The following is a 117,340-nucleotide window of genomic DNA, read 5'->3' as shown; positions in this document are numbered from 1 at the left end:
CCAGAGGATGAAAAGACAGTTGGTACAGAGTGTGTTGATCTCAGTAGCTTGTGATAGCACATTCTGCTCTCTAGTCAAAATGTTAGGGAACTTTTCCCTCGGTCTTCCTCCTCCTCCTCTTCCATCTGAAGAAGGTGGCTTCCTGCTGAGCACTGCCACCTCACCAGCACTGCCCCCTTTCCTGACACTTGTTAATATACCCTTTTCCTGGGGGCTGGTAGCTTACCCAGTGTTAATCATCTATTCAAACCCTTCTGATCAATGGATACAGGATGGGTACCCAAAATGTCAGGGTGATTACCTCCTGCCCTGTTTCTCACCCTGCTTGAGGTCAGCTTTTTAGTTTACAAAATGCTGACGATCATATCCTGGCCCTTCCTAAACACTTGCATAGATAAGGGATGTGTAGACAAGACGCCATCCTACCTATTTAGGTATGTCAACATGGCAACTTGAACCCCATTAGAAGTTGAAGTGCTTAGAAATTGCCTTTGAGAGAGAGAAACTGCAGGTGCAGTTCCTGTTCAGTGTGCAGGAATTACAATGTTATTGTATAACCAAAAATTCCATTTAACATTTATTGCATCTTACCCTTGGACTTTACATATTTGAACAACATAAAATATTAAACCCAATGGTGAAGCAAATGGGAAACTGTAAAACATCTGTCAGGTTCTACTCCTCAGATATGCTTCACCTGGTACAGTTTAATGATTTAATACATTCTGGAAGGCTAATTTTTGTTAAAGAGTTAAATTTTCATATTTGTTTATTCTACATTTACTGAATTAGCTAATAAAGCTTTCCATATTCAGCAATTTTGTAAAGTTCAGCAAAACTACATGCACCCGCTAGAATTACAATGTATAACAAATGAAATGATATGTATGCCGGTAGCCATAGCAATGTATTAGTAATGAAAAGATACAGCACCAGTAACTATGTGTGGAATTTTCCGAGCCCACTGGCAGCAGGCATGATAGGTGGCGTGCACAGAAAATATGGCGTGACCTGCTTCACAACAGCACGAAGGCAGGTCGCAATTGTCTGCTCAGCCTGCCGATGGTGGGCCACGTTATACATCAGCTTATAATTAAAAGGTCATCTCACCAGGCTTTTGGAACCCTGCCATATCGTCCGTCCACTGTTTCACAACAGCACGCGGGTGACGTGCACTTGGCGGCCTTCACTTTGGGGGAACTGAGGTGAGTGAGCAGCAGCGTTCTCCACAGCTCGCCCGTTGTTTACAGGCCTTGGGGCGCTGGGGCAACTGATGCCTGGCCCTGGAGGCGACTGCTGAGGGGGGCTGGGGATTGGTGGTGTCTGGGGGCAAGTGCTGGCTAGCCTCAGGGGTGAATGTTGTCAGTGTGGGGGGGCAAAAAGAGGTCAAATGCAGCCCTGGCACTGTATCCCACGTACAGGCAATCGAGGTTGGGGGGCAGAGTAAGCAAGGGAAGTGGCCAAGTGGAGGACCTTGGCCAGCTTTTGGGGTCCTGCTATGTGGCAGTGGCACCCTCCTCAGCCTGTGAAGCTTGATTCAGATGGGTCGGTCACTCCCGAGTCACCTGGGTGGATGGCCCCGGAGTGTGCACCTGCTGATCCTCCTCCCTATGGGTGCCCGAGGGCCCCTGGCTGACTCCGTGAGCGGAAGGGGTAGCTGGAGTGAGATTGCACCCCTCTCGTGTACACACTGTTCAAGGCCAACCATGGCATCAGCGATGGAGTTAAGCTCGCGCAGCAGTGACGTCCTGGACCACGGTCTCCATGGCGGCAGCCGCCCTGCCAGTGTTGACCTGCCAGGCGTTGCAATGCCGGCGCTATCACCTCAACCTGAAGATGGACGGACTCCTCCATTGTACCTTGCAATCTGAGGAGTGCAGCGAACACCCCTTCCTGATGTTCGCTAGCTTGCCTTTGCAGCTCCAGCAACTGTGACATGACTTGAGTCCAGAGGCTCATCATCTGACTTGGACTCAGCAATGTTCTGGCTTCCAGCAGTCATCCGAGTGCCGGAGACCTGGTAAGTCCCTGTTTCTACCTGCTGTGGATTAGAAGGTGCGATGTGCTCACCAGATTGCGATCCTGAGGCTACTCTAAAGCTAGGTCCCACCAAGGTGTGTGTCTCTGCACTGGCGGAGGGTGTGGGTGAGCGCTGTGACGGGACTTCAGGGAGGGTGCCTTTAGATTCCTCTTAAGAGGTTTCTTCGGAGCTTGGTTGGAGGCCCTGGGTCATGGGCTCTGTCGGCTGTTTGGTAGATATGCCTGCGAAAGCAAGGGGAGATAATTAGTGCATGGCAGAGGCCTGAGAAGGAGGATACATCATTCACAGCATGGTTGTCTGATGGATGTTGCACTGCTGGATCCTCACTTGCTAGAGCAATGCCGACCTCACCGTCAGCACAGGACCAGTCCTAGTCATCGCTGGCCAGCTGGATGGCTCTGTTTTCGAATTCTGTCAGAACCTTGATCCTCAGCAGCCCTCCACCTGTCTGCGACCTTTCCCTCCTGTTGTGTGCCAGTGTATCCTGCATGGATAGAGATGGGGAGAGTGTATCAGGACACCTGCCAGGCCAGATGATAAGTATGCCTGGCCTGTGTGGGTGGTGAGTGATCCCATGGAAGGGATGAGGACAATGACGGTGTGTGTGAAAGAGTGAATGGTAATGTCCCTTGCACTGGCAGTGAGTGAGGGCCCTGTGGATGTGTGATGGGTTTGTGAGAGTGGGAGTTGGGAGTGATGAAAAGAGGAACGGAGATCATTCATCCTTTTGCGGCACTGAGTGGCTGTCCTCCTCTGCGGGGTGTTTGCGCTGACCACCGCTGCCACTGCCTCCCAAGCCAGGTTGGTGACTTTGCTGCCCATCCTGCAGCCAGGGCAGGAGTAGAGCACATCCCGGCAAGCCTCCACGACATCCAGCAATTGCACGAGGGACCCGTTGTTGAAGCAGGGGGGCTGTAGTCTTTTTTCCTTTGCTGGTCATATCTCTTGGGCAGCGGTGGTGAGTTGGTGGTGATGAGTGCTTTGCTGGCGGCTGCTTTTTAAAGATGGCAGCCGGCGTGATGCAACAGTGGGGTGATTTTTTTGGGGGGCAGGCAAATGAGAACCCACTCACCATGGAAACAGCATGTTTTGCAGGGGCGAATAAATAATGAGGTGGGCTCGGGACGATACGGCGTGAAAACCCACCATTTTCGTCGGCGGGTGCTACCGCACTTAGTGCAATTCTGGGAAAATTCCGCCCTATACCAATGTTTTTGGATGATAGCCGAGAAACAAATGATTAAGTAAGTGAAAGCCTCAGTTATATACATACACAACCAAAGAATTGATAATTGATCAATTGTTTTATCAAAGGACTGGCTTTAAATTTACATAAGGTGGAATTTTCCCAAATTTGCACTAAGTGTAGTAGCGGGCGGGTAAAATGATGTTTTATCTGCTGGCTGCAATGGCAGGTTTTCACGTTGTACTGTCCTGAACCCACCTCATTATTTGTGCACTCCTGGGAAATATGCTGTTCCCATGGCGGGTGGGCTTTCATTTGCCCGCCTGCCATCACCCTGCCGCTGCATCACCCGGGGTGCCATGTTTAAGGTCCAGCCGCAAGCACACATCTCATTGCTTCCAGCTCACCACTGCTGCATGGAAGACATGGCCCTGAGACTGAAGAAGACTGCAACCCCTAGGTTCAGCGACGCATCTCATGAGCGACTTCTGGATGCAGTGGAGGCCTGTCAGGAAATTCTCTACCCCCACTTTGGCCACAGAATGGGCAGCAACAGCACTAACCCAGGTTGGGGGGCGGTGACAGCAATGGTCAGTGCCAACACCCTGCAAAAGAGGACAGGCACCCAGTGCCGCAAGAGGATGAATGATCTCCTCCATTCCGCAAGGGTAAGTCACTAATCTCATCAATCAGCTCTCACACTCACAAACCCATCACATATCCACAGGGCCCACACTCACTGCTGGTTCAAGGGACATCATAATTCACTCTCTCACACTCACCATCATTGTCTTCATCCCGTCCATGGGACCACTCAACATCCACAAAGGCCAGGCATGCTTGTCATCTGGCCTGGCAGGCATCCTGCTTACACTTTCTCCATCTCTATCCACGCAGGACAAGCTGGCACACAACAAGAGAAAGACGTCTCAGGCCGTGGCAGAATGTCCGAAATCACAGACTTTGAAAACAGCTGTCCAGATGGCCGGCAATGACCGGTACTGGTCCTGTGCTGACGGTGAGGTCGGTGCTGCTCGACCAAGTGAGGATCCAGCAGAGCAAATCCATTAGACAACCATGCCATGAGTGGTGTGTCCTCTTTCTCAGGCCACTGCCATACACTAATAATTTCTCTTTGCTTTCGCAGACACATCTGCCAAATAGCCGAAGGGATCCATGATCCAGGGCCTCCAATCAAGCCCTGAAGTAACCTCTGAAGAGGAATCTGGAGGCACCCTTCCTGAAGTCCCATCACAAAGCTCACCCACACCCTCCATCAGCGCAGAGACACATGCCTTGGTGGGACATAGCTTTAGAGCAGCCTTGGGATCACGATCTGATGAGCACATCGCACTGTTTGATCCACTGCAGGCAGCGGCAGGGAATTCCCAGGTCCCCGGCACTTGGAGGGCTGCTGGAGGCCAGACCATTGCTAAGTCTGAGTCAGATGTCGAGCCTCTGGACTCGGTCATGTCACAGTTCCTGAGCTGCAATGGCAGGCTCAGGAGCATCAGGAGGGGATGCCCGCTGCACTCCTCAGATTGCAAGGTATGATGGAGGAGTCACCTCAGCCTTCAATCACTGAGGTGATTGCGCCGGCATGCCAACGCACCAAGGTCAAAACTGGTAGGATGTTGGCCGCCATGGAGACCTTGGTCAAGCCCCTCCCTCCTGCACGAGCTCAACTCCATTGCTGATGCCATAGTTGGCCTCTAGTGTGTACGCGAGAGGGATGCTGGGCAGCTTGATCTCACTCACGCTACAAAAACAGCAAATGCTGGAAAAACTCAGCAGGACTAGCAGCAACTGTGGAGAGAGAAACAGAGTTAACATTTCGACTCCGAATGACCCTTCAGACTCGAAACGTTAACTCTGTTTCTCTCTCCACAGATGCTGCTGGACCTGCTGAGTATTTTTACATCATTTTCTGTTTTTGTTCCAGGTTTCCAGCATCCGCAGTATTTTGCTTTTATCTCACTCCAGCTACCCCTGCTCCTCAAGGGTTCAGCCTGGGGCCCCCAAGGCACCCATATGGGGGAGGATCCACAGGTGCACACTCTGAGCCCATCCATCCAGATGACTTGGAGAGTGTCCGGCCCATCCGACTCCCATCTTCCTGCGACCTCAGCAGCTCTAGCTCCACAGGATGGGGACGGTGCCACTGCCACACAACAGGACCTTGAAAGCAAGCCAGGGCCCTCCAAGTCTTGGCCCTCCAGAGGACACTTGCCAAAGTCATCACAGACAGCAGGCTGCCGCCACCTCCGCTATGGTTGTCCGGGGAGCACCAAGACATAGCGACAGGGTTAGGACAGTTGAGAATTAGTTGCACAGCCTGGGCACGGGTGTTGATTACTTGTACATACTGTTCACTATTGTCAATAAACTCCCAAGGATGTCTCCCTGCCTATGGCTCCTTGTTCTGATGAGCAGTGTTCTTGTTACTCAGATGTGAAACCTTTCTGCACAAGATAAAGGCAGGTGTCTCAGTCCAGGGTCTCTTCCCTGTGCTCTGTGCAGCCTTCAGACCAAAGTGATGGTCCAGCCTCACGCTCCCTGGAAACATTACTGATGTCTGCACCTCAGCGGTGCTTGTCATTATAGTGGTCAGGCGCCACAGAGGTCTCTCATTCTCTCGATGTGCTCTCAGCACCTTAATGGAGGGGCTGGCCCCCATTTCTTCAGCATCTGTGAACACAGATGCTATGCTCCAGCTCCTGAAGGGCTCAGGTGCTGAATGCGGACAAAGCATCAAATGCTTCTAAAGTTTCATGGCTCCATCTCTATGATCTGACCCTGATCACAGAGAGCAAGTGAGCTGCCCTCAGTCAGACATTCTCAGAGGCGATGTGAAGATTTATGGAGTGTCCTCAATGCATGTTGTCATCATCCTCATGCAATCAAGCCACTATTTGGGCCTCCACCACGTCTCCACGACAGGAGCATTCTCACTGAGGGTATTCGTGCTGCCATAAGCCAGTCTGGAGTCAAACATTCACAAATGCGATTTGAGATCTTATGGGGTCACCTCATTGCATGTCATCATCATCCTCTACAAATTTAGCAGCTATGAGGGCCTCCTGAGCGTGCCTGCCTCATCTAGCCAGTGCAAGGGCCTCGTCCCCACCACCAGTTGCCTCAGAGGCAGGGCTGCCCTTAACCACATCCCCCCACACCCCACCAGTTGCCTCAATGGCAAGGCTGCACTTGCCCCCAATCACGAGTCGCCACAATGCAAAGGCTGCAGTTGCCCCCGCTCCCCCTCAAAAGGCCCCTCAGAGACAGAGCTGCACTTGGCCCCTGATGCCCCCCTCCCTGCCACCAGTCAGGCAGGGCAGCACTGAACTCCGACCCCCCCTGAAGCCTGTAAAGCAACAGGTGACCCTGGCGAGCTCTGCAGAACATTGCTGTGCACTCACCTCCAGTTCACCCAAAGTGCAGGCTGCCAAGTGCACATTGCCTGTGCTGTAGTGAAACGTCAGCGTGCTTTCTTGCCGACGTGGATGGACGATCCAGCGGGGGTGCAAGATCTTGGCGGGATCGCCTGATAATGATATGCTGATGTATTACAATGAGGTTCCTGACGACCGATGGCAGGAAACATGGCCCACCGTTGGCGGACTGAGCAGACAATCACGACCTGTTTTCCCGCCATTGTGAAACCGATCGCACCATATTGTCTGCTCACACCACCTATCACGCCCACCACCAGCGGGCACAGAAAATTCACCCCATCATTTCAGATATGCCTTCAAAAAGGTGTCTTATACTAAAGATAGCTTAAGTATATAGGAAGGCTTTTAAGACTAAGATAGACTTCAAGACTGTAAAACAAAATGGCAGCAGGGAATCTGACACTAAGATATTTATGATCAGATAAACAGATGGTGACCGACCTTCACAGATGCAATTAGAACAAGCTTGGAACTAAAGTTCATATAAAATATAAAAGTCGTGTGTCCAAATCAGATTAAGGGATAGACAATGAACAGGCTATTCTATTTTCAGAACCATTTACGCAAATATCTGGAGATTCAATCAATAATTTCTGAGAAGTAATTTGGCCAATCACTGAATTACAGTAGGCCTAGTCCACGTGGGTGAGAGAGATAAATACCCTTGATTGAGGAAGGCTCGTCACGAGCTGTTTACTGGAGGACCCCAAAACAAGATTTTTGTCAGAATTTTGAGGAGGTTACATTTTCTTCAGCTTGATCAACTGTCAAAAATTGTAAGTCTGTTCTTTACTTGTTTTCTTTTATTTTCTATTGTTAGGAACTTTTTAAATAAATCACTTCCTTGACTTTATTATTCAAAGAGTTATTGTCTCACCTTGTAGGTTAATAGTCTTAAGAGGAATCAAGATTATATTTAATTGGGTTATTTACAGACATTTAAGTAATTTTATAATTGAAAAGCCCAAACTGAATATACCTAAACTCTATAAGTGCATGGCATGGATTCTTTGTGATCTCATCAGTAAACTTAGTAAACTGTCCTCAGAGCACTTGTAAAAAAATATTTATTTATACAATATAAGTACAAAATTTCAGTTCGGGGTATTGGAAAGCAATAAAAGGCAGTTTTTCTTTGGCTATTAATATTGTCATACTGCAATCTGGAATATAAATGATCACAATATTAAATAACTTGAATAACAGTTTGTTAACAAACCAGCTTATGTAATCGTTACCTTTTATTTTTACAATTATTCTAGTATTAAAATCAATTATTTTGCAGCAAACAACATGGTAAAACACCATCCAACACAACTTGGCCAACTTATATATTAGAAACAAAATACACAATGAATTAAAGAAAACAAATTGATATCATGTAGAGATATTCTACAGGATTTCAGTTACATCCTTACAGAAAGGGAAAGAAAAATATGAGGAAGCATCCCAACCACTCCATTTATACACTTTCTCAACATTGGTTACAGAAAAAGCTTACCCCAGGTCACATGCTATTATTCTTTCCAATTTTCTCTTTTTCATTTCTTTTTTAATTAAGCATAGGAACTCATGTTCAGCTACAATTTTGCAGATACCAACAGTCTTCTGCTACATCATTCAAATATTCTGAATGTGTGACTTCATATGATCATATTAAGGGCATAAAAGAATTTAAGCCTGTATTCAACCATTGTCCACATATGTGTTTGAAACAATGGACAGAGAACAGGAGCGTGAATCTGACTGGATATCACCTTTCCCTAGTCTGAGAATCTGTAAGGTCAACTACAATACCTATTTAAATCACTTAATGCAACATAGATGTGAAATTAAACCTAGCATTTTCCTAATCTACAGCTCAATATGGAATTAGGTGATGCATTTACTCATTGAGCCATCCATTCATCTAAGACAACTTCAACACTTGACTTGGGAGTATTGTCTATTTTCTTTATTTGGGAATGGCCTTAAAAAAACTGAAAAAAGGCCTGCAGAATGTCAAGTTATGTTGCTTTAAAACTAAACTGACATATCTTTCCTTCTGGTCCACATAAGAAATTATTTTTTAAAATATGAGAAGACTGCCCTTGTAATATTCTTTTCACATGGAGGTTTGATGCACCAAAGCTGCATGCACTACATGGTCATTGGGATCCTGGATCACCAGTTTTCTGTTCATCTAGAATAATCTTCACATTAGAGGTAGATGGACAAATAGGGATATACACAAGCACTAAGGAGCCAGGTAGCTCTGAAAAGACAGGTGGTTAGACATGAAATTTCAAGCGCAGTATTCAAGCGGTGTTTATTGACATTTGAAATTCAGTGGTCAGAAACACTTCTGATAAAAATAAAGCTCATATATTAATTGTGACCTTAGGAAGTGGAAAGATAGACTATGAAAGGTGGTAGTGGAACATTAACAATCTATGTGTTAATTAAATACAGTAGTTTTACTTAATTGCTTGATGTTGAAACCAGTATTAGGTAGGTTTTTAAGTGGGCATGAGAAATATGCATTCAAATTTCCCCCACCTACCTCTGGTTCCTCCTTGGACTTGAATGGGAAAGTCTGGGAAGCTCAAGAAAGAACTGGGAAAGCTTTCCCATTGACAGCAAAATGGGTGAATCTCAATGAGATTAGGATCAGGTCTTTCAAATTGAGGTTCAATGGTCTACCTCCATATAAAGTTGCCATAAAATACATCTAACGGGGGAACAAAAAAACCCACAGAAGATTGTTATTACAATCTGTAAAATCTCAAGAAGATCATTCGTGAAAAACACTTCTTTCTAAAGTAAACCCTTATATTCCATACTGATTTATAGCTGTTGTAAAATATCAACCATTCCCTTGTGCTGTTTCAACATGTGTCTACAAAAATGGGATTTCAAATCTAAAAATAGAATCAAGTTTTACAGAATCTCTAATAATCTATAACAGAATTTAAACTTATCAAAGTATTGTGCCTAATGTACGTCTTTACATGTCATCACCTTCACAGTTCAGGCTCCTGCCAATGTACTCTACAAGTACAATTTTCCAACTTCTGATAAACAGCTGTAGAGTTTGGAAAATAATACATAAAAATGGAAATGAAAAAAAGCAAGAAAACTGAGATGCTTCCTTCATGTTCCCAGTGAAGTCCACCAAATATTTATAGCTGTAAGTGCGGTAGTTGAATAGTGACATCACGGAAAAATCGATGACTTATAGCAACTTTTGCAGAAATCCGCTTGTTGGGATCATACTGGAGCATTTGCTATAAATAAAAAGGAAATGTTTTAAACTTTTTATTTTCTAAATTGATCACTAAAGGTGACAAGAACACTTCTGGTGCTTGAATAATAATACCGCTTGTAATAATTAAGAAATTAATAACCAGTGTATAATACATCTCCATAGAGTTGGCTGATAACCAAGAATATTATATGCAACTTAAATCTATGATAAGCAAGTGACAAAAAAGAATCACTATATCAGAAATCTTATTCCATGTAGAACTCCAGAGCAAAGACAACCCGTTGCTCAATACATCTGAACTCATTAATGAGTTAACTGAAAAACATAGTGGAAAGCTGCAAGAAGAACTGCTGGTAAACAACTTGACAACAGAAAATGAAAGTTTGGGAAAAGTAACAAAATATTTTTCAACTGAATCTAACCAGGTTAACATTCAGATTATGATTCTAACAAACAAGAAAGGACTCTTCTCAGGCAAAGTGTAATTTGCATTCAGATTGTCAAAATATGCACTCTTTTTTATCTAGTTATACGGCCAGAATAAACTGGACACTGGAAATTTCTCACTCCACAGTTTATTTGCATCCAAAACCAATTTAAGAGTTACACTATGCTTGAAGCAGTGTAAAAACACAAAGAAATTACAGCCATCTCTAAGAGGCATTTTGTCTCTCTCAGGTATAGAAGATCCTTATTATTTGGTTTCCAGATTGAGTAATATATTAGATTGTAGTTCTTTCCAATAACCAGTGGAGAGAGTCGCTAATATATAAATATATTATACATATTACACATTTTGTACGTACAGACCTTGGACCAAATTTTCATAGAACGGTGGAGTGGGAATGGAGACTGGAAGGTCCAAGAAATCGCACCGCCTGAAAGCCTCTTTGATTCCTGGTGTGGTTCTGACATGCTGCAATTTTGAAATCAGGGAGTGGTAAGCAGCAAGTTATCTGAAAGTGGTGGGTTTGTAATTTGACAAACCCATTAATTGTCAGCTTGTTGAGGGGCAGTTTGCAATTTTTGAGCAGAGTAAGGGTCACTAGCCCATCCATGAGGAGGAGGCAGCTTCATAATGGGAAGCCAGTTGTGGACGTGGGTATTAGTCAGAACAGTGCGGAAGGGGAAGTCTCAGGGATCAGCTCATTCAATGCCACAAAGTGGCTATCACATAATCAGTACTCTCTGAGAATTTGATTAGTAATGTTGGGGGAGGGGGTGATGGGAGGTGAAATGAGACTGCAGGGATCACAAGGGTACAGCAGGGACTCCAGGAGATGGTGGATCTCTAAATCAGAGATGTGCAACAATAAGGAGCAGCCTCAGCTGCAGATGCAAACCCCTAGCCATGAGAGTTGAAGAGGGAAGGAACAGCAGGCTGGGAGACAGTGAAGGCAAAATCCTCATAACAGTGTGTACCAAAAAAGAATAAGTTTTATAGAGATATTAGAGCATTAGTGCTGCAGGAGGCTGTGCCCATCCAGTCAATTGGTCTCAGACCTGTACCCTCATTGAGGATCACCCCAGGCCTAGAAGGTCTTGTGTGCAGCCCCTGCCTGTAGCCATAAAAGTCATAGTGATTCTGAACTTCTTCATATCTGGGTCATTCTGAGGATCGGTTATTGACCTGGCTTTTCTCAAGTGGCAGCCCATTATTACATAAGGCAAGTTGTGATGCCCTGTTTGAGGGGGCCACATCTTACAGAGTTCCAAACAGATAGTGCAATGTAGGTACAGAGGGCACTGGGATTCACTTCCATGAGAACAGTTATTTGTTATTTTAAGGCATTTTCCAGTACTACCAAATCATGAACATTAGAATTTTTCTGTACAAAAGGACACAATTTTACCAATCAAGCCTGTGCCAACTGTCTGAAAAAACTATCTACTTAGTCCAACCCCCCTACACTTTCTCCTTACCTTTTCAAAGTTTTATTTTTCAAATATTAGGCCATTTCCCTTTACAAAATTATTATGGGTTCTGCTTTACCATTGTTTATTTTAGGGCATTGCATTCCTTATAAACCGTCTACATAAAAAAATTCTTCTAACCTCTCCTTTTATTATTTAACTGACTCTAAGCTCATAGTTACTGATTCACCTACAAGCAGATAGTTTTTCTTTATGCATTGTGTAAGGAGCATATCTTTTTACTTCTGTTGGACTGTTGTAAAGAACATATATTTTTATTTTCCGTTGGACTGTGAATTAAAATTACAATGGCTGCAGAGTGAAAGACATGTCCACTGGAACAGGATCAGAGATATATACAATGTTGAAGTCCTGGAACAGAATGTGCCACGAAAGACAGGATGGTGCCAGAAAGGAGTCCTAGACCAGCAGAGCTGCCTGACAACAGTGTTTTGATTGGCTCCTGACCAGGTGTTGTGTGGGAGCAGTGCAGAATAGCTCCTATCCTGAAAGGAACAAGACCTAAAACCTCTTTCTCTTGTGTGTGGAAGATTCCAGTAATTGCATAATAGCTAGCTGGTTTTTCTCCTCATATCTCTATAGCCTGCTTTTTCTCTGAAAACCCCAGTCAAGAGGCAAAAAGGGAAAATCACTAAGAGACATTGAAAGGCAAGTGCTCAACTACTGAACTAAATACTGAAAGTGCTGGAAGACCACCTTGTGTCATCAACAAGAACTGAAAAGAATTTAGAAGACATCGATCAAAATCAACCCATCCAATCCTGTACTCTGGAATTGGTGTTATTGAACTGTTTTATCCCACCCTTAAAATCCATGTTTATGTGTCTTGTATGTATGTGTATAGGGATTTAAAAAGGGGGTAGAGTTTAAGTTATAGTGTTAGAAATAAGCAGTTCATATTTCTTTCTTTTGCCACTGGTTAATGACAGTTTGTTCAATAAACAGTTATTTACTTATTAAGTTTACAAACCAAGTGCTCGTATTCTGTTAACCTAAATTAAACAATTAGGTAGAATTGGGGCAATCTGGTGATTTGCTCAAACTTTTCACATTTGTCGCGGCTTGGGGAGCAGTGGGACTTGATATTACAGCGCACTATCCCCAGTGAGTCGTGACAATTGGTCAAAACTCTTCTAGATTATCTTATCTTCAATATCTCTCAGATCTACTCTTAACTTTCCAAAGTTTCTTATTCTTAGTATCATCTTAGTTCATCTCTTCTCTACCCTTTTCGCGCTCTGGATGTTTAATGGGTACCCATCAATAGACATAATTCCAACCACAACCTAACCAATGTTTTGTATAAGTTCAAGGTCATCTCTTTTGTAGGCTATGGGGCAGATTTTGACTATGGAAGTAAAACTTGGGAGATGTAAAATGGGCAGCAAATTTGCTATCACCCATTTTTGCTATCACACAAAGTCAAAATCTGCCCCTATATATAAAACCTAGGATCTCATCTGCCTTTTTATATATCTTATAAACTTGACCTTCCACTTTTAAAGGCTTGTATATCTGAATCCCTGAGTGCCACTGCTCTTTTCCTCTGCTCTTAAAAGTGAACATTTCTGTAATTTACAGCACTGAATGACATGAAGTAACAGTGGTACAATTCAATCCCCTGGCCCTGGTGACCAGAGCCTTAATTCATTACCTGAGACCATTGGTTCAAACTAGTACAAAAAATTACTGTATTTGGGGTGTATAATCTGACCTAGCATACAGGATGACCCAATTTTTCTGGTTCCAAAATCATGTTTTTGCATATACTTGGCGTATAAGTCAACCCCCCTTTCAGCCATGACATGCTTTACTCATGTTAGTAGCTAGCCTCGATTTTTCACCTCACAAATGGATATTTTATTTCACAGCGTCTTATAACTGGGTCCAAGGTATTAAGCAGGCAACAAGGGCTGTGTTGCAAAGATGCGGTAGAGTTTAAGGTACACTCACACAGAGCAGACTCCACGTGGTGAATGACAAAGGTGACGACCACCCACACCCACAGTCTACTGTTATACTCGGTGTAAAAGTCAACCCATTTTTGGAGAGATTTTGAGGCTTCAAAGATCAACTTATTTGCTGACATCTACGCTATGTTTGCAGCATTGTAACAGGATACTGATACAAACACATCCCTTAAATTTTGGCACAGTGTCTACTCTACTTTTACATATATATATCTACAGCTGTTACAATTTACTCCATAATACAGGATTCTGTGCTCTGTGGGATGTTCCCGGGATGCACATCGAGACAAACATCAACTGCTGCTGGAGGAGCATCCACTAAGTGAAAGACACAGTTTGGTCTGCCCAAAACTTGCTGATCTCCACTGTGAGAAGCTGTCCACTTCAGAGTGTTGCAGGCTGGCACATTCCAACGTCCAGGGCTACATGTTGAGGGACACACTAAAGCTTGAGGCAGCCACCACAAAGGCTCAATGGGGAAAGGCCACAGTCCAAGGCCCTCCTGCCAAAGTACACCCAGAGACTAGAACTTGTGTAAAACACCTTGGGCTGTATGATTGACATAGAACGTATATTGTAAATGTAACCTGTAATTGTAAGGCTAGTGAGGCACCTCAGAGGGCCAGACACTGCACTAAAAGTAATTGTACCGTCTTGCACTTTATGTAATGCTCAATTTAAATTGTTATGTATTCTACTTTTATAAATTTTATGAATAAAGTATATTTTTTGAAAAAAAAATTAAATTAAAATTGTAATTTATTGGGGTGTACTACCAACCATCAGTAGGTCTTTGCCATCCATGTCCAGATTGGGTAGTATCTTATTGAAATCTTGTCTGAGCCACCGAGGGAAGTTTGCTTTGAAGTCAGGTAGCTGTGTAACTCCAGGCCACACAGACTCATTTGGTGTACCAAGCGTGCGGAAAATCCTGAAAAGCTGATCAATCTCAGAGTCTCCAGGAAACAGAGGTTTTCTTGTGACCTTTAATTGAAAAAAGAATTCACATAAATTATATAGCTGTTATTGGGCATACATTTAGAACCATAGAAAAGTTACAGCACAGGAGGCCATTTGGCTCATCTTGTCCATGCCAGCCCGAGGACACCCAGGTGCCCTTTCTAATCCCACCTTCCTGCACCCGGCCCATAGCCCTGCAGCTCACAGCACTTTAGGTGCAGATCCAGGTACTTTTTAAAAGAGTTTAAAGTTTCTGCCTCTACCACCAACTTGGGCAGTGAATTCCAGTCACCCACTACCCTCTGCATAAAGAAGTTCTTCCTCATGTCCCCCCTACACCTTCTGCCACTAATCTTGAATCTATGTCCCCTGGTTCTAGAATTCTCCATCAAGGGAAACAATTTTGTCCTGTCCACTCTATCTATTCCCCTCATAATTTTGTACACCTCAATCAAGTCACCTCTCAGCCTTCTTTGTTCTAAGGAAAATAACCCCAACCTATCCAATCTCTCCTCTTAGCTATACTTTTCTAACCCTGCCAACATTCTTGTAAACCTCCTCTGCACTCTCTCCAGAGCTATTACGTCCTTCCTGTAATGTGACCACCAGAACTGCACACAATGCTCCAGTTGTGTCCTCACCAGTGTTTTATACAATTCCAACATTATATCCTTACTTTTATATTCTATACCTCTGCCAGTGAAGGACAGCATTCCATATGCCTTCTTTACAACCTTGTCTACTTGAACTGCTGCCTTCAGGGCCCTGTGTACTTGTATGCCAAGATCTCTCACTTCATCTACCCCTCTTAGTATATTCCCATTTACTTTGTAATCCCTGTAACTGTTTGACCTCCCTAAATGTATGACTTCACACTTCTCTATATTAAAATCCATCTGCCACCTTACCGCCCACTCCAACAACCCATCTATATCATTTTGGAGATTATGGCTATACTCTACGCTATCCACTACTCGGCCAATCTTTGTGTCATCTGCAAATACCCAATTGTGCCCCCCACATTCACATCCAAATCGTTAATATATAACACAAACAGCAAGGGTCCCAACACCGAGCCCTGTGGAACACCACTTGAGACAACTTTCCATTCGCAAGGGCATCTATCGACCATTACCCTTTATTTCCTGTTACAAAGCCAACCTTTTATCCAGTTTGCCACATTACCCTGAATCCCATGGGCTTTTACATTCCTGACCAATTTGCCATGAGACCTTGTCAAATGCCTTGCTAAAATCCATGTGCACAACATCCACTGCACTACCTTCATCAGCCCTTCTTGTCACTTCCTCAAAGAATTCAATCAAATTTGTGAGGCAAGACCTTCCTTTGACAAATCCATGCTGACCATCCCTGACTAATCCATGCCTTTCCACATGACAGTTAATCCAGTTATTTCAACAACCTGAGTCCTCCAGTCCTGAACAGTTTCTTTGGAGATAAGTTGACTCATTAAAATATGGCCAAAAACGAAATTTCCATGCACAAGGATTGTGTGAGCAAGTCTTTTGCATGTTGGCTAAACAGAATCTCTACCTGTGCATATGAGCATACGAGTTAGGAGCAGGAATTAGGAGCAGACCCCTCTTTTCCCCTCTCTTTACTCTTTTTGTTGAAAATGATAACTGACATTGGTATGCAGTTCCAAGTGTTCCAACAGCAACCCAGTGCTTCACCCAACTGATTCACAAATAAGATTGCATAGGTGTCAACAGGTTATTTGACCACAAAAGACACTATTATCCAAGTCCAAGCTGTCCTTACTTAATATGCATATGAGCATTTTTGAGTAGCTGTCACCATATTGTGATCAAGTAGAGGAACCCTTGATTTTTCCACCCCACCCTAGCTCCCTAACCTCCATCCTTTGTGATTCTGAGGTAAACTGTAATGCACCTATTGACGTTACAGTTCAAACCAGCCAATGCAGAAAGGACCAGGAATCAAACCTGGGTCTTTTCTCATTTGTACAAATCAGTACCACACAAAGTAGTGCAACTAGGCATTGAGCCATCAGTATACGCTGAAATAATACTCTTTAACATTAAAGATAATTAAGGGTTATATGAAAACTTAAAAACTAAAATACTGTGAATTACATAATGCAATAATGATTTAATATAATCAGATAATTTACAGTGAAGATGTAATCTGGGAATGTAATACATATACTGTTACCTATATTTATCATGTTTCAGCTACAGTAAACATTTTACATATAGGTGGTTCTTCCAGTAAGCTTCACACTTAGTTTCCATCACTTTTTAGCAAACAAAGCCATTAACATTTGCTAGTTACCATTAAAACATTCTAGTACTGCAGAACTAGTCACAGTTGTATACCTTCTAATCCAACATGACTTTTAGTGATATAGCTCAATCATTTAGAGCATTTGTGAATCGCTCCCCACAGGTGAAAAAGTGTGCAATAGACAAAATAATCAGCCAGTGTAAGAAAACAATCATACAAACGTTATATACCTAAAGTTTTTATATATCAGCAGATTTCCTGTGCTATTTCTCAGTGTCAGTCCAAAGTTCTGTAAGAACAGGATGTTATGCCGTGCATTATTACCAAGGACACTGACATTAGCATTTGGGTGGCCGTTGCATCTTAGAACAGGAGGAAGGGGATCCTGGGTCCTGCAGTATTTTGAGGTGAATTCCAGAGACTTGAAGCATCTAGAAGAACACTGCAGAGGGAAGGTGTGGGAGCACTGGGGTAGATCTTGGGATTTGGGAACACTGGGGGTGGTTCTAGAAGCATGGCGCACCTGGAATGTGGTCTAGGGGTTTCTAAGCAGTGAGAAGGGGTCCTGGGATCAGAAATGGTGGGAGTGGGGAGTTTGAAAAAGAGGTTTTGGTATGTAGCAACATGGAAAGGTGGAAGAATCACAGAAATGTTACAGTGTAGTAGGAGGCCATTTGGCTCATCATGTCTGTAAAGGTTCGCTGAATGAGGAATTCACTTAGTGCCACACTCCCACCTTCTCCCCATAACCCAGTTCATTCTTCTTTTTCAAATAACAGTCAAATTCTCTTTTGAATGCTTCGATTGAAGGATTTAATAGGCTTGTAGGGCAGAGGTGTCTGGTATTAGTAAATTTAAAATACAGTACACTAATAGTCAGTCAATTTATACAATTTGTAATGAATTCAAATTTCCATAAAAAATAAATTGCCTCAAAATATTCAAACGTTTGTCATCAGTATTCCAAGTTTTTAAAAAAAATCTCAAGTCTCACACTTAGCCACATCTGTTCTAATCACAGAAGTTGTGAGCACTGCATAATTAAAAGTTTGTTAATCATGTCAAAGTTGCCCAAGTGAATAAATCCCCAGTTCCTTTAAAGAATTTTCAAAAATAATTACTCTCATATTTTTATGAAAGGAAAGGTAACTCTTACTTTAAATTGATGTTGATGCTCAAATTGCATGCTATGATATTTTGCAAATTACACATACTCATAATGCCTAGTTTGCACACAGGGAGATTTTATAATTGGCATACTCTCAGGGGTGGTGAAAGCTGTTTTCAACTGCAGAAGTATCCTGTCAGACATTAGACATTTCAGTTCCTCCTCCTTCATGTACCATGACCTAAAAGGGCAACCATGGACTTCCATCGGATTGATCCATGATTATGCTTGGCAAATTACTGCAGTGGTTTGCCGGTGCTTTCTGCAGTATGGCTGACCAGGAAACTCTTCTGCTCTTTACCACCTGATCCAGCAACAAAATGAAAGTGAATAGTTAACATGCTGATGTAGGAATTTTCCATCATAAATGTTTATATGGAGTTTATCATTTTGACATGCTGATATATGCAGGCTGGATTTCCAAATGTGCATGGAGGTGTGACCAGAGGTGGCCCGGGGCAGAAAAATCTCTGTGAGAGGGCAGAATGTCAATTTGCCGGCATCTTCCCACCTCCAGACCGTTTTTAAGAAGGCTGGGTTGGAGATGTAATGCCGGTTGGGTAGCTAAATTAAGCCATTAAGGGCATAGTAAGGCTCGCCTGTGCCGACAGGCATTTTCCAATGATCAGGTGGGCCTCCCATGTGGCTGAAGCCCACACAATGAAAAGAGGTGGCCTCCCACCAACAGACGAAGGGACCAGTGTTCCATAATAATTTAATTCACCTCCCCACTGCTGCTGGTGCAGAAAATGGCCACAGCAGTGGTTGCAGCCCCCTCCACAATGGTGGTCTGGTGACTGTGGGCATTTTTATGTTCAAAACTTTTAGAAGTGCCGAGAGGATGTTTCCATTTTGAGGTGCTCTCTCTCCCTTACCTGCATCGACAGGCCTCCGCTCTCTGTGCTGGAGGGCCTCTTATTGGCCCTCCAGCTTCAGGAGTTTGCCCAGTGACTTTAATTGGGCAGCAAGCGTTCCCTCTGGCTATTAACTGGCCATTCCTTTGAAAATGATGTCGGGTGACCATTTCTGACATGGTCCAGAATTGGGGCCCTCGTTTGACCCCAGTGTCAGATTCCCGACCCCAAGACAAAAATTCTGCCCATGATCTTTCCATTACCAAATCAAAACACAGAAAGTAAGTTTAATGTGTACATAAAGTGCAAAATGTATTCAAGACCTTTAATAGACACATAGATGACATTTCAGTAGTGAGATACTTTGCCTTTATTTTGTACAAGTTTTCATCTTCCCTCAAACTTTAAAAGAAAAAAAACAATATTCTGAACATGCTAGGAAGGCATAAATTTACAAAATACATTTTAATAAATTAATTGTTTTTCTGAGATAAATACCATTTCTGCAAAGATGCATCCTATGCTCCAAACATCCACTGCTGTTGAGTAAAATTTACATCCCATTAAAATTTCTGGTGCTCTGTACCACAAGGTTACAACCTAAAAATAAAGTAAATACAAATATAAAATCAAAGAATAACAAACATTTAGAAAGTCAATTCCCCAAAATCATTTCAGCCAAACATGTTAAGAGTATACTTAACTGATCAGTGTTTACTATAAAAGTGTTCAAGAGCTATAATCAGATTTCAGTAATTAATTATAACTGTCAATATTTATCACTACTGTGGTCTGAATGAAGCTCAATAGTTGTTTATAAAAATAGAGTAATGCAGTCTATGTTTGCACTACCTTGCAGTTTTCCCTAGGGCAGGGAGTCAAGAATACAACAGAACTGGCATTATCTACCTTAATTTATGATAAATTAGTGCTGATTAACTGAGGCCTCCGTGGTTCAAAGCCTTTTGGTAATGGAGAGGTGGAGCCTGCTTTTATTTTGAATTAAGTAGCTTTTTTATCTCTTTTCCTGAAGTTTCGGCTGAATTTTGTTGCCAGGGCCGAAAGCAGGATGCAACCCACACCAACCCTCCTCCACTTAGGCAGGCAGTGTGACCCGGGCGACATATTACTGCGGTGGCCAATTAAGAAGCCATTGCCAGGGCTGCTGTCCAGTTAAGGTTCCCAATTCAAGGGCTGATACTTTTGCAACCTCAGAAGCGCCACTACTCGCAGTGGCCACTGCTGAGACTGCAGATCCAGGGAGGGGGTGCCTCAAAGAGAGGTCAGGTAGGTTGGGGAAAGCCAGAATCTGGCAGCCAGGCCCTGGCATTCACATGGGGATGAGCATTGCTGTCACATGATTGGCCACTGCCACTGAGTGGGGGGGCCCTTTGTGGGCTATGGGAGTGCTCATCAAGGAGTGGCCCCCTCTCCCACAGTGAGTCCACCAGAATTTACCTAGCAGTCTTCCCACAAAGCAGCGAGCCCAACATGGTCAAAATACTCCTTAGTGGCCATTTAAGAGGCTCAACTGACTGTAGGGTGGGCAACTGGGCTAATATGTTTCCTATCACTGACTATATAGCAGGATGGCAGACAGCCCTCTCGATGACTCCCCCTGCCATCCTGCCAGCCCTCTTGCCTCCCCCACCCATTCCCAATGGGCCATGAAAACTCAGTCCTTTATTTAATAATTGTAATGCAAACAAAGGCACTTTCCATTCTAATAAACAAATCACCACGCATCTGGTACACCATTATTATTTGAAGGGATTTGTGAACTTCTGGTGAGGGCAGGATAATGTTTAATTTTCCCAGTTTTCTACTCCTTTCTTTCCTTTTAACAGTGTTGACTCATACAGAGAATTATTCCACTGACAGTGTTTCAGAGAGCATTACAGCTGAGGCTGATCCATCAATAATTACCACAAGTTGCAATTTCTTTAAAATATCACTGACAAGTATTTAGCAGTGGAAATTGTCACTTTTCTCCTCCCTAAGTCCAGATGCTAAAACCAATTGTACGACTTTTCTCTTCCTAGGTTTGTGTCAATGAATTCAATTGTGATTATATCACTGCTATGCTGGTTGAGATCAGTTGATTTGATCAAATCCAGGACTTTTCTTGTCTGTTGGACTCAATAACTCACCAAGCATTGGACTCAATAACTCACCAAGCATTGGGTTATCTACTGAGCTATAACAAGAGTCTCCTAGTTGTCAGTATAAAGTTTTAGCAGGAAAGTACTAAACACCCTCATTAGTTAATAAGTGTGTTTTTCAGAGTTGTAATAAAGGCTCACCATCTTCTGCTCTCAACAGGGAATCACAGTTGAAGGGAGCCCAAGTTGGAAATAGGGTAAACATGTAGTGCCAATTATCAGTCCTACGCTAACTACCTTTTGGGAGCGTGGGATTGGTGAAATTCCCTAAAGTATCAAGAGTTGTGCTATTACTTTTTCTTGAACTTTGACGTTTGAACTTGGTCCTTCAAGTTCTTGTGTTCTTGGCAACAGTAGGGTAGGTGGGTATAATCTCTGAAATCACAACTTTTCTGGTCTAATAGTCTTTCCTTGTGCCTAAAATGTTCATGCTTCCCTTGCATTAAATCTTTTTTTTACTGCTAATTATAACCTTATGCTGAGAGGAGTAGATGCATTGCAGACTGTGTAGAAAAGATATTTGGAAAAAATACTGACTTCAATGAAGTTTACCAAGCGCTTAAGACAACTTTTCTGTTTAGTATTAGTGCCTAAACTGATTGTTACTGTTTGATATAGCTAGAATTCTTTAGAGCTTGAAAATGGAAAGCGCTAATAAATAGCCGTTTCCATTTTCTGGGGCTCATAACGTTTTTTTGTAGAACAATGCAGCATTCTGATTTTAGAAAGTTCACATTAACTAGCTGAGCAACCCATTTAAAATATGCCACAAGTGAGAAGGGTTAAATCCATAAAAATTATAGTGGGAGTAAAATTAATATCCAAGTCTTAACTTTATGAACAATTTCTAAAACTGCATAGATCTTAAATTACCTCATGAGTATAAGTGCGCACAGGAACTCCAAAAGCCCTTGCCAATCCAAAATCTGCTAATTTGATTGCACCAGCATCATTAATGAGCAAGTTTTGTGGTTTTAGGTCTCGATGAAGGACTCTGTGAGAGTGACAGAATGCAACACCTTGCAGCAGCTGGAACAGGTAACTCTGCCAAAAGAGGTGTCTGGTTATGTGAACATTCAGAAATAAATTATTCAAACACCCATAACAGGCAAATTTCCATATCAGTATCACCCAATCCCTTTCATGGCATTACATATCCAAGGAAATATTACTGTACTAGGACATGAATGGGATAACAGAGCTGCTCCAATGGCTCTAGGATAAATAGACAATCTGCTTACAGAAGACTGCTCAGTGCAGACCTGAATACATTGTTTATCTGATGCCTGTTTTAATCAGATAAATTAGGCCACTCTCTCCTTCAGAGGAGAAGTGTGAAATTGTCGTCAGTGTAATCATTTTGATTCCGGCATTCTGTCATTCTTTTTTCTGTGTGCCAACCAGAAAGAACAGCACCCATGTTTCCTATAAACATTCATAGAAGATAGCACGCCTGGGTGAATGTTAAGCCTGAGTTCTGCAAATAAGATGACTGGAAGTTGGTACAATATATTGGTTTCTTCAATTGACAGACAGATTGAATAGATGAACAAACAACAAAGTGCTTGAAAGCACTTTATTCGAAAATAATAAAGTAATATGTCTTAAAACTGTAAGGTAAACTTGTAAGGGGCACACATATCTGTGAGCGAGTTTATTCAATATCCTAGCAAACAATGATAATGGGTTGACAAACCTTTTAACATCCCCTAGAAGTTTCTAAATTTTTGCCCCTCCTTGCGGTACTACCTTTAATTGTTCCACCTTGCAAAACTTCACCTTCAATCTAGAACAGGTTTGTCCAACGTATGGCCTGTGGGCCGCATCCGGCCCGCGAAATCCCTCTATGCGGCCCCCAGAGCCAGTTTTCAAAATACTGGTCAAACAGGTGAGTTTCAATGAAGATTCTGCATGGAGCTGCTCCTCCAATCACTAGTGAGCCTATCAGCAGCAAATGAGGGAGAGAAACAGTCTCTGTTTCTGTCTCTGTCAGAAACAGGCGGGAGGAGTGATGAACACCAGCATCGGTGAGTGTGCTGAGGGCTGCTGGGTCAAGGGAAGCGAAGGTATGGGGGGGCTGGAGACCACAGAGACAAGCAACGGCGGGGTTGGAACCTGGGGAGCCAAGCAATGGCATTGCTGGAGCCAAGCAACAATGGCCCTAGAGCCCAGCAACAGCGGCTCTGGAGCCCGGGGAGCTAGGTACATTAGGCCTGTGGAGGGTGAAATACTGGCAGGCCCAGGGTGGAGACTGTACCTTGGTGAGTATGTGGGAGTGAGAGAGAGTGTTTGTGGGAGTGAGAGAGTATGTCTGCGAGTGCGTGTGGGAATAAGAGTGTGTCTGTGAGTGGGTGTGGGAGTGAGAGAGTGTGATGGTGAGAGTTTGTGAGGGTGTGCGAGAGACTGAGTGTGTTTGGGATGGGGTGGAGTGCGAGAGACTGAGTGTGTGTGGGGGGTGTGCGAGAGACCGAGTGACTGTATGTGTGTGTGTGGGTGGAGTGTGAGAGACTGAATGACTGTGTATGCCTGTGTGGTGAATGCAAGAGACTGAGCGACTGAATGTGTGTGGGGGGGAGGGGGTTTGCGAGAGACTGAGTGACTGTGTGTATGGGGGGAATGCAAGAGATTAAGTGACAGTCTGTGTGTGGGGTGGGGGGGGGAGAGACAAGAGTGCGAGAGACTGAGTGACTGTGTGTATGGGGGAATGCAAGAGATTGAGTGTGTATAGGGGGCGTGTGCAAGAGACTGAGTGACTATGGGTGTGTGGTGGGGGGAGTGCGAGAGACTGAGTGATTGTGTGTGTGGTGGGGGGAGTGTGAGAGAGAGGGTGACTGTGTGTATGGGGGGAATGCAAAAGACTGAGGCCGGGATTTTCTGGCCCTGTCACGGGCGGGACCCGCCATGGGCAAGGCGGCGCCCCAACCAGAAGCCTTGCAGCGGACCAGAAGATCGTGGCGTTGGGCGGGTGCGGAAAATCCCACCCTGAGTGACTGTGTGCGCGGTGCAGGAAGTGCAAGAGACAGAGTGACTGTGTGTGTGGTGGGGGGAGTGCGAGAGACAGTGACTGTGTGTATGGAGGGAATGCAAGAAACTGAGTGACTGTGTGCGTGGTGCGGGGAGTTCAAGAGACTGAGTGACAGTGTGTGTGTGTGGGGGTGTACAAGAGACGGAGTGAGAGAGACAGAGCGACTGGATGTGGAGTGCGGGTGCGGTGGTGGAGTGACAGTCTGCCTTGCACCCAGTTTCAGGTTTCTCACTTACTTTCACCACCACAACCAACACATATACACACACCTACTCACAGTGTGTGAGGGTGAGTGAGCACACCAAGACTGTGAATGAGCCGGGCACACACACTCTGGCCCTCTCCCACTCTGGTCATTTTTATTAATTATTCTTTTTTATCTTAACAAGTTTTTGCCATGATATTGTAGTACTTTTGCTCAGCAATTGTTCCTTTCCTTAAAAGCTCAACTTTTTTTTTGAAATTCAGTTTATGATGTCAAGGAACTATCATAATTTTCCTAATATTATTGTGGGATATTTTAAAGCAGGCTTATATGTGTGTGTGCAGCTAATTTAATTAAACTAGCAACAGTTAGACTACAAGGTTTAAATGATCAAATAAGGTGTAAAACAGGTGTAAAATGGAAATAAGTAAACCTAGGGTGAGGTCAGTAGATTTGATGTGAATGGAATTTGCATTTTTAGATGTGGAAAAGTGCTTGATTTTCAAAGAGACATGGAACATGTTTACAACTGGCAAGATAAATGAGGCAAGATTATGATGTTGATTTTTCCCAAAAGTGCTGGCCATAATGTTAACATGAAAGATTTTTATATTCTGGGAAAAGTAACCTCTGAAGACACGTGGAAACAATGGGATTTACAAATCAAAAGGGATAAATACATTTAAATAAGGATGGAAGGCTGTGAGAGGTGTGGCCATGTGAGATCTGGAAAGGTGACTGTGTGAAACAGACTTGGGAGAAAAAGCCTCTTGCCACCCTGCAGACGTTGCTGTTCCAGAAACCAAAATTGTGTTAAAAGCCTTTGGAAGTCCAGTGTCCAATGGGTGCGTGTGGTAAAATTGCTGGATGACTTTATAAATTTGGAATCTATGTAGACCGTTGCCTTAAAAGGGGTGTGTACTTGGGAGTCTGGTTAAGTAGAAAGTTTGGGAACTGTTATAACTGTGTAACTATAATCTTGGGCAGAATTTTACCCTTGCCATGAGGGCTCGGCGGGAGCGGTAAGGAAGCCAACCACTGCCAGCAATTGGCAGCGCACCATGATTTTACGCAGGCGGGCCAATTAAGGCCCACTCAGCTTGAGACGCGGCCTTTGAATGAATGCAAAGGGGTGGGCGGGGGCTTAATGCCTGCCAGGTCCAATGGTAACCCAGCGGCTGATTCAAATGCAGCCTCGGCAGTCCCTGGAAGGCTGCCAACCAAAGGACGCAGAAGTTGTGCGCATGGATGCCACAGTAGGTGGACACAGCAGGCGGGAGGGCAGGTCGGCGGGGCAGATGGCCCCTCCTTTTTCAGCTGAGTGCCTCACTGCCCTCCTGAAGGAGGTGGCAGCCAGGTGAGAAACACGTCCCAAGGATGGGAGGAGGAGGCCCCCCGACCTCACCAAAAAGACCTGGGAGGAGGTGGCACATGGGTCCAGTGCCAGAAGCGCTTTAACAATCTCCTGCGATCGGGAAGGGAGAGTACCATGTTGGCATGGGTCACTTTGCAGAACAGGTAAGAGCTGCCCATCCCCCCGTGGATCTCAGAGGTGTCACAGTGTGAGCGACAAATGTCAATGAGGCAAGATCTGGGCAAAGGGGTGAGCCTTGGCTGCTTGGACTGAGTGCCTTGTGGCTCCAGGGTCACGAATGTGCTGAACCCTGCAAGATGTTCCTCAGGTGGGACTGGTCAGGCTGCATTGGCATTGCAGGGAGAGAGTACACTAATCAATTCCCTTCCAACCTTCCAGAGAAAACATCCCATAACAATGCAGAGAAGTCGCGGACTGGCAGGGGCCCCCACACCTCCTCATCCTCAGAGGTATGAGCAGGAGGCCCTGGAGCTGGAGAGGCGCCACGCACCTCGGTCAAGTGGTCGCAGTGAGGTTGGGGTGCCAGAAGGAGGTAAAAGTGCAGTGCACTGAGGTGAGAATATGGCTTTTGGCAACCATTGCAGTGTAGTCTGTATATTGATGTGAACCTCGAACCTGGAATGCCCATTGATAATAGAAAGACGAGGCCACCATGATGCAGATCTCTGTCTCATCAAGGTGTCAGGCATGCACAGTGACTATCTAATGACTTAAACTAATGACATGTCCTTCTCCCTTTTAGGCTCACCAGCAGCCCCTCGTTGTGAGGAGCCTGACCCGAAGACCAGCATGTTGAGCACGCACCAGTGACGCACCCTCTCTGTGAAGCAGGCACCAGTGCAGATACCAGCACCTTGGTGGGCATAAGATCAGTGTCTAGTATCTCGGTGCACATTGGTGAGGGCACTTCATACTCACCTGAGGTGCAGGCAGAGGCAGAGAGTGCTCAGGGCGCCGGCAGTCAGAGGACTGCTGGGGACCAGGACAATGCTCAGTCTATGGCTGATGATGGGCCTCTGGAGTCGTCCCTGAGACAGCAGCAGCTGGCTGTCCAGCAGGGTGTGCGGGAGGATCTGGCAGAGATACAAGAGAGAGTGCGTGCCATGGTATCTGTTGTGGAGGAGACCATGCAGAGCATAAGCACTGTGTTGACCCTCATGGCCGAGCGCAATGTCTCCTCCATGGAGAGAGTGGCAACTCTCATGGAGAGGCTCCTCTCATGGAGAGGCTTTATTGCACTGGCAATCAGGGGTTCCTGGGGATGTGCTCGGACCTGCAAGCCCTCACACCAGCAATGACCTCAGCTGGTCAATGTCAGTGTGGAAGATGGATTGGGCACCCAATATTCCAGCTAGGTGCCCATTCATCAGTGGTGAGCGGGGAGGTCCAGAGGGACCTGACAGTGGCGCACGGGTTGCCTTTCATCTCTGCAGGCTCCTCTCAGGGTGCACTGGATGATGTCAGCAGCTTCTCCACCCCTCTGCCAATGACCATGACATCTGATGAGGCTGCAGCGACTGCGGAGACGCCAGCCATGGCACTGGTCACCCCCTTCCAGGCGGGCCCAGCAAAAGCTCCATGGGCCAGAGGACACCCGCCAACGTAATCAAGGCCAACAAGACAGCAGAGTGAGCAGGCTGTCTCCAATGCCATTGCCAGCGATGGGGCAGCACCTAGACGTAATACTCGCAAGCAAAAACTTAAAGCATCTTAAGCACAACACGGACTGATCACGGGTGATATTTGTTTCCCCCATTTTTCTGTTTATTTTAATGGTGTGATGTAAAACACCGGTGAATGTTAATTTCTGCTGTTTGTCACTCAGAAATAAATGAGATTTTTTTTTTGCAACTGGCCTCTGGATGCTTCATTTGCTCTGTAGGTGCAGGGTAAGCCATGATGCTATGATGGACATGTGATTCTTTAAGCTTTATTGCACTGGCAGATAGTATATGTTGTTGACCAAAGAACTGGTCCTGTCAGGGATCGAATATGGAGTCTGCAGCCCTGGCATGTAGTGGTGGTTCCTATTTGGTAGGCTAGCTGAAGGAGCTTTCCTGCCTCCCTGGAGGTTACCCAGGTCAGCGTCTATGCCCTCAACATTCTCCTGAGTCTGCTCATCCTTGGACTCACTATTGGACTCATCGTCTGTTGACTGTGCAGCTGTGTCAAGATCATCTTCCTCCACTGCATCCCTCCTTTCCAGTGCCAGATTGTGTAGAGCGCAAAATGCAACCATGATCAGTGACACACGATCTGGGTGGCATTGCAGTGCGCCCCCTGAACAATCCAGGCATCGGAAGTACTTCTTGAGAAGACCAATGGTTCTCTTCACCACCACCCTTCTGGAGGCATGGCTCCTGTTGCACCGCTGCACGGCCTCTGTTCTTGGGTGGTGGAGAGGCATCATGTGCCACCTTTTGAGCAGATAGCCCTCGTCACCCAGCAACCATCCATCCAGTCGGGCTAGAGCACTGAAGAGCCTCGGCACCTGGGAGTGCCTCAGGTTGTATGCTTCATGGGAGCTGCCAGGGTACCTTGCACACACCTGCAGAATCTGCATCTTGTGGTCACACACTATCTGCACGTTCATGGAGTGGTATCCCTTCCTGTTGACAAAGGCTCCCGGCTCACCTGCTGGTGCCTTGATGGCCACACGCATGCAGTCAATAGCACCCTGGATACGGGGGAACCCAGCAATCGCTGCAAATCCTCTGGCTTGCTCTGCCTGACTGGCCTCGTCTGTACGGTAATGAATGAAAGTCAATGCATGCCTGAACAGAGCTTCTTGTCACCAGTTTGACGCAACTATGGACAGCTGATTGGGAGACTCCGCACAGGTCCCCCACTGAGCCCTGGAAAGAACCAGAGGCATGGAAGTTTAGGGCCACGGTGACCTTCAGAGCCACTGGCATGGGGTGTCCACCCACACAGTCAGAGCTGATCTCAGGGCCGATCCTCTGACAGATGGAGGTCACTGTCTCCCTTGAGAGACGAAGCATCCTTCGGCATTGCACCTCAGACATATAGGGGTAACTGCATCGCTGCCTGTAAACCCTGGCAGCAGGATAGTGGCGTCTTCTGCACCTTCCGGCTTGGCCTTCCTGTTGGCCCTGCGCCCCTTGTGCTTGTGCCTCTCCTCCCACAGGTTGCTTGCCTGGAAGCTAAATAGGTACACCTGACCTTGTCCCCCTTCTGGCCCTCTCTTCTTCCTTAGAGGAGGTGCCTCCAGCGGAGACCACAATCCCCATTACCAGGGTAAGGGAAGGCTGTCTGATACCTGGAAGGCCCCATTGGGTGTGAATCCTTCGGGGACCTGGAAGACAACACTGAGTTCTGAACTGAAGCCTCTAAATGCTCTGAATGCAGCGCTGAAGCGAAATGAAGCTGTCCTGTTCAAAGAAGCAAGCAGCAGCAAGTGATATACAAAACTTTTCACTATTTGCTTTGTGAAGCCCACTGACCCCTCTTATCCCGCCCATGAATGAGGTTTTGCAAATTGTGGCCTGCCTGTCTGCCGTTTTGCCTGTGCGACAGCCTGAAAATCGCACAGGCAACGTAAACTCGGAGTCAATTGGTCTCTCAAGGGCCTTAATTGGCCACTTAATTAATGGCGGCGCGCCCGCCTAGCAAAATATCGTGAGTGTGTGTTGACGTCAGGACGCTTGTCCGACGTTAACGCACTTTATTTTACGCATGGGTGCACGTCAAGGGTAAAATTCTACGCCTTGTGTGTGTTTACATTTGTTCTTCTTTGGTTAATAAATGTTTTAATTTAATCTTTAAAATCTCTAAGGTGGTAGTGGACTCATTACTTCTGACTTCAGTGCACAAGCCTTCTCATAATAAATACATATTGCAAAATCGTTGTGATAACGTGGCAAGTTTCCCTTGTGGACTTGGTCAGCCTGGCAAATACCACCTGCCATATCATAACAAATTGAGGGCTCTTTGCAGGATTTTTGAAATTCTATGATTTGCTTGGAACTGGTGAATCTTAAGGCTACGAACACGAGAAGAATAATGAACTCAGGAGATGGTGTTGAGGGATTTTAAAGTGGTTAGACTGCAAATATGGCTTTAACAATTGCTAAGACTTTTCTGGGAGTAAAAGATGTAACCCTGGTTAGTTTACAAAAAGTAACTAAGGTACAGTTAACAGAATTGGCGGATTAGCATTAACCGCAGGGGCAAAGAAAACAGACATAATTGAAGTAATCGCACAACATTTGAAATTGGAAGCGATACCTGAAATTAGTGAGTCACAGCTGGAGGTAGTGAAACTTCAGTTAGAAATGAAGAAGCTTGAACTTGAACAAGCAATGGAAATGAAATAAACTTGAAATAGAAGAAAAGGAAAAGGAAAAAGAGAGCATTTCAAAGAGAAATGGAAATGAGAAAACTTAGCTTCTCCCTCTGGAGGTCAGCAATGGACGAAAGAGAGAAGGAAAGGGAAAGAGAATATCAGCTTAAAAGGCTAGAAATTAAAAAAGAGACTTCTAATGCTGAGCAAGGTACTGATGTGGAAACAACCACTTCCAACCCAAAACCCATTGGGGAGATGTTTAAATTTGTACAGGCTCTTACGAAGTTCAAAGAAAGGGAGGTAGAGGCATTCTTTATTTCGTTTGGAAAGGTAGCCAAGCAAATGAAATGCCACAAGAAATCTGGACATTACTTTTATAGTCTAGATTGGTAGATAGAGCTCATGAGGTATATGAATCGCTGTCAGAAGAGGTATCGGCAGTTAAAAAAAAGCTATTTTGAGTGCATATGAGCTGCTTCCTGAGGCGTACAGGCAGAAATTTCGGAATCTAAGGAAACACCCTGATCAGACTTATGTTGAGTTTGAGAGAGTAAAACAAAGTAAATTTGACCGGTGGATATAGGCATTAAAGATAGAAGTAACATATGCAGCTCTTAGAGAAGTAATTCTTTTGGAAGAATTTAGAGATTCAATTCCTTCGGTAGTTAGAGTTCAGGTGGAAGAACAGAGGGTTAAAACAGCTAGGCAAACAGCAGAGATAGTTGATGATTATAAGCTAGTCAATAGATCTAAACCTTTTTCATCACCTTTTTAAATCAGAGAAGGATAGAAAGTGGGAAGGTGGAAGGAAGAAAGGTAGTTAGGGAGGAGAAAGAGCAGTCGGAAATTTTCAGGAAGTTTCTCCTCAAAGCAGATAAGAAGGTGCTTAGGGTAGAAGTGACACTTCACTGTAATAAAGTGGGGCACACGAAGTCAATGTGTTGGAAGTTACAGCGAAAAGTTGGAACACAAAAAGTTCTGGAAATGAGTGCTGTGGGTTCTGAGATCCAGGGGCAAGAAAAACGACTGGTTTGTGTACAAGTGGAGCAGGAAGGATCAGTGGTAGGTAAAAAAGTGAGAATGTGTTCACAATTTACCCAAGGGAGTTCTGAAGGGCAGAGTATAGAAATGTTTAAAGATTTTATGTGTGAATGGAAAGTCTTTCCATGTGTACAGGGTGGAGCTGGCAAAGATGTTAAAATTTTACGGGATACAGGGGCTAGTCAGTCCTTAATGTTATGGGATGGTGCTATTTGTTGTCCAGAGGATGCATTGCAGGAAAGAGTGGTCATCAGTGGAATTCATGGAGATGCTAAACCTTTTCCATTGTGGAAGGTAAATTTAAAGATTAAGTGGAAAACAAGTGACTTAATTGTTGGAATAGTGAAAAATTGCCCATTGCAGGGGTTCAATTTATCTTAGGTAATGATATAGCTGGGTCACAGATATTAGTGATGCCTGTAGTTGAGCAGCCTGTGGAGATGCATTCAACAGAGATGCTGCAGAAAGAACATCCTGGACTGTTTCTAGATTGTGTAGTAATGAGATCACAAACTCAGGTTGAAACAGGAGGAGGAAGAGCCTAAAAGGCAGGGGAAGGATGCTGGCATCCAATTAGCTGGGTCTGATTTTGAAAAGACTGTGCAGGAAGAAAAGGTTAAGAGAATGAGGTGCAAGTATTTAGCTCAGTGAAATTGGTAAGAGTTACAGCAGAAGGATCTATGAATAAAGAAATATCAGACAGCATATTTGGAAACAGAGTCAGAACGTATTCCAGAATGTTATTACCTTAAAAGGTAATGTGTTTTAATGAGGAAATGGAGACCATCTCATAGTCCAGCAGATGAGAAGTGGGCGATAGTACATCAAATAGTTATACCATCTGGATACAGATAAGAAATATTGAGAGTAGCTCATAAAATTCCAATAGCTGGACATTTCGGAATTAGGAAAACTGAAGCGAAAATACAAAAACATTTTTATTGGCCTGGACTACATAAAGATGTAGTCAAATTCTGTAGAACATGTCACGCATGTCAGGTGACAGGAAAACCTCAAAGAGTGATTAAACCTGCACCTTTAATTTTGATTCATTTGAGGGACCTTTTACCAGAGTCTTGTTTGTGTAGGGCACCTCCCTAAGACCAAAAGTGAAAATCAGTACTTGCTGACAATCATGGATGTGTCTGCTAGAATTTTGGAAGCAATTTCTTTATGAAATATGACAACAAAGAGAACTGTAGAGGAGTTGACCAAATTTTTTCAAGATATGGGTTACCAAAAGAAATAGTCAGGCCAGGGTTCGAATTTCATGTCACAGCTGTTTGAGGAAGTAATGAACAGCCTGGGGATAAAGCAGTTTAAATCTTCAGCTTATCATCCTGAAACGCAAGGTGCTTTAGAGAGATGGCATCAAACTTTAAAAACTATGATGATGTAATAGGATATTTTAAAGCAGGCTTATGTGTGTGCGTATGGTTCTGTGTGTGGCTAATTTAATTAAACTAGAGATGATTAGACTGCAAGGTTTAAATTATCAAAGAAGTGAGGTGTGAAACAGATGTTTAAAATGGAAATGAATAAAACTAGGGTGAAATCAGTAGATATGGTGTGAATGGAATTTGCATTTTTAACTGTGGAGAAGTGTTTGATTTTCAAAGGGACATGGAAAATGTTTACAACTGGCAAGATAAATAAGGTGAGGTTATGATGTTGATTTTTCCCAAAAGTGCTGGCCATAATGAGAACGTGAAAGATTTTTATATTCTGGGAAAAGTAACTTCTAAAGACAAGTGGAAACAATGGGATCTACAAATCAAAAGGGATAAATATATTTAAAGGAGGATGGAAGGCTGTGTGAGGCGTGGCCGTGTGAGATCTGGAAAGGTGACTGTGTGAAACAGACTTGGGGGAAAAAGCCTCTTGCCACCCTGCAGACGTTGCTGTTCCAGTAACCAAAATTGTGTTAAAAGCCTTTGGAAGTCCAGTGTCCAATGGGTGCTTGTGGTAAAATTGCTGGATGACTTTATAAATTTGGAATCTATGTGGACTGTTGCATTAAAAGGGGTGTGTACTTGGGAGTCTGGTTAAGTAGAAAGTTTGGGAACTGTTATAACTGTGTAACTATAATCTTGGGCAGAATTTTACCCTTGCCACGCGGGCTCGGCGGGAGGGGTAAGGAAGCCAACCGCTGCCAGCGATTGGCAGCGCACCATGATTTTACACAGGCGGGCCAATTAAGGCCCACCCAGCGTGGAATCTATGTGGATTGTTGCCTTAAAGGGGGTGTGTAGTTGGGAGTCTGGTTAAGTAGAAAGTTTGGGGACTGTTTTAATTGTGTAACTGTAATCTTGTGTGTGTTTAAGTTTGTTCGTCTTTTATTACTAAATGTTTTAATTTAATCTTTAAAATCTCCAAAGGTGGTAGTGGACTCATTACTTCTGACTTCAGTCCACAAGTGTTCCCGTAATAAATACAAATTGAAAAGCCGTTGTGATAGTGTGGCCAAGTTTCCCTTGTGGATTTGGTCAGCCTGGCAAATACCACCTGCCATATCATAACAATTCTTGTGCCAATCCTTAGCTTTCCGAAATTTGCTCATCGGCCCCTTGAGTGAGAAAAATACGCAAATATGCCCCCCAAAAAAATGTTGGTCAAGCCTGCTCTAGAGCCATTTGATTTCATCTGGAATGTAAATATTTATGTAAATGAGATGATTGACTGCTCTATATATATATTTTTTCTTGAAAATCAAGCAGATCCTAAAGCAGTGCTATGCAAATTAGCACAACTCACATGTAAGGATGAAAATCAGCCCGTCGTTTCATTGTCTCTAGATCTTTGTGTCTAGAATATTGTCTTTAGGACTTTGACACCAGTGCCAAAATGAATGCTAAGCTTCTATTTAAACAAATGGCTTATTTTAAACTAAGACCATAGTGAAGGAAAAGACAAAAAATGAACAAAATACACCAATTTATGAAAGGGAAATAGTGTTTACAAATGTGCTAAGAGTTGAGAATGTAACTAGAAGGGTGGATAAGGAAGAACCAGTCGATTCGATAAATTGCCACGTAAGAGGTTATTACACAAAATTACAACTCATCGGATTGATGGGAAATATATTAACATGGATTGAGGATTGGTTAATGGACAGAAAACAGAGGGTAGGAATAAATAAGACTTTTTCAGATTGGCAGGCTGTAAATAGCTGGGCAGCACAAGGCTAGTAGTTGGACCTCAGCTATTTACAACCTATATTAATGACTTAGATGCCAGGACTGAGTGTAACATATGAAAGTTTGCTGACAATACAAAATTAGGTCGGAAAGTAATCAGTTAGCACGCAAAGAGGCTACAGAGGGATATAAATAAACTGGTTGAGTGGGCAAGAATATGGGAGATGGAATACAATGTGACGAAGCATGCAACTATTCACTTTTGTAAGGAGAAGTTAAAAAGCAGAATTTTTTTGAATGGTGAGCAGCCATAAAATGTGTGCGTTCAGAGGGATCTGGATGCCCTTGTACATGAATCACAAAGTTAACATGCAGGTACAGCAAGCAATTAAGAAAGTAAATGGTATGTTAGCTTTTGTTACAAAGGAATTAGAGAATAAGAGTGGAAAAGTCTTACTATAATTGTACAGGCCATTGGTGAGGCCATATCTGGCGTACTGTGTGCAGTTTTGGTCTCCTTACCTAAAGAAGGGCATACTTGCCCTTGAAGGAACACAATGAAGATACACTAGACTGGTTCCTAAAATGAGAGGATTGCCCGAGGAGGAGAGATTGAGTACAATGGAAGTCGTGTTAAGGTAGAAGATCTGCCATGATCTTATTGAATGGTGGAACGGATTCAAAGGGCTAAATTGCCTACTCCACCTCCTATTTCTTATGTACTTATTCAGTGCCCAATGCAACTGGTCAGGTATCCTACGAGTTAGAAGACTGTATGACATTTCCTGGACTACCTCTTTGAATCAGCGCTTTCTCCCTGGTATTTCCCAAGTGCCCTCCCAACTCAAAATACACTTCCTGGTGTTTCCAGAGTGTTTCTCCAACTTTTTGTTCAGATAACCAATACTCTAAGGTAAAAGATATGTCTTGTTTGGACACATGTGGTTTGTCTTGTTTATCCACATGTTTAGACAAACCATGACCTCCATAAATGGTGTGGAGTGTATTGAGCCATTGGATGAGGAAGGTTATTGGTTCAAACCTAGGTGGATACATGTGATTTTCAAGTGAAAGGATGCCACTCTAATCTCTGATCTCATAGTAATTTTAATTCCCAGAAATGTGAGGGTTCAGGTCGTGTGAGAAAAATCTCAAACCCAAGCTGCCTTGAACTTGTTCACTTCTGATTTTAAAGGTGATCCCAGAAGGACAGGGATGGCAACCAATCTGCCGCAAGGAGGTTTGTTGCCATTTAAATGAAGCTGTCTCCCTCAATTTTGTGTGTCTTTCAGGGTTAATGCTGGCTGGTTGCATTTCTAAAATCTCAGGAAACATGACAACTAAAGGAAGTTAAGAACTGCTGCATGCAAGAGGTAACTGCTTTTCCAGTGCTTGTGGGCCTGGGTCACAACCTGCTGTATGTCCATACCTTTGTGATGACACCTGCAAGAGCATGATATGAAAATCACAGACAGTGACAACTGCGAGACTGTCACCAACAGCTGTGACTGTCTGAAGGCTGACAGTTTGGAAAGGCATTGGAAGAGGTGAGCAGAAATGAAAAGCTCAGCTAGCTGAGAAAAAGACCCACAGAAAAGAAGCCAATGAATCCTGCACCTTTTCAGCCTTTCTTCCACTGCAGCAAATGCATCAAAGACTGACATGCCAGAATGAGGCTCTCGAGCCACACAAGGTGTGTTTAGTTGACCACCACGGCGAAACCATCATCTCATGAGGCAGGATTCTGCCAAAAACATGTCCTGGGCAAGGATAAAGAGGAATGTTCTCTCACACAAGCTCCCCACGCAAACCTGTTTCTCACTCCGCATGATTAGATCTTTCTTCCAATTCATAGATCTCCCACATCACTCCACATCCCTCTAAGCTACCTTGTACCCACCACACCAACTCACAACTCTATCTTGAGCAGCAGGAAACCTATCCGCTTTTGGGCTGTGGCCGCTTCTGAAATATTTCCTGCCCAGTAAGGAGCCAAGCCTGTCAATTGGGCTGGCTTCCAGGCAGTAAACCTGTAAAAAAAAACACGCACGTTGTGGAGTTAAAATTCCAGAATTACCCATCTGTTGCTTGAAAATCTCATCCCAGTAAATAAAAGGGCTACAGTGTCTGGGCTCACATATGAATGGCCATTTGGGAAATCAGAGGCTTGGAATAATCAACAAGCAATAAGAAAGAACCAGGCAGAAAGTGGCTGGGGTATGTATAAAGTTATAGTATCAGACAAAACATTAAAAACTGTTTAATCAACACAAACATTTATTGGCATCAAATATTTAAATACACAAAATAACCCGTCACTTCTTGATTTAATATGCACTCACCTCACTGCACAATATGCCCCCACCCCACTCACCCCAGGATAAGAAACAGAAGTGGGGTAGGCCAGTTGGTTGTTTGAGCCTGCTCTGCCATGCAAGATCAAGGTTGAACTCACTGTGGCCTTAACTCCACTTTCTTGCTGTTTCCCCCATATCCCTTGTGGATCAAAGATCTGTCTAACTCAGCCTTGAACATCTTCAATGACCTAGCCTCCACTGCTCATTAGGGCAGACATCTCCTAAGATTAACAACTCTGAGAGAAGAAATTCCTCCTCATCTCCATCTTAAATGGGAGACTCCTTGGGCTGGACTTTTGCTCCCCAGGCAGATAGCACGAATTGGGAAATATCCTTGCTCGCTACACCCGCCTTGGGAAAAAATGTCCAGTCAGACCTGATTTTTGCTCAAGGTGTAAATATCTATTACAGACTTTGCACTAGTTAAAAAAAACACTCCCATTCATGAAACCCCATTCAACGCTTTTAAAAGTTCAAGTACTTAATCCCTTATAAAACAAAATGGACTTGTTTTCATAACCCCACATCAAAGACAGCTAATCCTTTAATAACCTCTAAGCTGTCAATCAAGTTGTGAACTTACAACCCATCTGCTGGAACAATTATAGGTTGTAGAAAGCAGCCAAGCATCAATAATGATAGCCCTTGAAGTAATGTCAAAAACATTACTGTAACACCTAAAACTGATTTTTTTTCAACTCTTATTGGCACAAACAGGCTGTTTTTTAAAAAATTATTTAAAGGGCTGGGAATTTAAATAACTTCACAGCTTGACAGTGCTACGGACTCTTCATGAGTTTTTATGTCTCCTCCATAAATTCGTGACTCCAACACTGTGGGGTCAGGTCCTTACTTCAGTGAAAATGGGTCTGTTTGAACGCAGCACCGAATTCAAACAGACCCCATGAGGAGAAAAGTGCTCTCAGCATCTAACTTGTCAAGCCCTCTCAGAATCTTATGTTACAATAAGATCACTTCTCATTCTTCTAAACTCCAATGAGTATAAGTCCAACCTGCTCAACCATTCCCCATAAAATAACCCCTTTATCCCAGGAATCAATCTAGTGAACCTTGGAACTATCTCCAATGCAATATATCCCCTCTTAAATAAGGAGATGAAAATTGTACACAGTATAGCGCAGTCTCACCAATGTCCTGTGCAGTTATAGCAAGGCTTCCTTACTTTTCTACAGTACTATCCCCCTTGTAATAAAGGCCAACATTTCATTTGCCTTCCTAGCTACTTGCTGTACCTTGTTATGATCAGGTGGGGAGGGGTTGAATAGCTCCCCTCTTTTCCCACTCCTCGTTTGACTGTAACAGGGTTTTTTGTGAAAAAGATATACTTAACAATTCAGTCGGACCGATTTTCTTGAATTTGTCAAAGGAAGAGGATAGGTTTATTGTAATTAACCCTAAGAAAAAATAATACAACATGCTTCGACTTGCGCGCACAAGCGCTCGAAGTTCACACACAACACGAATAGATTACAGCATGGGGCAGGTTAGATTAATCAACTTAGAGTCCAGAGAAACAAAAGTCAACTTGGCTGGCCTCAGGATGAATTTGGTGGACTTGCCGTTTGCCTCGTAGACGCGATTTAAAGATCTGGTCAGCTGATATGGCCGTCCTTCTGGAAACAGTAGTGCGGGGTTCATTTTCTTCAAGTCTCTGTCTGCAGAAGGGGCAAACCTGAGTGGTCATGGTCAGCAAACAGGGTTTGAAAGCTTGCCAGATAGGTTGGAGAGGGGGTGGAGGGGAGAGAGGAAGGAGAGACCCGACTCAAGTCTTCTCTTGTCAGCGTCTCAGCTGCTTGTCCTCTTACTGCTGAGAAAGCAGAAGTTTAAACACACAAAGGGTGGGCCTGTCACATGACTGTCACCCAGTGATTCAAACATGGTTGTTACTAGTGTATTCCCACTTGTAACTTGATCAGAACCTATCTGGGAATCCCCTCTCTCAACCAGGGTTCTATTGTTCAAGTGATTGGGTTTAAGGCATTCCCATTCTGGCTTGATGAGTTCATGCCTGGGAACCCCCTCTCACAGCCAGGGTCCCATTGCCCAAACAATTAGGTTTAATGGTTCGTCTCCACTAGTCGAATACCTCAGGTGATTGGCCTTGCTAATGGGGACAGGTTATGGGGTTCACTCATATTCCGCTGATATAGTCTTTGATGGGGCTTAGCAGACATGATGTCTCTATCTCAACTGGAATGTGGAAAGTACAGTGATGCAGTGTATAGCCATCTTTGGCTGCGAGCTCAATTCGCCTTTAGTCCGTTTTAAAAAGTTCATTTTGGGTTTCCAGCTGGTGGATTAAAATCATTATTTGACATAAAGCATGTCTTTGTGAAATCTTTTTCTGATTCGAGTATGAAGACACCCAGGTCTCTCGGTGTTGTGGCATTCTGTAATCTCTCTACATTTAAATAATATTCTGCGTTTCCATTCTTTCCACCTAAGTGGGCAACCTCACATTTTCCCACATTATACTTCATCTGCCAATTTTTTGCCCACTCACTTAATCAATTGATATCCCTTTGCAGGCTCTTTGGCCAGAATTTTGCCAACAGGGTGCCATTCCTAACATTGTAACTGGAACTGTGCACCACTTCCACTTTCTCTCACTATTTGCCATTTCCCATGCAATTATAATTAAAATTCTAAGTGCCAGTGGCGTGCATGCAAAAACATGTTCAATTTAGCAGCGGGGAATCTTTTCACTGGTAGAACCTGCCGTCAGGTAACAATGCTGCATCGATGGGCAGCCTGCTAAAGAACCCGCTGGTCAAACAGTGGGGCCTTGCATCACTGCCACAACTTGCCTACCCAACTACATTGCCATTAACATAAGACCTGAGAGCACAAAAGTGGCATGCATGTTTTCAAAATTAAATTTCACTTTAAGAAGGGTTGTAGAGATAAGCCAGGGAATTACAGACCAGTGAGTCTCACATCAGTGGTAGGGAAACTATTGGAGAAAATTCTGAAGGAGAGAATCTACTTCCACTTGGAGAGGCAAGGTTTGATCAGGGATAGTCAGCATGGCTTTGTCAGAGGGAGGTCATACCTAACAAATTTGATTGAATTTTTTGAGGTGGCGGCTAGGTGTGTAGATGAGGTTAGTGCAGTTGACGTAGTTTATATGGATTTCAGCAAAGCCTTTGACAAGGTCCCACATGGGAGACCTATAAAGAAGGCAAATGCACATGGGTTACAGGGTAATTTGATAAGGTGGATTCAAAATTGGCTTACTTGTAGGAGACAGAGGATGATGACAGAAGGCTGCTTCAGTGACTGGAAGCTAGTGTCCAGTGGCGTACCACATGGATCTGTGCTCGGTCCCCTATTATTCATCATTTATATAAATGACACAGATGGCTATGTGGGGGGTAGGATTATTAAGTTTGCGGATGACACAAAGATTGGCTGGGTGGTTAACAGTAAGGTTGAGTGTCTTGGGCTACAGGAAGATATAGATGGGATGGTCAAATGGGCAGATAAGTGGCAGATGGAATTTAAACCTGCAAAGTGTGAGGTGATACACTTTGGAAGGAATAATTTGACAAGGAAGTATTCAATGAACGGCATGACACTATGAAGTTCTGAGGAACAAAGGGACCTTGGCATTTGTGTCCATAGATCTCTGAAGGCAGAGGGGCATGTTAGTGGGGTGGTGAAAAAGGCATATGGGACACTTGCCTTTATCAATCGAGGCATGGGTTACAAAAGTAAGGACGTCATGTTGGAGTTGTATAGAACCTTGGTGAGGCCACAGCTGGAGTACTGTGTGCAGTTCTGGTCACCACATTATAGGAAGGATGTGATTGCACTGGAGGGGGTGCAGAGGAGATTCACCAGGATGTTGCCTGGGATGAAACATTTAAGTTATGAAGAGAGGTTGGATAGACTTGGGTTGTTTTTGTTAGAGCAGAGAAGACTGAGGGGTGACCTAATCGAGATGTACAAGATTATGAAGGGTATGGACAGGGTGGTTAGGGAGCAGCTGCTCCCCTTAGTTGAAGGGTCAGTCACAAGGGGACACAAGTTCAAGGTGAAGCACAGGAGGTTTAGGGGGGATGTGCGGAAAAGCTTTTTTACCCAGAGGGTGGTGACAGTCTGGAATGCGTTGCCTGGGAGGGTGGTGGAGATGGATTGCCTCACATCCTTTAAAAAGTACCTGGATGAGCACTTGGCATGTCATAATAATCAAGGCTATGGGCCAAGTGCTGGTAAATGGGATTAGGTATGTAGGTCAGGTGTTCCTCACGTGTCGGTGCAGACTCGATGGGCTGAAGGGCCTCTTCTGCACTCTGTGATTACATTGGTTTCACTTTATTCATTTGTGCATCATTGTTATTTGTTGAGATTATCTTAATCAGAAAGCTAAGTGTACTGGCACACCTCATGGTTGGCATACATTGATGGTTACAGGGGAGTTAAGGACATTTCCTCGATTGTGGAGGAAATAATGTTGTGTTTTTGTGTTCACTCTTTATTGAAAGTTCAAGTAAGTGTCCAGTGTTGTATTCACCACTCTGCGGGACGTGGCTAAATTTGCATGCTCAGCTTGTCCTCCTTTCTATGCGCTATAAAGGACATTGTCCAGAGAGCAGTCTCAGTGAGACGTAATTGAAATGTTGTAGGTGAACTCAAAGCCCTGTAAGGACACACCCTTAGATGGTCACACATTTGGACAGTACTGACAACGCTGTTAAGGCCCCTCATTTTCTTACCTTGACTGACTCCGCCCATCATTCCCCCCAACACACCCACAACACCAGGCCCTTCCTACTTCACTAGTCCACTCCTCTGACCCCATGCTCTGTCCTCCCCGGATCCCTCTTCCACTTCTCCATGTCCTGACCACACCCCACAACAACCCCCTCACCAATGACTCATTCTTGATGGCTAGTCTTGCAAGAGTCCATTCTCCTGCTCCCTTCCCTTGTGCCATTGAGTTAAACAAGGAAGACCACTGCCCTTATGCACAAAAGCACATAGCCGACAGGTGCACATCACCTTTAAACAGATCATGAACCAGATGCAATGAGAATTTCGTGCGCCGCTGACTTTATCTTGAAGGTAAGGCATAATTTAAAAAAGTTTTATGCTAATTAATACTCATGGCATGCAAATATATTACATGTAAGAATCCGCCACAAGACAGCATAATGGTCAACATGCCGCTGACTTTACTTCTGCATATCAACTCACCATCGGGCAATCGAAAGTTTGCATCCCGCCTAAATTTCCCACTCTTGTGGGCACCCTAAAACCCCCCCCCCCCCCACTTTGTATTCTCCTCACAACTTGCTTTCCTACCTATCGTCAGTAAATTTGGCTACAAAAAGCCAGTCCCTTCATCCAAGTCATTAATATAGATTGTAAATAGTTGAAGCCCCAGCATTGTTCCACGTGGCACTCCACTAGCTACAGTTTATCAATCTGAAAATGACCCATTTATTCCAACTTTCTGTTCCCTGTTAGTTTGACAATCTTCTATCCATGCTAATATGGGGGGGTGCGGGAGCACCATCAATCGGCACCCCCAAATGGGAGTGCGCTGCCATTTTACATGGGCAGGCCATTTAAGACCTGCCCAGTGTAATGTCCGTTCCGAAGCACTATGCGCTCCCTGTGCGGGTGGGAACTCCCTCAGCCGCGAGTGCGCTCTTGCGTACATGCGCGAAAAAACACACAGGTCTCCCTGAGGCTAAGTGCTGCCTCAGGGAAATCAGCTCAAAGTTAAAATTTGTAATACAAATGATAACAAAATTTCCCTGACATGTCCCCTCATGTGATACTGTCAATCGAGTTGAGACATGTCTATAACTTTTATTGAAACCTTTAATAAAAATTTAAATACCCTCATGAAACCTCATCCTGCCCATAGATGAGGTTTCATGCTTTTTCCAAAGCCCGCCAACCTTAAGGTTGGACGGGCAGGTCCATTAATTAGTTTTTCAATAGGCCGTTGACAGGTTGGCAGGCGCACAGCTGACTCAGCTGCACCCCTGCTGACCTGAAAATGGAAATGATGCAGAGTGATGTCGGGATTTCCACCTGATGTCATCCCGCATCACTTTACGCGTCAGTGAGAGGGCCCCACCCCCGCCTGCCAACCGGAAGATCCTGCCCATGAGCTCTTTATCTTGTGTGGCATCACATCAAATGCCTTTTGGAAATCCAAATACACTACATTTACTGGTTCTCCTTTATCCACCCTGCTGATTACATCCTCAAAGGTCACTAATAAATTTGTCAAACGTGATTTTCCTTTCATAAAAAACATGTTGACTCTGATAAATATCCTGCTACTATTTCCTTGACAATAGATTCCAGCATTTTCCCAATGACAGATGTTAGGCTAACTGGCTTAAAGGTTTCTGCTTTCTGTCTCCCTTCTTTCTTGAACGGAGGTCGTGACATTTGCGGTTTCCCAATTCACTAGGACCTTTCCAGAATCTGGGAAATTTTGGAAGATTACAACCAATGCATCTACTTCTTTTAGGACCCTAAAGAGAGGTCCAGGGTACTTGTCAGCCTTTATTCCCATTAGTACTTTTCTCTAATGATGGTGATTGTTTTAAGCTCCCCTTCCCTTTTTCCTCTTGATTTTCTACTATTCTGGGGATGCTTTTTGTGACTTCTATCATGGTCAGATACAAAATATTTGTTCATAGTCTCTGCCATTTCCTTTTGCCCATTATTAATTCCCAGTCTCATCCTCTAAGGAACCAATGTTTATTTTAGCTACTCTCTTTTTTATATACTTTGAGAGAAATGGAGGTTATTCTTTTTAATATTTTTGTGGAATATTGTGTTATTCTGTAAAGAAGGCTGTGTGTCTGGAAATGGTTTAATTAAACTGGGCAAAGGTTACTAGGAGACAGGTTGTCTGGGGGTTTTAAAATATGAAAGGATAGAGGCATTAGGTTTGAGGTACAAGTGAATAGTTTGGATCTAACATTTGCATTTTTAGATAAGTTGAGAGTTTGGTTGAATATCAAAGGGAAGTCAGAGGTGAAAAGAAACACATCTGCAGCTTGCAGGAGTTCCATAGGTAGTGGAGTTCCATAGGGGGCTCCGCACATATCCCCATCTTCAATGATGGGGGAGCCCAGCACATCAGCGCAAAAGATAAAGCTGAAGCATTTGCTGCAATCTTCAGCCAGAAGTGCCATGAATGATCCTCCTCTGGAGGTCCCAGCATCACAGATGCCAGTCTCCAGCCAATGCGTTTCATTCCACATGATATCAAGAAAAGGGCTGAAGGCACAGGATAGTTGCAAAGGCTATGGGGCCTGACAATATTCTGGCAATACTACTGAAGACTTGTGCTCCAGAGCCTGCCGGTGTTCCTCAGGGTAGTGTCTTCGGCCCAACCATCTTCAGCTGCTTCATCGATGGCCTTCCTTCCATCATAAGGTCAGAAGTGGGGATGTTCACTGATGAGTGCACAATGTTCAGCACCATTTGCGACTCCTCAGATACTGAAGCAGTCCATGTCCAAATGCAGCAAGAACTGGACAATATCCAGGCTTGGGCTGACAAGTGGCAAGTAACATTCACGCCACACAAGTGACAGGCAATGACCATCTCCAACAAGAGAGAATCTAACCATTGCCCCATGACATTCGATGGCATTACCATCACTGAATTCCCCACTATCAACATCCTGGGGGGCTGCCATTGACCAGAAACTGAACTGGACTAGCCATATAAACACTGTTGCTACAAGAGCAGGGCGGGGGCTGGGAATCCTGCGACAGATAACTCACCTCCTGACTCCTCAAAACCTGTCCACCATCTACAAGGCACAAGTCAGGACTGTGATGGAATGCTCCCCGCTTGCCTCGATGAGTGCAGCTCCTACAACACTCAAGAAGCTCGACACCATCCAGGACAAGGCATGATTAGCACCACATCCACAAACATTCACTCCCTCCACCACCAACGCACAGTAGCAGCAGCGTGTACTATCTACAAGATGCATTGCAGGAATTCACCAAGGCTCCTTAGACAACACCTTCCAAACCCACAACCACTACCATCTAGAAGGACAAGGGCGGCAGATACATGGGAACACCACCACCTGGAAGTTCCCCTCCAAGTCACTCACCATTCTGACTCGGAAATATATTGCCATTCCTTCATGGTCACTGGGTCAAAATCCTGGAACTCCCTTCTTAACAACACTGTGGGTGTACCTACCACATGGACTGCAGCGGTTCAAGAAGGCAGCTCACCACCACCTTCTCAAGGGCAACTAGGGATGGACAATAAATTCTGGCCCAGCCAGCGAGTCCCACATCCCGTGAATGAATAAAAAAAAATGACAGTATATTACATTTTATTGACCTGAAAGCAAAGGCAAAGCAGAAACACGAAGAATTTTATATTTGGAAGGATTGGAGTTTCAAAGACGTGAGAGAACAATGGAACCTGAGGCGAAAGGGGGAAAAAGGAATTTTGGAGCTGAGTTGTAAGATGGAGCTGGTAGCTGTGTGAGGAAGATCTCCTGGAAACAGCTCTAGGCTGGGAGAAGATGCAGTTTGAATCATCCATCCAGTCAAGCCAGAGAAGTGTTGGACTGCAACAAGCAGTCTTGTTCTGAAGTTTTGGATTTCTACAGCAGGATGGGAGAGAGTTAAGAGGTCATGTGATGTGCCTCTATTAAAGCTACAGCAGTTTGCCTTGGGTAATATTACTGGATTTTTATAGTTCAACATCTTTAAGGGAGTGTTGCCTGGAAGGTGTCTACTTGTGGGTCTGACCAAGTAGGGAGTCTTTTGGGGGAATAGTTTGTAAGGCAAACTTTAATTGTGCAACTGTAAGTTTAAGTTTTGTGCTTAAGTTTTCTTCTATTCTTGTTAATGAAACTTTTACTTTTCATTTTTTTTAATCCAAAAAAGCGTACTGGACTTCTTGCTGCTGAGATCAGTATGTCGTCTTCTCATTTCCAGAATACAAAAAGGTATGGTCCATAAGCCAAGCTTCCTCTGGGATTTGGTATGCACAGCAGTTAACATTGGCTATGGTCATAACAACTTGTAGAAGCTGTCTTATATCTGTTTTAATATTTCTTCCTAGTTTACTCTAACATTCTAATTTCTCCCTCCTTTGCTGGTTTTTAAGATTTTCCAAATCTTCTTGCCTACCACTAATCTTTGCAGAATTCAATGCATTTTCTTTCAATTTGATACCATCCTTAACTTCACAGTTAGCCAGGGACGGTGCATCCTGCTCATAAAGACTTTCTTTCTCAATGGGAGCAGGCTATGAGGTGTGGGTGGCTGTATAACATGGTGGGAGGACACAGGGTGGAGAGCCTGTCACCTTCCTGACTCTCCCCAATAAAGTCTGGGCAGGAAGGGTTGAGAATGGCCAATTCAGGGCCACTTAAAGGCTTCAGCCTGCCACCACTGGTATTCTACCAGCAGTTGTGGGGGCATGCTGTATTGGTATACCCTGGCGGGTCTGCCAGCAGCCTAAGGAGAAAGTCATTCTAGCACTCTGAGCCCAATGAGGGGACCAGCCAGGGATAAAAGCCATCCCCATGGGAAGACACCCTCACCTCCAGCTCTTTAAACTACCCCCCGCCCCCACCCCAAGGCCACCTACAGGGGCCTGCCTGGACCCGGTGAGCTCGCCCCACTTACCTGAGGTCCAGGGTTCCACGCCTGGTCCTCCTCTGGGTGACAGCTTTAGGGGTAGAAGAAACCAGCAACCCCAGTGACGCTACTGGTACTGATGAGCTTCTGGTCTCTGATTGGCCAACAGCTCTCGGAAGTGGAACCTCCGCCCTGCAGGACCCAAGAACCCTGAAGCTGATCAGCTAGATGCCTCATTGGCTTTTAGTCACCTTGGGACACCTGGGAATGGCTATGGCAGGATTGCCAATGGCTCTCCAGCCAGCAGATAGGCCCACCGCCTCAACCATTGAATCCAGCCTGATAACTATGCTGAACAAGTCCATTTCAGAATAGATTTCAGCCTGCATACTATTTGAGTGCATTTGAGTTAAAGTTAAAATCAAAAGCCTAACATGGTGGGATATTATAGTTGATGCAGCAAGACTTGGACAACATTCAATCTTGGGCTGATAAATGGCAAATAACATTCATGCTTCACAAGTACCAGTAAGTTTCTAGCCACTTCCCCTTGACAATAAATGGCATTGCCATCGTGGAATGTCCCACCAATATTCTGGGAATCACGATGACCAGAAAGTCAACTGGACCAGTCACATAAAGACAGTGGCTACAAGAGCAGGGCAGAGGCTGGGTATTCTGCAGTGATTGACTCACTCCTCACTACTGAAGCCTTTCCATGATCTCCAAGGCACAAGTCAGGACTGAGGTGAAATACTTTCCGCTTACCCGGATGAGGTGCAACTACAACAACACTCAAGAACTTTAACACCACCCAGGCCATCTTCTTGACTGGCACCCCATCACTTTCTTAAACATTCACTCCCTCCATCACTGTTGCACGATCCTACAAGTGAAAACAATCCTACAAGTGAATTTTAAGTTAAATTCTTAATTACCTTAACTAATTGCAAAGGCAGTCCAACAGGTGGAGCAGAGTCCATATACTTCTTCAGATCTTGATTCAGAAATTCAAACACCAGATACAATTTCTTTTCACTGTGGATAACATCTAACAGTCTAGAGCAAAAGTACACATATTACTCATGACTGCTTATTAGCTTATTACAATATTACTCTATAGTAGATTCATCACAATATTTTTGTTAGTGAAATGGAAATGAAAAGTAGGAATTTACTATGTTTTCAGTCTCCTATCAAAAATTTTAAATAATAGCAAGTTGTAGAATTGCAGCACTAAACAAATTACATTATACAAAAGTAGGCTGCTCTGGAATCCTGGTATACCTACTTTATTTTATTCTAGATAATAATTAAATATATAAAAACTCCAAAGGAAATATGGCTATTCCCCCATCTTCCCTCAGGTATCCTCCTTACTTTCTTGAAGCCACTAGCTCATCTTGCTGTACAGTTCTGAATGTTGGCAGCCTTCCAATTGGTAACCCATTAAGTACGAACCCAGGTAGTGAGCATCAGCAGGGCATGGCAACATAAGCATCCAAGCCAAAAACAAAATGTTCCAGCTAGTTTGTGTGTAATGACCAATATCAGAAACGATGGTTTAATTTCCCCTGCAAGTTAGTCTTGCAGTGAATGTGTTCTTGTCTGCTCACCAGCTCACTTTGAAATTTATAGTCTCATTTGAAGTGCTGGTGCGCAGATCTCATGACTACATGACTTCATGACTACAAAACCAAACAAGTTGCTTCAACAGCTGGTTAAGTTTTTCCACAGTCAGGTGGGCAGAGACCAAGAGCCAGAATTTCATACATACTTCTAATTAAAATTGAAATGCTGATGAATATGGTGAGAGAAGCCTCTAAAATTCAGGAGGACAAAAGAAATTCTCACATGTGTCCTACATGCCTGGCAAGTAAATTTTGATATACTAAATGGGTTTTACTTTAGACTTCTTCAACAGTTTTGGGATCCAAAGTAGGAGGAAAAGAAAACATTGTAATAAGGAATTGTTGGCAAAGAGCATTAAGGGTACAAAAAAAACCAACTAATATTCAACACACTGAAAATGCAGACGAGAAAGAAAATATTTGAGCTTTAAAAGAACAAAAAGCAAGCCAGAAGAAACAGTAACCATAGTAAAATCAAGAAAATAAGCAGAATTTAAGTCTGAGATTTAAGCGAGTTTGAAGATAAGAGAATAACAGGCTCAAGCTTTTGTTCCTCCATTCTGCTAGAAGGGTGTCTCCAGCTATGCAAGTGGTCTTGATATCCTGTGCTTTATAGAAACTTAAAAACACCTTCAGGGGAAAAATAAATGTTGGCACAAAAGAGATTATCAAACCTCATGAAGCCAACATTGCCTCTAACAACCATATGCATAAGGTTCAACATTTCTACTTTTTCTTGTATTGGTGACCCCTGCAAATATTATTATTAACCACAGAACTGGTACTTAAGTAATATTATCCTGAAGTCTCACTTTCAAACCTTACCAACAATACTCCTCATTGTTATCAATGAGGTTTGATTGGCTTCAGTAATCTGGTAGAGATGCCAAACATCTGCTGCCTTCAACTTCTGATGTTGTCCAAACAGCAGCAGTTTGTTAATAAAGGATGGCTCAACAACTAGGCAACTCTAAGCTGTCGAGTGTACAAAAAATATTTAACAAATAGTAAATGAGACAGCTTACAATGTTTTTTTTTTCTATTTATAGATGCCTATTCTGAGCTATGCAGATTTCCTTGTTCCACAGAACATTGCCTAACCAGACCAAAATACAAAAATAACTTTTCTTACTTCACAATATTTGGATGATTTAATTCTTTTAACAAAGATATTTCGCGTATAGCAGTACTTGGCACTCCTTCCATTTCACTATAAAATATAAAAAAATACAAGTTTAAAATCTGAGCACATCATTTAACGTATTATCACTTTCAGATCCCAGTTTGTGGTTGTGATCTTCAGCAATAGCTTATTTGCCATCTTGTTGGTCCTTTATTCCAAAAGGAAATTAGATGACCACTAGAGGGAAATAAACTTGCTGGACTACAGGGATATAATGAGTCAATGGGACTGACTACGTTGGCTTATAGAGAGGTGGCATGGATTTGATGGGCTGAATGGCCTTGTTCTTTATGCCATTATAATTCTAGAAATTCAATCTTCAAAATTTTTCTAGTGAATTCTTCACGAGCAAGCCCAGTATGGTCTAATGAATATTTTTCTCAATTTTTAAAAAAAACTGTTAGATTTGGTTTGAGCTTCCCACATATATCAATAGGAAGCCTGAATATTGAGGAAAATCAACTCCCATCCAGACATGTTAACGGAATAAAATTATTCAATGCTACCAAAGATTGCATGATTTTTGTTAAGGTAAAACCATTTAAGAAGAAATAGCATCCCATTTAGTTCCAAAATGCATCATCATACTTCTCTGAAATACATTTCACCTGTCATGTATCTGCTCATTTCTGTAATTTATCTATGTCCTCCTGAAGTCTGGTATTCTTCTCACCATTTACTACATTTGCAAATTGTGTCATCTGCAAACTTTGAAATTGTGTCCAGGTCATTAATATTTATCAAAAACAGTAGTGGCCCTAATACCAACCCCTAAAGAACAATATCCCTCTCTCCGCAGTTTGAAAAACAACTATTCATCACCACTTTCTGTCCCATAGGCAATTTTGTATCAATGCTGTCACTGTCAGTTTCTGTTAATCTCATGGGCGTCAACTTTGCCAACAAGTTCATTATGGAGCATTTTATCAAATTCACATCAACTGCACTACCTTCACCAATCCTCTCTCTAATTTCATCAAAGAACTTAATAAAGTTTGTCAATATATTTTGACTTTAACAAAGGCATATAGGTTGTCATGTATTGACTCATGTTTTTCTAAGCAGAAATTAATTCTGTCCCAGATTATGGTCTCTAGAACTTTCCCCAAAACTGAAATTTGGCTGACTGGCCCATAGTTACTGGATTCATCTCTTTCCCTTTTATTTTTAAACAGAAATGAAATATTTTCAATCCTCCAGTCCCTAGCACTACAGCAATATCGAAGGAGGATTGAAAGATAGTGACCAGAGTCTTATCCATTTCTACCATTGCTTCTCTCAGCAATTTAGGATGCACCATGGCTGGATAATTACTACTTTAAGCACTACCAATCTTTTAAGTAATTCTTTTCTGCCTAATTTCCTCTTATCCAATTTCTTTACCCCACTCTCCTCTTTCATTACTGAGACATTCGCAATGTCTTCTTTTGTGAAGACAGATGCAGAGTGCTTATTCGGAGGGGAATAAAAAGGGATGAGGGTGACAATTTTGGTTGGAGAAGCAATTCCAGCTGTGAGGAGGGATGATATGTTAGAAGGATCATCAATTGAGGCTATTTGGATCAAGCTTAAAAACAAAAAAAGGGTAGGCACGCTATTGGGAGCGTACTATAGACCCCCAAACAGTCAGAGGGAGACAGAAGAGCAAATATGTAGGCAAATCTCTGAGAAGTGCAAAAACAGTAGGGGAGTAGGAAGAGGAGATTTTAACAATGCTAGTATTAACTGTAATAGTTTTAGTGTGAAAGGATTGGAGGGAATAGAACTCTTAAGGTGCATTCAGGAGAACATTTTCAGCCAGTATGTAGCAAGTCCAACAAGAGAGGGCTAGGTTCTGGACTTAGTTTTAAGAAATGAAGCTAGGTGGGTGAAAGGAGTGACAGTGGGAGAGCATTTTAGTGGTAGTGGTCATAATTCAGTTAGTTTTAACATAATTAAGGAAAAGGACAAAGATAAAACAGGAGTTAAAGTTCAAAACTGGGGCAAGGCCAATGTTACCAAGCTGAGGAGTGATTTAGCAAAAGTGGACTGGAAACAGCGTCTTGAAAGTAAATCAGTGTCAGAGCAATCAGAGGCATTCAAATGGGACATTCAAGGGGTTCAATGTAAACATGTTCCCACAAAAAAAAAGAGGGTGGGACGGCCAAATCTAGAGTCCTCTGGATGTCAAGGAGCTTACAAGGTAAGACAAGGCAGATAAGGAAAGCTTATGTCAGGCACCAAGAACTCAATACTACAGAAAGCTGAAAGGAGTACAGAAAGAGGAGGTGTGAAATCAAAAGGGAAATTAGGAAAACAAAGAGAGGGCATGAAACATTATTGGCAAGTAAAATCAAGGAGAACACAAAGACGCCTTATCAACACATTAAGAGTAAGAGGATAACTAAGGAAAGGGTAGGGCTCATAAAAGACTAAAAAGGTAACCTGTGTGTGGAGGTGGAGGGCATGGCTATGGTTCTTAATGAATACTTTGCATCTGTCTTCACAAGAGGGGGATAATACAGACATTGTAGTTAAGGAGGAGGAGTGTAAAGTATTGGATGTGATAAACATAGGGAGAAAGGAAGTATTAAGGGCATTAACATCCTTGAAAGTGAATAAATCACCAGGGCTGGATGAAATGTACCCCAGGCTGTTAAAAGAATCCTGGGAGGAAATTGCAGCGAGTCTGATCATCATTTTCCAATCCTCATTGGATACAGGTGAGGTGCCAGAAGATTGGAGGCCTGCTAATGTCATACCTTTTTTTAAAAAGGGAGTGATGGATAGACCAAATATTACAGGCCAGTCGGTCTGACCTTGGTAGTGGGAAAATTACTGGAATCAATTCTGAGGGACAGGATAAACTGTCACTTAGAAAGGCATGGATTAATCAAGCACAGTCAACATGGATTTGTTAAGGGAAGGTCATGTCTGTCTAATTTGATTGAATTTTTTGAGGAAGTAACAAGGAGGATTGATGAGGGTAGTGCAGTTGATGTGTTCTACATGGATTTTAGCAAAGCTTTTGACAAGGTCCCACATGGTAAACTGTTAAAAAAAAATAAAAGCCCATGGGATCTAGGGGAGTGTGACAAGCTGGATACACAATTGTCTCAGTGGCAGGAAACAAAGGGTAATTGTTGATGGATGTTTTTGTGACTGGAAGACTGTTTCCAGTGGGGTTCCACAGGGGTCAGTACTAGGTCCCCTGCTTTTTGTGGTATATATCAATGATTTGGACAAAAATGTAGGGGGAATGATCAAGAAGTTTGCAGATGACACAAAAATTGGCCACGCGGTAAACAGCGAGGAGGATTACTGTAGACTGCAGGAAGTTAGCAATGGACTGGTCAGGTGGGCAGAATAGTGGCAAATGGAGTTCAACCCAGAGAAATGTGAGGTGATGCATTTGGAGAGGTCAAACAAGGCAAAGGATTATACAATAAATGGGAGGATACTGAGAGGTGCAGGGGGTGTGAGGGACCTTGGAGTGAACGTCCACAGATCCCTGAAGGTAGCAGGGCAGATTGATAAGGTGATTAAGAAGGCATATGGAATCCTTTCAATTAGCCGAGGCTTAGAATATAAGAGCAGGGAGGTTATGCTGGGACTGTAGAAAACATTAGTTAGGCCACAACTTGAGTACTGTTTGGTTCTGGTCACCTCATTACAGAAAGGATATAATTGCTTTAGAGAGGGCACAGAGGAGATTTACAAGGATGTTGCCAGGGCTGGAAAACTGTAGCTATGAAGAAAGATTGGATAGGCTTGTGTTGTTCTCCTTGGAGCAGAGAAGACTGAGGGGAGGTTTGATTGAGATGTACAAAATTGAGAGGGGCCTGGATAGAGTGGATGGGAAGGGCCTCTTTACTTTAGCAGAGAGGTCAGTGACGAGGGGGCATAGATTTGAAGTGATTGGTAGAAAGATTAGAGGGTGATAAGAATTTTATTTCATCCAGAAGGTTGTGGGGATCTGGAACTCACTGCCTCAAAGTGTAGTAGAGGCAGAAACCCTCAACTCATTTAAAAGGTGCCTGGATATGCACCTCAAGTGCTCGTAACCTGAAGGCCTATGGACCAAATGCTGGAAAATGGGATTAAGCTGGGTTGTTCGTTTTTCGGCCAGCGAAGACACTATGGGCCAAGTGGCCTTTTTCTGTGCCATAAACTTTCTATGATTCCTGAGCTATGCCTTCTGCTTCCAGAGATTTCTTTTTTAGTACCTTACTGGTCCCACTGTTCCTCTGATTATCCTTATATTCTTTCTAGGACTTTCGTGGTCCATTAATGTTACCTCCATGACAAATTTGCATATTTCGATGATCTAGCATGCCATTGCACACATGGGGCAGAATTTTACAACAGCGGGATTTTACATTCCCAGTCGTCAATGGCATTTATAACGGCCCGCCGCGTTTTACGGCCCCGTCCCCACCGAAACGGGGCCATAAAATTCTGCCCCATGGAGTTAAGAGCAAGTGCAGTCTGCAGTTGAAGCTGAGTTACAACACTGGGGATAATTTGGATCTTTAATGCACAGATATATTCACCACATTTTAAAGTCATACATTCCATCCTTATTTTTACATAATACTGTTACTTATGGCAAAATAGTGAACAAAGTTGGTTTGAAATAGGAGTTTTTGTGCAGCACAGATTGTGGTGCCTGAAGTGACTTGTGCATTTAACTGATGCACGTTTCAAGGTCCATGAGAAGCCTCAGTGGGACAGGTGGATCTGCAATTTAAATATGCTCAAAGGCAATTAACTGAAGACTTAACCCTGCATTCTGTCCTTAACTGCTAGCACCGTTTCTCAGGATGTTTGGAACTTGCCAGGGTCACCAAGGGAAGAGCGAAGTGGGGATTGATGGAGCTGAGAAATTCAACTGGAAAGCCTTCAAATATTGAACCAGGAAAACAGTTTCTTTGCCTAAGTGAAAGGTTTATGCTCACAACACTTGTTCTGAGTGTACCTTCACTGCTTTGGAGACGATTTCCAAGACTTAGGAGGTCATTTCTGCTACTTTGGGCATTTTTTACTTTATCTGCACTTTGCAGCTGTCAGCCTTCTCAGCAGCATGGGAGCAGCTTAAGCAGTTCTACCTTGGACTTCTGATGAGGATGTAGTGGAGCAGCATCAATACCAAAAACACCATCAGTCACCCATTGCTCAACAATGATAGAGTGGATGAACACAGAACTCCAATTTACAGAAGACAATACCAGCGACACAATGTACACTGACAGAGGATCAGCATTCAGGCCATGACTAAGCAACAGTGCTTCAGGTGGCTAAGACTGTCTCGGAAGTTGGTGCTGGAATCTGCTGCTTCCTGGAGGAAGACTTCTTGCCCTATAGTCCTGAATTTCTTTGCCTCTGGCTCATTCCACAAGCAGCTCAGCAGTTACAGAAGAGGAACAAGCATACTGCCTCTAGCTCTGCTAAAGTTAAAGGGATAGCACCACACATAAATAATAGGAAATGGAAAAGAAAAACTTGGTAGTTATGCAAGGGAAATAACTTAAGTGTTTGAAGCATGTTAATTGTATCAAGTAAATGTTTATGCAGCACAGACTTTATTTCAAGTCTCTATTGATCTTACACAACTGACATTTTAAGAAAAGTTATTATGCAAAATTTAGAATGGAGGCAAATCATCTCTTTTTTAATAAAATGAAGTGTTTGTGAATGGCGCACATCGGTAGCACAGTGGATGCATGCTGCTATATAAAAAGTGAACATGTACTGTATCAAGGCATCTGCAGATGGGACGGGGGTGGCTGAAGACAAAAAGGTCTGAAAATTAGTGGCCACAGTCAAAAAGGTCTGAAATTTTTTGTGTGACAAGGAATCATGTAATTATAGCACTATGATCAGTAGTGAATGCAAATGCCACTTCAAATAGGTGAAATTATTGACTTCAAATGGGTAGAAACATTAGTTTTCCCTTTCTTTATTCTCTATTACTGTCCATCGTGGGCCAATGCATTTGTATCACCAAAGTGACCTCAGCATTTCAATGCTGTTTGTGCACGCAATACAGGATGACATCTATATGAACAACAGAACATGACCTTGCTGGATTATGTAAATGCGAAATGAAGCAAAGGACTATGGCAGTTCTTCACAAACTATTTTCCAGTGTGACTCCACTTGAACTCACTACCACCTTCTCATGGGCAACAAATGCTGGCCGTGTCAGTGATGTTCACATCCCATGAAGGAATATATAAAAAAACTCCTGAAAATTAACATGACCCCAGACACCAGCAAAAGCAACAATAAAACAGCATAGGAACAGTCAGTATATAATTATTAAAGTTCAAGTATCATAGACCAACATATATTATTCATCACATAATTATAAAAAAAAATCAATGTTTTAAAGTACTTTGTAAAAATGTTAATATTTTACACACTCATGTAGGTTTCAGTAAAGCTTTTCATATTTCCTGCTAACAGAAGACTCACTGAAGCCCCTCCACCACACTCTTACACATGCCCCTTATCCCAAACATTTTAAAAAATGCTTGTTTAAAAGCAGACATAATTTTAACTGTCCATAAAAAGCTGCTGATTCCCATAAGTGACGTGTTTATGATAATGAAATCTGACGCAACTTTTAAGTGCCTTATAAATGCAGCCTGCACAATCTTAGCATTTACATTCTATGTAACATAGAGACTGCTAAGATGTTAAAACAAGAGGTAAACTTAAAAATCAAAAAACTATTGGAAAACAATGCTTGAAATTATATTCATGTTTTGCAAAATAAAAATAAAGTACATTGTGCTGAGTGCTTCTGCCATTATGAAAACTCCTCCTTTAATCCTCTTCTAAAGGTACTGGCTCATGTAGAGCATTGCTCCATGCCACCAACAACCCTCTAGTTTTTGGTCCAAATAGTCATCCTTTACATGCAAGCGAGTGTGAACAGGCTAGTCACAGGGGCCTTCACAGCCAATCCTACGCTGCCCTCAACCAAATTTCATACTAATCTGTCGTGCAACACCCCATTATGTCTAATGTCCAACTCATCTGCCCTCAATGTCTGAAGTCCAATTCCACCTCCAAATTTCTTATGTCCCCGCTCCCTAATGTCTGATGTCCAATGTCCAACTTCCACACTCCTCCCAGCAATGTCCAGCTCACCTCCACCACATTCCCCAGCTACCTATCTGCCCGACTGACAGCTAGCCATTCAATCCAACTGGTAGCAGCTGGGAAACCATAAAAAAATTAAATTCTGCAGAACCTCCAGGAAACCCATACTTCTGAGATACTAAATCTTCCCACCTCAGTTTTCGTGGCCATTGTTTACTCTGCAGATGCCAGCAGTCAATTACATGATAAAATTAAAGCTACTGAGATTAGTAGCTTCTCACTTTCCTCAGTCCTTAGTTCTCTCCAGTTCCCCCAGGAGTGGCTGGTGCTGTGGATGCGGTCAACAGCCAGGTCCAGCCTGGCACGAGGCTGAGTGATGGCTTCCTGGGGCCTGCTTTGTCCTTGTTACCCACCAAGAGTTTCCTGTCCTTTCATTTTCTACTTCTCTTCAGCCTGCCAAAAGTTATCACAAATCGCTCACTGCAACTTGTGGCCAGTGGGATCAGCCAGAATAACTGTTCCAGCTCCTCCAATTACAGGTTCTGTCTCTGGAGGATTGGGAGAGATAGTATCTGTGATTGGAGGAGCTGGAGCAGGAAGGTGGGAGAGACAGAATCTGCGATTGGAGGAGCAGCTCTCTCTTTTCTGCATCTGCTGCTGCTCTTCTAACCACTGACAGTTCTGAATCTTTTAAAAAGCCCGTTGGAAAACCATGACACTGTCTGAAGGTCAGAAGCCACAATTCCTACTTGCAGCAACTGTCAAAACTGACAATTCCAATCTTTCTTAAAGCCGGTCTTTCGGGTCTGAAGGGCAAACATACAAGTGAACATAAGAAATAGGAGCAGGAGTATGCCATTTGGCCCCCCGCCCCGAGCCTGCTCCACCATTCAATAAGATCATGGTTGATCTGATTATGGCCTCAATGACACTTTCCTGCCTAACCTCAATCCCCTTTGACTCCCTTGTTAGTCAAGAATCTATCTACCTCTTCCTTAAAAATATTCAATGACCCTGCCTCTACCATTCTCTGGGAAAGAGAGTTTCATAGACTCACACCCCTCAGAGAAAAAAAGTCTCCTCATCTCTGTCTTAAATAGGAGACTCTTTATTTTTAAACTGCATTCTCTAGTCCTGGTCTCTGCCACAAGGAAAAACATCCTCTCAGCATCCACTCTGTCAAGTCCCGTCAGGATCTTATATGTTTCAATAAGATTGCCTCTCATTTTTCTAAATTCCAATGGATACAGGCCCAACCTGTCTAACCTTATCTCATAAGATAAGCCCCTCAACCCAGGAATCAATCGAGTGAACCTTCTCTGAACTGCTTCTAATGCCACTACGTCCTTTCTTAAATAAAAAGACCAAAACTGTACACAATACTCTAGATGTGGTCTCACCAATGCCCTGTACAACTGTAGCAAAACATCCCAACATTCCCCTTGCAATAAACAACAATATTCAATTTGCCTTCCAGTACCTGCATACTGTTTGTGATTCATGTACCAAGACACCCAGATCCCTCTGTACCTCACAGTTTGTCAGTCTCTCTATATTTAAATAATATGCGCTTTTCTACTCTGGCAAATGGACAAGTTCACATTTTCCCACATTATACTCCATCTGCCAACTTTTTGCCCACTCGCTTAACCTATTTATATCCCTTTGCAGACTCCTTATGTCCTCTTCGTAACTTACTTTCTGACCTATTTTGGTGCCATCAGCAAATTTAGCAACTATATATTCAAGTCCCTTCATCCAAATCATTGATATAGATTGCAAATAGTTGAGGCCACAACACTGATCATCCTTGTGGTACTCCACTCATTACATCTTGCCAACGTGAAAATGACACGTTTATACCTGCTCTGCTTCCTGTTAGCTAACCCATCCTCCATCCATACTAAAAGGTTACCCCCTACACCATGAGCTCTTACTTTGTTTTTTTTATTCATTTGCAGGATATGGTCTTTGCTGGTTGGGCCAGCATTTATAGCCCATCCCTAGTTGCCCTTGGGAATTGAAGTATACCACTTCCATGGGTTCCCTTTAATCCACTTTGTTTGTTACTTCCTCAAAGAACTCTCATAAGTTAGTCAAAGACATTTATTTCCCTTTCACCAAACCATGTTGACTCTACCTGATTGCATTGAGGTCGGAAAGATGCTAATAACGGATTTCTGAAACCGTCAAATGTCAGAAATCCGTCATTTCCTTTTCTCACTGCCATTCTCCTTGGCTTTGGCTGCAGTAAAACAAATCCAAACGTATAAGATAAAAGCAAAATACTGCTGATGCTGGAAATCTGAAACAAAAACAGAAAATGCTGGAAAAACTCAGAGCTCTGAAGTAGGGTCATACCACTCGAAACGTTGACTTTGTTTTTCTCTCTCCACGGATGCTGTCAGACCTGCTGAGTTTTTCCAGCATTTTCTGTTTTTGTTCCAAACATATATTAATGCATCAAATACAGATGAGCATTATCATTAATGTATGTGTGCGCGTATGCATATGTAATTTAAAATGCAAGATTTCAAAAGCTAAACAATAAAGTACGAATAATCAGGCAGCGAAATAGGACACAGGGGTTTTGTGCCAGCAGAAAATACTAGGCACTTCATAAAGTGACCGGTCAGCGAGTTATTTTATTAGTTTTCATTTTTGTAATGAAGGCAACTCACGCGTCCAGTCTTATTTTTTTCAGTGCCACCATCTCTCCTGTGACTTTATTCATTGCTTTGTACACTACTCCATAAGTCCCCTCTCCGATCTTCTCCACTTTCTGGAAGTTATCCATGGCTCCACCGCTCTCGCCACTTAAGCTCGAACCCCCGTCGTTGTTGTTGACACTACTACCGCCCGAATCCCAACCGTCACCCCGCGCGCCGCGAGCACTTTCCCGCCTGTTCGCCACACAGACATGCTTCCTATTGGCTCCGTGCGACGTTAAGGCGGTGACGCCATTACGCTCCCCTGTGGAGTGACTGCAGGAACAGGCAGTTCTGCGAGCTCAACCCGCCCGTCAACGTTCATCATCATTCAGCCTTCGTACGCCAAGTTAGCCAGTTGGAGAAGGTACGGGGGAGGCGGGGGCAGACATACCTTAGGGATCGGTGAGCTTTTGCAGTCCGACTAAAAATCCCAATTCACATCTAATGTATTATCCCGGCCGAGTGCGTGCTAGTAGGCGGAAACTTATAGCAACAAGCCTTGTCAAAAAAAACTGATATATACCGATTTTAAAGGTCGATCGTGACGATAAATTAAAATAGAATTAGCGCTCTCATAGGTTTACCTCCGCTCCAGGATTTGTATTGTGGAGTCTCCATGGAATTAAAGTGTAAAACCTTAGACAAGCTGGATTTTTCACCCATTGAAAATTGCATCCCCCTCTTAAAACGGGGACTGTACATTCTACACACGCTTTTTACAACTTCAGAGTGCCATCTAAATAATACTTGGATTGGTGTAGCAAGAGTTAAGAAGGATGCGTATTTTAACTCCAGGGATTTAAACATACAAAAAGGTGACATTTCAGTGTAGTACTGAAGGAGAAGTGCACTGTGGGTGATGCTGTCTGAGCTTTTAAATCAGCCCTTTCAACAACTTATATTTATTTAATGTATTTAACATGATAAAACAGCCCAGTGTACTTCATGGTAGCATAATAAAACATGCCACCAAGGCACATAAGGAGAGAGGAATAGGAGTAGGCCATTCAGCTCGTCGAGCCTGCTCCACCATTCAACACAATCATGGCTGATTATCCACTTCAACACCTTTTCCCACACTATCCCCATATCCCTTTATGCCATTGGTATTTAGAAGTCTGTCAATCTCTGTCATAGAGCCACAGAGGTCTACAGCACAGAAAAAGGCCCTTCGAGTCTGCACCAGTCAAACAAGTTCCTAACTATTCTAATCCCATTTTCCAGCACTAGGCCCACAGCCTTGTATGCCATGGCATCGCAAGTGCACATCTAAATACTTAATTTCTGCCTCTATCACCCTTTCAGGCAAAGAGTTCCAGATTCCCACCACCCTCTGGGTGAAAAAATTCTTCCTCACATACCCTCTAAACCTCCTGCCTCTTACGTTAAATCTTTGCCCCCTGGTTATTGATCCCTCCACCAAAGGGAAAAGTTCCTTCCTGTCTACACTCTCTATGCCCCTCATAATTTTACACACCTCAATCATATCCCCCCTCGATGTCCTCTGCTCCAGGGAAAATAACCGGTCTATCTAATCTCTCCTCATAACTAGAACTCTTCAGCCTAGGCAACATCCTCATAAATCTCCTCTGCACTCTCTAGTGCAATCACATCCTATAATGCGGATTCCAGAACTGCATGCAATACCCTAGCTGTGGCCTAACCAGCGTTTTATACAGTTCCAGCATAACCTCCCTGCTCTTCTGTTCTATGCCTCAGCTAATAAAGGCAAGTATCCCATATGCCTTCTTTAAACATACTCTATGACTGAGCTTCCAAAGCCCTCGGTGGTAGAGAATTCCAAAGATTCACAGCCCTCTGAGTAAAGAAATTCCTCCTTCTCTCGGCCCTAGTTGTCTTCCCCTTATTTTGAGATTGAGTCCCATGGTTCTAGACTCCCCAAACCAGGGGGAACATCTTACCTGCACCTACCCTGTCTACCTCTAAGTATTTTACGGGTTTCAAAGAGATCACCTCTCATTCTCCGAAACTCTAGAGAATTCCAGCCCAGTTTCCCCAATCTCTTCAAAGGACAGTCCCGCCATCCCAGGAACAAGTCTGGTGAACGTTTGTTGCATTCCTTACTAAAGTAAGGGGGACCAAAACTGCACAAAGTACTCCAGATGCGGTCTGACCAAGGTTCTATGCAATTGAAGCAGGACTTCGCTACTCCTGTACTCAAATCCTCTTGCAATAAAGACCAACATACCATTAGCCTTCCTAATTGCTTGCTGCACCTGCATGCTAGCTTTCAGTGACTTATTGACAAGGACACCCAGGACCCTTTCTACATCTACTTTCTAATCTCTTACCATTTAAGAAATACTCTGCACATTACCAAAGTGGATCACTTCACATTTTTTGTCCACTCACTAAGTCTGTCCAAATCCTCTTGAAGCTGCTTTGCATCCTCCTCACAGCACACATTCCCACCTAGCTTTGTGTCATCCACGAACTTGGAAATATTACATTTGGTCCACATATATGGGGCCCAAGTACTAATCCTTGCAATACCCCACTAGTCACAGCCAATGTGAGAATGACCCATTTATTCCTACTGTTTTCTGCCTGTGAGCCAATCCTTAACACATGCCAGTATATTACCTCCTATCCCATGTGCTTTAATTTTGCTAACCAACCTCTTGTGAGGGACTTTATCAAAAGCCTTCTGAAAATCCAAGTATACTATGTCCCCTTTATCAATTGTTAGTAACATTCTCAAAAAATTCCAACAGCTTCGTCAAACATGATTTCCCATTCATAAATCCATGTTGACGATGCCCAATCAGATATTATTATCCAAATGTTATTTATCCTTTATATTAGATTCTAGCATTTGCCACCCTTCTGATATAAGGCTAACAGTCTGTAGTTCCCCATTTTCTCTTGCCCTCCCTTCTTAAATAGCGGGTGACATTTGCTACCTTCCAATCTGCAGGAACCATTCCAGAATCTAGAGAATTTTGGAAGGTGATCGCCAAGATAGCATCCATTATCTCCATAACTACCTCTTTCAACACTCTGGGATATAGAATATCAGGTTGTCGGGGACTTATCAACCTTCAGTCCCATTAATTTCTCCAACACAACTTTCTTACTAATACTTATTTCCTTTAATTCCTCATTCTCCCTAATCCCTTGGATCTCCAATCCTGAGAGATTTCCTGTATCTTCCTTAGTGAAGACAGACACAAAGTAATCATTTAGCTTCTCTGCCATTTCTCTATTCCCCATCATAAATTCTCCTGACGCTGCCTGTAATGGACCCTCATTTGTCTAAGCCAAACGTTTCCTTTTTACGTACCTATAGAAGCTCTTACAGTCCATTTTTATGTTTCTGCTAGTTTATATTCATATTCTATTCTCCCTTTATCAGTTTCTTGGTCCTCCTTTGTTGTATTCGAAAAATCTCCCAATCCTCAGGTTTACCACTACTTCTGGCAACTTCATAGGCCTTTTCTTGTAATCTTATACAACCCTTAACTTTGTTAGCCACAGTTGAATGGCTTTTTGGGTTTTTGTGTCTTGAAGGAAGTATAGTTACTGTAAACTATATAATAATTCTTTAAAGACTATCCATTGCCTAGGTACCATCATATCTTCTAATGTATTTTCCCAATCCACCTCAACCAATTTGCCCCTCATGCCTTCATAATTTCCTTTGTTCAAATTTAATACCTTGGTTTCAAGTTGAACTGCCTCATTTTCAAACATAATGTAAAATTCCATCATATTATGGTCATTCATCCCTAAAGGTTCTTTTACAGCAGGATTATTAATTAGCCCTTTCACGTTATATACTAGATCGAGGAGATGGTCAAGGGATGTTTCTGTGACTGGAAGTCTGTTTCCACTGCTGTTCCGCAGGGGTCGATCCTGGGGCCCTTGCTGTTGTGATGTACATAAACGATTTAGACTTAAATGTAGGGAGTATGATCAAGAAGTTAGCGGATGACATGAAAATTGGTAGGGTGGTAAATAGCGAGGAAGATATCAATGGACTGGTCAGGTGGGCAGAGCAGTGGCAAATGGAATTCAACCCGGAAAAGTTTGAGGTCATGCACTTGGGGAGGGCTAACAAGGCAAGGGATTACACTATGAATGGTAGGACCCTGGAAAGTATTGAAGATCAGAGGGATCTTGGCATGCATATCCACAGATCCCTGAAAGCAGCAGGGCAGGTAGATAAGATGGTTAAGGAGGCATATGGGATACTTGCCTCTATTAGCTGAGGCATAGAATACAAGAGCAGGGAGGCTATGCTGGAACTGTATAAAACACTCGTTAGGCCACAACTGGAGTACTGCAAGCAGTTCTGGGAAGGATGTGATTGCACGGGAGAGGGTGCAGAGGAGATTTACTAGTATGCTGTCTGGGCTGGGGTCTCTGAGCTATGAGGAAAGATTGGATAGGCTGGGGTTGTTTTCCTTGGAGCAGCGAAGGTTGGGAGGGGACCTGATAGAGGTGTATAAGATTATATGGGGTGTAAATAGGGTGGATAGGAAGGCACTTTTTCCATTAGTAGAGGGGTCAATAACCAGGGGGCATAGATTTAAGGTAGAAGACTAATAGGGTAGTTGAGGAGAAATATTTTCACCCAGAGGGTGGTGGGAGTCTGGAACTCACTGCCTGAAAGAGAGGTTGAGTCAGAAACTCTCATAACATTTAAGAAGTATTTAGATATTCACTTGCATTGCCATAGCCTCCAGGGCTATGGGCCAAGTGCTGGAAAATGGGATTACTGTAGTCAGATCTTTGTTGACCGGAGCAGACACGATGGGCCGAATGGCCTCCTTCTGTGCTGTAAACTTCTGAGTTTATCAAAAATAGCCTGTTCTCTAGTCAGTTCCTCAACATACTGCTCTAGAAAACCATCCCTAACACACTCCAGAAACTTGTCCTCCACAGCATTACTGCTGATTAGGTTTACTCAGTCTTTATACAGATTGAAGTCACCCATGATCACTGTATTACCCATACTACATGCTTCTCTAATCTCCTGATTAATATCATTGACATCCTTGACCCTGGCACAGGGAGGCAACACACCATCCTAGAGTCATGTTTACTGCTACAGAAATGCCTGTCTGATCCCCTGACTATGGAAGCCCCGGTCATTATTGCACTTCTTCCTCCCCTCCAGTGCAGCTGAGCCACCTGTGGTGACACAGACTTGCCTCTGGCTGCACTCCCCTCAGGACCCATTTCCCTCACCAGTACCCAAAATGGAAAACCGATTAGCAAGCAAGATAGGCTCAGGGCACTCCTGCACTATCTGCCTGGTTCTCTTACACTGCCTGGTGGGCACCCATTCCCTCTCTGCCTGTAACGTTCCTAAACTGCAGTGTGATCACCTCTCTAAATGTGCTATCCACATAGTTCTTTGCCTCACGGATGCACAACAATGACTCCAGCCACCACTTAAGTTCTGAAACCCGGAGCTCAAGCTTCTGAAGCTGGTGACACTCCCTGCAGATGTGTTCATTTAGGATACATGGCTTCCCACATATCGCAGGATGTACATTCCACTCAGCTGAGAATACTTGCCGTACTGTAACTTTAAAAACTATTTAGTACAATTAGAATAAGTAGAATAACTTACCAGTTACTCACCAATCTGCTTATTCCCCGCTACTAAAGTAAGGGCAGCTAGCGAAGGCTGAAAAAACATAGAAAAAGGAGCACATCCTGCCCCTCTTCACCAAACTCCCTCTCTCACAAAACTCCCACTTTACATTCTGTGCACCCAAAGCAGCACTCAGTACAGACTAGAACAGCACTGAGGAAGGGCTCTTTTTATGCCCCCTGAAAAACAAATTCAATCTTGTAAAAAACCAGTTTAAGCTAGCTACCTAATTAAGTAGCTGCTGCTGCTGATATTACAGAGCTTGTACACCAAAGATAACCAAAAGCTTGATCAAAGAAGTGGGTTTTAAGGTATACCTTAAAAGGAGGAAATTGAAGCAGAAAGATGTAGGGAGAATATTCTGGAGTTTAGGGACTAGGCAACTGAAAGCAAGGTCACCAATGGCAGAGTGATCATAATCAGGGATGGTCAAGAGATCAGAATTAGATTAGCACCAATATCTTGGAGGGTTGTGGGACTGGAGGAGATAGGGAGGGGTGAGGTCATGGAGGGATTTGAAAACAAGGATGATAAGTTGCTTGACCAAGAGCCAATGCAGGTCAGTTAGCACAGGGGTGGATAAGTGAACAGGACTTGGTGCGAGTTAGGACATTGACACCAGTGTTTTAGATGACCTCCAAGTTTAGAGTGTAGAATGTGGGAGAGCAGCCAGAAGTGTGTTGGAATTGTCATGTCTAGAGGTAATGTAACAAAGGCATGAGAGAGGGTTTCAACAGCAGATGAGCCGAGTTATGGACGCGCTTGGGTGATGTTATGGAGGAAATAGGCGGTCTTAGCAATGCTGCAAACGTGTGTTCAAAAGTGCATCTCAGGGTCGAATATGATACCAAGGTTGTAACAGTCTGGTTTAGTTTCAAGACAGTTGCCATGGAGAGGGATGAAGTTGATAGTTCAGGAATGGAGTTTGAAGCAGGGACCAAAAACAATGGCTTCAGTCTTTCCACTATTTAATTGGCGTAAGTTTATGTTTATCCCAGTATTGAATGTGGGAAAAACAGCCTTACATCAGTTGGATGTAAAAGATGCCTTGGTACAACCAAGGATATTCTTCCCTGTCCAGGCCAATATTTATTTCAACAGATTATTCCAGACTCAAACCACTCACTGTGAAAAAGTTTTTTCTCACATCACATTTGCTTCTTTTGAAAATCACTTTAAATCTGTACTTTCTCATTCTCAATCCTTTTACGAGCAGCAAGTTTCCCCTTATCTACTCTATCCAGCCCCTCATGATTTTGAACACCTCTATCAAATCCCCTCTTAGCCTACCCGTCTCCAAGGAGAACAGTCCCAATTTCTCCAATCTATCTTCATAACTGAAGTTTCTCATCTCTGGAACCATTCTTGTAAACCTCTTCTGCACTCTCTCCAAAGCGTTCACATCCTTCCTATAGTGTGGTTACCAGAACTGTGCACAATACTCCAGCTGAGGCCTAACTAGTGTCTTATATAAGTTCAGGATAACCTCCTTACTCTTGTATTCTATGACCCTATTAATAAAACCCAGGATACTGTATGCTTTATTAATTGCTCTCTCCACCAGTCCTGCTACCTTCAATGATCTATGCATGTACACCCAGGTCCCTCTGCTCCTGCACCCCCTTAACAATTACACCCCTTATTTCATTTTATCTCTCCATGTTCATCCTACCAAATTGCATCACATCACACTTCTCTGCATTGAAATTCGTCTGCCGCCTATCTTCCCACTCCACCAACTTGCCTACGTCCTTTTTAAGTTCTATACTGTCCTTCTCAGTTTACAATGCTTCCAAGTTTCATATCATCCGCAAACTTTGAAATTGTCCCCTGCACACCAAGATCTAGAACATTAATATATACCAGGAAAAGCAAGGGTCCCAATACCGACCCCTGGGGAACTCTATTACATACCTTCCTCCATCCAAAAAAAATCCATTGACCATTACTCTGTTTCCTATTACTCAGCTAATTTTGTATCCATGTTGCCACTGTCCCCTTTATTCCATGAGCTATAACTTTGCTCAAAGTCTGTTGTGTGGCACTATATCGAATACCTTTTGGAAGTCCATAACACCACATCAACAGCATTACCCTCATCAACCCTCTCTGTTACCTCTTCAAAAAACTCCAGCGAGTTAGTTAAACACGATTTCCCCTTTAGAAATCCATGCTGGCTCTTCTGAATAAAAACATAAGAAATAGGAACAGGAGTACACCATTTGGCCCCTCGAGCCTGCTCCGGCATTCAATACCATCATGGCTGATCATCTTGTGTTTCGATTTCCACATTCCCATCTAACCCCAATAACCTTTGATTCCTTTGCCTAACAAGAATCGATCTACCTCTGCCTTAAAAATATTCAATGACTCTGCCTCCACCACCTTCTGAGGCAGAGAATTCCAAAGTCGCACAACCGTCCGAGAGAAAAAAAGTTCTCATCTCTGTCCTAAAAGGGTGACCCTTAATTTTAAAACAGTGCCCCCTAGTTCCGGACTCACCCACAACAGAAAACATCCTTTTGCCGTCCACCTTGTCAAGGCTGTTCAGGACCTTGTGTACTTCAATCAAATCACCCCTCACTCTTCTAAACTCCAGTGGAAACAAGCCCAGTCTGTCCAACCTTCCCTCATAAGACAGCCCACTCATTCCAGGTATCAATCTAGTAAACTTCCTTTGAACCGCCTCCAATGCATTTACATCCTTCCTTAAATAAGGAGACCAAAACTACACACAATATTAGAGGTGCGGTCTCACCAATGCCCTGTATAACTGAAGCATAACATCCTTACTTTTATGTTCAATCCCTCTCATAATAAAGGATAGCATTCCATTAGCCTTCTTAATTACTTGGGGCAGAATATTGCCGTCGGCGTGCGGGGGCAGGCCCAACACACTGCGCGTAAAATGACATACGATGACGTCAGGCGTGCATCCCGACATCATTTCAATATTTCGTTCGGCAGGCACACGCTGAAGGCGTGCCCACCAAACTGTCAATGGCCAATTAAGGCTATTAAAAAAGCAATTAAAGTTGTTAACCACGCTGCCTGTCCAACCTTTGCAGGCAGGTGAAGAGCCCAAGCGGCCTTCGTGTTTTTCAGGAAGCTTCATCCATGGGCGGGATGAGGTTTCCTGAAGCTTGTATAAAATAAATAAATCAGTTTTCTTGACTTCACGAACACGTCCCAGCTCATGTGACACTGTCACATGAGAGGACATGTTTAAATAATTTTTTACTTTATTACTTAAAAACTTTTATTATCTACTTAATCTCCCTGAGGCAGCTCTGTGCTTCAGGGAGATTGCTGCGCTCTTTCGCGCACATGCGACCCCGAGTCTCTCCCCTCCCCACGCCTGCAAAGATGGCGCTGAGCACTACAGAATGTGTATTATGCTGGGCGGGCCTTAATTGGCCCACCCATGTAAAATGGCGGACGGTGATCGGTTCCGCACCCACTCCCACCCAGCCCGCCTGACATAGGTAAGATTCAGCCCTTGCTGTACCTGCATACTTTTTGTGACTCATGTACTAGAACACCTAGATCCCTCTGCACCTCAGAATTATGGAGCCGTTCTCCATTTAAGTAGTACTCTGCTTTTTTGTTCTTCCTGCCAAAGTGAACTACTTCACATTTTTCCACATTAAACTCCATTTGCCAGATCTTTGCCCACTCACTCAACCTATCTATATCCATCTGCAACCTCATGTCCTCTTCACAACATACTTTCCTACCTATCTTTGTGTCATCTGCAAATTTAGCTACCATGTCTTAACTTCCCTCATCTAAATCATTAATTGTAAATCGTAAAAAGTTGAGGCCCCAGTACAGACTCCTGTGGGACGCCACTCGTCACATCCTGCCAATCAGAAAAAGACCCGTTTATGCATACTCTCTACTTTCTGCCAGCCAGCCAGCCAGCCAATCTTCTATCCATGCTAATATGTTACCCACTACACCGTGCGCTTTTATTTTACGTAATAATCTTTGAAATGGCGCCTTATCAAATGCCTTCTGGAAATAATCAACCCACTAATACTATTCTGAATAATTGTTCCTAGAAGCTTCCCCACCACTGAAGTTAAACTGACTGGGAGACCGTGCAGATTTTTCTAGGGATGAAAGAATTAGAAGGGAATGGTTAAGGAAATCAACAGCTGCAGAGGTATTGTGGAAAAAGTGCCAAAGGCTAGGTAATTGGGAATTTGAAGTATAGTTGTAAATGACTTCGGGAAAAGTTTGTTTTCCCCAGAGGCTGATGCAGAAATAAATCAAATGGAAAGACGGTAGAGGACAAGGGAAGGAAATGAGAAAATGATCAAGACCACGACAGCAGGGAAAATGCTATGGTTAAATTGCTTCCATCATGTTAGTTCAATAATCAAGTTCTCCATCCACACCATGTAGCCCAGCTTTGATCACAAGCTTGTGATGAGATTTCTGATCTCAGCCACAGCAGCAGTAGCAATGCTACAACTGACCTTGCATTTGGTGATCTAAAGAAAAATATTATTTTGGTTACTATAAGCTTACACTTACTTGAACACGTTCAATAGCTAGTTATAATAATGCAGAACATTTTATTACAATATTATAATGTTTCCCTGTGCGTGAAGTCCCAATTTTATAATCTTTATATAACTCCCATAGGCAGATGGCCTGACAAATAGCCCTTAGGCAATGAACTGGAGGGAGAGTGCTACTCAGGAAATTGCACCCCATGAAGGGAGGGAAGAGAAAACTGAAGAAAAATAAAGAAACAAATTAATCTTCAGGCGGAACATTAAAAAAATGCTGAACCAAATCAAATAGTACTAATATTCTTTAGGGTTTGTTAGATTGTCAGTGTTAGTTGGAAGGTACCCTAAAAGCAAGTGCAACATAAGGTCCTTAGAACGAATGTTGTAGTTACTAGAAAGGCATGTTAAAATTTTGAGCATTATGCACCAATTTTCTTAAAGTAAAATGTTTTATGAACAAAGCAGTAAACTTAAGTACAGGGTAAGAAAGGAGCTGCCTAAGCCCACCGTGGATTTAACTGATTTAATTCCTTGAGAAAAGTAAATAACCACAGACACAATTCCTCAAGAAAGCTGAAATGACTCTGATTCCTAAAGATGATCAACAAAAACAACAGGATATTCGAATCTGGGAACACAATTTAAAATTTTCAATCCTGACTGCAAACACAGGTCAATTAGCATTTGTGTAGAAAACAAATGAGTTAATGTTTCAGATATGGAATTTTCAGATGCTGACTGCTCCGCTGAATGTTCAGCAATTTTTGCCTGGGTTTCAGATTTCCAGCATCTGCAGTATTCTGCTTTAGATCTCAGTCCTGACTGGTTGTGCGCCACAAATATCATGGCTATGATTCCAACAGCAGTGCTTGTTTACATGAATCCTTAGTCCCATCTAATTTACTTTTAATGAATCTGACAATTTTGGACAGCAATATAAAATTATAATGTGAACATTATCAATTTAGTCCTCAATGCAAATTTCTGAACTTGGAGCAGTGAAACCTCGGTCCAGGTTTTCACCACGACACAGAGCCTCACCTGTGTTATGGCAAAAATCCCAGAAATGGCTGGAAATTCTAAATTCACCACCCACCTTCTCCAAACATGGCATGTTCCATTTTCATGGGGGCAGGAGTGGAGTCAGGCTGGGGTTCATGCATGCATGGTTTACAGAGGCAAAACTGGCCATTTAAATCATCAGCTGCCTCCATTGAAGTGGGATTTTGGTAGGCCAGGAGTGTGAAACCCAGAGTATGCAGATTAGACTAAGTAAGAAGAGGTTCAAAGTTGGTGGATTTGTTTGGATAGCCAAGGCATCCCCCGCCAGGGCGGAGGTAAGGCACCTTTTGGGATTGTCAGAAGTAAACACAATTGGGACTGTCAAATGATGAGGCTGTCAAAGAACGGTAAGGAACTGTCAAAGCTGTCAATCAATTGTTAAAATATATTAGGTGAGTTGGCATGAAGGGGCCATGGGGGGTGAATAGTGGGTCATGGGTTGTCATAGGGGGTACAAGTGTGGTGGAGGAAGGTTCAATGAGGCATTCAGGAGGGCATTGGATGATTATTTGAATAGAAACAATGTGCAAGGGTCGGGGAAAAGGCAAGAGAATGACACCAAGTGATAACACTTATTTGGAGAGCCAGTGCAGACACAATGGGCTGAATGGCCTCCTTTTGCGCGGTAACAATTCTGTGATTCAAACCAGATAACCATCTCAATGCTGCTTGTGGTGAACTTGCTGTGTGCAAATTAGCCACCTTGTTTCCTACATTACAACAGTAAACCATACTTGAAAGTACTTCAATAGCTGTAAGCATTTGGGATGTCCTGAGGTCATGAAAGGTGCCGCTTAGATGCAAACTTTTTCTTTCTAATTTGCAACAGCATCTATATACGAACTAAAACTGACAAGGTCTATAACAGAAAGTCTGTCCAAACCAGAGACTAGACAATCACACATTGGCAAATTCTACCAATTAAGGCATTTTTAAAATGCTTTATTATCCTCCATTTTTTGGGCATAGTAACCATGCAAGATGAGAATTTAGGAGGGAGGAATAAGCATCTGTGATTTAAGACTACAAAATCATTTCTAGAGTATTGTGATGAATTTGTATTCTGAGATACAATTTCCAGTAACCAATTCCAGAAAAAAAAAATCAAAAACAGCAGGCAGCAACATGAAACTCACCACTGAGGATAGAGTAATGTAGTCACAGTTTCAGCAGTTGCAAATGCAATTTGAAGCTGGCAGTTGTCAGCTATGAATGCACTCTAACTGGCAGGATGCGCACTTCTACATCCAGCGTTTTGCTCTTGGGTGCTAAATTTTAAACGTTGAGTGCCGATTTTTTCCCTTATAAATCCGCTTAAGTTGATCAAGTGTCTAAGTTTGGTTAGTGGCTGAATCACTTAAAATGTAATCATCAGCAGTAGAATGTGTCTTCAACAACAAAATTTCTCTAAAAGAAAAGGAGCTGTCTGGCCATATAATGCCGACAGTTGGAAATTCCCAGTGCCATTGCAGCATAGGTTGCAGAACCAAATGTACACCATAGCAACTGCAACTGTTTTCAAGGAGTTTGAATCAATGTGTTCTAATTATTTTTGTAATTAGTTTGTTTACAAAATTTAATTTTGAGTGAAATGCAAGCACACAAATTACATCTCTATACATTTTAGGTGATACTCAAATCTGTCTCATTCTTTTACAGTCCAATTTCGTTCCACCCTGTAAGACAGGCATCAACAGGAAGCCAAAACTCCACTATCCACACTTCAAGTTTAGTAATGGCCTGAACTGACTTCACTTTAGAGTGAGACCCCCTTTTCCATGGAATCTCAATGCTTTATCCTGGTGTCAGATCAAGCCACAACCATTTAAGTTATAGACAGTTGCAGAGTAAATGTATCCTTCCAGAAGAGCACTAGACGGCCAGGATTCAGTGAAATTGAATCCGGACTTCAACTTATTTAGTCCAGACGTATTAAGTGGAGCTAGATGATAACAAATTATTACATCAGGCAACCATTGTTTTTTTGCATACACAGTTTTGTTCCAGACAAATGGAAGCCTGCCTTCTTCATGCGTGACAACATGTTTACATTCACTTTCTTTCCCTATCTCTAAAGTTTAGTCCCTTTCTCCCTTTAAATCTCTTTCTCCACCCAATCGTAAGTTTCGTGGTACAACTTGGACTTGGTCCTTCCTAAAACTTGGACTGACTGGCAATACAGAAGATCTGAATCAAGCACCCTACATAGATTGAAAACAAAAAACTCTGACCCTTGGTTTTAATAATGCAGGTACATCTGTGTTTCAAAAAAGTCACCAACGTACAGATTATACAAGCAAACACACATCTATTTACTAAAAATAAATTGTAATTTTATCTTTTAGTAGCTGAGCTATACTAGAATAGGACGTAATGATCAGTGTTTGCAATTTCAACAGTGTGTCCAAGTAAACCTTCTACTTAAGTTTGTTCATTCATACAGTCCAAATGCGTTAGAAAAACCCAAACTTTTTCAGACAAAACAAAATGTGTAGTTCTGTTCATACATATATTTTTAAAAACTCTATTTGTATAGTATATGCAGGCTCTCAATTTAGTGTTGGTATATTCAATGTGGAATGACCTCAAAAGTACCCTGGACTAAACAGACCTTTACTAAAATATCTGTGGATCACCCATTATTCTGTATGCCTGTATTATCTGGACCAAAACTATATTTTGTAAAATTTTCTATGCAAATTTAATTTTAGTTGTGAAAATATGTTGGCTTCCCAAAGATGCCTTAACAGAGCACTAATTTTTATTTAACTATATATACAAAAAATGTTTTATTTTAAAGAACGTCTACTTTTCACACCAAACCTTTTCGAAATAAAATTTTGTTGCATTTTTGTTTGGTACTATGAATTAATGAAAAACAATCAAATCTTGAAAAGTAGAAGTTAAAACAAGGGACTGAATTTAGAAGTACACAAATACAAGTTTTGAAAAACATTCAACAGCAACATACAGCATTTTGCTGATCAAATAGCAGATCAATATTTTGCAATCCTGGACTATGAAAACAGATTGCGAAAAACAGTTGCTTGCTTGTATGTTTCAATTAAATGAATAGGTACCATTTTGTTTGGTTTAACATAATAAACAGAGCATCACATGAAAATACAGTTGAACTGCATTAATCTTTTCATGCTGTGCACCTGGTCTTTTATTCTGCTAAACCAAACTAAAGTCTGACTTAAGGATCTTTCTATTCCAACTATAGCATTGAAGTGTGCAATCAATATACTGTATTTGTCATTTTCTCATTGTTTTAGTATATGCATAGTTTTGAGAAGAATACAGAGCTATCAAGTAGAAAAATCCTTTCCCAATATATGTAGAGATCATTTCAGTCAACATTCTTCTATTCTAGTAGCTGAATATGAATCCACCTTGTTTCACACATTTTTTGACTGTCAGTAAACATTTTTGGACAATTTAGTTTTAGAAACTACTGACTTCAGTACTCCATTCTCCAATTGAAACAGTGCATACAAAAATGAAATGCAAAGACAGTGCTGCCTAGGAAAGATGTATTTTCTTCCCCAGTCAATTTTAGCTGATGAATTGCACCTTATAAACAATGCTGTTTAATATCTGTATTTCCATTTGACAATTTTACTCATGTACTGTACACTGTACAGTAAAATGATTAACTTTGCTGCAGTCACATTCAAACTGTTACCTCAAAAACTAATTTCAGAAATTTCAGTGGCAATTTATAGCCCGTTAGTGACAATAGATTAAACCCAAACAATATATCTGAGCAAAATAATGTTGCATTCTTCATATTCCATCAGATATTACAGAAATCAAATCACACTGTAACCTCTGGAGCAATGTTTGGCTCCCACATATCTCAAAAACAAAACAGAAGTCGAATTGAAAGTACTTCTGAACAATTTCTATAAAGCTGTGACATCGCACTGAAATCTATATACTTGTTTCTTACAACATTCAAAATTGAACAACCATAACGCTTAACATTTTACAAGTAACATAACACCCTTAAAATGAAGAGAAGTTTACTGGTTGCCTTTTCTGTTTGGAATATAAATACCGAAAGACATCTATTCATCTTAAATGCCAACATTTTGTGCTGTTCTGGCCAGAATCAAGCATTTTTTTTTAAGGGGGAGGGGAGGGAAAGAGAAAAGGAGGCAAAATTTTTTTAAAAAACACAATCGTTGTGTGCCATTTAGAAGCAAACATACAGATTTCAGTTTTTAAAAAGGTTAACAATTCCCTACCCATCCCAACCCAAAAAATACATTCAACATTAGAAACCTCAGATAATAAATAGTTAAATTTTCAGTATCACATGAAAGTCTGTTTCATTTGTGTTTACATCAATATCCCTGAAGTCCATTGTAGACTTTCTTCACTGGTCCTTGTTTAAGCAGTTGTTTTATACCTACAGGATGAAAAAAATACAATAATTATAAAGCTATTTTTATGTTCACAATCTACAATGAGTTAAGCAGTTTTTCAGAACTACAATACACCTCAATGTGTCAGTGAACCCCCACACAGCCCTCAGATTGATAGAAATCAGAGTTGTACCCACATTTCCCTAAAAGAAATTGTTTATCTTTGCCCATGGATAAAAAAATCTAAAATCCCATGTTTAAAAGGATAAAAAGTTCATTTTAATGAATTGAAAACTTTGAATATTCTAAACAAGGCAACCATTACATCTGAATTTCACCAGAAATAATTGAGATTTGTTTCATTAACACTTGAACCGGCAATTACAAAGACCATCAGCAGCTTTGGTCCTTTATACAGAATTAGGTAGGACCAAGGCGCATTGTCATATTCGCTGAAATAATGTTAACTATGTATTGTTTTAAAAAAAAACTTATCATAGATGAATTTATCAATCCAGCATAAGCAAGTTGGACCATTTACTTCTGTAAAGGATCTGCTAGAGTCAACTGATATCAAAGAATCAGATTTCCTTAAGTCATCATAGTGGGATTGGGATGGGCGTGCTACAAAAATTAACGCAATATCAATCGATAGCTATGATTATCAAAAATGTCATTATTGTTTTAGAATATAACTTTTAAAAAGAATTTGCAAGGGATGTGCGCATCACTGGATAGTCCATTCCCAGTTGGCCATGAGAAGGTGGTGAGCTGCCTTCTTGAACCACTGCAGTCCATGTGGTGTAGGTACACCCACAATACTGTTAGAAAGGGAGTTCCAGAATTTTGACGCAGCGATAATGAAGGAACAGCGATATAGTTCCAAGTCAGGATGAGTGACTTGATGGGGAACTTGCAGGTGATGGTGTTCCCTTGCATCTGCTGCCTTTGTCCTTCTAACCCATAGAGTTTGAGAGTTTGGAATGTGCGGTTGAATGATTCTTGGTGAGTTGCTACAGTACATCTTGTAGATGGTACACTCTGTCGTTGGTAGAAGGAGTGAATGTTGAAGTTGGTGGATGGAGTGCCAGTCAAGCGGCTGGCTTTATCCTGGATGATGTCGAGCTTCTCAAGTGTTGTTGGTGCTGCACTCATCCAGACAAGTGGAGTATGTTCCAACAGACTCCTAACTTGTGCCTTATGGATGATGGACAAGCTTTGGGGAGTCAACAAGTGAGTTATTTGCTCCAGAATTCTCAGCCTCTGACCTGCAATTGTAGCCATAGTATTTATATGGCTGGTCCAGTTCATTTTCTGGCCATGGTAACCCCCATGATGTTGATAGTGGGGGATTCAACAATGGTAATGCCATTGAATGTCATGGGGAAATGGTCATTGCCTGGCACTTGTGCAGCATGAATGTTGTCCATGTCTTGCTGCATATGGACATTGACTGCTTCAGTATCTGATCTGAATCAGAATCTCATCTAGCACTCCATGTTCTTCCCACTGAATTTTGTGAATGATCCTGTGGTGGCTTTGCACCAAGTAATCAATGGTACTGGGGACAGGTGAAAAAGGTCTCAATGGAATAGAGAAAGGGGAGGGAGTAAAGAATGTCACTTGATCAAAATGACACAGCAAGGGCATGACTTTCTTGGGTGTTTCCTTCCCTTTCCCATTTGGTGACAGCAATACTTATTTCTATGTGAATATTGAAAGAAAGAAAAGAGAATGTCATATCACAGATGTGTTCAGAATCTAGCCATTGTAAAATACTGATGCTGTTGACAGCAGACAGGACACTATTTAACAAATTAATACTTGCCCTCCTTCTGATCACCAGAAAGCTGTTCCCTGGGGAATTCTACATCAAATGTTATTATTAGGGAACCTCTGATATTGTTGTTATCAAAGTTTGGCAGACCCTCTCCTTTCTTCCATACTTTTGCACCTGGTTTTGTAATCTTGTCTCTAATTACGTGGACCTGAGAAAAAAAGAGGCAAAATAGAATCAAGAACAATTTTTGAAAGAGATAAACAAACTTCCAAATATAGGCTTACAATCTATGTAAATTTACTACTTCACAGAAATTAGCATTGTGACAGACGTTACAGTGAACACTACTGTGATAACAGAATAAAATTATTTCTAAATATTTACTAGAATGGTCTGCAACTACTAAGTTTATCATCCACCAGCAAGCACACAATGTTCTCTAGTCTCAAAGACAATTCAGACGAATGTTAACAAATAAAACTATATACGAATTACAATCCTCTTACCTTGTGACCATCCAAATGCGAAATAACCATTTCGAAACCTATCAGTGCTTCCACTAATGAAATTGTGACATTAGAATAGAGGTCATCACCCCGTCTCTCAAATATTGGGTGCCTGAAAAAAAGGACAGTTACTAATGAGAACAAAACTAATTTTTATTAGTAATTATATTAAGGAATTATTTATCTTCAATTAAAGCAATGACAACGTTTTTGCTCTAGCCTGCACCATAGTTGAGATTTCCTTCAGGTGCAATAAGTAGTACAAATGAGAAAAAGTTGTCAATTCCTGATGGCTTTTCCCAAATTAGATAAACTGGTATGTTGCCAAGGGCAAGATCCGGAGATTTACATTCAACTACCAATCTATAGAAATATTCCTCAATAATTGATATTAATAGGAGTTCCAGTTACATCATGGCTATATTAATGGACTACTAATGCAGAGGACTGAAATAATGATCTGGAAAAACCCATTTGGTTTATTAATATCCTTAAGGGAAGGAAATCTGCTGTCCTTATCTGATCTGTGATGACAGCAACGTGATTAGCTCCTAACTACTCTCTGAAATGGCCTAGCAAGCCACTCAACCCACTCACTACGAAAAACTAAAAATAAAATTGAATGGACGACTCTCAATGAAGTAGGCATATGATTCGGTCACAATAAAGCATACCCAGCACAATCAACCCTCCTAACATCTGGGAACTTGTGTCAAAATTGGAAGGGCTGTACCACAAACTGGTCAAGCAACAGTCAATACTCTCAGACTCACATACATACTCAGAATCATACCTTTCAGCTAATGTTCCAGACTCCCCCATTGTCATCCCTTGTATGGTCTGTTCCACCCACAGGAGATACTTACCAGAGCTGGAGGCAGAGTAGTATATGGTCAGGAGGGAGTGGGTCTCAGTATCCTCATGGATCGACTTCACATCCTATGAATTAGTGCCAACTGAATCCCCAGCTTATGAATCAGTACCCCTCCATGTTGAACTTGACTTGGAAGAAGCACTGAGGAAAGCAAGGATACAGAATGTACTCTGACTGGGAGACTTCGATGTCCACCACCATGAGTGGCCCAGTTAGTAACCTAACTGCCAGACCAGACCTGTGGCTGATGGTAACAGAACCAACATGAAGGGTAAAAAAAAAACCCACTTGACCTCTTCCTCACCAGCCACAGATGCAGCAGTCCATGACAATATTGGCAGGTGTGCAACCAGACAGTCCATGTGAAGAAAAAGTCCCATTGTAACACCGAGGACCACGTTGTGTCACCACCACCATACTAAATGAGATATATCTAGCAGCTTAAAACTGGGAATCTGTGAGGTGCTGTGATCCATTAGAATTACATACCCCCATAATCTGTAAACTCATAACCTGCATATCCCTCACTCCACCATTACCATCAAGCCAGGCGACCAATCCTGGTTCAATGAGTGTAATAGAGCATTAAGAAAAGCAGCTGGCATAACTAAAAATGAGGGGCCAATGTCCAAGAAGACATGCATGCTAAACAGTGGAAGCAGCATACTAAAGACAAAGCGATTACACAAACATGGGATCAGATCAAAGCTCTGCAGTCTTGCCATGTTTGATTGTGAATGCTGTTAGACAATTAAATAACTAATGGGAGGAATAGCCTCCATGAACATCCTAATCTTCAATGATGGCATAGACCTGCATGCATGTGCAAAAGACAAGGCTGAAGGTTTTGCAACCATCATCATCTATAAGCGCCAAGATGATCATCAACCTTGGCCTCCTCCCAAGTTGCCCAGCATCAAGATGCCAGTCATCTTGTCCTGTCTTTCATCCATTCTCATCCCAAAGGTTGACCACACAATGTAGAATCTTTTCCACTGATTTCTATTCTCCACTGCCTCACTGCTTGTGAATAGAGGGGACATTCTGATATTATACATTCATGCCATCTTGGGTCTTCCTTTTGCATGTTTCCCAAGGACATGATTCTTCCCTCGCCAGGTAGGTACGGCAGGCGGGCCCGGGAACGGCTGTGAAATGGACTGCTGCCTGCAATCGGGCTCCAACCGCAATTTCACGCTGGAGGGCCAATTAAGGCCCGCCCAGCATGAAATGTGGCTCCGCACTGGCCGGGAAGGCCAGTGAGGGCGGGGGCCTGTCAACCACCAGACCCAATGGCAACCCGGCAGCCGGTTTAAGCACGGCCCAGGCAGCCCCTGGAAGGCTGCCACAGAGGACATCCCCTGAATCTTCACGACGGACCAGAGTGCGGCTGGACAAGGCAGGTCAGGTGGGCACTTGGCCCCCTGGCTTTTCTGATGATTGCCTCACTGTCCTCCTGGAGGAGGTGGCTGCCAGGAGCGACACCCTTGACCCCAGGGAGGAGGCAGCCACCGCACCCCACCAAGAGGGCATGGAAGGAGGTGGCAGCAATGGTGAGCAGTCATGATGTGGTGCGTCACACATGGGTGCAGTGCTGTAAGCGCTTCAATGACCTGCTGAGCTCAGGAAGGGCAAGTATCGTGTTGGCGTGGGTCAGTGTGCAGGCATGTTAAGGTCTGGCCATCCCCCCTTGGACCTCAGGGGTGCTAGAGTTTGAGTGCCAACTGTCGATCATGCCAGAGCTAGCCAAGGGGGTGAGTCCTGGCTGCTTGGATTGAGTGCCTTGCGGCTCGGGGGCCACAACTTGGAAGTGCCCTGTCAGGTGCTCCTCAGCTGGGGTTGGCCAGGCTCCAATGGCACTGCAGGTACAGAGTGGACTAATCAATGCTGCTGTGTTGTTTCAGGAGAAGACGGCCCACAACAAAATAGAAAGGTCGTGGACCAGTGGAAGCCCTGCTAGCCTCCTAATCCTCTCGAGATACGAGCAAGACGCCCTGGAGCTCGAGGTCATCACGCCCCACGTGCAACCGTGCATGGAGAGGTGGGTGTGCCAGACGAAGGTAAGAGTGCAGTGCACAGAGGTGAGACTTTCAGCTTGTGCAGCCATTCTAGTATAGTCTCTTCATTGACGTGAGCCTTGAACCTGGAGTCCCCATTGATCATTGGAAGATGGTGGCACCGTGATGCAGATCTCCGTTGTCTCACCAGGGTACTTGGCATGCTCAGTGACAGTGTGATGACTTTAACTAATGACATGTCCTTGTTCTCCCTTTTAAGTTCACCAGCAGGCGTTTGCTCTCCGGACCCCGAAGGGCAACCACTGACACTGGAGGACCACCGGGCGTCATTTGCACATGCATCACACCCCCTCTCTGAAGCAGGCACCAGCGCAGATACCAGCACCTCGGTGGGCATTAGAGCAGTGGCTAGTACCTTGGTGCACATTAGTGAGGGCACTTCACAATCGCTTGAGGTGCAGGCGGAGGTAGAGAGTGCCCAGGGCGCCAGCAGTCAGAGGACTGCTGGGGACCAGGACAATGCTCAGTCAAAGGCTGATGATGAGCCTCTGGAGTCATCCATTAGGTGGCAGATGCTGGATGTCCAATGAGAGGGGATCTGCTGGAGATCCATGAGGGTATGCATGCCATGGTCTCTGCTGTGGAGGAGTCCACACAGTGCATGAGCACTGCGTTGACCGTCATGGTCGAATGCACTGCCTCCTCCATCGAGAGTGACAAGTCTCATGGAGAGGCAGCTCCAGAGACAGAATCAGGGGTTCCTGGGGTTGCACTCAGACCTGCAAGCCATCACACAGGCACTGACCTCAGGTGGTCAGTACCAGTGTGGGAGATGAATGAGGCACCCAGTATCCCAGCTAGGTGCCCGTCCATCAGTGGTGTGCAGCGAAGTCCAGAGCGACCTCACGTTGGTGCACAAGCTGCCTGTCGTCTCTGTGGGCTCCTTTCAGGGCACTCTGGATGATGGCAGCAGCTCCTCTGCCCCTCTGCCAGTGACCGTGACATCTGATGAGGCTGTGGCGACTGGAGAGGTGCCAGCCATGGCACTGGCTGCTCCCTCCCAATGGGGCCAGCACAGGTTCCACTGGCCAGAGGACGACCGCCATGGTCATCAAGGCCAACAAGACAGCAGGGTGTCTCCAGTGCCAGTGCCAATGAGGGGGGAGCACCTAGATATAGCACTCACAAGCATAAGTTAAAGGCACCATGAGCACAAGAGGGGCAGGTCATGGGTGATTTTATGTCCATTTATGTTTACTTTATCTGTACTGGTTTGGGAATGAAGACCAGGGAGAAGTTTATGTAAATAGTTTGGAATTGTCACAATGAGATAAATTTTGCCTTTGTCGTCATGGCCTGTGTACGCTTCACCTTACACCAGGAGGTAGAAAAGGTGTGTAAGAAAGGCAAGGTTACAGTGACCTTGGGGGATTTCAATATGCAGGTAGACTGGGAAAATCAGGTTGGTAGTGGATCCCAAGAAAAGGAATTTGTGGAATGTCTACGAGATGGCTTTTTGGAGCAGCTTGTGGTGGAGCCCACTAGGGAACAGGCAATTCTAGATTTAGTGATGTGTAATGAGGCAGATTTGATAAGGGAGCTTAAGGTGAAGGAACCCTTAGGAGGAAGTGACCATAAGATGATAGAATTTACCCTGCAATTTGAGAGGAAAAAGCTGGAATCAGATGTAACGGTATTACAGTTGAATAAAGGCAACTACAGAGGCATGAGGGAGGAGCTGGCCAGAATTGACTGGGAGATGAGCCTAGCAGGAAAGACAGTGGAACAGCAATGGCAGGAGTTTCTGGGAGTAATTTGGGAGACACAGCAAAAATTCATCCCTAGGAAGAAGAAGCATACTAAAGGGAGGACGAGGCAACCATGGCTGACAAGGGAAGTCAGGGACAGCATAAAAACTAAAGAGAAAGCATACAATGCGGCAAAGAGCAGGGGATTAGGAAGCCTACAAAGACCAACAGAGGACAACTAAAAAAGAAATAAGGAGGGAGAAGATTAAATATGAGGGTAAACTAGCCAGTAATATAAAAGAAGATTGCAAGAGTTTTTTTAGATATATAAAGGGTAAAAGAGAGGCAAAAGTAGACATTGGGCCGCTGGAAAATGACGCTGGAGAAGTAGTAGTGGGGAACAAAGAAATGGCGGAGGAACTGAATAGGTACTTTGCGTCAGTCTTCACGGTGGAAGATATGAGTAACATCCCCAAAGTTCAAGAGAGTCGGGGGGCAGAGGTGAGTATGGTGGCCATTACCAAAGAGAAGGTGCTAGGAAAACTGAAAGGTCTGAAGGTGGATAAATCACCTGGACCAGATGGATTACACCCCAGAGTTCTGAAGGAGGTAGCTGAAGAGATAGTGGAGGCGTTAGTGGTGATCTTTCAGGAATCACTCGAGTCAGGGAGGGTCTCAGAGGACTGGAAAATCAATAATGTAACCCCCCCTGTTTAAGAAGGGAGTGAGGCAAAAGACGGAAAATTACAGGCCAATTAGTCTGACCTCGGTCGTTGGTAAGATTTTAGAGTCCGTTATTAAGGATGAGATTTCAGAATACTTGGAAGTGCATGGTAAAATAGGGCAAAGTCAGCATGGTTTCATCAAGGGGAGGTCATGCCTGACAAATCTGTTAGAATTCTTTGAGGAGGTAAAGAGTAGGTTAGACAAAGGAGAGCCAATGGATGTTATCTACTTGGACTTCCAGAAGGCCTTTGACAAGGTGCCGCACAGGAGGCTGCTCAGTAGGATAAGAGCACATGGTGTTAGAGGCAAGGTACTAGCATGGATAGAAGATTGGCTGTCTGGCAGGAGGCAGAGAGTGGGGATAAGGGGGTCCTTCTCAGGATGGCGGCCGGTGACTAGTGGCGTTCCGCAGGGGTCAGTGTTAGGACCACAACTTTTCACTTTATACATTAATGATCTAGATGAAGGAACTGAGGGCATGCTGGCTAAGTTTGCAGATGATACAAAGATAGGTGGAGGGACAGGTAGTATTGAGGCGGCGGGGAGGCTGCAGAAGGATTTGGACAGGTTAGGAGAATGGGCAAAGAAGTGGCAGATGGAATACAACGTGGGGAAGTGTGATGTCATGCACTTTGGTAGGAAGAATAGAGGCATAGACTATTTTCTAAATGGGGAGAGAATTCGGAAATCTGGAGTGTAAAGGGAGTCCTAGTCCAGGATTCTCTTAAGGTTAACTTGCAGGTTGAGTCGGTAGTTAGGAAGGCAAATGCAATGTTGGCATTTATTTCGAGAGGACTAGAATATAAAAGCAGGGATGTGCTGCTGAGGCTTTATAAGGCTCTGGTCAGACCACATTTAGAATATTGTGAGCAATTTTGGGCCCCGTATCTCAGGAAGGATGTTCTAGCCCTGGAGAGGGTCCAGAGGAGGTTCATGAGAACGATCCCAGGTACGAAAGGCTTAACATATGAGGAACGTTTGAGGACTCTGGGTCTATACTCGATGGAGTTTAAAATGATGAGGGGGGATCTGATTGAAACTTACAGAATACTGAAAGGCCTGGTTAGAGTGGATGTGGGGAAGATGTTTCCATTAGTAGGAGAGACTACGACCCAAGGGCACAGCCTCAGAGTAAAGGGAAGACCTTTTAGAACAGAGATGAGGAGAAACTTCTTTAGCCAGAGAGTGGTGAATCTATGGAATTCATTGCCACAGAAGGCTGTGGAGGCCAGGTCATTGAGTGTATTTAAAACCGAGATAGATGGGTTCTTGATTGGTAAGGGGATCAAAGGTTACGGGGAGAAGGCAGGAGAATGGGGTTGAGAAACTTATCAGCCATGATTGAATGGTGGAGCAGACTCGATGGGCCAAATGGCCTAATTTCTGCTCCTATGTCTTATGTTTTATTGGAGCCTCCTCTCCCTCTCCTCAGAGGAGGTGCCTCCAGCAGAGACCACAATCCCCATTACCAGGGTAAGCTGTCTGATATCTGGAAGGGTCCACAGTCTGAATCCTCCGAGGGCCTTGCAGACAGCAATGAGTCCTGAAATGAAGCCTGGAAATGCTAAGAATGAAGCCCTGAACAGAGATAAGTCTGCCAAGTACCAATAAGCAACCAGCAGCAAACTCTCTCCAAAACACCTCACTACTCACACTGGCAATGCTGCTGACCCTTTTTATCTTGCCCTTGGATGAGGTTTGTGAAAATGTCGGCTGGCCCATGTGACAAGCTGGAAATCTCATGGGCAAGGAAAAATCGCTATCAATTAGACTCTTTAGGGCAGGACACTCGCCCTATGTCATCACGCACTATTTTACTCCCAGTCGGGTCAGGCGTGCGCCTGCCCACAGGACGTAAAATTCTGTCCCAGGTGTTTAGCCTTACATTACCTCTTTTTTCAAACGCTCCCCTCATGTTCACATCACATGTCCAAAATATTTCAGCTTCCTTGATATCACTGTCTCAAACAAGTTCCTCTTAATACCAGCTTTCTCAAGCACCCAGTCATCAGACAATTAAATTAACTCCACATGATTAAAAAACAGCTAAATGCACTGGATATGGCAGAGACTATGGGCCATGACATCCCAGCTGTGTTGAAGACTGGTGCTCTACAAGTAGCCGTTCTTCTAACTAAGCGATTCCATGTACGTCTACATATACTGGCATTTGCGCAAAGTGAAAAATTGCCCAGGTATGTCCTGAACATGAAAAGCAACCCAAATTGGCCAATTACACCACCAACACCCCCAGAAGTCTACTCAGTCGTCAAAGTGATGGAAGGTGTCATCAACAGTCTTATTCCATAGCACTTCCTTACCATGCTCATTTTGGGTTCCATCAGGACCACTCAGCTCCATGCTTCATTATCTATATTTGGACCAAGGTTGTAAAGAGCTGACTTCCAGAGGCAAGGCAAAGTGAGTGTGACTTCTTGTTATCAAAAAGTATTTGACTGATGTCAGCACCAAGGAGCCCTAATAAAACTGTATCAACGGAAATCAGAAGGAAAACTCTCCAATGGCCTGGCACAAAAGAAGATGGTTGTGGTTATTGCAGGCCAATTATCTCACCTGCAGGACATCGCTTCAAGAGTTCTTGTGTCCTAGGCCCAACCATCTTCATCTGCTTCATCAATTACCTTTCTTCCATCATAAGATCAGAAGTGGGAATGCTAAATCACGATTGTACTGTTCAGTTCCATTCACAACTCTACAGATAATGAAACAGTCTGTGCATACAGCAAGACAAGGTCAACATTCAGATTTGATCTGACAAGTGGAAAGCATCATTCACGCCACACAAGTGCCAGGCAATGACCATCTCCAACAAGAGAGTCCAAACATCTCCCCTTGACATTCACTGTCATTCCATTGCCAGTCCCTTACCACCAATGCTCTGGGGGGGCCACCATTGTCCTGAAAATCAATTAGACCTGCCACATAAATACAGTGGCTACATTAACAGGTCAGAGGGGAAGAATTCTGTAGTGAGTAACTCACCTTCTGACTCCGCCAAGCCTGTCCACCATCTACAAAATGCAAGTCAGGTGTGTGATGGAACATTCTCACTTCCCTGATGAGTGCAGTTCTAACAACACACAAGATGATCAACACCATTCAGGACAAAGCAGTCCACTTAGTTGTCACCCCATTCACCATTTTAAAAATTAACTCTCTATACCACTGATGCATTGTGTACATCATCTACAAGATGCACTGCAGCAGCTTTCCAAGACATCTTCAACAGCACATTCCAAAGCTGCAACCTCTACCACCTAGAACAAGAGCACCAGACACATTGGAACATAACATCCTGCAATTTCCCCTTCCAATTCACATGCCATCCTGACTTGAAAATATATCTATGTCCCTTAACAGTTGCTGAGTCAAAATCTTGGAACTCCCTTCCTAACAGCATTGTGGATGTACCTACATCATATGAACTGCAGCAGTTCAAGAGATAATTGACTCACTACCACTTTTTCAAGGCAATTAGGGACAGACCTTGCCAGCGACGTTCATATTCCATGAACAAACAAAAAATACCTCTCAATTCCCCAAAACCAGTTCCACAATTTTTAAGGCACAAGTCAGGAATGTGATGGAATGCTTTATGCTCTCCTGCATGAGTGTAGCTCCAACAGCATCAAGAAGCTCTAATATGAAAACAAAAACTTCTGGAAATACTCAGCAGGTCATGCAACGTCTGTGGAGAGAAACACATTTAACATTTCAATCCTGAAACATCAGTGGGAATAGGGTTGAGGGAGAGAAAGTGGGTCTCGGACAAGATGAGCTTGGAGATGGCATGAGGGGAGATAGGAGAAAAATTAGGGAAAAATACAAGTACAGGGCTAGGGCAGGAGGGAATGTTAGAGGAAGTTTGGTCTGGTGGGCTATTGAAGAGGAAGGAAACAGCAGAGGCTTTTTCTCGCTACAGATGTTGCCTGACCTGAGTATTTCCACTTTCCATTTTAAATTTCCAGCTTCTGTAGTATTTTGCTTTTGTATCAAGTAATTCTAGACCATCCTGGACTACTCATTATTCCAGGATCACCCTGGATTGCATAGGTAAACCCAAGCTTCTTTTTTCTGCTGAAAACTGTCGTCTTAAACCCCTCTCCCTGTCTCCTCCATTCTCACCTCCAACAATGTGCAAGGAGTTCATGGACTTCTTCATCGCTAAGCTTGAGACCATCCAATTAGCTGCCTCTGCTGTTTCCCTCCTTTCCAATGGCCAACAGGGCCAAACCTCCTCTAATGTTCCCTCCTGCCTAGCCCTGATCTTGCATCTTTCCCTAGTTTCTATCTTATCTCCCCACATGCCCTCTCCAAGCTCATCTTGTCCATGAGATCCACTTTCTCTCTCTTGATCCTATTCCCACAAAACAGCTAACTACCAATTTCCTTTCCCAGCCACCATGTTAGCTGACGTTGTTAACTGTTTTCTTTCTTCAGGTTCTGTCCCTCCTTCCTTTAAATTTGCCATCACCCCTCATCTCAAAAATCCAACCCTTGACCCCACCATCATTGCAAACTACCGCGCTCACGATCCTTGCAAACTACCACCCTATTTCCAACCTCCCTTTCATTCCAAAATCTTCAAACATGTTGCCACGTCCCAAATCCTTGCCCATCTTGCCCAGAGCTCCATGTTTGAATTCCTCCATTCAGGTCACCACCCTTGTCACAGTATTAAAACTGCTCTTATCAAAGTATCAGATATCATACTACGTGACTATGTCAATGGTGAACTATCCCTTCACATCCTTGTCGACCTGTCTGCAATCTTTGACATGGCCGACCACACCATGCACCTCCAAAGCCTCCCTACCGTCGTCCAGCTGCGTGGAACTGTACTCTGATCATTCTGATCTAACTGTAGCCAGAAAATAACTTGGAATCCTTCTTCCCTCACCTGCACCGTTACCTCTCGAATCCCCTAAGTATCTATCCTTGATCTTTTTTTAAACTGCATGCTGCTCCTCGGCGACATCAGAAAATGCAGCATAGCAGTGTAAGCCTTCACACGTGTTCTGACAACATCCACCTCTACCTCACCAACACCTTTTTGACTCCTCCGCTGTTGCTAAGTTATCAGACTACTTATTCAACATCCAGTATAAGATGAGCAGAAATTTCCTCTAACTAAACAGTAGAAAGACTGAAGCCATTTGCTCCCCACCATCAACTCCAAACCTCTCCTTGGCAACTGTCTGAGGTTGAAACAATTGGCAATCTTGCTGGCATATTTGACCCAGAGATGAACTTCCAACCAAATGTTCGAGCTGACACTAAAGGCCACCTAGTTCCACCTCTGTGACATGTCCAATTCTGATCATTTCAGCTTATCCGCTGCTGAAACCTTCAAGCATGCATTCGTAACCTCTAGACTTGACTGTTCCAACACTCTTCTGGCTGGCCGCCACTTCTATTCTCCGTAAACCCGAGGTCATCCAAAACTCTTCTTAGTCAGTCCCTCAGGGTCGAGGATGACTTGCTTCCACACTAAAAATGAGTTCTCATGTGACTGAAGAGTCCAATGCGCGACCTACAGTCTCTGTCATAGGTGAGGCAGACGGTGGTAGGGGGAACGGGTGGGTGGGGTGCCCAGGTTGCCATGCACTCCTTTTGCTGTTGACGCTTGACTTCACCTAGCCCTTGGCAATGAGACTCGAGGTGTTCAGCTCCTTCCCAGATGCTTTCACTCCATTTCGGTCAGTTTTGGGCTGGGGATTCCTTCAAGAGTGTCCTTGAAGCATTGAAAACTCTTGCCCATGTCCTTACTCGCACTAGTCCTACTGACTCAAAACCCCTGTACTCGGTAACCTACACTGACTCCTGGTCAAGCAACTCCAAAGATTTTAAAATTCTCATTCTTGTTTTCAAATCGCTCCATGGCTTCCTCCTCCCCATCTCTGCAATCTCTCCATCCCCACAACACTTTGAGATATCTGCACTCTTCTAACTTTAGCCTCTTGCCACTGGTGGTTGTGCCTTCAGCTGCCAAGCCCCAAACTGTGAAGTTCCCTCCCTAAACTTCTCCAGCTCTCTTTGCTCCTTTAAGACGCTCCTTAAAATAACTTCTTTGACCAAAGCCATTTGCCCTAGTATCACCTTGTATGGCTCAGTGTCAAATTTTGCTTTATAACACTCCTGTGAAGCACCTTGGGATAATTAGTATGTTAAAGGCACATGTTTGTGGTTGTTGACAAAGCAGCTACTTTAATTGGAGCCCCATCCAGCACCTCCACCACCATAGTTACAGAGTCTACCATCTACAGGATGCATTGCAGCAACTTGCCGAGATTTCTACAACTGTCCGTCCAAAATTCCTGACCTCTACCGCTTAGAAAGACAAGGGCAGCAAGCGCCTAGAAACACCACCATCTGCATAGAGTATTCCTTTCCAAGTTACAAATCATCCTGATTTGGAAATATATCACTGTCCCTTCAACGTCACTAGGTCAGAATCCTGGAACTCCCTACTTCACAGCACTGGAAGCATACCTTTACCACCTGGATTACAGAGGTTTAAGATGATGGATCACCACCACCTTTTCAAGGACAATTAGGGATGGACAATAATGCTGGCCTTGTGATGCCTACATCCCATTAATGAATAAATAACTTTGCAAATAACTAAGTCAATTCATAGAATCAAACTGCACAGGAGATTATTTTGCTAATCACAATTTGTCCAGCTCTTTGAAACTGCTATTCATTTGGTCTTACTCCCTGCTCTATTCCCATAGCCCTGCACACTTTGCCTTTTCAAGTATATATTCAATTCCCTTTTGAAAGTTACAATTGAAACTGCTTCTATCAACCTATCAGATAATAAACTCCAGATCAGAACTCACTAAACATATTTTCTTTTGTTTTTTGCTAATTATCTTAAATCTATGACATCTGGTTACTGACTCCCCTGCCAGTGGAAACACTTCTCCCCATCTACTCTTACCAAAACTCCTCATAATTTGAACATTTCAATTATATCTTCACCTCCCATAACCTTCTCTACTCCAAGGAAAACAACCTTAGTTTCTTTACAACACAAAAACAGAATTACCTGGAAAAACTCAGCAGGTCTGGCAGCATCGGTGGAGAAGAAATCAGCTAACGTTTCGAGCCTTCACGGCCCTTCGGCAGCTTTTAGCTTTTTGTTTTTATCTCTTAGTTTCTTTAGTCTGTCAGTTCCCACATCTCTGGTACAATTTTGACAAATCCCCTCTTCACCCTCTCAAAGACTTTGATATTCTTCCTGAAGCACAGTACCCAGAATTGGGGCATAATTATCTGGCTGCATATTTCAAAAGCCTGCCACAACCACCTCATGACTGCTACCATTTGTTATTATCTTCTTCTCAGTTCATTATATTTCCAAGTTTTCTGCCATGTGCAAATTTTGACGCTATACCTCCTTTAACAAAGTCCTGGCCATTAATATACATCAGTGAGTCAGAATTCTACAACTCAAAATGAGTAAAACCAAAGCGTTTCTGTTCATCTCCCAACAAAAAAACTCAATACTCAAGCTCCCAATTTTGCCTCTTTACTGGTTGCTCTCATAGGCTAAATCCAACAGTGTACAAAGTTAGTATTCTAAATGACTTTGAGCGAGATTCATAGCCATCATAAAGACCACCTACCTACTGCTCTACAACATCACCTTTCTCTTCTCTACTGTAGGCCTGTTGCAGAAACCTGCATCCACATCTTCATCATATCTGGGCCAAATCTGGTGAATACATTTCTCAGTCTCCCAAGCTTCACCCTAAACACCAACTCATGCAAAACTCCACCTGCCTCAATTAACCGCTATTCTCCCTATTATTGCAACTTGCTTCAGCCCAGTGTATTAGGAGGTGCTCTCTGCTCTTCCAAACTCTAACTTTCTGTATATCCTGTCCTCCACTTTGATGGCAGAGCCCTCAACTATCTCAGCCCTATGCTCAAAACTTCCTTCTAAACTCTTCACTTTAACATCTGCCCACATTCTAAAGCCTTTTTAACCATGCCATTGGTTATTTCCCTTTCTACTCTCCTAACCTGCTGTTATTTTCCCCTATTTTAAATTTAATGATGCTATATAAATGAAAGTCATTGCTGTAATTAATCTCACAATGGGTCTACTTAAAGCACTTCAGCAGTGGCTTAAAGAGGCAGGTAACATTAAAAACAGCTCAATCTTAAAAGCTAAACATCACAAAAGTGCTTCAGACTCTACACTATTCATGTGCAATGCCGTGGGAGGTTAACTAGTTTTTTTAAAAGCAAGAAAGTAATATACGCTCACTTCTTTCTGTCAGGAGTGGAGCAATCTGAGGTAAGGAGATTATACTAGCAATCTGCAAGTGACTACTTCAGAGGAAGTATATACCAGATACAAAGTTGAACCATCAACTTACCCACTCAGAAGCTACAGTGCTATAACAGCCAATTGTTGGGCATATATCAATATATTCATATAAATTTAAAGTGAAGAAAGATGCAAAACATTTTCAATTGCTTGTACAGTTTATCATACTAGCTAATTCATTCAGGATAAGGATTTATGTACAAAAGCCCTTGGAAGTTCCTACAAGATTACTAAATTGCTTCTCTAAAATGTCATGTAATGGTCCATCTAGAAATGCAATGAGACCTGCAACAATTTAGCCAACATGAGCAGGCAAGTTTGAAGACATTTTAAATCTTCTATTGAAAGTTGCAGGCCTATGGGTGTCAAGTCCAACTTTCTACCACTGGAGCTTCATGACTGTTTTTTGTATGAAAAGCAAAATTAATACCTTTGACAAAAAAAGGAAATTCACCACGAGTCATTTGTCTTATATGGAGAAATAAATCAAATATCTTCTTACTTTAAAACCTTTATTCTGAATTTCAGATCTCCAGGTTCTCCATCTATGTGAGGTTCACCTGTAAGAAAACAGAATATACAACTTCATCTCCACACATTAAAAAGGTACCAGTTTTGTAAATACAAAACCCACTTGCTGAAACCAATTTGAAAATAGTTTCTGGCAACATTTTACAGAACCAGGAAAGAAGTTGAACACAATTTTGGATTGTTTATTTTAATTTAAGTTTGTTTTTACAGACACATGCACATATATCTTTGTCCTAGTGAAAATGTTGGTACAGCTGAAGTGCCAGCTTGACTCAGCAGTAACACTTTCAGCCAAGGCAGGTCATGACTTCAAGCCCCATTTGAGTATGTAAACTAAGCTGACACTTCAGAGACTGCTGCATTGTCAGAAGGTTCACCTTTTGATGAGATATTCAACTAATGCCTTGTCTGCCTCTTCAAGTGAATGCAAAAGAAGTCATGGCACTGTTCAAATAAGAGCGGGTAAGCTTTACTACTTCCTAGCCCATATTTATACCTCAATTAACATCAGCAGAGCAAATTATTTCATCATTTATCATTGCAGTTTGCAGGGCCTTACTGTGTACAAACTGGCTGTCACATAACCTACATAAAATCAGGGACTACACTTCAAAAGTAATTAATTGACTGTGAAGCACTTCTGGACTTTGTGCATGTGAAAGGTGATATAAATGCAAATAACTCTTTTCTTTTCATTACTGGGACATCGAGCATCTATATAATTTCTTTTACATTCACCCTCAAAATGAATCAGGACTCCAATGAGAAAAAAACCTCAATTGATGATTACTTGTAACCCAGAAACTGAAGTGGTGCAACACTGAATTCACTACCAATAGCACGTTATGAATCAGAGTCTCAATGATATTCAGTCTTCCTCCCTAATTTTGCCAGATCTCAGTTAGGTTGAGACACAAGACTACAATGCAATCAAGCACTACAAGAGGAAAGTTTGTAGTTCACAGTACTCTCCTCTGGCTTGAGGAGGCAATGAGTTAGGTGGCCTTTCTAGGGAAAGCAGAGGTTAAATACATATTTTAAAACATTCGGTAAATATCAAATTGATACTTTAATCTATTGACAAGTTGGTGTACATAGAGTTAACTGTGTAAAGACGGAGGTGAGGAACAGGAAGTGTATTCATTTGATTTTTTTTTGACAGACTGGGTAAGAGGTTAATATTAGATACACAAAGTGATTTCCGTTAATCCCATTGGATGATGGGCTCCTTTTTATGACAAGGCTTTATACTGTAATTTGGAGTCAGTAATTTCATGTATAATTTTGGTTTACTATCATTGACTTTAATTGGCAAGAAGGAGGTGAGGAGCAGCATATCCCACAGTGGTGGGGAGAGAGGGAAAGCAAGAATGGGCCAGTAGTGGGCCAGAGAATTGTTAGACCAGGAAGATGCTTCAACTGGGCTTTAAGAAAAGCAAAAATCTCCCTTTAAGAATCGCTGGTGAGGCCATTCAATGCCTGTGTAAACTAGCACTAGCATACACTTCACATGTTCCACCCATTTCTCTTATGAAAATTGTAACCAGTGGCTTTACAAGAGCGTTGGAGCCTAATTTGCATATTTAAACACTTGCCCATTTGTTTTAAGCAGAAAAGGTGGGGATGCATTTAAAAACCTGCCTGAAAACTGAATCAAGGTGGTAAAATGGGTGTCCAAGGTCCCAGCCAGATTGCCCTTAACTGGTTGTCATTTTTCAGGTAAGAAATATAATTTCATCCTCTCTGGTACCTTAGCTACGTGGTCACATTTAACACTGAGTTCACGTCAAAAATGTCAGCGGGCTAACCTATTCAACCACAGAAGCTATTATAACATTTTCAAGTACAGGGTCGCTGACAACAGTTGGTAGGAATTTTCGATAACTTTCTCCCCTTCTTAGCTTCCCAAATGTTGTTACCCCAGCAGATATTGGGAATAGAATGGGATCTTCCTCTTTTGCTTGGCTGACTGAAACATTGAGCGTTAAATCTATAATAGCTTATGTTTATAATAGTTTATAGTCATGCATCACATTTAGCAAAATGAAATATCCTAAGACACAGAGAGGAGAAACAGATGCCAAACAGTAAAAGAAGAGGTGACCCGAAAGTATAGATGAAAAGAGAATTTTTAAAAGGGGATTTTGAAAGCACAGAAAAATACCACAGTGAAGGGTTTCGGAAGGGAACATCAGAGAGTGGGACTCAGACAACGGAAGACTCTGAGGCTGGTGGTGGAGCGACATCAAGGCAAGATCAACACAGGGCTATAGGCAGAAGGCTAACAGCTACTCGAGCAGAAGAGAAGGGAGCTGGAGCACTTCAGTAAGGGCAAGCTGTGGTCAATTTGTTAATTCAGTACTTGAGCAAGCAGAGGTGGTCTGGTTACAAGTTGGCAGAGTTTTGAATGAGCTGGAGTTCAGGGACACAATTATATCATTTGGGAGTTAAAAGAGAAATAACTGATGTACGGGCAAAGATTTCAGGGATAGTGAAAGTAAAGGTATAAATGGACAAAGTTGTCCAGATGGAAGCAAGCAGTTTTGGTGACAGACAGGATATGTGGTTTGAAACTCAGGTCACCCAGGTTATAAGCTATTGGGTTTTATCTTAGCAAGCAACTGGAGAGGAGAATGGGATTTGTTTGGCAAAAGTCAAGTGACTGCAGTCTCCCCAATATTAGGTTGAAGGAGATCTAGCTTATGTATAACCTGATGTCAGACAAGCAATCTCATGTCAAAGAGGTTCAGATTAGTGGAGGAGAGATAGGTCCAGGCATTGTCATCATGCCTGTGAAAACTAAGCTCATTATCCAGCTAATGTTCCTTGGGGCTGTATATGTATATATCTGGAAAAGCTGGGTGAAGAAGATGCAACCATGGGATACTCTGGAGGTGGTTGTGTGGAAGTGGAAAGAAAAGTGGTTTTCCCTTTCGACCAGCCTTCCAAGCAACCTCCCTATTCCTCCTTTAAAGGTAAAGTGACAGGAAAATGGACAGATAAGATTTGCTTGGTATTGAGAAGCCTGAGGTACTAACTAGGTTATTATATTCTTTAGTTTCAAACAGCGGAAACCCACTTGTCAGCGTAAAATCCCTTACAATCTCATTACTTTGAAAAGCATGCCAAAATTGCAATAGCCAAGGAGCCTGATGTTCAGTACACTGACTTGAAAAGGACCAAGATTTAGTATCCATAACCATACCTTCTCCAATGAAAGGATATTCCATTCCATCCCTAACACCAGGTTCTATCTCCACCTCAAGTGTCCTTTCCTCATTTACAAGCCTAGGATTTAAATGAAAAGGGAATGTATTTTTAAAAAAAAAACAGAACTCTACTAAATTAATCTGTGCTTCAATAAATTAAGGCACTTTTTCTACAACAAAATGTCAAAATGTTATTGATAGCCAATTTGGAACAAGGTACATTTAGAAAATATCTCCCACTTGTAAAGTTTTTTTTATTAAAAAATGCTTTTTTCCAATAAAATAACTGCTACTTCAAGCATTGCAGGATTCAATTTAATACTTTATTTTGATTGTCATATGACTAACTCCTAGGTGGGGTAGGTGTTAAGCAGTAGTATGATTCTATGAGCAATGGGCCTAATAGTTATGTTGAAAGATACACCTTGTCCAGCTGCAACAAAAAACTTATTTTGTTGAACACAATACTTTAATTAGTCCAGTTGCTTTCGTAATTGGTGCTGCCATTCTCTTGAGTAATATAAAGTTGAAGATGTTAAAACTAATACTCACTTTACATTGGGACACTCATCACAAACCATCTCCTGGGTCATCTGGAATCTGCCAGGTCCTAATTGTGTGGTTCTCATTTCCTGTCTGCAGTTGCATTTCCTCTTTCCTGGAGCTTGCTTTGCCACCGGCTTGTTTCTTACAACCTGTAAAGTTCACAGCTGCTGTTTAGTCACATTTATAATTTGTCCTTGAAATGCTATCATGAGATCGCCAAATAGTTTAAAAGGCATTGCAAATTACTAGATTTTTTTTCCTTCTACAAAGTACATATTACTATGCTTTAGAAAGAGTGAAGTCAACTGCTCCTTCTCTTGTTGGCCCAATGGTTACATGACTTAGCACCGAACCAGATAGACCAGGAAGGTTATAAGTTTCTAGCAAGTTAGCCACATTCAGCCAGGGTGGTGATGGTGGGGTAGGACTACAACTAACCTCCAGGCCTCATGTTTTTTATTTTGGAGTGGGAGAGCAGGGGAGTGAAAAAACAGAAAGGCTAGGTTCTCACTACCAATCACCATCTAGTACATCTGCTGTGCTAGGAACAAAACATCCAATAATATCATCTAAACAAACACGTAAAAAATATTTCACTTTAATTAGGTACCAGAGGGTGTCTGTTGAACTATTTCCCAGCAGTCATGCTTTGGGGAAATGGGGGTGGCGGGGGAAAGAGTGGTGGCAGAGAAAAAAAAAAAATGGTAAAAAGGAAACCTTTAAAGGCTTCCATAATTTAGTATATTAAAATCTGTTTATTTACAGTTCCTCATATATCAGAAAATTGGTTTCATTTGAGCTGGAATGCACAAGATATCAATAGTGATATAATATCCAGAACGCAATCCAGTTAGAGATACCTTAATTACATATTTGCATTTTTATATATGTTTCTAAAGTACGTTGCGAAACACGTCTTCCAAATTATAGTACAAAGGAGGTGAAGTGTCAGAAAATGTAGATTAATGGTGTACTGTAATTTTTTGTTCCAAGTGAAAATCATTCATGCTCAAAGTTAATTTAATGATCAAAGAACTATTCCTTCCCAAAACTGCTAAAGTACATAGTTACAACAGATTAATGATGAAGATGTAATTTTGCAACCTAACAACAGATCACAGGTGCAACAACAAAGAACAATTCCCACTCAACTACGTCTCCCATCGCAATATTTTTAGAATACACCTGGTGATATTTTTATAGTTAGCGCATTATAAGAATAGGAAGTAAAAACAGAAAATGCTGGAAACATTCAGCAGCTCTGGCATCTTCTGTGGAGAGAGAAACAGAATTAATGTTTCAGGTCGGGACCTTTCATCAGAAAGGGAAGCCCTTGTTCATTGGGCAACAGTGGTAGAGGCAAAACTATGTTCATGCTTTTCTCACCAGAAACAGTGGAAGAATTAGTCATCCTTTGTAAGTAACGTATACGTGTACTGCCACTAGCACACTCAATGTCAATGAAGCACAAGAGGGGATCTATCATTATCTGCGGCACTCAATTTCAGGATACTGATAAACCAAGAATGAAGATCTGAAACAATTTAATTACATCATTTTAACACAAATTTTGCATAATACTAACCCTGCCTTTTAACCATGATAACGTAAAGAGGAAGCAACAGTGACAAACAATTTCCACAAGGGCACAAATGTTCCTTCAGCTAATTAGACGTGTGCCAAATTAGGCAATACATTAAACTGAATGATCTATTGTTGAGAAAGGGGGGGACAAGAACAGACTATTCGTGTACTATCTGGAGTTTGGATAAGCACTGGAGTGTCAGCCTTGATTTTTGTGCTCAAGTCCTAAAGTGGGACTTGAACCTGGAACCAACTGAGCCACAGCTGACACACTGACTGAAGGGCTGAGAATCAGAGGACCCAGATTGAAGCTAATTGACAAAAGAACCAGAGGCGACTTGAGGAAAAACTTGTTTTATGCAGCAAGTAGTTAGGATCTGGAATGCATTGCTTGAAAGTGTGGTAGAGGCAGATTCAAAAGTGGCTTTCGAAAGGGAATTCAATAATTATCTAAAAGAAATTGCAGGGCTATGGAGAAAAAGGCAGGGGAGTGGGACTAGCTGAGTAGCTCAGAGATCTGGCACAGATATACTGGGCTGAATGGCCCCCCTCTGTGCTGTGATAACACTATGATCAGTGAAATTTCAGATTATTTTAGACTTTGCACAATGTAGCAATTATAGTCATACCTCCTTTATCTGTGATTACCAGTTTAATAACAAGGATTCCAGCTAATTCCTAATTCAGCAGCCTGTACACACCTTATCTAAGAGTAGGATGCGGATAAAGACTTTGGTAACATTGGACAAGCTCAGCAGCCACCAATTTTTTTGTTTATTTTTTGCTTATTATTTCCTAGCTGTTATTTTTGATATAAATTCCATTTTATTCCAACTATTTTTTTACTTTAGTACTCCTTAAAAATAATTCTTTATTATGTTTTAAAATTCTACATACTATATCTAAAGTCACATAAATAAGTAATGCGAATTAAAAATCAGCATGGGAGCTGTCTTTCCAAAATAGTGTTTTTTCCTTTGGCATGGGTAGAAGATTGGCTGGCTGGCAGAAAACAAGGAGTACGCATAAATGGGTCTTTGTCTGTTTGGCAGGGTGTGACAAGTTGAGTCCCACAAGGGCTTTTCAATACCTTTAATTTACACCAAGGACTTAGATGAAGGGAGCGAAGGCATGGTAGCTAAATTTGCAGACAACACAAAGATAGGTAGGAAACTATGTTGTGAAGAAGACAAAGTGTTTGCAGATGGATATAGATAAATTGAATGAGTGGGCAAAAATCTGGCAGATGGAGTATAATGTGGGAAAATGTGAAGTTGTTCATGTTGGCAAGAAGAATAAAAAAAGAGTATTACGTAAACGGAGAACGACTGCAGAATTCCGAGGTGCAGAGTGATCTAAATGTTCTAATGCACGAGTCACAAAAAAATTAGTATGCAGATACAGCGTGTAATCACGGAGGCTATTGGAATGCAATCCTTTATTACGAGAGGATTAAATATAAAAGTAAGATGTTATGCTTCAGTTTGCAGGGCATTGGTGAGACTGCATCTCAAATTCTGTGCGCCATTTTGGTTTCCTTATTTAAAGGAGGATGTAACTGTGTTGGAGGCAGTTCAGAGGAAGTTTACTAGATTGATACCTGAAATGAGCGGGTTGTCTTAGGAGGATAGGTTGGACAGGCTGGGCTTGTTTCCACTGGAGTTTAGAAGACTGAGGGGTGACTCGATTGAAGTATAAAAGATCCTGAACGGTTTTGACAAGGTGCACGTGGAAAGGATGTTTCCTCTTGTGGGTGAGTCCAGAACCAGGGGGCACAGTTTTAAAATTAGGGGTTACCCTTATAGGACAGAGATGAGGAGAATTTTTTTCTCTGAGGGTTGTGCAACTTTGGAACACTGCCTCAGAAAGTGGTGGAGGCAGGGTCAATGAATATTTTTAAGGCAGAGGTAGATTGATTTCCTTACCTAACAAGACACCAAGGTTATCAGGGGTAGATGGGAATGTGGAATTCAAAACACAAACAGATCGGCCATGATCTTATTGAATGGCGGAGCAGGCTCGAGGGGCCAAATAGCCTACTTCTGCTCCTATTTTGTATGTTCGAATGCACAGAATTGTTACAGCATAGGAAGCCACCATTCAGCCCATCATGTCTGCACCAGCTCCCTAAATAAGCAATTCACTTAGTACTTATCTCCCTCCTTCTCCCTGTAACCCTGCACCTTATTCCTTTTCAGATGACAGTCAAATTCCCTTTTGAATGCTTCGATTGAACCTGCCTCCACCACACACTCAGGCAGTGCATTTCAGTCCTTAACCACTCACTATATGAAAAAGTTCTCTCTCATCTGGCTTTTGCCAATTACTTTAAATCTGTACCCACTCATTCTCGATCCTTTCACAAGTGAGAAAAGATTCTCCCTGTCTGCTCTGTCCAGACCCCTCATAATTTTCAATACCTCTATTAGATCTCCTTTCAGCATGCTTTTCTCCAAGGAAAATAGTCCTAACTTCTACAATTGATCTTCATAACTGAAGTTCTTCATCACTGGAATCATTCTTGTGAATCTTTTCTGCAATGTCTCCATTGCCTTCTCATCCTTTCTAAAGTGCGGCACCCAGAACTGGGTGCACTTACTCCAGCTGAGGCCAATCTAGTGTCTTATACAAGTTCACCATAACCTCTTTGATCTTGTACTCCATGCCCCTATTAATAAAGCCCAGGTTACTGCATGCTTTAGTAACCGTGCTCTCAACCTGTCTTGCCACCTGCAACGACTTATGTGCGTATACACCCAGGTCTCTTTGCTCCTACACCCCCTTTAGAGTTGCACCCTTTATTTTTCATTGTCTGTGTTCTTCCTACCAAAATGAATTACTTCACATTTCTCTGCATTGAACTTCTCTGCCACTTGTCACCCATTCCAACAACTTGTCTCTGTCCTTTTGAAGCTCTACATTATCCTCCTAATAGTTCACAATGCTCCCACATTTTGCATCATCCTCAAACTTTGAAATTGTGCCCTGTATACAAAGGTCTAGGTCCTTAATATATATCAGAAAAAGCAAGGGTCCCAACATTGACCCCTGGAGAACTCCATTTCAAACCTCCCTCCAGCCGAAGAACATCCATTAACTACTGCTCTGTTTCCTGTCACTCAGCCAATTTTGTAACCATGTTGCTACTGTCCCTTTTATTCCATGAGTTGTAACTTTGCTCACAAGTCTGTTGTGCGGCACTATATCAAATGCCTTTTTGAAGTCCATGTACACCACATCACTAGCATTACCCTCATCAACCCTCTGTTATCTCTTCAAAAAATTCCAGCAAGTTAGCTAATTATGGTTTTTCTTTCAGAAATCCTTAATTAACCTGCATTTGTCCATGTGACTATTAATTTTGTCCCAAATTATTGTTTCTAGAAGTTTTCCTATCACCAAAGTTAGAGTGATTGGCCTGTAATTGCTGGGTTTATCTTTATACCCCTTTCTTGAACAGGGTGTAACATTTGGAATTTTCCTGTCCTCTGGCCCCTTCCCAGGGTCAAAGGAAGAATGAAACATTATGGCCAGTGCCTCCGCACTTTGCACTCTCATGTCCCTCAGTATCCTTGGATGCATCTCATCCTGTCCTGGTGCCTTATCAACTTTTAAGTATGGGCAGCCTATCCAATACTTCCAACCGTATCAATTTTAAACCCTTCTAGTGTCTGAATTAATTCCACTTTCACCATGGTCTGGGTAGTAGCTTCTTCCATGATAAAGACAGACGCAAAGTATTCGTTTAATATCTCAGCCATGCCCTCTGCGTCCATGCGCAAATCCCCTTTTTGGTCACTAATCGTCCTAATCCTCCTTTCAACACTTTTTTACTATTTATATGCCTATAGAAGACTTTTATGTTGGCTGCCAATCTCTTTCTATACTCCATCTTTGCTTCTCTCATTACTTTTTCACTTTCCCCCTGAACCTTCTATGTTCAGCCTGGTTCTCAATTGTATTTTCTACCTGACATCTGCCATAAGCACACCTTTTCTTATTTATCCTAATTTCTATCTCTTTTGTCATCCAAGGAAGTCTGGATTTGTTTGTCCTACCTTTTTCTCTTTCAAGGAATACACCTTGACTATGCCCAAATTCTCTCTTCTTTGAAGATAGCCCATTGTTCAGCTACTGTTTTCTTCCGCCAACTTTTAACTTATTCAGCCAGATCCATTCTTACCCCATTGAAGTCGGCTTTCCCCCAGTTAATTATTCTTACTCTGGATTGTTCTTTGTCCTTTTGCATAGCCAGCCTAAACCTTATGATGCAATGATCTCTGACCCCTAAACGTTCTCCTCCTGATCCACTAGGCCCACCTCATTCCCAAGAACCAGGTCTAGCAGTGCCTTCTTTCTCGATGGACTGGAAACCTACTGCAGAAAATTTTCATGAACACACCGTAGGAACTCTTGCCCCTTCTCTGCCCTATAGACTACTGTCGCAGTCTATATTCAGGTAATTAAAGTCCCCCCCTTATAACCACTCTATAATTTTGCACTTCTCTATAATTTTCCTGCAAATTTGTTCCTCTACATCCTTACCACTGGTTGGTGCCCATAGACTACACCGAGTAATGTAATTGCACATTTTTTGTACCTTAGCTCTAGTCAAATGGATTCTGTCCTTGACTCCTTGGGACATCCTCTTTCTCCAGCACTGCAATGCTTCCTTAATCAACATCACCACTCCTCCCCCTTTTCTTCCTTTCCTATCTTTTTTGAACATCTTATATCCAGGAATATTTAATACCCAGTCCTGCCTTTCTTTGTGTCTGGTCTCTGTTATAGCCAGAACAAAGTTCCACATGGCAATCAGTGCCTGTAATTCACCAGTCTTATTTCCCACACTCACTGTATTCACATACATGCACACTAACCTGGATTTTTACTTTATTACTATTAGAATTGTTGAAAAATTGAACCTTGTAACAGTTCTTTGATTACTGTAAAAGTCAGTGTATTTTGTGCCTTTCTGGCACAAAAACACAACAGGAAAAGTGGCCCAACCATGGTTAACAAGATAAATTAGTATTAGATGCAAAGAGGGCTCATAAAAAGTTGCTAGAAAAAGTAGCAGCCTGAGGATTGGTAACAGTTTAGAATTCAGCAAAAGAGGACCAAGAGATTGATTAAGAGGGAAAAATAGAGCATGAGAACAAACTTGCAAGGAACATAAAAACGAACTGTAAAAGCTTCTATAAATATGCAAAAGACAAACGTAGGTCCCTTACAGTCTGAAAGGGAAGAATTTATAATAGAGTACAAGGAAATGGCAGAGCAATTAAATAACTATTTTAATTCTGTCTTCATGAAGGAAGACACATATAACTTCCCAGAAATGCGAAGGAATCAAGGGTCTAGTGAGAAGGAGGAATTGAAGGAAATTAGTATTACTAAAAAAACGTGCTGGAGAAATTAATGGGACTGAAAGCTGATAAATCCCCAGGGTCTGATATGCTACATCCCAAGGTACTAAAGGAGGTGGCCATGGAAACAGTGGATGTGTTGGTTGTCATCTTTCAAAATTCTGTAGATTCTGGAACAGTCCTGGCAGATTGGAGGGTGGCCAATGTAACCCCACTATTTAAAAAAAGGATGGAGGGAGAAAATGGGAAATTACAGACCGGTTAGCCTAACATCAGTAGTAGGGAAAATGCTAGAGTCTTTTATAAAGGATGTGATAACAGAAAACATCAATGGGATTAGGCAAAGTCAACACGGATTTATGAAAGGGAAATCATGTTTGATAAACCTACTGGAGTTTTTCTGAGGACGTAACTAGCAGAATAGATAAGGGAGAACCAGTGGATGTGGTGTATTCGGATTCTCAGAAAGCTTTTGATAAAGTCCCACATAAGAGGTTAGTGTGCAAAGTTAAAGCACATGGGATTGGGAGTAATATATTGGCATGGACTGAGAATTGGTTAGCAGACAGGAAACAGAGAGTAGGAATAAATTAGTCTTTTTTAGAATGGCAGGCAGTGACTAATGGGGTACCGCAGGGATTAGTGCTTGGGTTCCAGCTATTCACAACATATATCAATGAGGGAACCAAATGTAATATTTCCAAGTTTGCTGACGACACAAAACTTGGTGGGAATGTGAGTGGTGAGGAGGATGTCAAGAGACTTCAAGGTGATTGAGATAAGTTCAGTGAGTGGGCAAATACATGGTAGATGCAGTATAACGTGGATAAATGTGAAGTTATCCATTTCGGTAGGAAAAACAGAATGGCAGAGTATTATTTAAATGGTGATAGATTGGGAAATATTGGTGTACAAAGGGACCTGGGTGTCCTTGTACACCAATCACTGAAAGCAACCATGCAGGTGCAGCTAGCAGTTAAGGTGGCACATGGCCTGTTGGCCTTCATTGCAAGGGGACTGGAGTACAGGAGCAGGGATGTCTTACTACATCTGTACAGGGCCTTGGTGAGACCACACCTAGTGTATTGTGTGCAGTTTTGATCTCCTTACCTAAGAAAGGATATACTTGCCATAGAGGGAGTGCAGCGAAGGCTCACCGGACTGATTTCTGGGATGGCAGGATTATTGTATGAGGAGAGATTGGGTTGACTAGGCTTATATTCACTGGAGTTTAGAAGAATGAGAGTGGATCTCATTGAGACGTATAAAATTCTGACAGGGCTGGACAGACTGGATGTAGAGATGATGTTTCCTCTGGAACAAGGGGTCACAGTCTCAGGATACAGGGTAGGCCATTTAGGACTGAGATGAGGAGAAACTTCTTCACTCAAGAGGGTGGTGAACCTGTAGAATTCTCTACTACAGAAGGCTGTGGAGGCCAAGTCACTGAATATATTTAAGGAGGAAATAGATAGATTTCTATATTCTAATGGCATCAAGGTGTTTGGGGAGAGAGTGAGAGTATGGCATTGAGCTGGAGGATCAACCATGATCAAATTGATTGGCAGAGCAGGGTCAAAGGGCCAAATGACCTATTCCTGCTTCTATTTTCTATGTTTTCATAAGTTGCACTGTACTTCAAGTTTTTAGAACCTGAAAGTGCAATTTTTACACCAGTGAAAACACTTAGATTTTTGGGGATATTTTTGTTTAAACACCAACAGTTTGGCTTTTAAAACCAACAGCACGAGCACTGCATAACCACACATGTACCATTAAACAGATGCCTCAAATTTCATAACCCATTTTAAGTAAAATAGTGGAATATGCTAATTTTACAAAATGTAATCTCAAGGTCATAATATTTTGATGATTCTGTCCTTCAACTATGTTGACTTTTGCATTGCCAGTATTAGTAAGCCATTCAATTCCACTGTCATATTGCTCATTGTTTTGTATAAACAGGTACTTGGGGGGGAAAAAAGAAAGTTGATCGTAATTCTATTAATCCTTCAAAAAAAAAACCATTATTTATAAGTGTTCCTCTTCTAAACTAACAGTAAAGTTCGTACACCTGATGGAACTTACGGGCAGCTAGTAGTGACCCAAAACATGTTGATAAATGGATCAGAACAGAGGTAATCAAGAAAAAAATGGATTGAAAATTTCAACAGACATGTAGAGAACAGCTACACAAATTCAGTGATTACAAAATACCACATTATTGTTTTAATACTTACTTCTACAAAATTTCCTGAATACACTTCTTCGAGTGTCACTTCAAGATCCACTACAATATCACTTCCTCGAGGAATATTCCGGTCTTGATGTCGTGGACCTCCTCCAAACATAAAACCAAAATCTCCAAAGAAGCTACATCAAAGATAAGATGATTTCATCAGACTAAGCAAAATTTAAGAAATAGTGTGTTAAAACAAAGTCTCAGTAATCTCACTTTTAATTATTCAAGTTTGTCTTTACATTTACAAACATTACAGCTTCCCAAAATAGATTATAGGTAAAGACATCATATCTGATCCACAAAGAAAAAAGTTTCTAAGTTCAATCCTTTGACCTTGATAAATTAACTGAGCCCTGCTACGATGGTAGGGACAGTGCAAACTGCTGCAGTGCTGTTAGGTTAAGACAGTAAAGGGGCAGAATTACTAACAGTTCTCATTTCTGATGGCTACACAATGACCTCCAGTATAAAGATTAGTCTTGTGCTTTGTATCAGTCTTTAAACTATGACAATTTAAAACTTGCTCCTATAGCAGGTGAAAATAACTTCAATATTTCTTTGGAATCCAGAAAAGATTAAAGTTATCAGAGTAGAGTGTAGAATTGATCACAAACTTAGCACTAAAGTATTTTAAACCATGACATTAAGAATTTTCTTTTGAATTCATTCATGGAATGTGAGCATTGCTGGCTAGGCCAGCATTTATTGCCCATCCCTAATTGCCCTCAAGAAGGTGGTGGTGAGCTGCAAAGAAGAGCTGTACTTACTGTGAAAATATGTCATCATGGGAACCTTGACGACCTTCCTTTAAGCCCTCTTCACCATACATGTCATACTGTTTTCTCTTCTCTTCATCAGACAAAACCTATCAAAATACAGTTCACAGTGATCATTAAATTGATCGTTTACTTCTCTACAGCTTGGGTGACTGACTCTCAAGTAGAACTTCAGAGGCACATAAATTCTAGCTACAATTTCACAAAATGCTTTCTTCCAAAATAAACACCCCATTCAGCACTTTAAAAAAAAACTCATTCATGAGATGTGGGAGTTGTTGGTTAGTCCAGCATTTATTGCCCATCCCTAATTGTCCTTGAGAAGGTGGTGATGAGCTGCCTTCTTGAACTGCTGCAGTCCATGTGGTGTAGGTACATCCACAGTGCTGTTAGGGAAGGATGTTCTAGGATTTTGACCCAACGGCAGTGAAGGAACAGCAATGTATTTCCAAATCAGGATAGTGAGTGGCTTGGAGGGGAACTTCCAGGTGCTGGTGTTCCCATGTATTTGCTGCTTTTGTCCTTCTAGATAGCAGTGGGTTTGGAAGGTGCTGTCTAAGGAGGCTTGGTGAGTTCCTGCAGTGCATCTTGTAGATGGTGCACACTGCTGCCACTGTACAGCGATGGAGGGAGTGAAAGTTTGTGGATGGGGCGCCAAACAAGCAGGCTGATTTGTCCTGGATGGTATCAAGCTTCTTGAGTGTTATTGGAGCCTGCACTCATCCAGGCAAGTGGAGAGTATTTCATCACATTCCTGACTTTTGCCTTGTAGATGGTAGACAGGCTTTGAAGAGTCAGGAGCTGAATTACTCGCCATAGGATTCTTTGCCTCGGATCTGCTCTTGTAGCCACAGTATTTATATGGCTAGTAAAGTTCAGTTTCTGGTCAATAGTAATGCCTAGGATGTTGATAGTGGGGGACTCAGCAGTGGTAATGCCATCGAATGTCATGGGGCGATGGTTAGATTCTCTCTTGTTGGAGATGATCATTGCCTAACACTTGTGTGGCGCGAATGTTACATGCCACTTACGAGCCCAAGCCTGGATATTGTCCAGGTCTTGCTGCATTTGACATGGACTGCTTCAGTATCTGGGGAGTCATAAATTGTGCAATGTTCAGCACCATCAGTGAACATCCCCACTTTTGACCTTATGATGGAAGGAAGGTCATTGATGAAGCAGCTGAAGATAGTTGGACCTAGAACACTGCACGGAGGAACTCCTGCAGTGATATTCTGGAAATAAGATGATTGACCTCCAGCACCGACATCAATCTTCCTTTGTGCTAGGTACGACTCCAAAAAGCAGAGATTTTTCCCCGATTCCCACTGACTCTTGTTTTACTTGGGCTCCTTGATGCCACACTCGGTCAAATGATGTCAAGGGCAGTCACTCTTGCCTCACCTCTGGAGTTCAGCTCTTTTGTCCATGTTTGAACCAAGGCTGTAATGAGATCAGGAGCTAGATAGCACTGGTGGAATCCAAACTGAACGTCAGTGAGCAGGTTATTTTTTTTTGAAGGAAAATGCAGTATTTATTGAATACATGTAAGTAGTTCATCCTCTCCTAGGCACCCCTTTGTCTCTGAGGGATTTGCTGAACATTCAGTCAAACTGCCTCAAAGCCTGGTAGGTTTCCTCAGCCTCGCTGCTGATCTCTGGGCATGCAGGCTTTCTGTATTCTTTCTTCCCTCTGTTTATTGATCAACTCCAAGATCTCTTCTCGTTTCTTTACCTTCTCCAATAACCTTGCCTTTTCATCTGCTTTCAGCTGCACATGAGCTTCAATCAGGTGGTGTTTAGATTTGATATCTTCCTAGGTCGGCTGACAGTGACAACATTAAACCCAGCAGCGCTCTGGCCCCGGGGGTTGGGCAACCTCAGCCGCTGTTTGATGTCCCCGGACACCAGACAGGACTCGAGTGACAGCTGCAGGGACAGGAAGCTCCAGAGTACTTTAGTGTAGGCCACATCCTCTGCCAAGGAACCGGCAAACATCGTGTAGGAGGATCCAGGCCTGGCTCCTCCTCAGCCATGGCCGCATCCCCAAGTAAACCTCCTGGGACTGGGGCAAGTGAGCAGGTTATTACTAAGCAAGTGTTGCTTGATAGCACTGTTAATGACCCCTTCCATCACTTTACCAATGATTGAGTGTAGGCTGATGGGGGCAGTAATTGGCTGGGTTAGATTTGTCCTGCTTTTTGTGTACAGGACATTCCTGGGCAATTTTCCACATTACCGGGTGGATGCCAGTGTTGTAGCTGTACTGGAACAGCTTGGCTAGTGGCATGGCAAGTTCTGGAATACAAGCCTTCAGTACTATTGCTGGAATATTGTCAGGGCCCAAAGCCTTTGCAGTATTCAGTGCCTTCAGTTGTTTCATGATTTCATGTGGAGTGAATCAAATTGGCAGAAGACTGGCATCTGTGATGTTAGGGCCCTCAGGAGGAGGCCAAAATGGATCATCCACTCGGAACTTCTGACTGAAGACTGTTGCAAATGCTTCAGCCTTATCTTTGGCACTGATGTGTTGGGCTCACCCATTATTAAGGCTGAGGATATTTGTGGAGCCTCCTCCTCCAGTGAGTTGTTTAATTGTCCATCATTCACGACTGGATGTGACATGACTGCAGAGCTTGGATCTGACCCATTGGTTGTGGAATAGCTTAGCTCTGACTATCATTTGCTGCTTATGCTGTTTGGCATGCAAGTAGTCCTGTGTTGTAGCTTCACCAGGTTGACACCTCATCTTTTAAGTATGCCTGGTGCTGCTCCTGGCATGCCCTCCTGCACTCGTCATTGAACCAGGGTTGATCCCCTGGCTTAGTGGTAGAGTGGGGGATATGCCAGGCCGTAAGGTTACAGATTGTGGTTGAGCTCAATTCTGCTGCTCCTGATGGCTCAAATCGCCTCATGGATGCCTAGTCTTGAGTTGCCAGATCTGTTCGAAATCTATTCTATTTAGCACGGTGGTTGTGCCACACAACACGATGGAGGATATCCTCAATGTGAAGACGGGACATCGTCTTCACAAGGACAGTGCAGTGGTCACTCCTACCAGTACTGTCGTGGACAGGTATATCTGCGGAAGGCAGGTTGGTGAATATGAGGTCAAGTATGTTTTTCCCCTCTTGTTGGTTCCCTCACCACCTGCCACAGACCCAGTCTAGCAGCTATGTCCTTTAGGACTCCACCTGCTCAGTCTATAGTGGTGCTACCAAGCCAATACCTGAATCCACAAAATCAAACTCTGCAAATATTTTAACCATGATCCCAGACCAAGTTTAGAGAAGCTAAACTGAAGATCTGCCTCTTTATTTCCAAATCAAGGTAGATGGGCTTGCATGCACCCTACTTATATGGTAGGATGCATTACAGAAAATCAATCTTCAGAATTTTGTACTGTAATTGCATAAGTCTAGGATTAAAAAGACTTGCATTTATATAGCATCTTTCACAACCATCAGACATCTCAAAGCGCTTTACAATCAGTGAAGTACTTTTAAGTGCAGTCACTGTTGCAATGGAGGAAATGTAGCAGCCTATTTGCACATAGCAAAGCTCCCACAAACAGTAATGTGTTCATGACCAGATAATCTGATTTTTTGTGCGATGTTGATGAGGGCTGCTGAAAGAAGATAACAAATTCTTCTGGATGTATATTCAAACTGTGCTAACTTGCTTTCTGTGGAAAAGGGAATTTCTGAATTCAAACACGTGCCATTTTAGGCTATAACCCACAATTTGATTAAAGCCGAATTTTAGAAATCAACTCTGTGAAAGACCTTATTTGGAGAACAGGATGATCAGAGGACTCTTTAACTGTACCAGAGTGAGTCATTTATGACTGTGTGTAGCAAGAGGAAGAAAGTATCTGAGAATTTTCTAGACTGCAACATCATTACAAATAGGATTGGTGAAGACTTTTCTTGCCAGTTCAATTCTGAGTTCTAAATTAAGGCTGGTACCTTCAAGTTAACACTCCATGTTTTAATTTGCTCATGCTTCTAATAAGCGCACAAAATTTGGGTATTGGCCATTCTAGGTGGCCATCTTCCAAACTCAACTACCTCTGTTCCAGGCATTAATTAGGAAAGGCTCAGAGATGGTTGGTACCACTGTATTGTGCATGCATGCTTACTTTCAGCGTTGTTTGAATTTTCACCTCAAAAAGGTACTGTTTTAAAACACTCTCCTATTTATGTGAAAGCACAAATTAAAAAAAGTAAAACTGATCGTTTTGAATAAGTGCTGGCATGAGTTCTCTGTTTCAGCACATGATGTGATCCATTTTGTTCTGATTAAAGGCACAATGTACTCAGAAATTTGTATTTTACTAAAGCTAGGTTCCTTCACATACACTTTCTAAGGGAGCCTTGAAAGATGATTTGTTACATTATGTGCATACAAATATTAAAGACTGTTTCTCTGTGATGTGGTGGCTCTGAGATAACCTGGACAGAGAAGTCTGGAACAAAATCAGTGCAAGTGGCAGGTTGAGTAGCCCAATATCTAAACCAGGTAGATCCAATATGATCAGGTTAATTTCAATACGAGTCACTAATGAAACCTGGAGGGGTAGGTTTGTCACTGGAGCTAAGATCCTTACCACCCAACTCCAGATAATCCTACAAACCGAGGGGGAGATGGTGGTGTTGTGGAAATTATCTAGTAATCCAGAGGCCCAGGCTAATGCTCTAGGGACACGGGTTCAAATCCCACCACAACAACTGGTGGAATTTAAATTCAGTTAATAGATTTGGAACATAAAGCTAGTCTCAGTAAAGGTGACCATTTTGTTCACAAATGTCCTTTAGGGAAGGAAGTCTGCCATCCTTACCTGGTCTGGCCTATATGTGACTTCAGATCCACAACAATGTGGTTGACCTTTAACTGCCCTCTGAAATGGCCTCGCAAGCCATTCGGTTCAAGGGCAATTAGGAATGGGCAACAATTGCTGGCCTTGCCAGTGACACCCACATCCCAGGAAAGAATTTTTTAAAAAGCCAATGCCCCAAAGGGTTGATTTGTCCTAGCTGGACAGACCGCAGGAAGCTTTATGAGATAGTATAAAAAGAAAAAGCTGAAAATACTCAGTAGCTCAGGCTGTATCTCTGGAGAAACAAAAGTCAATCAGCACTTCCTCAGGACTGGAAGATATTACAGATAATCAATAAAAGAACAGAACAAGTGTAAGAGGGCAAAAAAAAAACATGAAAAGAACAGCCTATTGAAATAATTGGTTACAAAATAGCAGCTTATATTAATCACAAAACAAAAACAGAATTACCTGGAAAAACTCAGCAGGTCTGGCAGCATCTGCAGAGAAGAAAAGAGTTGACGTTTCGAGTCCTCATGACCCTTCAGCAGAACTGAGTAAAGTTAGGAGAGGGGTGAAATATAAGCTGGTTTAAGGTGGGGAGGTGGGGGGGGGGGGGGAGAGAGAGTAGTTGGGGTGGGGGTGGTTATAGGGACAAGCAAGCAGTGATAGGAGCAGATAATCAAAAGATGTCACAGACAAAGGAACAAAGACGTGTAAAAGGTGGTGATATTATCTAAGAGAATGTGCTAATTAAGAATGGATGGCAGGACACTCAAGGTACAGCTCTAGTGGAGGTGGGGTGGAAAGACTGACAGGGCATTACAGTTATAGATTTAAAAATAATGGAAATAGGTGGGAAAAGAAAAATCTATATAAATTATTGGAAAAAACAAAAGGAAGGGGGAAGAAACGGAAAGTGGGTGGGGATGGGGGAGGGAGTTCAAGATCTAAAGTTGTTGAATTCAATATTCAGTCCGGAAGGCTGTAAAGTGCCTAGTCGGAAGATGAGGTTCTGTTCCTCCAGTTTGCATTGGGCTTCACTGGAACAATGCAGCAAGCCAAGGACAGACATGTGGGCAAGACAGCAGGGTGGAGTGTTAAAATGGCAAGCGACAGGGAGGTTTGGGTCTTTCTTGCGGACAGACCGCAGGTGTTCTGCAAAGCGGTCGCCCAGTTTACGTTTCGTCTCTCCAATGTAGAGGAGACCGCATTGGGAGCAACGAATGCAGTAGACTAAATTAGGGGAAATGCAAGTGAAATGCTGCTTCACTTGAAAGGAGTGTTTGGGCCCTTGGACGGTGAGGAGAGAGGAAGTGAAGGGGCAGGTGTTGCATCTTCTGCGTGGGCATGGGGAGGTGCCATAGGTGGGGGTTGAGGAGTAGGGGGTGATGGAGGAGTGGACCAGAGTGTCCCGGAGGGAACGATCCCTACGGAATGCCGCCGGGGGGGGTGAAGGGAAGATGTGTTTGGTGGTGGCATCATGCTGGAGTTGGCGGAAATGGCGGAGGATAATCCTTTGAATGCGGAGGCTGGTGGGGTGATAAGTGAGGACAAGGGGGACCCTATCATGTTTCTGGGAGGGAGGAGAAGGCGTGAGGGCGGATGCACGGGAGATGGGCCGGACACGGTTGAGGACCCTGTCAACGACCGTGGGTGGAAAACCTCGGTTAAGGAAGGAGGAGGACATGTCAGAGGAACTGTTTTTGAAGGTAGCATCATCAGAACAGATGCGACGGAGGCGAAGGATCTGAGAGAATGGGATGGAGTCCTTACAGGAAGCCGGGTGTGAGGAGCTGTAGTCGAGGTAGCTGTGGGAGTCGGTAGGCTTGTAATGGATATTGGTGGACAGTCTATCACTAGAAATTGAGACAGAGAGGTCAAGGAAGGGCAGGGAAGTGTCAGAGATGGACCATGTGAAAATGATGGAGGGGTGGAGATTGGAAGCAAAATTAATAAATTTTTCCAGGTCCCGACGAGAGCATGAAGCAGCACCGAAGTAATCATCGATGTACCGGAGAAAGAGTTGTGGGAGGGGGCCGGAGTAGGACTGGAACAAGGAATGTTCCACATACCCCATAAAGAGACAGGCATAGCTGGGGTCCATGCGGGTACCCATAGCCACACCTTTTTTTGGAGGAAGTGAGAGGAGTTAAAGGAGAAATTGTTCAGTGTGAGAACAAGTTCAGCCAGACGGAGGAGAGTAGTGGTGGATGGGGATTGTTCGGGCCTCTGTTCAAGGAAGAAGCTAAGGGCCCTCAGACCACCCTGGTGGGGGATGGAGGTGTAGAGGGATTGGACGTCCATGGTGAAGAGGAAGCGGTTGGGGCCAGGGAACTGGAAATTGTTGATGTGACGTAAGGTGTCAGAGGAATCACCGATGTAGGTGGGAAGGGACTGGACAAGGGGAGAGAGAAGGGAGTCAAGATAACGAGAAATGAGTTCCGTGGGGCAGGAACAGGCTGACACGATCGGTCTGCCGGGACAGTTCTGTTTGTGGATTTTGGTAGGAGGTAGAAGCGGGCCGTCCGAGGTTGGGCGACTATCAGGTTGGAAGCTGTGGGAGGAAGATCTCCAGAGGAGATGAGGTCAGTGACAGTCCTGGAAACAATGGCTTGATGTTCAGTGGTGGGGTCATGGCCTAGGGAGAGGTAGGAGGAAGTGTCTGCGAGTTGACGCTCAGCCTCCGCGAGGTAGAGGTCAGTGCACCAGACAACAATAGCACCACCCTGGTCAGCAGGTTTGATGACAATGTCGGGGTTGGACCTGAGAGAACGGAGTGCAGTAAGTTCAGAGAGAGACAGATTAGAATGGGTGAGAGGAGCAGAGAAATTGAGACGACTAATGTCACGCCGACAGTTCTCAATGAAAAGATCAAGAAAAGGTAAGAATCCAGAGGGAGGGGTCCAGGTGGAGGGAGAATATTGGAGGTGGGTAAAAGGATCCGTTGAACGGGGAGTGGACTCCTGCCCAAAGAAGTGAGCACGGAGACGAAGACGGCGGAAGAAGAGTTCAGCATCATGCCGAGCCCGAAATTCATTGAGATGAGGGCGTAAGGGTATGAAACTAAGTCCTTTGCTGAGCACTGAACGTTCAGCATCGGAGAGGGGAAGGTCAGGGGGTATAGTGAATACACGGCCGGGGCTGGGATTGGAAGATGGGGTGGGGACGGAGGGACAAGCAGGGGTGGAAGGTCCTAGATGGGTGTTGGTGTCGATGAGTTGTTGGAGCTTGCGTTCCTTAGCACTTGAGAGAAAGAGAAAAAGTTTCTTGTTGAGGCGTCGGATGAGACGAAGAATAAAATGAAACTGGGGGCACCCGCAGCTTTGAAAAAGGGTGCGGCGGTGCTGCTGGAGGGAGAGGTCGAGTGTGTTCATATGGCGGCGCATGGCACTGAGTGTGGATCTCAGAATGCGATGGGAACAGCAGTCCGAGAAACGTTTTATGTCCCGGAGATACCTGTAATCCTGGATGGGTTCGAAACAAGAGGGATGGAATTTCAGTTGAAATCCACGTGTGGTGAGTCAGAGACGGAGACAGTCACTGAGAAAGGAAATATGGCTGTGAAAGCGGGTTTTAGTAAACACCTTGTCAAACACCAGGAGAGAAATGGAAAGCAATGAAGGTGAATAAGGCAAAAATATTAATGGCAGGTGATATTAGCAGGAGATGAAAGCAAGCATGAGAGAAAGCAAAAAGACATACTAGAAACAAAGTGTGTGAAAAACTAAAAGAGGTTGAGAGGAAGCATGAAAAACAGCAAGGTCAGGCAGGCTGCTGGGAGCTTACTGTGTAAAAAATAGGACATTGACACTAGGGATGAGAGGTATTCAAAATTGAGGAGTATGGACAGAGTAGATAAGGAAAAACTGTTCCCATTGGTGGAAGAATCAAAAATCAGAGGGCACAGATCTAAGTTATTTGGCAAAAGCAGCATTAGCGACACAAGGAAAAACTTTTAGTTAGGATCTGGAGTGCACTGCCCGAGAGTGTGATAGAGGTAGAGTCAATGAAAGCTTTTGAATGGGAATTTGATTATCTGAAAAGGAAAAACTTGCAGGGCTACAGGGGAGAGGGCACTAGGTGAAAGCTCCTTCAGAGGGCCAGCAAACACAATAGGCCAAATGGCTCCCTTCTGTGTTGTGACATTCTGTGATTCTAGAAAGATGAGATGCTGTTCATCAAGCTTAATTTAAAGAAGAACAGAAGGCTAAAGACAGAAGTCAAACTGGCTCAGAGAATTGAAATGGCAAAAAACTGGGAGCTCATGACTGCACCTGCAGACAAAGCATAGGTCCTTCAGCAAAGCAGTTATCCCAGTTTCCCTGATATAGAAAAGCTCCAACCATGGTCAACGAACACAAAACTTCATTAGTTGTAAGGAGTACTGGGACATCCTGAGGTCATACAAGGTCACCTTGCACCTAAATGCAAGTTCTTTCTTAAACTGGAGGAAGTTCATGTAATTGTTTCACAGAGGGGTCTTTGAGACTCTCAGCAAGAGGTGGAAGGGCAGATTTGCATCTCCTAAGCTTACTAGTGTTCTTAACTGGTGAACCACGTACCTTTAGCCAGTTAAACTCCACCACACACTTGGGGACCCTAAATTATTAAAAGTACTGTGAATTTACTACCATGCAGAAATACATCTCAAACTTATAAATTGGGCACGTTCTAGAAAATATGTTAGGAAACAAAATACTGTTTAACAGTTATATTGTTAAACCGTTTAAACATTGAACTAAAAGTATCAGAGACCTGCAAAAAATGGAATTACAACAATATGAAAGTTGAGAATCTTACAACAGCTGCTCCAGCAGTCTGTTGAATTATAGTGAGCGACCTTTCACCTCCTCACCAGTAGCCAATGAGCTGAAGCCACACAGTCTCCCTGATTTGTCATCATCACAACTCAGAACTAAAAAAGTGACTATGAGACTTCACATGGAAAGGCCGAATGTACCTAACCCTCACCACACAAGTCATTGCATTTACTCCCAGCACCCACACACACTACATGCCCTGCTCCGTACCTCATAAGCAGCCCCCAAATCCTGGAACTTATCCTGCGCTGCCGGATCGTCCGGGTTTCTGTCAGGGTGCAGCTGCAGCGCCAGTTTACGATAAGCCTTTTTGATATCCTTCACCGAAGCGCTTTTAGAAACCCCCAGGATCTTGTAGAAATCCCGTCTGTGCTCACACAAAAAATACAACAGATATAAATAAAATATACACAATTCAACTAATACTTTATAACACAACACCTTCATATACTGAAGTGGAGCACTGCACGGGCCAGGGTAATCCCTGCAATATTTTTGGTTAAAGATAACTGAACAAGTTCCCACCCGGTGGTTAAACTAGGGTTGCCTAACGCGTCAATAACCTCGATATTCATTCTCATTAGGGGTGTCGGTGGGGAAAGCAGCATGAACCTGAGCTGGAGATGTACCTATGCTCTCCCCTCCCCGGGCCACTCACCCTGTCAGCACCTCCCCGCTCAGGCACAGCAGCACGATACAGACAGAACGCACGCTCGCCGCCATGCTGCCCACTTTCCTTCCTTTTTTGTTTCTCCGCTGTCCAAGTTACTCGCTGCGAGCTGGTGAGCGGCAACTACCGGCAGAGGCACGTCAACAGCATCGCCGCTTCCTCATGCCTGACGCTTTCACAAGGGGAGGAGCCCAGGCCTCTCACTCTGGCTGGTTGGCTTCTGATTCGTATCTACATGCGCCAGCACACAGTTGCAAGAAAATGGGTTTTGTAAAGGAAAAGGAGAGGAGGGGGAGTTTTTGTGTGTGTGTGTGTTCAGGAAATTAGGTTGGTGCATGGATTTATAATAAGCCAAAAGTGGAACGAAAAATACAAGGTGGAAGATTTCATTTATAGTTTCCTTAGTTGTAAAATGTTTTTATTTTTATTGTTATTTTATGTTGTTACACATTGAGTCAGGGAAAAAAATCACTAAATTATGTAATAACAATGGAACTAAAGCGGACGAAGAGTGTTCAAAATGGTAAAATATAAGTTTATGCTTAACTTAATTTGAATTGCTAGCTGATTCGTTATTAATCCAGGAAGTATTAAAAGCTTCTTCCCGGAAAATATAAAATTTTGAGGGATAATTGAAGAAATATTTGAAGGACAATAAGATACTAACTAAAGTGTAACTACGGGAAGAGATTGGGGATGGAGGCGTTCGTTTTGGATTACCTTCCTTCTACTTGGTTCAGGGCTGAAGATGGCTTGCTTCCACTCTGGTTCTTTGGATTTATTAGCCATCCCAAAACCCAATGTGCAATATGCAGGTTCTGCTACATGTGGAGCAGGTAGTGTTTGAAGGGTTGGATAGATAGGTTGTTTGGAGGATTGTATAGTCTCTCTGACGCCTTGACTTTGCCTCTGCATGTTCCCAAAGAAGTCTCTTGATCTGTTTGGTACCTTCCTGAATGTGTCTTCCCTGGATCTCCCATGGATTGACAGCTATGTTTGACCTCTTCACGGGCGCTTTGAGGATATCCCTAAAACGTTTCCACTGTCCTCCTGGGAGCCTCCTGCTGCAACCATGTTCCAAGTAGAGTCATTGCTTCAGGAGTCTGCTGTCAGGCATTCGAACGACATATCCTATTCAGTGGAGCTGGTTTTGAGTGATTAGCACCTCGATGCTGAGCAAGTTGGCTTGGGAGATGACATAGACATGCTGGTCACCTTCTGTGCTGTACGCTTATGGTTCTAAGTATATATAAAAAGAGATCTCATCTCATCTATTGTTTGAGGTTTGCTATTGCCACATATTTATCACACTCGATAACAATCTCCCTAAATTCAGCCTATGCACCTCTCCTTCACCTTCATAAGTATCTAACTTTGGTTCTCTCCCCAATTTTTTTCTTACTACAACTTTGTGAAATATCTTGGGAGAATTTACTGCTTTAAAGGTCTGATATAAATGTAAGTTGTTGTAGCTTACCAAATGAATTTTGTTTTTATGTAAACACATTCAAATACACCATTAGATTTATAAACAAAATAATAGCTCTAAATTGATCCACAGTCCTTCTTGCCCTTAGGCTTGTAATCAGAATCAATTCAGAGCAATAAGACAGATGATCTGGTCATTATTACGTTGCTGTTTGTGGGAGCTTGCTGTGTGCAAATTGGCTGTCACATTCCCTACATTACAACAGTGGCTATACTTCAGAGGGTACTTGTTTGGGATGTCCTGAGGTCATGAAATGTGCTATAGAAATGGAAGTCTTTCTTTACAGTAGTCCAACTAATACTTCAGTGTTGGTACAGGAATAATTGTGTTTAAATTGTGAATATTGATGATGTCACCACATTGGGATCATTCATTGAGGAATGAGAGGTGATCTTATTAAAACGTATAAGATCCTGTTTATATCATGATGGCGTAGATATCAGGAAGAAGTTTCCACTTGTGGGGAGACTAGAACCTGGGGACACGGTTTAAGAGTAAGAGGTCTCCCTTTTAAGACGGACGTGAGAACTTTTTCTCTTAGAGGGTTATTAGTATATGGAATCCTGTTCCCCGGAAATCAGTGGAGGTTGGGTCATTGAATTTATTTAAGGCAAAGTTAGATAGATTTTTGATAGTTAAGAGAGTCAAGGGTTATGAGGACGGACAGGAAAGTGGAGTTGAGACCACAACCAGATCAGCCATGATCTTATTGAATGGCAGTGCAGGCTTGAAGGGCCTCTTGACCTACCCCTTCTC

General features: G+C 42.9%; 2 protein-coding genes and 1 pseudogene across 5 annotated transcripts; all 3 read right to left on the bottom strand.

The window, feature by feature from the left end:
- Nucleotides 1–7,731: 7,731 nt before the first annotated feature.
- Nucleotides 7,732–59,127, bottom strand: LOC144686500 (cyclin-dependent kinase 2-like). Of its 4 annotated transcripts, none has more exons than XM_078551787.1 (7): nt 58,897–59,127; nt 49,076–49,153; nt 47,251–47,371; nt 22,120–22,290; nt 19,583–19,684; nt 14,615–14,818; nt 7,732–9,948 (listed from the first exon to the last, which is right to left on the bottom strand). In XM_078551787.1, the coding sequence occupies exons 1-7, from the start codon at nt 59,010–59,012 to the stop codon at nt 9,844–9,846; spliced, it is 897 nt and encodes a 298-aa protein (XP_078407913.1). In that variant the 5' UTR covers nt 59,013–59,127; the 3' UTR covers nt 7,732–9,843. The 4 variants fall into 4 exon arrangements, 3 of the variants coding, with proteins under 3 accessions (XP_078407913.1, XP_078407915.1, XP_078407914.1); XM_078551789.1 differs by lacking the exon at nt 58,897–59,127 and adding an exon at nt 58,356–58,428; XR_013577935.1 differs by lacking the exon at nt 7,732–9,948 and adding an exon at nt 18,323–18,534 and having other exon boundaries at nt 14,690–14,818.
- Nucleotides 59,128–71,695: 12,568 nt separating this feature from the next.
- On the bottom strand, nt 71,696–115,282 carry dnajb11 (DnaJ heat shock protein family (Hsp40) member B11). Its single transcript, XM_078551785.1, has 10 exons — nt 115,084–115,282; nt 114,636–114,792; nt 104,776–104,873; nt 104,007–104,139; nt 94,820–94,962; nt 94,264–94,346; nt 91,030–91,087; nt 76,797–76,908; nt 76,339–76,498; nt 71,696–74,554 (listed from the first exon to the last, which is right to left on the bottom strand). The coding sequence occupies exons 1-10, from the start codon at nt 115,146–115,148 to the stop codon at nt 74,490–74,492; spliced, it is 1,074 nt and encodes a 357-aa protein (XP_078407911.1). The 5' UTR covers nt 115,149–115,282; the 3' UTR covers nt 71,696–74,489.
- LOC144686931 (cilia- and flagella-associated protein HOATZ-like) lies at nt 106,423–108,052 on the bottom strand (annotated as a pseudogene).
- Nucleotides 115,283–117,340: the final 2,058 nt, after the last annotated feature.

The sequence above is a fragment of the Cetorhinus maximus genome, chromosome 11 (assembly GCF_964194155.1).
Source record: "Cetorhinus maximus chromosome 11, sCetMax3.hap1.1, whole genome shotgun sequence".
Taxonomy (NCBI): Eukaryota; Metazoa; Chordata; class Chondrichthyes; order Lamniformes; family Cetorhinidae; genus Cetorhinus; species Cetorhinus maximus.
Note: the sequence above shows the minus strand (reverse complement) of the source record. Positions and strands in the feature narration are given on the sequence as shown.

Excerpts from the sequence above, each read along its gene's own strand:
- dnajb11 (XM_078551785.1), bottom strand. The coding sequence starts at position 115,148 with ATGGCGGCGAGCGTGCGTTCTGTCTGTATCGTGCTGCTGTGCCTGAGC. Across the intron at positions 104,140-104,775 it reads CATGATGACATATTTTCACA|CTTCTTTGGAGATTTTGGTT; the intron begins GTAAGTACAGCT and ends TCTTTGATGTAG. Across the intron at positions 91,088-94,263 it reads ATATCCTTTCATTGGAGAAG|GTGAACCTCACATAGATGGA; the intron begins GTATGGTTATGG and ends GTTTTCTTACAG.
- LOC144686500 (XM_078551787.1), bottom strand. The coding sequence starts at position 59,012 with ATGGATAACTTCCAGAAAGTGGAGAAGATCGGAGAGGGGACTTATGGA. Across the intron at positions 49,154-58,896 it reads AAAAAAATAAGACTGGACGC|TGAAATGGAAGGAGTGCCAA; the intron begins GTGAGTTGCCTT and ends TATATTTTATAG. Across the intron at positions 9,949-14,614 it reads ATGGCAAAGACCTACTGATG|CAAATGCTCCAGTATGATCC; the intron begins GTTGGTAGTACA and ends TTTTATTTATAG.